General features: G+C 35.6%; 2 long non-coding RNA genes across 3 annotated transcripts; one reads left to right on the top strand and one right to left on the bottom strand.

The window, feature by feature from the left end:
- The first annotated feature begins 10,011 nt into the window (after positions 1 to 10,011).
- LOC115350670 lies at positions 10,012 to 18,108 on the top strand. The gene is made up of 3 exons (XR_003926554.1): positions 10,012 to 10,097; positions 16,948 to 17,371; positions 17,804 to 18,108. It is a non-coding gene; the product is annotated as an uncharacterized LOC115350670 (long non-coding RNA).
- A 12,400-nt stretch (positions 18,109 to 30,508) lies between these two features.
- LOC115350789 lies at positions 30,509 to 133,314 on the bottom strand. 2 transcript variants are annotated; one of them, XR_003926615.1, is made up of 4 exons: positions 133,159 to 133,314; positions 129,725 to 129,818; positions 44,476 to 44,614; positions 30,509 to 32,058 (listed from the first exon to the last, which is right to left on the bottom strand). It is a non-coding gene; the product is annotated as an uncharacterized LOC115350789 (long non-coding RNA). The 2 variants fall into 2 exon arrangements; XR_003926616.1 differs by lacking the exons at positions 129,725 to 129,818; positions 133,159 to 133,314 and adding an exon at positions 85,402 to 85,521.
- Between the last annotated feature and the right edge of the window lie 10,865 nt (positions 133,315 to 144,179).

Below are 144,179 nucleotides of genomic sequence, written 5' to 3'. Positions count from 1 at the left end.
GCTAGGTTAAGTCTTAAACTGTGTGAATAGGTGAACTGTCATTGCAATGCATTTTAATAATGCTTATTAACAATTACTTGGAAATTAATTCTGCCTAAAATAGGTACCTAGGACTGCAAAGGACCTCCTGGGTAATGCAGTTTATCATGGCATGGCAATTCATCCTTACCTCTTAAAAGATACTTTTACTAAACATGTCAAATTCTATCTTAGAACTGACTAACTTCTCTTTTCCCCACTGTTTTTCATAGAAAGCAGTTCTAAAATCCTCTTTTATTGAGAAATAAAGCTTTTTTCTTTTTTTTTCTCCTTCCTTAAATGTAGTCTTAATCAATTTAAATGCATTTGTTGCAATAGAATTTTTCATCGTCTAGTATTTTCCGGAGAAAACTGTCATACACTGTTCGGAGTGGGTTTTTAGACTGAGTAAGCTGTACTCCATGTTTACATCACAGACACTACAAAACTTAAAATGCAAGGGAGGCAATTGTTCATGTATTCCTCCAGCTCCCTGGAGACCGTATCCTGCATTAAGCTCTCTGCTGCAGTGTCAGCATTACTTGGCAAGCTAAATCTAGCTGAAATATGCCTAGAATATGAACATATCTTTTGTATCCTATCAGTATAAGAATGGCTGTAAGGCCAAGGGTCTTTTCAGCTAACCCGGTGTATTGTATTCAACAGTGTTCATTAACAGGTGCAGTTAGAGCCAGCCTCCACTCTGCTGGTCCTCCCTCTCTGAAGCTATTCTAGTTTGGCTTCCTCTTTCCCTAGCATGGAAACTCTGCGGAGTACTCCAGATGAAGTTTCACTGATGTCAATAGCAATAACACTTCACACAATTCCAGCATATTCTTTGGCTGAAAAGATGAGGCCAATTTATTTTGTAGCCAACTCAATGGTCACATATGAAAAAGATGATGTTTTCATCAGAAAGGCTTAAGTCATAGTGCCCACAGTTGTCAAGAAGGATGTAACATCCTCCCAGTGCTACTCCCAGGCTGGGGGTACTAAAAGAATCAAAAAGTAAATTAAGTAACACCTGGTCCAAACATACGTAAGTATATATGTAGGAACACAATACTTTACTGAAAAAAATTCCATATTAACAAGGAAGCAGTCCAACAGTATTCAAGTGTAACATAGTCCTCAGGACAAATCCACTAAAACCACAATAGGTCCTACAGAAAAGTTCATATCCACATTTTCCTACAGCAGAATAATGATGTGCTTACTTCTTCTCTTCCTCACATTATCTTAGAATATACTTGATGATTCTTTTATTTCCCTTTTATTTTTGTCCTTTTTTTTTTTAAGTTAAACATTATCAAATCAAACTTTTATGTAAAGTCAAAGACACTGAATGTGATCGATACATTATGTTTGCATTTTGTCATTGTCTTGTGTACAGGTCAGTAATAAATAAGAGTTGCTTATTTTCCTACAGAACAAAGCTTTTGTTTCTGTATTTTGTCTCTGTATTGCATCTCTCTGTGTAAGATTTATTCAGTCTCTATGGGAATATGGTGGGTTGACCCTGGCCAGCAGCTAAGCACCCACCAGCCACTTGCTCACTCCCTGCCCTGTCGTAGAATGGGGGAGAGAATCAGAAGAGCAAAAGCCAGAAAAACTCATGGGTCAAGATAAAGACAATTTAATAAGCAAACGGGAAAAAAAGGTAAAAACCAAACAAGTAATGCAAAGGCAACATTTGCCATCTACCACCAGCAAAACAGTGCCCAAACACTCTCCAAGCAATGACTATGGAAAAAAGATGCCACATTTTTGTTGCCGAGCGTGATGCTACATGGCATGGAGTACCACTTTGGTAAATGTCTCCCAGCTGTCTCATCTCCCATCTTCTTGTCCACACCTAGACTACTCACTGGGGGGACAGAGTGAGAAACAGGGTAGGCCTTGACGCTGTTCCAGCACTTTTCAGCAGTAGCTAAAACATCAGTGTGTTATCAACACTGTTTTAGTTACAAATCTAAAACACAGTACCATACAGGCTGCTATGAAGAAAGTTAACTCCCCCTCAGCCAGACCCAGTACAGGGGACAATCACGGTTTGTCATCCATAGTGTTCATTTTGTCTTCATAGTCTATAATATCTCTTAAAATTTCACTATTAGTAGTACCATTTTTCTTATATAGTTAATAGCAAATTTTTAATAATATCCATAGAATATAGAATTTCAATTTTTTTGGTTTTGTGCTACTTGCTACAATGAAGTTATTTTCCCTATTGGTTAGTAATGACTTTATTCCTTAGAAAAAGTATTGTTCTGAGTTGAAGGTTCTGTCAGAGCTGCCAGTATTTCCTGGTCCTTTGTTTAGGAATTTTCTTCTGAGATTATTCATTTTAAGTGCTAGTAGCCTGGGCGCATTTTGCTTTCTGTTGATTCTATCTTCCCACTGGGCTCCATCTATTAAAAAAAAATTCTCCATTAGGTAATAAGACTAAATGTCTCATCACTGCAAAGTATTCTCTAAAAAGACAGAGCATGTGAGTAGTATGAGTCCACAAAACTTCCTCTCTTTTCTCTAGAAAGGGATGCTGCAGTAGTGCACTAGAAATGATAATAAATGTTAACCAGAGAGAGTCAGATGAGACTGATATAAGGGTTGTGAAATTATTCATCAAAAATCTGAAATATTTTAGTCTTCTAAAAAGCATTTTAAAAAAAATGTTTAATTTACTGACCAAAATTAGCTAGAAAATATCCTTATGCAATCAAAGCCACTACCTGAATTTTTCAATCATAGTAAATTATTCTCTCTCTTTTTCTCTTCAACTTCTGGATCTACATTCTCTTTTAACATTCATGCATGGCTCCTGCTATTCCATCTTCCTGTGTAATATTTTGGCTCACATAGATTTCTCTTTGGCTTACATTTTTATGTAATTGGTCCTTTCTTCCCCACCCTTAAAGACAGGATCATTCTTATCTCAATTACAGGAAACTCTTCTGTCTGCTGTTCAGTTTTCTCATTTCAGATATAGTAGGTTGTCCTCCTCTCCCACAGTTTCAATCCTTGTGAATAACATTGTAGTAGCTTTGCGTCTGCTCATGTTGCGAATGAAATTTAATCTCTCTTTCAACTTTGCACCTGTGTGCAGTCCTGATCTTGCTTACACCTCTGCACTCATTCTTCCCTAGATCTTTACACTCCATGCAGGCAGCTTTCTTAAATCTTTCTAGTCTATTCTCCACATAGTGTCTGCATGCCTTTTGTGTCTCCTCCCTTAAACATGGGAGAGAAACTATTTTTTAATGAGCCAATTAACTAGTTCTTTTCACTCACCTTTCTTTCCAGTCATGAGAAAAGGGTAAAACATTTTGATAGAAAAAATACAGTTTTAATGTCTTAAAATATAATCTAATATAATTTAAACACAAAAGCATTTTTGATGCTACTACTGCAACACGATTACAGCAATTAACATTAAACAAAACATACTAAGCTAAACTAGAAGGGACTGGCTATAAAGAACAAGATTGAAAGGAAGGTTTAAATGCACAAGTCTACTTAAAACCCCTACTTAGCTGCCACATAACTCTCAAAGAGTGTAAGTTTTTTACAAAATACAACAGGAAAATATACTGTATATAATTCTAGAATGCAGAAATTTTTCCAAGCTCTTGGATATGGGTGCCATCATTTTTTCCAATTCCCTGTCAGGATAAGATTTATGAAAATGTAATCTCCCCCATTTTTCTAAAAAGATTTAGAGCTGTGGCATACTCTGGCCAGTTTCCCAGTCTGTGTGACTGAGAATTTGAACCCATGACACTCAAAAAACAAACCCTGGTGTGAGCAACACATATCCATACAGTTTTCTGGAAATATTCAACCAGCTGAATGCCTTCCTTAAGCTTAAGCCCTACCAGAATAGAGATATTAAGTATGCCTTAAATCACTTAAAGGATTTAAAAAAAAAATCAAAACCCTTAAGGGATTTTTTCCCCTTCCCTTTAACAATCTACGTAGGGAGTAAAGCTGGGTTTGGAAAGCAGCTTCTAGTGGAATGTTTTTACTCTATAGCCACGCAGGTTCTTTTCCTTATCAAATGAATCTAATGAAATGAAGACTGGGACATCCCAGAGTCAAGGTCTGAGTATTCTCCGCTCTTTGTCAAGAAAGGTTGACATGCTTAAGTCTTTTTGAAATTTTGAACACCCTGAAGAGTTTAAACAAGATTTCCAAAGTTTTAGGTGTATAGTTTCAAGGGCAGTCAGCGTTGCTCTGAAAGAATGAAATGAGTAAAGTTTTGGAAGAAAGATTTTTAGTAGGAGTATGAGGCTGTCAAATCCATAAGGAGTAAAATAGCTTCATGCAGTTCAGGCAATCAAGCCTGAAGGATGCACGTTTTCCTCTGCGTTATCTCCTGGATAATTTAAGTAGTTGTCCACTCAGTATTTTGATTTTTCGAGATGTCTTTATAAAGCATAAAATAGTGTAAAGAAAGCATGACATCTGAGTCCAGACTATGGATAATTTATCAAGGGCCAGCTGACAAAACCCTTTCATAAATCTTACTTAATATTAGCCCCATTTCTGGAACACTTTCGTTAGAAAAGTGTATTTTTTGTACTTATGCATGGCTTATATTCAGTAAAAAAAATAATTATAAGTGGCTGCTGAGAATTAAAAAATACATACACTTTTATAGCCAGAGCACCTATCCACAGTGAACAGATTTTTTACTGAGACGTTTCTAAAGTTTTAATGCCACACTAGCATTTCCCCTGCATTTCATATCTATTGAACATGCTTTTGTTATGTTCATTTAATATTTACAGCCATTAGTGTAAGAATCTCTCAGCTGAAGTCTTTAATGAAATCTAAATATTGCCTCCAAAAGTTATCCTGGTCTGATATATGGTTCTACATTAAGCTGTGCCATTTGAAAGATCTCTTTTTTCAGTTGCTCTCATATTTTCATCCTTCAAAATGTTCTCTAGATGGAATAAGTCATACTTGCAGATGCTGTTTGCCATGTACAAGAGGTTCAATATTAAAACCTTAGGGAGTTAATGTTTGATACCTCAAAGTATATGAACTTGTGATACTATAATTGAGAAGGGAAATGTATTGCATTATTTCAGAAAGACAAACATTTAGGCCACCAAACTCATAGGAAGCAGACTGTTGCCTGTCATGATTTTAACATGTATCCAGGAAAACGGAAGTACAGAATATTAACATGACTCAGGAAGCAATATATGGGGGCAGTTGTTTAGTGGAAAAGGAACATACTGGTTGTTCCTCATCACATTTCAGCTGCAATCCTGATTAAGCTTGAATAAGGCTGTTTTTCCTCCATCCTCTATATTGTTTTTGATATGACTGAGAATTTAATGAAGTTGGCACACAGCCAGAAACATAATTTGCTATTTTTATTACTCTGTCAATATTGTACATTAAGGCCTTCAACAGTCTTCGATGAAAGTAAAAGAACTCTTTAAACAAGCAACGTAGAAATGCAAACAGGAAATGCCTAATGCATGTTTCTTAATACCATAGCCTAGATTAAAGCTTTTGAAGTAGTCTCACTAATTAATTTGAAACTGTGATGAAAACACAAAGTGCCCATAGATGTAAGGTTTCCAAGGCTTTCTGACGAGAACTTTTCATGACAGAAGACCTTTTATTTTTTGGCAAATGCTGTATATACTACCATGCATAATAGCCCAGATAGAAGGCCTGGCTTCTGCTCTGCCCCATGAGCGATGGATTAGATCTAAAATTCTGGCTGTTGGACTCATAAACTGCAAAACAAAGCTTCTGTGGAGGTGGCAGAAAGAGGTTTAAATCCTACTTTTATTTTCTCCTTATAGTCCTGTTTTACATTTTAGGTATAAAAGATTGGAAGTTACTTCTTTGGCCAGCAAGACCAGGGTCCTAGACAGAAAGTTTGCTTGATTTCCAGTTACAGAATAAGTAGTTACTATTTAAACTTTTTTTTTTCTCCCTTTTTTTTATTTTTTAATTGTGGCACTGAGTGTGAAATATGCTTCATAAAATCTCAACAGATCCTACAACAGCAGTTATGTAACCGTTTGTAACTACATATTTTTATACAGAAGTTACATCAGCAAATAAATATGTCAAACTAAATAGATGATGCAAAGTGTTGCCTCTACTTTAAATATTGAAATATATTATCTCAGTAAGTCTGGCAGAGAAAAGAGAGTAATTCTGCTGCAAATTGATCAAAATACCGAGGTTCACTTGAGAACAAATTACTCTTCATTTACTGTCAGAGAAAAATGGATATGTAAACAGATGAATATCCCCTCACACACATCCCAAAACAGTCTGGATCACGAGTTGTCAAGTTTCTGTATGCAATGCTCTGTGAAAAGAACTGGAACCAAGCCAATGGATTTGTTCATGTTTGTGTGTGTCTGTGTGCATGCATGCAGTGGCGGGGAGAGGGGTATGTGGGTCTGTGAGTGAATGACGCTCTCTTAATTACACTGGTAACCTGAAAGTCCTTTCTTACTCCTGTTTTGAAGCTGATTGCATAAAAAGAAAACATTCAGAAACCTTCATGGCACTTCATGAAGAGAGAAAAATAGGAACGATACGTCAAAATACTGAAGCAAATGCAGCAGAATACCATGGAGAAGGTTGAGACATGAAGTATGTAACATATGAAGAGAGGCTGAGTTTAATGTGTTGTCTAGGCTGGAGAAGGGAAGGCAAAGGTGGATCTTAAGTGCAGTTTTACACTTGCTAAAGCGTTATTGTAACATACAGAGCCAGTGGCCTCTCAGAGAGGCACAGAAGGACAAGAGGCAACAGTCACAGGTTCAAGCATGAGGGGAAAAAAAGCTTCACAGTGTGAGTGGTTAAGCACTGGAGCAGGTTGCACATATAGGCAATCTATGTCCTTAGAGAAAGTCACAATTCAGCTTGACAAAACCCTTAGAGTCCCAATTTAACTTCGAATATTGCCATCCTCTGAGCAGGAGGTTGGGCTAGATGACTTCAGAGCTCCCCTCCAACCTTATTTCTCTATGATTCTATTAAAAAAATGCTTTCTATACCAAAAATAAACAAAGTCCCGGTACATGCAAATCTAGCCTTCTCCTTTATTATGTTCATATATATAATATTCATATGTTGTCAGGGATGAGGCAAAGAGGATCTACCTGCAAGGATTTAGTTGCCAACACCTACAGCTAGAACAAATTCTGAGGGCAATTAATGAATGCAGGCTTGGTACAAATGGTCTTTAAACCTGTTGGATGGAACCAGTTGATTTTCTCATGTCCTTTAGTTAGGAAAAGGTACCCTGGACTTAACTCTTATGTTAAACCAAAATACTGTGTGTTCTAAACATGTCTCAGTAGTATTAAACACTTCAGATGAGCTAAAACTTTTTTTTTTTTTTTTTTTTTTTTTAAAGTCTTCAGATAGACATGTACAAGCTTGGCTAGTCAACTTCCAGTTAGGAAGTTTTTTCTAAGATAATTTTCTTTATAGTAGGTTTGCTGACCCTGTTTCCTGAACAGACTGAGATTTCACAGGTTTTATGGGTCCACTTGAGCTCTTGAATTGGCAGACTCATTGCATAAAGTAAAGTTAAACCCCAGGCTCTTTTGTGTATATAACATCCAAGTTTACCTTTTAAATTGCCAAAACTTCTCTGCACCACAACCCTTGTACTTTATTTTGGTATATCCTTTACATAAGGGGTAAAACAGTTTTAACTGTTCAGATGGACTTCATCCCCAGAAAACTTCCTGTTAGGCTCAAAAGCAGATCCTGAAACCTTATTTTACAAGTCTTTCCACTTTTCTCTTTATATTGAGTTAGGATGTTTCTTGAAAATAACATGCTTAAAAAGCTTAGACAGAAAGAGCCAGTGAAGTAAGTCTCAAAGAAGTCTCTGAAACTAAAATATGATTAAGTGCTTTGCTGAATTAAAGCAAAATACTATTTCCTATACCTTAACTAAGATTCTGGATCTGTGAAACTCAGGCCTGAGAGTTTGATATAGCGTTTCCATTCTTCACGTGAATAAACCAAGGCAGGAGGTAAAATGATTCTGCACATCAGGCAAAAATCAGGTTGTTAAGTGTAACTGATATCATTTGAATACCTAACTCCCTATTACATGGGAAAAATATGATAATTTCACCACAAAATAGTGACATAAAGGGAGGCCAAACTGTAAAATTTTTCCATTATATCTTTACTACTATTTTTACAGATTTATTTATACCTGCAGGTTCCAAATTAATTTTGTAAGTGGTGGAATTTCTGATTTACTGGGGTGGTTGACAAAGTATGATTGTGATTTTTAAATATGGTACCTGTGTGACACTTTCTTCTTGCTCCTAAAGGCATGGTTATATTCTGAGCAACCTGGATTTATGCGTAACTTAACTGCAATAAATAACAGTAATTAATCCGTGTTGTCCCACTACAGTAATAGAAATGGACTCAAAGAGAGCTGCCATAGTTTGATCACACTACAGCAGGACTAGGCATATTTTATCTTTTTTTTTTTTTTAATAGAATAACCAAAACCAAAATCAAGAATTGTGCAAAAATGAAGTCACAATGGTTTATTTATTTATTTATTTTATTTACAGAGAGAACTGTCTTCTATTTAAATGCTCTCTGAGAATCTGTTATATTGATTTTACATTTGGCTTCCACAGCCCTGTTATTTTGTGTTACTTTCAATCTCTTTGTACTGATATTGCTATTAAAAATACATCAGAGCTAGGAAGATATCATAAAATGACTGTGTTGCTGAACAGAATCATGAATAACTCCAATTTTGTGTCATCGGGCTAAAACGAATAAGAGAAATTTAAGTTTGAATTCTTATAGTTGAAACAGTCAATTGAAAAAGAAAATCCTTCTTAAGATATGAAAGAGAGGAGGAAAATTACTAGATAGATACTGTATGATGGGATATTCTCTTTTAAACCCACTCTGTTATTACTCCTAAATGATAGCTGCAAGCAGCATTGAAAGGAAGTCCGTTTAGGTTGTTATAAAGATTGCAATGATGTGTAAAATAATCCCTTTTTTATGTAAGATTAGTAGTGCAAAGTAAAAATACCTTAAGCCAATGGAGTGAAGATATTTCCTTCTGCAATATAGTAATTCAGAAAACCATAATTCAAATTAAATATTAGATTTTTATGTCTATCAAGGAACGATTAAATATCTTACTTAATACACCTAAAGCCATCTTGAGTGACAGTCATCAGTATTAATATCAGTGGCTCCTTGTGTTCATTCACATTTACGCTCCTTGTTAAATGAGACGACAGAATGTTAACGAAGTGTATCCTAAACAATCTTGGTGAATAAGACATAAGTGTGTTTCAAAATGTATCTCAATTAGAAAGCAAAAATAAATATATATATACATGTTGACTAGGATTTCAAATAATCATTGTGTGGTTAGATTCTATTGAAACATTTTAAAAGTTGATCTTCACAAATTAAAAGATATTGCACTATGTATTAGGTTGTTGCTCCAAAGCAAATCACTGCTGCAGGAGGGTTTAGAACATTTTCTGTAGCATTGTAGCAACAACAATAAAGAGTTTCTATTTCAGGATAGAGAGATGTTATTAATATTGTCTTTTCATAGGGTGGAGAGGGGGAGAGAGACAAAGAGATAGAAGTGGTGTGTGATTCAGTCAGCCAAAGATAATGGTGAAGAACGAGAGGCAAAAATAGTGGAACAGAAGCCTCCACTCTATCCAATATCCAGTCAGAAAAAGGACCAACTAAGAGAAAAGAGCAACAAATAATCATGACCAACAAGAAAGCAGACTTCCCTCCCCCCAAAAATGCAACAAACAAAACCCCAAACAGTTGCAAAGGGTAATGAGACAACTTGGCATAAGATGAAGTCTTATTATAAGCTATGCAAAGATAAAGCTATGCAAAGATTACCTTCCTGGAGGTAATATTCTTTGACTGTTACTATTCTAGCCTCACTCTTAGCCTTGCCTTCAGGGTATGATTTTAGTATTCCTACCCTTTCACCCTAGTCTTGTTGGAAAGGAAAAAAACAGTGAATTTCACCTAAGACAGAAGAAAAGAGAGAAGTTTGTTGGATTTTTTTTCTTAAATTGCTGCACAATAAAAAAATGTTAAGAAAATAATGTTCAAGTTTCAGGATACACTAGTTACTCAAGGCTGGGAGGATGAGAGGGAACTTTCATCTGTGGGAGAGCTGTGGATATTACTTCTGGAGTTGTACACATGCTTTCCAAAACCTGTGATTTCTCTGTTCTCTGATTCCATAAATTATAGGGATAAAGTTGATGTTGCCATGTGACTTCAGTATCAAGATTAAATGTGAAGAATATTAGGCAGGAAATTAGATGTGACTGAAGAGATTCAACTTACTAACCACTGAAATACCTAGCAAAGAAACCAATGTGAACTGTTGACTTACTTCATATTCTTTTTCTGCTTTAAGTGTAATGTACATTAAAGTGCAAAAGAGATTATTTTTTTCCTAAATAGAATATAAATTTTCCAGTATAGAAGTGAAATAATTATGCTTATTTAACAGAGGAAAATATATACTGGAAACAAACAAAAGAATCATTAGCATAACATATAATAGCATAATTGGGGAGGGGGGATGAAACACAACAATTATTGGCAGTGCTTGAGATGTTTCTGAGGCACTGTTAAAGATATTAATTTAAATCTCCAAAAATCACTAGTTCTGTCAAGACCTATGGGCTATTCTGATGAACATATGGAGTGATGTTCAGCATAGGCATTCTAATCTCATTGGTTTTTAGGCACAAATACCATATGGAAGGACCATATTGTGCTTAATCTCCTGAGTGTGATAGTAGGTAAAACCTTCACCCTATTACACAGTCTAATGTAACCAGACAGAGTAGAATTAAAACATATGCCAAGATTCTGCAAGTGTTTCAGAAATGCCTTTCTCTGAAGTTGCTGGTGATCTTGGAGAATATTCTCTTTTAATTAAAAAACAGATAAAAAAGAGGAACTATTTTCACAATTTATAGTAACTGTTAAGCAATTTAGGGAACAATATGAGTGGCCCTTCTCATGCTATATTGGCTCGTTGTTTGTCTAATCAGATAATATACACCTCACAGCACAGGAGGCTATAAAGTTACAATATGCATGATTTAATTCAATCACACGTTTCAGACACAGATGGAGTTTTTCAATAAATTGTCAGGTGTTTTGAATAACTTCTGATTAAAATGAGTTTATACATAGCAGTATTTGTGTTACAACCTGCTGTAATTTGTATATATACAAAAGCGGCTACCAAAAATTTTTGAGATTAAAAAATCAAAGCATCAACACAGAGATCATTAATGTCACAAGCAAGCACAGAAAAGATCACACAAACCTAAGTTCTGGACCATATGCACTCACTGGTGATTAGTCATTCACACACACATGTTGTTAGCTGTTTAAAATATCTTTTTTTAATCTGTAAACTTTTAAAAAATATCACATGGGTAAGTTTACCTAGTAAACATCAAATGTATTTATGTAAGTGGCCTGCACACAGGCCTAGTCTGAATAATCCAGCATACATGTATAGTGTTGTTGGGTCAGGTACATGTGGCTTTTGGATGATATCTTTAGTGGAAGGTTAACAACTTGGCAAGAAAATAAGAGACGAAGCTTTCATGTTGTTCATGGTAGAGCAAATTGTAAACAACTTAATCTGTTTTTTTTTCAGCTATCAAAGCTATATTGTTGACATTCACAGCAGCATCACAGGTTATGAATTAAGAACGCTTTTGTCGCCAACACACTGGCTCTTACCTCTGTCATACTCATATGTTTGGGCAATATACATTAGGCTATTAAAATGTGCTTTGGCCCTACACTGCCCTTGCATTAAGAAAATACCTTCCAGAGCCGTTACAGTCCACGTCTATCCCTCGGACTTCTAGACTAGTCAGATAAGCTACAGTAAGGGCAAGAATCTGACCCTTAAAGTTTTAAACGTCTTGATATAGGAGATCTGGAAGAAAAAGGTATAGGCCTACAAGGTAGTTTCTTATCAGAAGTAAGTGAGGAAAAAGTGCGCACGGCCTTACAGAAAAGGGAGAAAGTCAAGATGACAAAAATAGATAAAATGAGTATTTTTTTATCAAGCTTTTCAGTACTAATATGAACATCAGTCTCCATACTGCTGTCCAGAAAAAAAAAAAGTATATTCCAAATGTTTCATCTTTTTACACAACTTCTTTAAAAAGTTTGTACAATTATATTTCTGAGCTGGCATAGCTCTTTTTCTTCATTTGCTGCTCAATCAACATAGAATAAAATTGAGTTCTGTTTCTCTCTGCATAGGCTGCCTTAGTATGAATGTATCCGATAATGTCTTCCCTGATCTGTTTGGCTTAGTTATCTCCGAACTTCTAGTTTGAAGGGATTCATTTTCATTAGTATATTGTATGGCATGTGCTGTATCTGCTATCCAAAGATTGATGGAATGATGAATATTGTAAAATGATCTGACTGCATATTTTTTTATTTTGTTCATAACTTTCTCCTTTTTTTTCACTTTCCATCTGTAATTTCCCAGTTTGCCAAGTTGAGTATGTGCCAAAAATGGAGGATTTGTCTCTTGTTTAACTTCTCTTCCTGTCCTGTTTGCAAGATTTTACTATTCTGTTTCTACTTCTGGGCAGTCAGCCAGCTACTGCAATGCTTTGCTCTGGCTTGACAACACTTACTAATTATGTGAAATATTCAACCCTCCAAGCCCACAAATGGGAAAGAAAAAGTTTCAGTACCAAAGAATGCTAAAGCACTATAGGGCAAGCTAGCCGGTCAATCATAAAGGAAAACATTTCATATGAACTTGCCTTGTGCAATTGAGGATTATGGAACATATGTCACTGCTTGTTGATTTTATTTTGATCATACCAGATGCTCTTGTAGTCTTTCCCCTATTCCAGATTTAAAATATTGCAGATTTTCTCTTTCTTCTTCTTTTCCCAAAGTTTGTTTCTGCACCGTCCATTACTGCTTTAATTTTCTTGAGGAATTTGTTTCCTTTTTATGTAGTTTCTGCTTTCCTGATCTGTCTCTACTTTCTGCAATAGATTTTTCACTATATACTTTTCTTAAATATTTCTCAAGAGTGTGAACCAAACATTTTTTCTGATGTGTGTGGGAGTGTCTTGATAGTGGGCATTGTGACCTTTCCTTATAGTTAGCTAGAACTATCTGAAAGTAAATATGTTAGACAAATATTACATGGTTGGTTGTTTTTTTTTTTTCACTAATGATAAGCCATCAAATACCTGGAGACTGTAGATACCTGGTTTTATGACAGAGAGAGAGAATGTGTGGGCCAGAGAGAGTGAGTGCATGTATATATGCAGATCTGTGTGGTGTATGCCTATGAGTGAAACAACAGCAGCAAGTCCTAAAAAAATACTGGACAGGAAACTGAAGAAGAAACACTGAAGCTTACTATTATATTCTGAAATTGGGAAATAATTACCAAATAATTTCTCCTATGTGTACTCCAAGAAATGAGTCACCTCCTTGAAGACTGAATTTTCATATATCAGCTATTCCAAACCTCTGTGAAGTCCTAAAAATGTTTCCCACTTTTCCAGATTGTTGGCTTTTCTCAGTTAATATTAATATGTGTTAATCTGTTTTGACCTGCAGCAATGTTACGTTGTCCTTTGTTCTTGTCATGTCTTAAACTCTGTGTAAGGTTGAATTTTGTCAATATTTAAAATGAGAAACCTCCTGTAATATAACACACTCTGATTCTGGTGAATCAGTACTATTCCTTCTGAGTCAGAACTGACTCAGCACAGTGGGTCTGTTTAACTTGTGCATTGTTTAATTCGTCTTCCTGTCCTACTGGATTTTACCATGCTGATTCTACACCTTGGCAGCCAGCCAAGTTAAATCAATGAAAAAAGGAAAGAAAAAAAAAAGAAAGAAAAAAAAGCCTTCAGTGACTTCTGTTTCAGATCCAATGTTAGGGGAAATTGCTGATAAAGGTGCTTCCTGTCAAAGAACTTGTTAATTCAAGGTCCCACCTATTTATGGATGTTAAAGATCAGAGAAGGCTTTAGGTTTTGGATTTTTTTTCCCCAGTTATAATCAGTATTTATCTTTATGTTGAAGTAAAAATGAAATACAGAACTTCACTGCATTGTAAGCACTTTTTAGTTCTAAGTCAGTGGTATTGCTAATCCTATATTATTAATTATTATGATTTTCTAAATAGAAATTACAATGTATGTTTTCTGACATTACCCGATCACACTTAATATTTTATAAGGTTACATTTATACAGGTTTAATAATTTATCATTAGATTTGTATGTATAAAAGTGAAACACACAAACAAGTTGCTAAGTTCTAAATGTTTGTTTTCACCATCTACCAATGTGTTCCTGACTCATGTATGTGTAAAATGCAATCAATTTTTCTTGTACATATATTTCAAAATCTACTGTTCTGCTTTTGTTCAGGAGGCCTGTGCCTTTTGAAAATGTATAATAAAGCTAAAAGCTGTGGTTTGGTGTCCATGCATACGGACTAATGAGTTTTACAACTTACCTAAAAAACTGAGGCTCATGTCCCAGACACACAGATACAGAATAAATGAATTTTCCTAACCATGCCTATCATGTAAAACCTACCATCAGAAGTCACTTTTCCAACTCAATTTTCTGTTTCTTGGAAGTTCATTCATGTAATACAAGACACCAATGTTCTACCTGAAACAAGAATAACAAGCTGTCTTCTACTCAGTCTGGTAGACATAACAGGGTACTGTCTAAGCAAATACCTTTTGAGTAGTTTTTAATATGGTTAAAAAATCCTGTATAAAGAAATTGTCTCATGAAAAGCAAGCAAGAAAACTAATTTATCTTCAGAATACTTCTTTTTTTGTTTACTCCCACAATGCAGGAAGAAACAGAAAATTTGTTCACTTGTAAAAATGCATGTGAATAATGTCACCTAGTGGCCCCCTAATCCATGAGTTAGCACTGCATAAAGTCTTGAATACATGCCCAAAGAGGAGTATTTAAATAAACAAACAAAAAAAATCCAGAAAAGGTGTCTTAATTCAAATAACAAACTGTGTCTTTTGGATTCTCCTGGGTTCTTTCTAAATATTGTGTAATTGTTTCGTGGAAGGCAGGATTTACATCCTCAAATTAGTCTGGTTCTTGGTAATTTAGTCAGGACACTTCCGTATGATTTGTTTGAGAACTGATTTGCAAAGAATGTGGTTCCACTCCAGTACAAGAAAACACATTCCTGAACCACCGCAGGAAGAGGAGACAATTACATCAGAATGTGATTTCTGCCTTTACAAATAGTGTGCAAAAAACTTTAACATTTTAGATTAAAATGGATTGTAGGTATGTGTCTTATTCAAGCATTGCTTCAGTCAGTTTTGACCTCAGACAAAGGAGTGAAAGGTCATATTATTAATCCACAATCTCTCTCCATTCACGCTGTCCACCCTTCTTTTTGGCTCCAATTGAATGTAATATTATTTTAAATGGAGGTATCGATGAGTTTTGAAATTAGATTTTGGAAGAAAATATCCAGTTGCATTTGCAATGTGTATCTAAGTATATTTATCAATATACTGTGATAGATTTGATTTTACAGGTGAAAGAAAAAAGTGCTTTATGAATCTTTCTATCACACAGCTATGAATGAAGATTGATTTCAAGAATCAGCTTTACATAAACATTTTTTCTTTAGAAAAAAGATTGGAACTTCAGTGAGCATCTCAGTGTCTTAAAAGTACCACAAACATCTCTGACTGATGTTTACTCATTATATTTGTCATGAAGATTGACCTGAAAATTCTGCCAATAATAAAAATATCAGTTATTGAAGTGTAGTAGAGGATGAAAGCATAAAACAAAACTATGCATTAGTACTGCATGTGTTTTTAAATTTTTCATTTTGTTCATGTTTTTGCTTGCCAAATTGAGTATGTATCACCTTCTTTTTCCTCAGTGAGTTAATGAGGTCAATAAGATTTCAAAGTTCATAAAGATATTCCAGTTACAGCATTTTTTAAATCTCCCCCAATTCTGAAAAAGATTGTTAGCTCTCAGAAATTCTGTTGTTCTGTACATTTGGTTTACTCAAGAATGGAATGTATGCAGCATTAGACTGGCTTTACATATTAAAGACTCACCAATCTGCCCCAAGACTTTAAGGTAAACTCCAGAGTTAAGCAGAACTCTCTTTACCTGGAATTTACAAATGAAATCACATGAATTCAGATTGATGAAAACCAGGTAATGTTTCTGAAGATTTTTAAGCAAATTCACATTTATAGTTTTACATTAAACCTATTTTTTACATTTCATTTTTGCATTCTTCCAAGTCCAGATAATTAAAAATTATTTTAAGTTTATCATTACTGTATATTGGATTGAAATACATATCACATTCAGTCAAAAATTAAAGGAATTAAAAATTGATATGTATTTAAATAAGGCAAGTGTATGCATATATATAACATACATATAAATTATATACATGTACATTTATATATATTTATATGTATATAAAGCATGTAATGTAAGTAAATAATATTTATTTATTTAAAGATAAATAAAATCTCTCTTCGATGAATTGTTTGTAATTGCAAAGCCAGTTTGCTAAGGAAAAATTCGGAAGTTTTCTGTCTTTCCCATTCCATTTATCGTGTATGCAATGAATGCTACAATGTCTCTTCAAAAATCCTTTCATTATTTTGTCCCAAATTTTCTGTATGATGTTGGCACAAAATTCTCATTGTGCTGGTCTTTTTCAATAACTACAATCAAAATTACATTTAATTAATATATAATAAATACTCAATTTGTTCTTCTGGATCTGTAATGATGACATATAATTAAGCATTTCTATTTTTTTTTTTAAAGAGGTTCAAGGTGTCAAATGATGTGGAATATTTATGGAATATCTCTTTCAGTTCTTGTAGCATTTACATGGTCGTACACAGGCCAGTTATAAATTCCTATGATTACTTTGTCAGAAAACACCTGCAAAGCTGGAAGACAAGACTTTAAAAATGCTGCCAGTCTTGCAACTTTACTGTTACTTCAGCTGATTCATAACATAACATCAGTGTTTCCATTTCCTAATATTGCATTCCTGGAGCAGAAAACAGAAGAGGGGAAAGAAAAAAGACATAGTGATAGAGAAGCTGATAATTTGATGCGCTGACAAGCAGGATCAACATCCTTCTGAGGATGAATGAAAAGAACATGCTGCAGATGCTGATGTACTTTCACTTCTGACTTGCTTACTGATAAGCAGTGTGTAATACCAACATGAAAAGATACAAAGTAAGAGAAGTTTTCTCTGAACATGACTTCCACTGCACCTGAGCAGCAATTAGAATTGCCTTCTGTGAAATAGTTGGCTAAAAAGCTACATATGGTGTAATTTTACTTTATTACCAAATCGTAGCTGTGCTTGCTTATGTGAATGTGTGTGTATATATTTTTAAAGTTTCGGTGGGGCTTTAGGGGGGTTGATTTTTTAAAGAAAAGGTTCTTTCCTATTAATTTACGTATAGACTTAGGCATAGGGAATGTAGAGAAAAAAACAGGATAAAGTATCTTCTGGATCACAGAAGCCCTGAAGGTCAAAGACTGAAGTTCACACTTAAGGCAGAATAAAATTCAGAATGTGTTCGTTTAGCTATCCCAGCTATTAGGCCTCAATTATCAATTGCCTTTCTTTTCTTTTTCATTTCATATTTAATTCATTTCCAGATTACAACATCCTTTGTTTATCTTGGTGATATGTGGTATAGAAATGGTCAAGCCAAGAAATTTCATGTCACTATCTATCAGTCTTCTGTCTTGGATGAGTAAGGTATCTAGAGTAAAATTCCCTTCTACTCTTGCTAGAAGATCACATAGAAATCCAATAGCTCATCATTAAGAACTGGGTGGAATTGCCTAAAACACTGTTTCTAGTTCTCTACATGCTATTCAGTCTGTTAAAAGACATTAAATACAGAAAGGCCATAAAAATATTTTCTTCTAGCCTTGAAAAACACATGCCACAAAATGCATTATAGCACACAGTATAAGCAATACAAATGTGGTGGATTGACCCTGGCTGGACACCAGGTGCCCACCAAAGCCGTTCTATCACTCTCCACTCCTCAGCTGGACAGGGGAGAGACAATATAACAAAGAGCTTGTGGGTCGAGATAAGGACAGGAGAGATCACTCACCAATTACTGTCACAGGCAAAACAGACTCAACTTAGGGAAAATTAACTCAATTTATTACCAATCAACCAGAGTAGGGTAATGAGAAATAAAACCAAATCTCAGAACACCTTCCCTCCACCCCTCCCTTCTTCCCAGGCACAACTTCACTCCCAAATTCTCTACCTACCCCACTAGTGGCACAGGGGGACAGGGAATGGGGGTACCCTCATCACACGTTGTCTCTGCCACTTCATTCTCTTCAGGGGCAGGACTCATCACATTCTTCCCCTGCTCCAGCGTGGGGTCTCTCCTGTGGGAGACAGTCCTCCACGAACTTCTCCAACATGAGTCCTTCCCACGGGCCGCAGTCCTTTACAGACTGCTCCAGCATGGTTCCCTTCCATGGGCTGCAGTCCTTCAGGCACAGACTGCTCCAGCATGAGTCCCCCACGGGGTCACAAGTCCTGCAGCAAACCTGCTTCAGCGTGGGTTCCTCTCTCCACAGATCCGCAGGTCCTGCCAGGACCTTGCTCCAGCGTGGGCTTCCCTCGGGGTCACAGCCTCCTTTGGGCATCCACCTGCTCCAATGTGGAGTCCTCCCCAGGCTGCAGGTGGAGATCTGCTCCACCATGGACCTCCATGGGCTGCAGGGGGACAGCCTCACTGTGGTCTTCCCCATGGGCTGCAGGGGAATCTCTGCTCTGGCATCTGGAGCACCTCCTCCCCTCCTTCTTCACTGACCTGGGGGTCTGCAGAGCTGTTTCTCTCACATATTCTCACTCCTCTCTCCAGCTGCAGTTCCTGTGCCTGCCACAACTTTTTTTCCCTTCTTAAATCTGTTCTCCCAGAGGCACTACCACTATTGCTGATTGGCTCAGCCTTGGTCAGCAGTGGGTCCGTCTTGGAAACGGCTGGCATTGGCTCTGTCAGACATAAGGGAAGCTTCTAGCAGCTTCTCACAGAAGCCAACCCTGCAGCCCCCCACTACCAAAGCCTTGCCACACAAACCCAATACAAGAAAGGTCAAAATCTATGGCTGGAGTATGCCACAGAATGACTGGGGAAATTCCAGTGGTCTTGGCCTTCATGACCATTGAAAATTTGTTAAGAAAAAATGGACATCTTTGATCCTGTGGAGCAGGATAAAACTAGGGAGAGAACATATGAGACAACATCCTTCTTTATAATGTCATTCTTCAGGAAAAAAACGACAAGACTGTTGTGGCTGGAAAAGCTTTGAAGGAAACAGAACTTCTATAAAAAAAAAATAGCATAGGGTCTTAGAATCACAGAATCATAGAACAGCTCAGGCTGGAAGGGACTTTGAAAGATCATCTGATCCAATCTTTAAGAGGAAAGGAAGCCTGGAAGAGATTACTCAGCAACCTGTTTAATTGCATCTTGAAAATCTCCAGGGATTGTGACTCTACCATGTCCCTGGGGAGGTTGTTCCAGTGTTTGATTGTTCTCACTGTAAAATTTAAATTTCTCTCCTGTATTGAGATGAAACCTCTCTGAATGCAACCTGTACCCATTGCCCCTTGTCTTCTCCATGTGACTTGTGAAGAGAAAGCCTCCATCTTCTTTGTAGCTACCCTTTAAGTACTGGAATACTGTGACGAGGTCCCACAAGTGCCTTTCTCTTCTCTGGGGAGAAAAGACTTAAGTTCTTCAATCTTTCCTCACAGGGCAGGTTCTCCAGCCCTTAGATCATCTTTGTGACTCTTCATGGTCTTATTCTACCAAGGCCAGATCTGAAGGAGTACTTCTGCTATGGATGAAAGTGCACTACCTAACGTAGAATGAGCTATATCAGTCCGTAACAAGCACAGCGCTTGAAGCATGCCTCTTGCCAAGATCTCTAACCCATAGAACCTCAACCCATGCAATTTCATCATTGCTTGAGGATGGCTGAGTAGTGCGTTGACTCCCTACAGAGAATATGGACTTCATATATGGAAGTTGATTACCTGATTCCCTCAGGTACTTTTCAAAGAGCCCACTGCAAACATTTGCAAGGTCAAGGCCCTAGGCATTTATCAAAGCAGAATCGTACCCTGATGTAGCTGTTTCTGTTGCAAAAGCCCTTAATGAATAAGGCCTTGACTGTTTAAAAAAAATTAATATGGTTTGTAGCAGTAATCCTCTTAAATACTCGAGTCTTTGCCAGCTTTTAACTAACAAGCTCAGTTATTAACGGCAGCAGTCCTACAACACTCACGGATTATTGTGTAGACCTGCTGACAATGCACTGCTAGTGACCAGTTTGCAAAGTGCAATCTGTTATTGTATTTCACAGTCAAATCAATGTTCAAAATTGCTTGAAGCATGATAACTTGCCTCTTATACCAAGGCCACATTTTTTTTAAATAAACAGCATTGTATTGTTCTTTTTAACTGTGATTAAAGGTTATGATTATTACCAGTGTAAGTTACCTGGCAACATTTTTTAGTTTGTGGTTTGATCAGGTAAACTTAAAAAGAATATCAAGCATAAAAAAACCCACTTTACCTTTAGCTATAAAGAAGGGACAGATCTGTCAGAAGGCTGTCTGCCTTCTCTTAATTCTTAATATGGAGTTTCTGACAAGTATACAGATTTGCCTTAATTATTTATTCATTTCATTGAAACCATCTTCATCTGCTTTAAATTTCTAATAAGTCTATTTAAATAAAGAGAATCCTAGTTGAATGTTGATTTTACATTTGAAAATCCTGAAGGTTTCTGTATTCACAAAGTGCAAGCATGTGTCTTAGCCTTTGGTGTAAGGTCCCTTGCTAAAAACTGAGAGAATTCCACAGAAATATCTCTCAGAAGACATAATTCGGAGTAGTCCTAATTTTAAAATTTAGCTGGTGCAACTTAAACACCTAGACGTCTATGGCTAATGTCACAAAGGCAATAAGGCACATAACTACTGCTCTATGAACGTTCTCTTTCACCCACCGCCTAATCCTGAAGCCACTGGAATCTCCCAGACAGTTGCTTTTCCTCTACCAAAAAAATTAAACAAACACTTCAATGCCTGCATCTCTTCTTCCTCCAGTTATGTTTACCTGCTGATATTTGACAGCATCAACCTACCTTGTACAGATTGGTCAAGATTCTGAAAAGAGCCACTGTCTGTTCTGAATACCCTTAATAATCAAGTGGTCTTGTCTATACAGCAGTCACTGAAGTCTTCAGAATATGGTTATTGTCAGACATTGTATGAAAGAGTATCAGAAAAAAAAGCTTGTATCCTTTACCCACTGACTTGGATAACTTCCTGGGCAGGATCTATATCCCTTTTGTGTCTGATTTGGAGCAAAACCTGAAATTTAGATTACCTTCCTGAAAGCACAGGGATTAAATTAATGGTGTTCCAAAGGAAATAATGTTCCATTTTGAAATTAATATTTAGATATTAACAAAGTCAGACAGAGCGAGTCTGTAGTTGAGGGATAATGCATTTGCTAGGTATTTGTATAAAAGAGCAAAAATTGAATAAATGTTGATTGCACAGCTTTGCTACCCATCACTTTCACATTATGTAGACACTTGGACATACAGATGAACGTGATATTAAGCACAATTATTACTGAAAACTGTCACTATCATTAATTAATATTAGCAAAGTAACAAGATATCCCTTAGTCTTATCAGAGCAAGTGTAGAATTTTACAATTTCATAGAATTTTCACTGGCTTGGCAAAACACAGTTATATGCTTCTTTTCTCCTGCTATAGGGTACATGAGAGATCTTTGTAAGCTATAAGAAGATACAGTTGAAACACTTTCTTCTGGCCAGGAAGGTGGACAAGGTGTGATATGATAGAGGGGCATGGAGCATCAGGATGAGTAACAGTAGCCTATTATGTTTTGACTGAGCATGAATCAATGCCATTGTTAGTTTTGAAATGCAAAAGCCTATTCTGCTGAAAGAACAATTCAATAAACTCAACTGGCAATCATTATTTTAAGAACTAATAGGATGTTCCAGCTTCAGTGGTTTAACATAAAACGTTACATTACAGAAACATGCATTATATGTTATTGTGGTGAAATACTTGTGCAAAGAATTCTGGAAACTCTGAAGAAAGGGAAAAAAACCCAGAGAGGAGATGCATGGCAGATTATAGAAATATATGATTAGATATTGGCTTGCAGACAAACAGTAAAAAATAGTGTTTGATACTGATTTTGTATGTTTCTGTAGAAGAAACAAGAATTCCACCTGGACAACAAAAGCCCCAAATGGATGGTTGTGATTTTTTTTTCTATGCCAGCATAACTTATAGGGAAGGGGGCTTTGTTCTTTGCTTCACAGATGGTAAGAGAAAGAGAACTGAAGGCTCTGCAAGACATTTCACAGAGACACATCTGACAGGTGATCAAATCATCGAACACTTCTCCCTGAAAAACAATGTTCAGATGTAGTCTAAGCATACACCCTGTGACAGCAGGAACATACTTTCCTCCTTGTTGACATTCATTTTAATAATAGAAAATGCAAGCAGAATTTCTGGCTATGACAACAACAACAACAAAAAAGTATATGCCTTCATGTTTACGATGCAGAACTCTCATCAATTAATGTATTATTTCTTTACTTGGGGATGACTGTTTTAATAGGAAACTTAACTTTTGATAGTATATGAAATAGTAGTGACTCAGATGTGGAAACACTGTACAGTCTGTTTTAGAAGTAAATGGTCTTATCCAGTATAGGATTATAAATGTTGGTGAAAATGCTATTAATGGTGTTAACATGATGGCTTCCTACTAAATCATGTCCTTGATATTCAGAGCTAAACACATAAACAACATTTCAAGGCTTCTGTCACTCAGAAGAACATTTCTGCAGAATATAAGCAAATCTGTCACTCTGAGATGTATACAGAATTTTAAAAAAAAATGTAAAAAACATGCTCATTTTTAACTCTCCATTGTCCAAAAATGACTCAAAGAGCCTTCAATATTTCATGAAAATTGTAATCTTAATCTCATAGCTCAAAGAAATAGATTGCCAGAAAAAATTTCCCTCTAACACTCGTGGCCTATGTTTGTTGCCTCACTTCATTTCATGTTCAATATGAAACATCAGAAGTGTCACATAATTTATCTTATATATTCTAAGTACACCTACTATAAATTTACAGAAGCTATTAGTGACAAATCTATTAATATGAACAGTTAACCAGTACTGACTTTTTATACTGTGTTGAAAAGCCTACAGCACAAATTCTGAGTGTTTACTTTCTTCATCTAATGACATAAAACATTTTATTCACCATTTAAAACAAAATGAAGCAGAAAATTTTCTTGGGAGTGGGAATTAATTTTCAAGAATGTAGGACTAGCATAAACACACTAACACAACAAAGCTATACCAGCCAACCTGTATATTTGCAAAACTGTACATTTTGCTATAAATTAACAGCCATTACAAAGAAACAACATGAGTGTATACCAGCTGAGGATTTGATCTTTCATGTAGTCTCCAAAATGTTTCTTCGTGTATGGTACTTCCATGAAAATTTGATAGTAAATATTTGGAAGTATGTCTTTTGTGAAGAAATCCTGTACATCCAAGATGAGACAAGAGCTTAGCTGTCTGGCTTACCTCTGATACAAATCATGTGATTTGCACCAAAACTACTAATTTTATTATGTTTCATGATCTTTTCTACTGAATGGGGTTCTGCAACATTTGATGTGTTTTCCATAAAAACTACTTTCCGTAAAAATATTGAAGTGAAATCTACGGTGCATGTCAATATTGTAAACCACATGAAAGTATTGTTGAAAGATCAGGTTTTACCATTATGTCATAAAAATATAATGCATATAGTGGATCAAAATAAATGTCCATGCACCCCAGTGTCCTTTTCTAAGCTTTGGCCATTATCAACAGTTTAAGGACTAAGAATAAGTACAGAGAGCCAAGGAATGATACTTCCTGACTTTCCCTCCAGGTTTCCTTTATGCCTTATTGTTTCTGAAGAACAGAAAAGAATACTTCAACATTTGTTGTTCATTCAAAATAAATAATTAATTAGTAAACATACACACACGTGCCTCCTCTTAGGTACTGAAAGAAATGTTTAACTTCAGTACTCTTCCAAATAGGCAAAAGATTAACTTTTTATTTAAAAGATGTCAAATTAATTTAACCTAAATTGAAATTATACTTACCTTTTTAGCTCTGTTAAAGAGTAAGCTTTGAAAAAACAGTTTCCAGGAATTTTTTTTTTCTTTTTTTTCCTTCTTCTTCTATTATATGTTTCATTTGATGGTGCAAAGGAGAAATAGCTTTTGCATTTTTCCAGACAGGTCCAGTTCCTGTCCATCACACACAAATAAATAAACCAGTATGACCATAAGGTGGAAGGTGGAAAAGTGGTTACAGTTTCAAGTACTTCCATTCAGTGATTTGTCCTAAGCTGCGCCTATAGCAAAAATCACGTGCTTAAGAGTACAAACTAAATAGCGCGCCTAATTGCTGCTCCATTTCTCCATCCCTGTTGTGCAAGGAATTCTGCAGGTTTTTGGGCTGGCAGAGCTGAACTATTCCAGAATTTTATAACTGCAGTCAGGGCATATGAAGGGGGCAGATAATCACACCATTCCCCTTCTCTTCACATTTGGTTTATGTGAGCTGTAACAATATTCTACACAGAAATTTGATTTTCATATTTTTCTAGAGTTTCTTTTCCTGTTATAAAGCAAGACACATTTGAATGTTTAGAAATTCTTATTGGTTGGTATTATCTACAGAAGTGATCTGTGGGAACTTACTGAAACAGTTAAAATTCACCCCACATTTTTCCATTATAGAAATTGCAGACATTCAATCTGTCATTTGACTAACCACATAAATTTAAAAACAATAATTTCTTTCTAACACAGGTTTTCTAAAAGGTTTTCTGGGTGAGTCACTGAAAGGAGACAAGACAAGAATGCACCTTGGTAGCTGGTAGTGTGTGGGGACACTAAACAAAAAAGGCTGTTTAGCAAACATGTAAAGGGAAGATGTTATGTGTTCTTCCACATTCCTCACAGCTATGACTGACTTCAGAAAATATGCCAAATTCTGTATCAGTTTTGCTGGGTCAAAGCTCTTTAGAAAAACAGATGAAAACTGTATGAACATTTTTATAAAAAACTTTCCATTTTAGTCATTACAAATTATTGAAAATCATCATCTCTCTTCTCTAGCAGGAGGAAAGGTATTTCTTCATGATATTATAGGATTACAACAGTTTGTCAGTGGTTTATACCCTTATGGCTTTCCCACTCCAACTTATGTATTCCTCTCTCTACTGAGGCTGACTGATCTCTTTAAATTATCTCATATTTTCTCTACCTAGATGTAATCACTTTCATGATTGGACTTCAGCAGTGTTGCAAATAATGAGGAAAAAAAGCCGCAGAGGCAGTCTTATTACCACATCCCCAAATCACTGCAAATAATGGCTGAAGATAGTTTTCTTCCTAGTGTCTTTAATTCTCTTGTAAAATGCAGGACACAGAGGTCATTTTGAAAAGTGGTGAATATAACTGGTACTGTGGCAAAGACTGTGTACAAATCTGATTATAACTTTGTGAAGTACAACCTGATTTTCTGATCTAGTTTTTAATAAATATAAAAAAAACACAACAAAACAAAACAAACAGAAAAAATTAGGGTTTTTTACTTTAAGAGGCCCAAACAGGTGTGAAACATTAAACACAAATCTTAAAGTTCCCACTCTAGTCAAATATCTATCATAAATTAATATATTTAACTGAAAATCAATGAAATGAGGAGATGGAATCTCTGCTACAACAAGCAGGAAATTAATTCATTTTTAAATATAGTGTGTTGTCATAGTTTTAAAGTCATGCAACCTGATCTCCTACAGAGCTAGAAATGGAAGATTCACAAGAAAGGATTATGAGTTACCCAATAAATGTCTGATTACTTTCCAGTTAGAAGGTCACTTAATGTTTTGTCATTCTTAATGAACATATATAGATATGTAACATATTATACTATATTATGATGTTATGAAATACACTTTATTATATTATCATATTATGATAATATGCTGACAAAAGAAAATATATACTGATATGTGTATTCTAGTTTTATTTTCAAGGTAACTCCAGATATGAAGTATGTAATTTCTTTCCCAGTTGATTATTGTACTGAAGTGGATTTGATTTTATTTTGCAAACATCTAAATTTGGATATCTAGTTAACAATTGAGCTGAGTAAAAATAGACATTGAATTCTGGAAGAGCCAGACAGTTCCACTGATATTTTTCTGGTTCCAAGGGGAATAAGGCAATCATAAACAAAAGTGTCACTATATGACCCTAAGTTAAAAAATATAACATTGTTATAAAGGATGATATATAATAACAGTTAATGTATATTAAATATAATAATATATATAATTATACAAAATAATATACACTTATATATGTATGTATGATATGTATACAACATATATATGCACGTGCACATACACACACACAAATAAAAGCATTCCAAGGACACTTTTCCCAGTGATACATTTTTCCTATTTCAAAGAAATGCAATAGCAGTAGTTTCTAATATCACCAAATGAATCTGTAGAATATTCAATATGATGATTTTCATTCATGTCATTACTTCAAATCAAACACAAGCATCTATATCTATGTCTATGTCATTACACACGAAGACTTTTTTAATAGTGCAGTATTTATTGTGAAGTTAAACACCTAAAAATCAAGGAATGACAGCAGTAAGGGTCTACCATACCTTAAGTCTTTTCTCTTTCTGTCATATACGTAGCCTGCAACAGATCTTAATTGTGCAATCATCTGCTACTTTTCAATTGAGCCTTTCCTCATTTAATGCAGATAACAGATGGCATTCGTTTATTAACACCTACTCAATATTTTTTCTTTACATCATTCAAAGTTTGGTCCTAGGCCCTAGGAATTTCCTACTACATATTTTTCTCTGAAGACAGTATTATAAATTTTCATCTAAACTTTTCTGCGAGGTTGTAATGATCGCACTTCCAAAATATTAGTATGCTTGCTTTCACACCATGTGAATGACAACTGAAGCAAAGAGAAAAAGTTTAAAATATTTACTTTTTCTGAATTTTGCACCTTAAATGCCAGGTTTTGAACATCACGTAGGGCATTACATATTTAAAATGCTTTTCCTATAGCCCCAGTCAAAATTCTGGGGCATCTACACTTCTATAAATAAGACAAACCCCAACTCAGAAGTCCAGCACTCTGGAAAGAGGGATTACATAATAGATGGTAAACCATTAAGATATTGATATAAATTAGTTGCCCTTATCACTCAGAAGATGGGAAATAGAATGAAAGGATCCACTTCTCCAGGGTAGTATTTATTTGCTTGGATCATGACATCATCTTTCTGCTTCTACAGGTAATCTACCATGGAAAAATTAGGATGTGATGATGTAAGCAGAAGTACAAACTTTGTACATGCATGTCCAAGGTCTTGCCTGTTTCTCTCCCTATGCCATTAAAGCTAATAAAAGATTTCAATAGTAATAGCTATAACAGCATTTAAACTGCATCATGTAGTTAGAAACATTGCTCATTATGTCTGTAGGAAGGCAGCTGTGGTAAATTAGACAGCATGTTTGTTATAGCATTTCCTTAAATTTTACTGCTCAACTTTGCAAATGTAATAATGTTCTTTAACACAGATGGGCTTGTGTGTATTATTTTCTTAGTTAAAAAACAAACTCACTTTGAGTTTGAAATTCTAGCACGTGGAGTCATACTGATTTTATTTGCTTCTCCAGAAAAGCAGAAACTTTTGGATAGTTGGCCCTTATCTCTGCAGTACCCTTGCTCTTTTCTTAGTTCTATTTCCTAGGTAGTCCCAGTCTTTCCTATTCCACAACAGCTTATCTTCTCTATATCTTCTGAAGTTTCTTCTTATCTGGCTTTTTTCCCTGCTCAAGTCTGCTTTGTTACTTCTTGGAGTAGCTTTTTGTCCAAATCTAGTGTTATACTCTTCAGAAAATTTTTTCCATTTAATTCCATTAATTTTGATCTCAGTTTTCCTACCAAATGACTTCTAGTTCTCACCTCTTGAACATAGGTTTGTCCATATACTTCTTCTTCCCTTCCTACACCCATCTACCCCAAGGGTCCAGAACAGTTCTTAATTTGTTGCTGCAAACATCACCATGTGGGACTAAGCCTCTGCTAGATCCCCACAGCATATAAGGTCTCTGTCCCAAAGACCTTATACTCAAAGTAGTATAGTCCAGCTGCCTCTTCTGCACTACTCCTTTTTGTACCTCTTGTTGACAATTTTTCCTGACTCCCCCATAAAATCTATTTATTTCTCTCACCCTTTTATTTTTCAGTCTTTTTTTAATTAAACCAGCTTCTTTCTCCTTGCTGGCTAGAATTTTTACATTGATATTTGCTTCACACTAAGTGAAAGACAAAGGTTTTCTACTTTGCTGGAATATAATGAAATTCATAACGACTGTTTCAGGACAAAAACAAAAACTGCCCCTGTAATACGGAGTCTCCCAGTCATATCTGGGTGCCCTTGTCATTATGCTAAAGTCAGAAAACTTTCTGAGTTTCCTCTGTTCAGCCCCATGATGAACGCCTGTTTACACGGGTGATTCATGCAGCTTGGGTGTAGGTTTTGTGGCTCTAATCTTCTACAAAGTGAGAAGGGTTTGAAACCCAGATTTAAACTCCCTGTAACAATGTTTTTCTGTAAAGAATGGTACTGTCACTACCTCCACTGTTGGCTTCTCAGGGAGATATCTAGCTTAATCTGTATCACAGTGAGAGGCCTAAGGGGTCCTGTAAGACAAATTGCCTGAAATGTCTTCTGGGATCTAAAGTAGAAATCAGTTGCATAAGTCTTAAGTTACAGGGGAAGAGGTGAACTGAAAAGATTTTACAATGTGAAATTTGAGAAAAACTTGTAAGTAGTCTTGTTATAAATGATAATTTATGTTGAAACCTTAAACTGTCTTTAGTTGATATATAGGAAACATCTTTTCTTGCAGACTAAAAGGTAGCACCAGAAGGTCTTTAACTTTTGGTTTGTAAAAAGTTAAGCCATTTGCCAGATGACAAAGATAGTTTGTATGCTTGAATTTTCCTGGCATTCAGAATTGATCCAATTTGTGAATGGTTGTGTAAAACTCAGTTTTCTTTTACTTCTTATAGACTATAAATCCATCTAGAGATTTAAGTAGATGGTTCAAGAGTTTGCGGAGAGATTCAGTTGTTTAAACACACGTTACCTAATGCCATTTTTCAGGTCATCCTGTTTCATATCTGACAAACACCATGCGGTGTCTCAGCAAACACAAGACATCTCACATGGCACTATGATGAGGCGGCTGAAAGCCATCCTTGGGAAGAAATTAATCTCATCTAAATGTAGACACCTACAACACAGACTTTTACATTCCAGCCAGTCATTACAGGGTCATTTTCTACTCAATGGAGAGCAATAAGTACTTCAAGAGCCTAATTTATCTGATTGAATGTACATGTCTACTCCAGGATGAGATGAACCATGCCCTAAAGGTATCTTTTAAATATAAAGGTATCTAACACGATTAGCTGAGATTTGGACATCTATATTGTAGACATCAGCATTTACTCAGATGAATAGGACTCGTGTCAGCAGAAGTGAAAGAATTTCCTGGCAAAATGAGTCTGCCAGACAATGATTCTCTAAAACTGAAATATCTAATTATCTTTTTGAGTTTGGCACATTGGCTTCCAGGTTGTCTGGTGTTTCAAAACCCACAGCTCAAAGTTAGCCCCCCTATTGACTAACTTGCAATTCCAAACTCATGGGTGAGCTAACAGCCCAGGCGACTAAACTTTCCCAACCTAAGAATGCAGCTAGACTGAAGTCAGGCACACTGAAGGATCATGCAAACTCAAGCAATCTTCCATTCAGGATGGAAGTATCTTGGAGGGATTGCTCTTAAGCTCTGCATGCTGAAATGGATTGCTAACAGAAATCAATACTATCCTTGTTAACTTCACAGGTGTTCACTGAATTCAAGAATATGTGACTCAACACGGAATAAATCAAACCATGAATTGAAGGGCACATGGAAAACTGTAGCAGGAATTAAATGGAGGTAAATGAAATAAACAAATATACTGATATCTTCCATTGGGAAGATGGAATTCATTCACTTCTTATTGTCCAGCTCTGAACTTCAAACTGATGTTTTGCATGTATTTATTAAATAAATTTATTTATTTATTAAACAGGTAAGTTTGGACTTTTTTTTTTCTTTATTTGCCATTGTTCTATTGGATGTATCTAAACTGAAATACAGGTTTGAAAATAATACTTGGGAATTTAAATATCATATCAAGGATATGAACAGGTTAGATGATATTTCTGTACTCCTTATGGAATGAAAAAAAAAAGATCTGATGAGAAATCTGTTCTCCAAAATGTAATCTGTTTCATAGCCTATGAAAATAGGCTGATTAGTAAATTTCTTGTGCTGTTTATGAATTCATGACAAAGCTGCTCCCCCAGAGGAAACAGCAGAAACAGCAGACTGAAAGATTATTTCAAAGCTGACCTTCTAGGTGGTGCTCCAATGACATCCCTTATAGTACACTCCATTACTGTAGTATAGTTATTAGAATATAATAAAAACAAATTCTGGTTTTCTGTGTCTAGTCAAGTTGACTATAAAGAAATGGCTGCCTTTTTTAATGGTCGATTAAACACTTATGATTACATAGCCAAAGAATCACAGCTTTCCTTACAGAAGATACTTGAGGTTAGTATGCCATATAAATCAGCAAACATATTTTAGAACAAGTAAATGACTAGACATTAGTAACAAGCAGACTGAAAATATCATGAAAGCAATTAAAAATATTTATAGACTATGTTTTATGAAACCAAAATAATAGTCATTTTTTCAGGAGATGACTATTTACTGTAAATAATACAGTTAATGGTATACATTCATCATATCTTGCATTAATTAGATTTTTTTCTTTCCGTTAGGATCTATGAAACAGTTTTAAGTACCAATGTCAACAACAGTTAACATGATTAAAACTGCATTCCTAATAAGAATTTTATCCCAACTTGTATTAATGTTTATTTTAAAATGCTTCTGTGCTGTGGAGCCATCTGTTTCTTGCTAGTTATAGTACCTGAGTTCTACAACCATAGGACCCGAGGGAGATTTTCACCTATTTTTTCTTCATGGTATAGCAGACATTCACTACTTCATTCAGAAGAAATATGTCAACTGAAGTTAAGAATTTGTAGTCAATGGGAAAATGTTTTCAAACTTTTAAAACTGAAACTTCTTGACAAGTCCTCTAATTGTATTGGCATTCTTGCTGGCTGTGAATTTGAAATTGTTGATTTCCTTGCATTATTCTAGGAAGAAGGGAAGAGCACTAGCAGTCAAAATCAGTCATGTTTCTGTATTTATGTTAAAAAACACACTAGCTTTGCACATAAGCTTTCTTTAAACATATGACTTTCAAATCACCTTTGGAAGAACATTAAAATCAATTAAACAATAAGTAAATTCTCATTTAAAAAAAGAAATCAATCAGCTGTCATTTTTGATTGATTATTCTGGAATAGAGTGGTGTTTAATCTATGAATTTATTGCACATTATTCTACTACTATAAAAACAGCATGTGAATTAGTTATGACATATCTCATAGTAAATGGACAGAAAATTTAGTTTCCCTTTTGAAGTCTTGGTTGTAGAATGTGATCATCTGCTCTTGATTTGGTAGGTCATTCCTGTTAAGTACAAAACTATATTACTTTCTAATAAAGGTCAGATTTTTAAGTAATAAGAGCTACAAAATTTCACATGTTAGAAAAGAATACATGGTATATAGAGGTAAGATTGTGTTTTACAGGTTTTGCCAATGGGGATTTCGCATGAAAGGTAAATCAGGCTTGGGTGATATTACAACACACTGTAAAATATACATACATACATACTTTAATCAGATTGAGACAGAATAGGGATACATATAGAAAGGTATACTTATAACACTCAAAATTTTGTCTGGATTGGAAAAAATATACAGTCCTCTGTAATCAGTAGTTTATAACATGTCATGAACATGGATAAGGATTTTAGTAAGAACAAAATGACTTAGTGTCTTGGACAAAATGCTTACTAAAATCTTGGAAGGAAGGAAAAAAAGGAACCAGAAGTGAGGTATTAAATACATCTGATTTCTCTACTACAAATACACTAAAAAATCAGAGTACAGTAGAATCATTGTTTCCCTAGTGTTTAAAATAAGGTTACACTAAGAGATATATTATCACATACACATTATGTAAGTGATGGTGATATCTATGTGATAAATTAAAGAGCTTAGTGACAAATTGCATTTATCCTGTCCTTTAGATCATCTCACCTGCAGTCTTTCTACTAATTGATTGCCACTGGGACTACTTTTACTACTTTCAGATGCAAATAGGTGAAGTCAGACAATGGCCATATTTAGGCTGACTTGCATAGGGATAGCAGAGAACATTCGTCACTTGCTGGGCAGTTGGCTCTACATGTCTGGTGGAGAGAAAAAATAAGGTTGCTGTTCACATCTAGCTTATATATAGATATGGGACCTCATAGAGAGCACCTGCTCCTAGTCAGTCAGGGTTTCCCTGGTTAGAAAACTGCTGAGTTTGAAACAGACTGGAGCCCATGTTTGTAGTCATGAAGAGTGCAGTGAAGAGGGGCTGCATGAAGGCTAGGTCCAGTGTTAACCAGATGCCTCAGTCATGCAAAAGCATAAGTACATTCACTATTATCAAAATACTAAATATTATATAATAAAGACTACAGCCAAGGCACAAGAAGAAGAACAGGAAAGTAAAACTCATCTCTCAGGTGAAGGGGACTATGGGAGTTTCATTTAAAAATGACAGCAGAAATTAGAATGGCATATGAGGGAGAAAGGCATTGAGCAACCTGAGCTAAAAATGAATTTGATCTTGCTTTGAGACCTCTGAAGGTCCCTCCCAACATAAACTAGCAAGAATCCCTTTTTTTGGGGAATCTCTTCTGTTTTCACTTCTCTCAGGTTTTGGGAATCAAACATTTCAGGTATGGTTTACCACTACTTTCCTTTCTGTAATAAAATAATAAAAATAATAATAAAAAATAAATATAATAATAATAATAATAATATTAATATGCTGCATAATATAGGAGGGAGATCTTGTGAATCGGGGGGGTGGGGTGTGAGAAAAATCAAAACTCTCATGCTTCTACTAACTTCAGAGCTCCCTTTCCCTGGCAGGCCTCCAAGACCTTTCTTATTTTATGCAGTCTTTGGGGTAAAAAGGAGGCTGCCAGTTTCTGATTAAAATCTCCCTTGGCTGTTGTCCTGGCTGGCAGACTATCTTCCTTTTTTTTTTACCTGCTGGTTATTTAATACACTTTACTCTACAATTAGCCCACAGGGGCTTGCTAAAGGCAGACAGTCCTCTCACCCCCTTTTGGCTGTATGCAGTCATACAAATGGTTCAAGATCACAAACTGAGATATCCAGAATACTTTGCTGGGAAGCTCTGCATAGGAGCTTCTACTGAAGCTTTACTTCTAACTCTGTCATTTCATATATATTCAGTGCTGCTAAAACTAAGGACAATCATTATAACAAAAATGTATTGATCTAATTCTTATAAAAATATTCAGCATTTTAACTTAACATTCAAACACAGGAATGGAAAGAAAGAAATGGAAAGATATTTACTCCCAGCAAAAAAGATGGTAGTATTGATGTGCAATTGCAGACTGGTTGAGAGTGTTTATTTAAAGTTGTGTCAGCCTTCAGATGCTCTCATCTCTGTTAGGAAGTTCATGACAGCAGTAAATTACTAGTCTGTATAATCCTTAGCAGTTATGACTACTAGTAGCATAGGCAGTGAGACACTTCCTGATTTCACCCTTTGTCATTTCTCCAAACACTCCCAATTCAAACTTCCGAGTTCGAATTATTCTTACTTAGGGAAGTCAGACTTTTTGTAGAAATTTTGATTTTCATATAAGCCAGGAGAAAGCCTCAATTAGCCGGGGCAGAGGAGTTTACTTTCCATAGTTTCACCACATGAGTGAAGGGTTCAGATCAGAATCTTGCTATGGCCGAATATGGTTCTGGTAAGAATTAGGCTACAAGAAAGATGTCTCTTGTTAGTAGTGCCTCCTGCAGACCCAGGAATTCTGTGCTTTCTAAGTGTGCAGCTCACTTACTTTGGCTTTGAGTCCTGTCTCTGTTCTGTCTCTTAGAATGCGTATCAAGGGCATGAAAGAGTATGGTGCACAATTAAGAGAAATTATTTAATTATTTTTGGCACATTTTGTGATATCGTGGTGCAGGACTATCTGACCAAGTGCAAGAATAATTGATAAAGATGACTACATTCCCTAAAAGTTTTACAAACTGCAATAAAAAGCTATGCTATAAATCCAAAATGACCTGCAAAACTCAAGGGAAAAGTGAATATGGTCTCTTCCCAGTTATTCTAGCAGAGACAATATAATTTTTGAATTTCATGACAGCTCTATTGCTTTTTGTGCCATGATTTGGCAGTGTGTTATGGGTACCTTCATCCAGAAATGCTCTTTCATCCAAGACTGCAAAGTCAAGACTTTTCTTGTCATCCTTTTATGACATTGTAACTTGAAAAAGATCCAACACTAAATACAACGAAGAAAATTATCCAGAAATCAGCACTATCTGAAGTGCATTTAATTCTGAGTGACTGAGTAACAAATTAGTCATTATGGCAAGGGCAACACTTTTGTATATATTTGTTTTTCATGAAAATAATTACAAGCAGACAGTATTTTACATTTTTTTAAAGAAAGATTGCATATTAAAAGTGAATTTAATTTATTTGAAAGATATCTCTTAGGTTACAGAAATAGATTAAGTGTGTAGAATTACAAAGAGAAGGGAGTGAGTGAAGCTTTTTGTAATATTATGTTTGGGATTCATCACACCTGAAATATATATATCTGAAATGTAACATCAAGGTCTAAGCTAGCTACCATTGTCTGCTTTTATAGGCAGTGGAGAGAAATAGTGCTTTCGGAAGGCAATTCATCTGATCTTTCCTAGATGCCTCTCTTACGAGATGCCTATTGCTTTCCATTGAGTACACAGAGTAAGAAAACTAGCCTAGATTTATATATCTGTGTCATGGTTATTTATGACAGATGAATTCACCTATATCACTTAACTACACACATAACACAAACACGAGGCAGGAAGACAGCTTATACCCCAAGGAAACTGCAACCCCCAAATTAGATAAAAGATAACTGAAATAAAAAAAAAACAACAAACCAACAAACAAGCCACCACCAGCCCCCCCCCGCCCCCAAAATGCAAACTCCCCCAAAACAAGCAAGCAACCAACCAACAAAAAAAAAAAAACCATCAAAGAGCAGTGTCATCCTCGGCGGTTGTCCATGCATAGTAAGCATTGTGCAGTTTGACTGATGCCTTGTGTAGTTCTAATTGAACAGATTTCCAGGAAGGTAGTGGTGTAGCTTTACAGGTGTTTGTAGCAAAAGTATCAAAGCAAGCATTAAGAAAGATTATCTGAACATTTAACAGATGGATTCAGATACGTGGCTGCATAAAAGTGGTCTTGTCTCAGAACTAATATGCAGAAAGTTCATAGGCCAAATATAAGTATCCAGAAGGAGGTTCAGATCAAAGACAACGTTCATTTTCTGGACTTGAAACATTTTGATGGCTAAAATAGGGCAGAAGGGAGATCTGGAAGGAAAGAATAAGACCTCTCTTCCAGACATGTTGAACCTGAGCTGCTGATACACATTGAACCTGAGCTACTGATGAGGTTGCCATGAGGAGATGCCAGAATTCTAAAAACAAAACTTGCAGAATGATCCAAGATCAACATTTAAATGAAAACCCTGATGAATATCACAGTTTCATAGTGAAGTTTAATCACTAGTTATTCAAAGAAATGATAATAGCAAAATTTAGTTATTGATGTTTTCATGCTTGGTTAGAGTTAGAAATGTTAAGTACACAATTAAACTTTACATCAGATGGTAGATTATTTATGAAATCTTCCTTAAAACTTTTTGGCTTTATTAAGCTGAGGAAATAAAAAGCCAGATAATAAACATGATGTATGTTTTAGTTATCAGCATGCTTGTATAGAAAAAATAATTGAAGTTCTAAAGTATGACTGTATTGACCTTATTCAGTCATAGTAAATATTACTCTTCTAAAATGTGAATTGCTTCCATAGGACTCCTGGAAGAGTAATGTGAAGAACAGTGACAAAATTGGGCTCTATGTGAAGATGCTGCCTTAATCAAATTCCAAGTAAAAATACAAGTTTCATTATACACATTTTCACAGAGAGGAAAGAAGCTGTAGTCTATCCAACCAGTATGAAAGTGTACCCACAAAAAGTAAACCCGGCAAAATGAGTTAATGCACATTTATAGTAACTGTTTTGTATGTTTTGTTTAGAAAGTACACTATGCAGAACAATTAACTTAAAAGGATCAAGTACATGTGGGAAAGAAGATTATCAGAGGAGACTGCAACTAAGGAAATGTTTTGCAGATGTACTGCATTTAAATTAATAAAATCTCATTAGGTTTTATGTTTGCCAATAACGGCTGGAAAAGTTACCATACATTGTAGGAACAATTACCCAAATCTTCACTGTCTCATTAGGTTTGTCATACTGTTTTCATTATAATACATTAGAACTTGCAAGTGAGCCTTCAGTAATGACATATTGTTCCAATTCTCCTTTCAGCAGGCTCTAAGATATTTTAGTATTTGTGTTATAAGCCAGCAGGTGTCTTCACTTTGGTTTTTTCTGAATCGGTTTTATACACAGACCTCCAGACACAGAATGGAATGTAAAAGGGCTTTCAACAACCACATAAAAATGAGTCTGATTAGAGTAGGGCAATACACACTATTTTTATGTTTTTATGATAATTCAAGGTACTAAAAATGTGCATCTTTGGAGTATACATCTATTCCTGTAAGTCCTGTTAGTGAAAGCTGTATTAATGTAGATAAACCATGTGATATATAAAGTTTGCAAATTTGCATAACAAATGGAAGGCATAAAGCTGATTTGAATATCTAAGGCATTATAAACTTCAATGAGAACAACCAACATTGTTTGAGCTTGTAAGGCACTTGCATTCAAATGAGTAAGATTTAAAAAGGATATGATTTTTAAAACACTTTGAAGCTTCCTACTTCAGGTCTTAAGAAGCTCAAGGTTAAAACAAATATTGGATTTAAGTGAGGAGGGGAAAAGGTTTAGAAACAATTTGAAAAAGAAATCACCTATATTTATACCTATTTGGTCTGAATGTCACATGACCTTCAAAAAATGAGAGGTTGTTTTGTGTGCTGTCTGTGAGAAAATAAAACTCCAGTAAACACATCCTCTTAGATCTGCAAGGATACTGTTTTTTCATTTTAGCTACATAATGAAGTAAAATGTTAAATATCACATTAAGATAGGTTCTTGGACATCCCGAAAATCTGACAAGAATATTGTACTTACACCATTGCAAGAGCTGGATTTTCAATTGCTTCAGATTTTTGTTATGAAGCTCTTTTATGTGATAACTGCAGGCTGAACACAGCGTCAAGAAATGCGGGTTTATCATTCAAAATATTTAAAAGTTAAAATAGACTTTTCTGATTTATTTTCATTTCTTTAAATTTGCACTTTTTAATAGTTTTAATTTCTCATTCTCTAAATGTTTCATATTTATTCCTAGAAATGGAGAAACCTGAAAGCAGGATCAGAGAAAATAGGGAAAATTGAAGGAAAAAAAATAAGTCTAACAGACTATAGCTGGTACTGAGGGACATTTTCCATCTTCTCCAATCCTGTCTCATGGAAGAATGTGAGGAAAAGAACAAGTGACACATGCTTATTATCATTTTTAAATGAACCAGCCTACCAATTAATTTTAACTAGATACAGGGTTAGTTGTCTAAAATCAAACAGCTTATTAAAAGTACCACAATTAAAATTGAATTCTTGTCCTGATTTGACAAATAATAACTGTTTCAAGTGATTTCTGAAAATTTCTGGACAATGTATTAAATCATAGCCATTTCTGTGCATAAACAAAGCAGTTGTTGTCAGGGCAGGAAATTAATAGGGGCTACAAAATAGTCTCTGATCCACTGCCTATTTTGCCTTTACCACAGACTTGCTACAGCTGCTGTCACCACAGAGCAGAATGACAGCTATAGTTGTGATAAAAATTGTTAATATTAATTGCTTGAAACAGAAAATTTTCATCAGCTTTCCATTACCATGAAACAGCATGAGATTCCTCTCAACGAGCGTCAGGCACAGTGTAAACATCTCTAATGACCTACCTATTACAGACAGAAATATGTATACAGGAAAATTAAACGAACCAATCTCTAGAAGTACCTGTTTCTCCTCTGGAGAGAAACTATGGTGGCTATCTGTGGATTCTACCCACAGTTATAGACCAATATATTCAGGTCATGAGCTCATGAACCTGGCAGGGGGTTGGGAGGGAAAGCAGAAAAAAACCTCAACAACCCCTAAGCAAGTGTGAAAACCTCCAAAAAGATCATAAGAAATTGTAGGGAATCTGGAAAATAAAAATCAGATCAGTTTTTGTGAAGACCAAATATAAAAGTAGCCCAAAAAGCATATTGTTTTCTTAGAAAGTTAACCTTATAAATACTAAAGAAAAATCTCACAGTATCACAAATCTATTCTCTTCACTGCAACAGAATATTCTTTATTTGTTTTACATTAAATATACACCTTGTCTTTTATTTATTAAACAGATCTGAAAGCCAAAGGCATACAAAAACGTAGAATTATAGTGCTGCTGTGACAAAGACAACCAAAAATCATTCTGATGTCAAACAGGAGATACTTTCATGGGACATTTCCCTGACACAGGTAAACGATAGCTTTTCCCAGACAACTCAGTTGGAGCTCTCCAGCGCTACTCTTGAGCCATAGTGAAATGGACTTTATAACAACTTTACACCTGGACAGCTTGCTCTCTTAGCCCATATTACTCCATTTTATCTTCTGCCTGATGGTCACCCCTGCTGTTACTTATTACTGTACTGATACCCTTGGGTCTGCTCTTTTTAAGATACAGGTTTTCTTAATTAATGTATTTCTTGCTGCTCTATTTTTTTCTCACGTTTAATTTGTCCATGAACTTTAATTAAGCTCCTTCATCATGGCTCACAGGTTTGGCAAGCTTCATGTGTATATATATATCTGCTCACCCAGCAAGATGGCCCAAGTTTTCTAACTCTAAAAAAATTCTATTACTTCAGTTCATGTCTTGCATATGGGAGTTAACAATAATAAAAAAGGGATAAATAGATTAGCTTAGGTTCATTGTTTTTAGCATAGAAAGTTAATGATTTCTCTTTTTTTTTATCAGAGAAAATATACTGGGTATAAATATAAATTAGATGAAACTAGCTTCTGCATATTCAAATATTTGTTTAATACTTACTCTGAACCAAAAAAGTTCTAATTCTTCTCTGAAAGTGTCAGTCAACAGTAGAATGCACCCACTCACATGCACCTCCTTCACCCTTCTTTGACATAATATATTTTTTCACATACCTATCCATAGTTAAGTTTTCTTACATGTAAACAAAAATCCTCTGAAATGTGTCAGAAACATCATATTGTGATCAAAAAAAGTGAATCTGGTTGGTCCTATAAATATCTACTTGGATTTTCCAGGTTCCTAAGGATTTCTATTTTACCTGCTGCACCTCATTCCTGGCTTATTAACAAATGTATCTATGATCTTTGAGCATGCACTTTATTTTCTCATCTCATTTGCTCTAGATTATGTTGTACAAAATTTGTGGAAGATTTGTGGGAAATGTTCTCATTGATGCTAATAATTCATGTCAGTACTATGTATTAAGCTAGTCTACCTATTGATTTGAGAGAGCTGCATGCTGGATTCTCTTCTAGTTAGTGTTATTACTAATTTTTTTTTTTCCCTATATAATCTTTTCTGAAATCTCCTACTTCACTAAGAGGTTACAAAAACTAATAATGCAACCCAAATCTTGATTAGAGCAGACCAAACTTTTGGATCTTTTTAGCCTGATTTCTCAGTAAAAACCTGTCATATTAGTGTTGCGTCGTGAAAGATGGGACTTTGCCTGTTTTTCAGTACAAACAAGAGCAACTTGAAGGATTCTTCTGAGCCAAGAACACACAGCAACCCCAATTTTATTCCTTATTGTTTCTCTACCTAGATCTGTGGTCAGACATGTTGTTTTGGGTTTGTGTGGCGGGGTTTCAGTACCAGGGTAGGGTCTGCAGGGCCGGCTCCTGCTGGAAGCTGCTGGAAGCTTCCCCGGCCGGGAGCTGGACCCGCCTCTGGGAGAACAGATTCCAGAGGGGAAACCTGCCGGGAGTCGGGGGATCGGGATGGGAGAGGAACCCCTGTGCGGATCCCGAGGGCAGGGGGGAAGGAGGGGATGCCCCTCCAGCCCGTGGGGAGACCAGGCGGCAGGCTGTCCCCCCCCAGCCCACGGAGGGGAGCGGGGGAGCAGATGCCCACCTGCAGCCCAGGGAGAGAGGAGCCCACGCCGGAGCAGGGGGTGGGTGCCCCCCAAGATGGCCGCCGCTCCCTGGGGAAGCCCGCGCTGGGGCAGCCTGGCACTGAAGGACCGCGGCCCGCGGGAGGGAGCCGCGCCGGGGCGGTTCGTGAGGAACTGCAGCCCGCGGGAAGGACTCACGATGGAGCAGTTGGTGGAGGACCGTCTCCCGCGGGAGGGACCCCTGGCGGAGCAGGGGAGGAGTGCGGAGTCCTCCTCTCCCTGAGGAGGAAGGAGCGGCAGAGACAAGGTGTGGAGAACTGACCCCGACCGCCATTCCCCGTCCCCCTGCCCCGCCGGGGGAGGAGGGAGAGAGAACCGGGAGTGGGGCTGAGGCGGGAAGGAGGGCGGGTCGGGGGGAAGGTGTGCTAAGGTTTGGGTTTACTTCCCAATATCCTTGTTTTGATTTGATTGGTAGCAAATTAAATTGATTTTGTTTCTTCCCCAAGTTGAGTCTGGTTTTTGCGCGTGACAATAATCCGTGAGTTATCCCTCCCTGTCCTTGTCTCAACCCACAAGCTTTTCTTTATACATTCTCCTCCTCATCCTACCAGAGCAGGGGGAGAAGAGTGAGTGAGCAGTCTCGTGGTGCTTTGTTGCTGGCTGGTCTTAAACCACAACACATGGCACAGATAACTTACCTCTTATCTGAAAACTTTTCTTCTCCATCAGGGAAAGCAGTCATTCATATGTGGGAAAAGTGATCACCTTATCATTCCCATTTCCATTGGCTTGGAGTTGACCATGTAAAAGAAGATGCAGTTGAGGAAGCTCTCTCTGAAGTTCCCTCACCTCTTCTGGAGAAAAGATCGCAGGCTGGATAGAAAGGGCCCATACTTGGTACCTGATTTATTAAATCTTATTTGGTCCTGTTTAGACTCTCTGTGAATGATACCCACCCTTTTGGCACATTACATGATCCCTCTCTAATTCACAGAATGCAACTACTTTGCCCTTAACCATCAACTAGTTTAGTTCAAGGAGTTTGTGCTGAAGTGCTAAGAAAGCAGCGTTCAAGACTGTCGCTAATCAAGTAATTGTGTGATAGAATTGCACGATAAAACACCAATGTGTCTGCTAAAAATCACACAGAAATTACATTAAGAAGATATAACTTGAAGTTTCAAAGTCAAACCCTTACAAGCTAGGAATCACCAGAATTAGGGCTGATCAAGCAATCTGAAATCTACCTTATGTGTTTATTCATTATAAGAAGCTTCTATTGGTATGGTTACAATGAAAGACTATACCATAATGCATATGCCCTCTGTGGCAGATTAAAGGTTGCAGCAGCCAACTGAATTCTTTTATGTTTTACTTATGCTTGAAGATTACTTCCAATTACTAAGATTTACTTTGCAATCTTGTTGTTCTTTGAACATAGACTTTCTTGGGATGAAATGGTAATTAATGCAGGATGCACCTGTGTAAGTTACACCTACACTGTGTACGTGCACAATCACGTTTTGCAACACTTAGTGGAACATGTATCATTGATTAAGTGGAGCTACTTGAGCAAGAGCTTTAACCTTATTAGATTGCCTGTCTGAACCCTCAGCAAGGCACCCTACAAAGCAAGAGCCCTATTTCTGAGATGCACATTGTCCTGTCTAGGTCACATAGTGCTTCTTAAGAGAAAGAGCTGAAATGTAACTTCTTTATTCCTGTGTCAATACATTTTTTAAATCATGTAAATCCTTCGAAATGTACTTCTTAACAGTGCCAGAAACCAATCATAAGCTCTTGCCCTTTGAAATGTAGGACAAATGACCACAACCAGAGATATAATAAAAATGAGAAGGGCAGGAAATTTCAAATAACACAGGAATTATTTTTTTAAGTGCTAGAGAGGTTTTTTACTGCTTTAGTTATATAAATTGGCACTTCTCATTTTTCTACATTATATTACTGAACTAAAAAAAAAAAAATCAACAAAGGATAACTAGGAACCGGTAACTAGACTACCCCATCTAAAATCACATGCTAATAGACTCTCCACCACAACAACAATAAAAACCAGTAACAATAAATGCCTGTGTAATTCCATGTAAGCTTTGGCTTTATTTTCCAACATACTGAAATACTTATAATTGTGGTGAGGAGAAATTCTAGTTACTTGCATAAGGCCTAAGAAAAGTTGAAATTACCGGTCATGTTTCTTTTTTAATTTACTTCTTTTTTAATCATGAATTATTCCACTGAGGTTTTTCTTTAGCAATTAGCTAATATAGCTAAATACATACAGTAGTGTACAGTGAGTGCTAATGAAAACAGAGTCAACCCAGCTTCCTTATAAATGTTCTAAAATCAGATTTCACTATGTTTAAAGGTACAGTGTTATCTCCATATAAAAACTTTCATAATATGCCAGTCTGATCTTCAACTGTAGCCTAAAAAATATTATAGCCAGAATAAATTAAAAAAATTAATTCCACCCAGAGTTAGGGTGCACTGAGATTGAAGGATTTTAGATTTCAAAGTTTCTGGATCATAAATCCACGCTGCTGAAAAAATTAAGACAATTTCTTAGTTGCAGATCACCATCCAGGTCTTATGAAAACCACTGAGAACCAGTGGATACTTTGTATCTTGAAAACCTTACCCTTTTAAAAGAAGTACTTTCTTGGCTACACAGAGAACAGTAGGCCAGAGTAGTTGCATCAGCGTTACATTCTCGTATTCATTTCTATTCTTCATGCATCACTGGTGAAGTATAAGAAGAATTCTCAAAGTCTGGATACGAATCTCTAAGACAGAAAAAGTGCTGAATTAATGATAGCGCTCATGGCTTGTAGTGAGTTACAAGTTTTGGAGGCTATACAAGGGAAGCGTGACATAACTCAATATGGCTTCTGGTACTAATAAGTTATGAGGCACTTATGTGTATGAGATAAACCCCATAAGTTAGTGTAATCTATATCATCTCACCATTATAACTAGAGACATGAAATAGCCAAAATTCAGCCCAAACCCCTGAAGTTCCATCATAAAACTGAGTAGATCAGCACATCTATTGATTCTGCTGCTTTTTTTAAATTTTCTTTTGTTATTCCTGCTTTCCTTTAACTTCTGTAGTCTTTTTACTTTTTTATTTTTATTCTTTGTTTATTTGCCTTATTTATTTTGTAGTTGTTGTAAACAAGTAGTAAGACAAACTTCCACTGCTGTTTATAGTGATCACATTAGTCAGACAGAATCTTGGACTTCCTGTTTCCATCAGCAACATTTCTTAATTCACTCCAAAGGCAAAGCAGCTAAAACAGATTAAAAACTCTGCTCACATAGAGTGAGACTGAGCTTTTAAACTTAGTCCTATGCTAGGAGGAGCCCAGGGACAGACAGGCACAATTCTTTTTTTGCTTTCCCTTTGCTGTAGGGGGAAGTAATTTTACTGCTGCCTTTTATAATACATAGCTTATCTTCCCCCTTGTGAATTGCCCTATTTGGTATATTATAGAAGGCAGAATTAAGGTTCCATACATGCCTTATGCATGTCCTTTCAATACCCCCTAGAATTACTCACCCCAGGGGAAAATATACCATTTGCCACTCCTTGTTCTTCTCCGTGTTTTAAGGTTCATTATGCTGGCACTGAAAGGACAGAGGGTATATGGTTCTTCCTTCAGTCCTGTAGTTTCAGTTAAGGTCAGTCACGGTTTTACCTGTAACATACAATTACAAGATAGAAAACAAATCATTACAATGTAATTCAGGATGTTTTCACAACACACTAAAAGATAAAGATCCTAAACCAAATTCATAATAGATGAATACTATTTGGAGGCGAAGATCAGAGGTATAAATAATGTTGAAATAAAATACTGTGAGGTAAACTCATGACAATTTTCTGCTACAGCACTGAAAGGGTTCTATAGGAGATGCTTTCTCAAGATAGATAAGAATACAACTTGATATATGTCTACAGCAGTCTGGTTTATGAAAAAAAGTAAAAGAGAATTCTTCTGCTAAAGAATAATTAGGATGCCAAAAACTCTCAGCCATAAGCATTCCTCTGGGCAGGTAACAGTGAGAAAGATGTTTCACAGTGGACTTCATAGGGCTGCAGAGATCCACACTAGCTAAGAATCTGTCCACGTAATTCTAAGGAGAGAAAGGTAAAGACACAGAAAATGGAAATACAATGCCTCTCTGCATCAGTGTAAGACTTAAGCATAATGTGTCCAAACATTCATTTGGAAACATTTTGTGAATAGAGACATACCCATCAAGTGGGAGGAGGACAGACTTGCTGAACGTTTTAGTCTCTGTATAGGAGCTTATTGTTTCAATGATTGGTTGTCATTCTGGGTCATTGCTGATAAAGATGCCACTAGAAGGGAGTAAAAGATTCACCCTAGATTAGGCAGTGTCTATGTTATTATGAATTCTGCTCTCAGATTCATGCAGGTGACATGAAAGTTTATAGGCGGCACACACTGGTGCCTAAACAAAGGATCATTTTTGTTTGGCATTTTACCAGACTTTATAAAGAAACATTATGTCATATAATGTACAATATATAGAACACATTTGGGGGAAATTTTTACAATTTTCAACAGATACTGAAATAGCTAATCTAATTGAATCTGTGGTGCCTGCAAAATGACAGTTCAAATACCATAAAACATTACTGCTGACTTATCTAGAACAGGCTTGCTCTGTTTTTTACAGATTCATAATATGCAGTAACATCAACTGCAATATAACATGATACATATTTTAATACTTACATAAAACTCTCTACTGAGAGTTTTTTGCTCAAACAAGTCTTAAGAAGCGACGGTCTTTCTAGGCAAGTGGCCTGTTGGTGATTCATCAGTATCTTACTTTCTCTTATCCAAAAACATACAACAGCAATAAACCCTTGGAGGCTACAAAAGTTTAGATTTCCATCACTATCATCTTTGTCTTTGTCACCCTTGTATTGAGATTTGCCTGTCACATCTTGTTCTGGTTTTGACTCTAAGGCCCAGATCTATAAAGAGACTGGCTATGTATTTTGCATTCCAGGTGTCACTGTGAAAAATATGTAAACAATATTAGAACTGTGATAGGATTTGCAGATCAAGACCCAGGTTTCTGATCATCCTACCATGAATGCCCCCCTCACTAAGTTAGAAAGCTTGCTTCCTCTAACTCCTTGCCTTTGGTAGAGTGAATATTGACATCTTAGCTACTTAGCTGGTGAAAAGAAAGTGTCGAGAATATTCCTTGCATTTAATTCAACTAACCTCTGCTTGTAGCCTGACAGTCAACATACTGCCTTTGGAGATGTCCAATTTGAACTTAAATCTGCACTGATTGTGGAAAGAACTGCACTTGTTAGTCACTTTTTATTGAGTGCTGTGCTTTTAACACTGCCACAATGCTAAAAGCTGGGGTATATAATTTCTATGGTGTGAATTTCTCTAATATAGCTTTTGACATCTACAGGGGACATATCTGCCTCTAAGTTAGTCTAAACTGCTTTTATAGACAGACAACAGAAACAGGCACTTCTTAGGTCAATTCAATTGACACATTTTAGATGTTTACATTGGTTCAAGATAAATCACTCCTTAGCAGTGGATGTTCCTCTCCAGTGACTACAAAAAGAAGACTTAGCATAAATAAATGGTTGACATGTTGGTGCCTAGAGGTTAAATTCCCACCTTTGGATAGATAAAACATACCTCAACAGATCTTGGAATAGATGGGCCAGTGTCCATTTTCAGAAGTATGACTTAGCTGCCAAAGTTTTCAGTTTCAGTCCCAGTCTTAGACTAATAAAAAAATGGACAGTTGCCTGTCTTTTTTTGTCTTATTTTAGGAGCTTTTTTATTGGCTTGCAGGCACTCGGGAAGAAGGATTCTCTCATTTATATCTATAGCATCTAGTTCAAAAGCCTCCATTTTTAAAATTGGAATATTTGGGCAGTTCTTAAAGAGCAAAAATAATTATGAGCACTAATCACTCATTGACTATAAAAGGAAACTGGTTGTGATGCCAGTGTTTGCATTGCCAATGACCACATTTGGCCAGAAGAACTACATTCCAGAAGTTTTTAAAAAGAACATAGTAGATCATTTCCAATCCTCAGATGCATGGTTAAACTGCCAAGAGCAAAAATGGTTCAATATTCTAGTAATAAACAGACATTTCCATTTGCAGACTACATTTTGGGTTTGGTTTTGTCTTTCTCTTTCCAGTGTATCAACTTGTACTTCTTTTTTGTTCAGCCAACTCTTTCCATTCATTTTACTCTTTCCATGTGATAATGAAAGGAAAGTAAACCCAAAACTATTCGGTTTACAAGGAATGAACTATACTCTAGTCATTTCTTTTTGGCCTGAACTGGTCCTATACAGTTGAACATACTAGTGACATTCTGTTCAGACTTCTTTTGAATTTCAGGTGCCTTACTCTAATTTTGATGTTAGATTTCTGTGAACATTATCTAATGTTCCTTTTCTCACTCACCATAAAAGGTAAATGCATTAACATCTAGAATAAAGTACTAATCTGCAAATAAATTCATGTTTTCAAATCTCTTGGCCACCTACAGATTTATGGTGCAGTTCTTTTGTAATCTGAAGCTTTTACTTGATCTACTGAAATAGTGGATGGCAGTGAGTCTACTTATTATTTCAAATTCTTTGAAATCTAAAATAATAGACAACTTCTCTTGTGTCTCTCCCTGTTAAAGCACTCATCATCACAGTCAACAGGGCTTAGGTTTTCAAAAATATGTTGGCACTTACTTAAACATAATGGCAGGTTCTAGCATGATTCAGGAAGATGTCTAAGCAGGTTGGGCACTCAACTCTGATTAAAACTAGCATTTTGAGTAGCAGTTAGGCAATTATTCTGTACTAATGTTCTTATAAATGTCCACTATGCACCTTTCAAAGCCCAGTCTAGAGCTTATAGAGGGGTGTCATGCAAACATTTAAATATGCAAAAGATAGTGTTGAAAACCTGGTTTAGTTTGAGAAGAAAAACTTCACACAACAAGTTCAGATCTATAGGCAAGAACTAAAAAACCAAGTTCAAAGCAAAAATCCCAGCATAATAAAATATTTAAAACAAGATCTTGCAAGAACTTGACTAAAACTATTACTCAAGTAATACAGTTAATTAATATAAAATGTAGTAAAATTATTTTGGGAAATAGATGCATAATATAAAGTTTATGTAAACAATCCTATCAGAAAAAAAAATCTTAAATCTTTTTATAGTCTTCAAGTTAGAAGTAAAAATTACTAACAGGTGATCAATTAGGTGAGACTTTTAGATATTCCATTGAAAGGAAGTGAGATTTTTCTTTCACCTTTATGTGGAAACCTCAACATGAGCAGGAGTTCATTGTCACAGTAATATCTCTTTGCAACATAACCCTTCTTTTATTATCAAAAGCCTAATAACTAAATGCCATTATTATTGCAGATATTGCAAGTGAATAAATTTATTTTTAAACCTCATCTCTGGAATGACTAGATGTAACATTAGCCTGTAATCATCTGAAAAGTGTGATCTTGTTATGTGGCCAGTACTTGTTGTGGAAGTGAAAAAACTTTTTTCTTGTAAGTTTGTTGTCTTTATGGCATTTCCTTTTATTCTTTTTCTTTTTTTTTTTTCTTTTTTTTTTCTTTTTTTTTTTCCTATAGCCAAGAAGTGTTTAGAATTTGACTGTAAGGCAGTCTTTTTCTCCTTTTTTATACAAAAAGGATTGAATTTGTTGCAACTTTCAGTCTACACTTTTTTCTTCTTTCTGGATTGCGGAAAACAAGACAAAGATTTGCCTGCAAATGCTGATGATCCTCAAGAACATGTGAGTGTATGCTCATACATTTTAAAAATGTTGTTATTAAGTTTTAAAGATATTTCTGACATGAGTGTAAATCAAGCCACTTAAACACTATTGAGTGTGAGAAATGAGCACCAAGATAAGCACATATCTCACCACTTCTTAGAACTGATTGAATTGCACCCAACGGTATAATAGTCTGATCTAATGTTCATACAGAGGCCATGCTACCCACCATTGGCCCTTATCTGAAGCTGCACAGAAAGAATAGCCTTTGTACCTCTTTGTACTCTTAGCATTTTCCCCACGTACCTGTGCTAAGGTCAAGGCAGAAAGTAAAATCCTCTTTACTTAGTTATTGGTAGATTCAAGTCAGTTGCAATGGGGGCAAATGCTCACAAGCATCTATGCACAGCTTTGACCATATGTTCCTGTCTGCTGTACTATCTACAAGTAACTTCAGGAAGGGATTGGCAGTCATGGCACCTTCTGCTAAACAAAGTGATTGTTTAAAAATATGAATAAATAGACTCTATCTCTTCAGAACTGAAGCAACTCATTTCAAAGTGTATATGATCAAATAGTAGAGGAATCTGTATTGTTAATGTGCAAGATTTCCATCAGGACTTGTGAGGAAATCTTAATGCCTTATATTGCCTCAAGAGAATCTATTCAGGTTTATGATGGAGATTGTTGAAATACTTGAGTCTCATTGGTGCTCTTTCCAACTTACAAGGACTTTGTACATCTTGGTGTTCTAAAATAGCACTTCAAGGGAGATTACCTTCTTTTTTACATTCTTTAATATCAAATATGATAGCTCCCAGTAGTAGTTAGGAAGCATGTGGGAGTAAAACACTTCATTACTGACTCCTTGTCCATACAGAAGTGACAGAAAAAAGAGAGGGGAAAATGGAGAAATGGAGAGATAAAAAAGTCAAAAGCACAATTGTCTAAAGTATGTGTTTTGATTTTAAGAGGATTTTAAAAGTAATGGGGAAATTAATAGATATAATTTTTAATTTGCCATTTTCTTCAGTATGACATTCTCAGAAGCAAGTTCAAAGATTAAATTATTCTGATAAAGTCTATATTAATCTATTGAAATAAATTGTCCATGGACAAACACCATTGTTTTAATAGTGTTACATGATTACCCGAGCAAAACAAGGTAAGGATATAATGATACAAAGTGTTTTCTTATGACCTAAGAGTTACACAGTCTTAGCACTGCCAGTTGCATTTGAAAAATCATGTACTTTCATTTGCATTTATGTTCTGTCAATATAAGATATGATTCAGTGGTATCTGCCACCATTTACACTTATTCATCTTATGCAGATAGCTTGCCAGTAAAATTTTAGTTCCGTATTTGATGAATACTGATTCCTTATAATTTCTTCAATAAGCAATACTCCTTATAATTAAAATGGGTAATCCTAATAGAACTGTTGATACCCCTCTTACTAAGAATTTTTCTACTGGAATCGGTGGTGTTGTTTTTTTCTGAAATGATGTGTTCACAGAACAGGTATGTCCATTCTGTGCATTTCAACCTTCAGGCAAACCTTCTGAAGTAATGCATACACTTGGGCTTGGTGTCATCCATTTAGATTGGCTGAGTACATCAGATTAGATGACACTATGTTACTTTATTGCTCTTGCAGAAAAAAAAATTGGTACACAGTCATGGGGATTTCCATGCATTTCATTATCTCTTTCCTCAAAATTTGGAATCTAATATTAAAAATAAAACATAAGGCTTGGTTTTCTGAAATTGGCCATTTTGCTCGTATGAATATGATACACATACTTTCTTTCTAACATTGTGGTCCAACACAACAGCTACAGATTCAGATCTGAGCTTTGGCACCATCTTGCAGGCTGCACTACGCAAAAAATTCAGCCTTTTCCTCTACCCTCTATTCATGCAGTTACTTTTCTCCTTTCTCCCTCCATGATTAAGCTTCAACCCCATATTCCTTCTACACAGATACAATTTATTTTCATCCTCCATCCACCCACCACCAAGAGTATTATATTTAAGCTCTTGTTACTACTGCTACTGGGGATGATAGGATTAGAGAAGAAGAAGGGATGGAACCCTAGGGGCAGCAGAAGCTGTGTAGCACTGTGTCAGGTTGCAATAGGTGGAAGAGAAGTGGTGTGACTGTTCAGCCTGCCTGCACTAACTGCAAAACTTCTTGTTGTCTTTAAAATAAAGGAAGTCAGCCACATTGGAGCTTATGATGGATTCAGCTTTTCTTTGGACATTGCCACTCTAACTGGTGCTTTCTCCTTGTAAATGGTTATGCCTTCAATCCTATGTGTATCATTAATAAGTTTAACGTTTGGCTCTTCTGAACTTTAGTTCCAACTCTTGTATTAGAAAGTACTTCATAATTTATTCTCCTTAACTGGTTTTTAATCGTCCACTAGGAACTGTGTGATATTTCCTTCCTACTGATTGTATTTGTGAGGTGTATTTGAAAAGCTTTTCCAATTTACAGTGCATTTCTCTTTATCTTATTTCCTGGGTGGATGTTTTGGCATGAGTAAGCTGTTTTCCACATTTTCTCTTTATGTCTAAGGAGATAATCTATCTGTTACTCTTCTACTCTGTAGCTTAACTTTCTCCCCTGTTTTCTAGGTACTTAAACCCCTGTTGGTACTTTAAGTACCCTCTCCCAAAGCTGTTGAGGTGATATCCTTTTCATGCTTTGTGGTTTTTTTTTCTTTGTCTTGAATTCCTTAAAATTTTGAGGGAGGAAATAAACTTTATTGCTTCAGCTTTATTTACGAGTATTGTTTCTCACTTATGTCTTCATATTTTAAAAGGTGATGGACATATCTGTCTATATTGTCTCCCAGTACACAGGCCCTTATGTAACAGTGAGAAACAGGATGGAAATACACATTCAAACATGCTGTCAGAAAGCTGATGGGCTCCATCTAATCTCTTTAAGACTTTGAATCTTTTAACATAAATTGAATCCTGGTTCAAGTCAGCTTCTTTTAATAGTTACCCAAAAAAGCACATTTGTCCTGCCTTATCCAGAGGTATATATCAACATTAAACTTTTCTTGCTTTATTTTTAAGCGAAAATAAAGGATGCTTAGTTAGTCTTCAGAAGTGAAGAATTCATAAAATTAGTACAACAGAAAAAGGCTACATCTGAAAGGCTACTGAAATTGGCTAAAGCTCACTGACTGGCCGAACCTGTGAAATGTCTAAAGAAAAACACATTTACAAATTGATTTGCTTCCTTATGAAGTTTTGAAAACAGATAAACCCCTTATCACAAGATAAAAACCATCTAAACCAAAGTCTAGATTCCCTGAATCCATTTTTGTCCCTGAGATTCACTCCTTCCTCTTTTTTCTTTATTTTAACGTAGCATTGTAAATAAAACAAGCAGCAAGTCAGTGGGAACTATGAGGCAGCCTGAACAGAAAGTAATCAGATGACTCCCAACAAACTGTAGATCATGCCTACTGAACCATAAATGTTGAAAGCAAATGTAAACAAAAATTGGGAGAGGCCACTAAGCAATTTGGAGGTGATAAAGTACCTAAACCTAATGGCAGCTACAGCATGTGCCTGAACATAGCCCAATTATATTAAGAATGGTTTTGAAATGCTGCTTTTCATCATGTTTCTTCCATTCTTCAGAGTCTGTAGTGCTGACCAACATCAGCTACTATTAAAGACTCTTCATGCATGTAAAATAATATGATTTCACAATGATTACATATTCACTCTACAGCTGGCTGAGTTTTTACATCTCCATTTGTCATTGACTATTGTGTCCAATTAAATGATTAGCTTTTAAAAACTGCTGCACATTATGAGAGTGAACTTGTGTTCCATTGCACTGAGTGATGCAGAAACAAACTCATTACAGCATGTAATTCACCCATATTAAATAACAAACAGATGGCTGCTGTAAATGAGAGCTGCTTTTTCTCTTCAAAAGTGCCAGGAAAAAGGTGTTTTTATTTATCTTTGTTTCCAGCTTCTTTCTGTTTTCTTGACAAGTGGGCAGCTGGTTGCTGAGGTTTTCAATTGGTGCAGAAGAATGAAAAGCCTGTTTCCATTAATTTCCCCATAAAATAAGTCTTTGAATCATTCCTGTTATAAATGCATGTGCAGTAGCAAGCTGCTGCTTGATTAATTCACTTATTATGAAGATTTCATCTTTTATAAGAGGGCCTGCAGGTAATTTATCTTGTTTAGTAAGATTAGAAAAATGTAATTATCTTGATACCTTTGGACCCCTCTCATTTTAATTGTGTTCCCATAAATTTCAAACATAAAGATGGGATTTTTTTTTTTGCACAAATGTTCCAACATGTGGTAGAAAAATGTGTTGTAAGATCTGCATAAAAACTTACCAAGTAAAATGCATTTGGATTATACTATTAAAGGAATGCATACAAATAAACACAGTAAACAGTCATGGAAGCATATACAAATATCTGCATTTCTGGTTCCCTGGTCACAGGCTTTTAACAGCTGGAGTTGGATGAAGAATGTTCGGATTTAAGTTCTTTTTTTTTTTCTTTTTTTTTTTTTAATCAATAATGCATTTCACCACGGAAATACAAAATCTGTTCCATTTTCACTAATCAAGTTAAAATTAAGTTTCTCTTCATATATACCACCAACAGTAAAAAAAAAAAAAAAAAAAAAAAAGAAACATATGAGCTGAGGTATGTATGTAACATCAGATCTTCTGAATGTCTCCAGCATCCTTTAGATGTTCTCTCCCTCTTTCTCTTACCTTCTCTTTGAGTGCTAATTTGAAACAAATCAAGATCCAGAATTCTTTCTCTTCCATATATATTTTTTATTCTCAAGCTGATAGTTGGGGCATTTTTTTTTAGCTTTGGTTTATTTATTTATTTGTTTATTTATTGTGGCTTTTTTCATTAAGCTATTTAATTTCAGCTCATCTAGTTCCAGAATGACTATTTTCCTTATTTTCTTTTACTTCATTTCTAAGAACCTCTTGATTCTTTTCCCTATCCAAAAAAGGCAACTAACGACTTTGCATGTTTCTTTTTTATCTTAATTTTAATTCAGAGTTGTTGTGATGGTCAATTTCCATAAAATAGATTTATAGGAACATGGTAAATATGCAACAACTGCACCAAGTCTAATCATGGGTCACTTAGCTCAGTCATGTCTCTGACTATATCCAAGAGCAAAGGTTGAAAGAAGAACACAAGAAGATGGCAAACGTATAGTGTCACATTTGAGTATATTTTTTCAGCTTTCATCATCTGCAGCTGAAGGATATAGAAATTCAGAAATCAATAGATTTTCCAGAAACAATTAGGCAATAGCTCTATTATTACCACAAACTGCAGACAGATTAAAATTTCTTGAGTTTCATATGCCTTTTAACTTTAAAATGAGGAAAAAATATATTCTTAATGTGTTTAGAGTTAAGTATTTTCAGGATTCTGCATCCATATCTTCTCAGCTTTTGAGGGTTTCTAAAGCAGTCATTTGAATGCTAGTGAACTGAACATTGTAAGAGGCAGTACTGTGTAAGGAAAGAAATTTTGCAAAGTGAAAGTTCAGGCAGTAAAAAGACTCATAAGACTATGCAAACTGTACAAGGTTGAAGCCATGAAACTGAGAAATGTGTACAGATGGTTGAAACATTTCAAGTCAGGTGAGACTAGCAATTGTGACAAACCATGATCTGGGAGACCTGTGTCAGCAACAACACACATGAATGCTGAAAAGGCTGAGCAGCTCATTAGGGAAGATTGAAAAATAACCCTTAATGACCTTGCTACTGCTCTAAATTGCAGTTCTGTATCAGCACACTGAATCCTGCAGCAGTCTTCTCTAAACTTTGTTCATGCCAGGTCCTATGAAAACTCATCCTGGGACATGCATAAACTTGTGACATTACTCTTCAAATCCCAACTGAATTAAAGGCTAAATTAATAGACATATACTTAATTCTAACAGAATTTACCACTGCAAGTATATTTTGATTTTTTTAAGCACCTTTTTCTTTCTCAATAGTCATATATGTTGATATGTTTTATATTGCTTATATGAGTAATGTATAACCATTGGGTTCTAATTGCCAGGGAGTCTGATTAAGGCAGAGTTGTAATTTTTAAAAAAAATTATATTTCATGCTACAAAAGTCAGCTTTATTCTGTAAAGAAGGCATAAGCCCACTGAGAGTACACAGAGGCTCTTCTCAGTCTAATGGAGGAGTTACTTAAAAGCTGTTATATTGCTCCAAATATTTCCTAGGTAAATTACCAATTGCAAGTGTGTGCTCTACAGGTTTTATCAAAACATAATCCAAACTGCTGTAGATTCTAGAAGCTTAGAAACTACATTTTGTCTATCTGGTGTACATTTAATGTAATACCTGGTTTCTGGTAGTGTGTGGCTATGGTACTTTCTAATTGACAATTACAGAAAGGATGAAGGTTTGCTTACAATTAGAAGTGAATAAGTGTTCTTTCTTATCTCTGGCATTAGAAGATAAAAGCCAGTTGATGCAATTATTTAATAGTGAACAGATAAAAAGTCTGGTGTGTAGGATAAATAAGATACTAGGACAAACAGGAGCATTTTGTACTAACAAAAATTGGGATGCAACTGGTCCTTAAAATTAAAAGCAGCCTGCTGGAGCACAGCAAGAAGACAAAGTCTTGATATTCCACAACATGTAATCTGTGCTTCAAGCTAAATCTCATCCTAACACAAAAAATTTACAGTTCATGCTCTCTGGAGAGCCCAAACTTTGATGTATTAAATCAACTGGAGTTGAGGAGGACCAGAAGATTCCAAGCAGTATCTACCTCTATCTTGCATTCCTTGCAGCCCTGAGTGCAATCAGCCTTTAGCATCAGCTCATGGCATAACTTTAGTTTTAATGATTTCATTGAAGACCTAAACACAGATTAGGCTTCCCAGTAATAGTGAGTAGCGTAGTTTGGATAGCTAAAGAAACATTCAATATAAGACTGTCAGAAAAAAAAAAAAGAAAGATAAATGAATGGAATATTATAAGAACGGGTGAATACAAATATTCTATCCTGTTCTGAATGATGTGGACTGAACATAGACCTGTATTTTCTAGTACTGCCTGGAGTTAAGCCTGAAAACTTGAATATGTTTAGGATTTAGGCCTCTATTTCATATGTTCAGAGCATAGTCCTAACTCATTTCCTCTTTCTGAAAATATTTCCATTTGGGTGACATTTCTATGACTTAGATCTGTATTATTTCAATAGATTGTGAGAGAGATGCGGAAAGTCAGCATAATATAACTGAGAAGCTACTTTAGATATTAGTCTGTAATCACTAATAACATGAAAATAGTCTTTTCAAACTTTGCCTACAAAATGCTGCTTCAGTAATTCATTAACTTGTTTTAATGAAACAACATCTCATTGCTATCTGGGAAGAAACTAATCTCCTTTCTAAAAAGTTTGCATAATGTATTGAGGAAGAAGTGGCTGTAGAGTCTGCTGATCAGCCTTTTGAGGATTCCATGTAGGTTGGGTAAACTTTTATCTAACGCTATTGAGAAAACTATATACACACAAAATTGCCTGCTCAGTCATTTAGTACTGACTAAGGACAAAATATGTTTAGGTTGCAATTTGCAGTCCTGTTTAGCAGCCACTGAAACCTTAAGTTTAATGAAAGAAAATTAATAGTTCCCCTCAGCTCTCAGTCATTGTCTATCTTTATCCAACAGAGATGTATCAAATGTGGGGGTTACAAAAAGCATATCATTATCACCTTTCATAGTCTGTTAGCAATGAGTAACCAGTGCATTGTAACATGTTATTACATATATCTCATATACACATTTATTTCACATATGCATATATATACAACTCACATATATGTGTGTGTCTGTGTATGTACATGTATATAAACACTCTATAGATCACTTACAAGTTCTCTTTAAGAACAAGTATTTAGTTTACAATTCAATTGATTTAAAATAAGGAAGGAAACAAAAACCAAACCACAAGACTGGAAACAATTCCACGACAAAGCACAATACTAATTACCAGCTGTTTCCTCACCTTTCTCCCAGCTCAGAAAGCTGAAAGTTCCTCTAATGAGTATAGGGAAATAATACAATTCTGTATCTAGTTGCTTGGGGATTGTATATGGCAGTTTCCATATAATGCAGTGTTTGTGTTCACAGTTGCCTCTTCTATGTTATGTCAATAAGAACCTACTATTGACTCATCAGTGGTGACTCAGAACACTTGGATGGAATTCCAGATGTAAAGATGACAGGAAATTCCACTTGCAGGATGTCGTTGGCAGTGGAGATGCCTAATGATTAGTAAATTCACCTCAGAGCTTCCAGATAGCTGTAAATGTTTGTCAGGAGAAAAGGTTGGGTCCAGATTATTGTAATACTGAAATCCTCTAAACCCAAAACATAACATATGAGTCTTTGCTCAGTTACCCCAAAAAAGTCTGTATAGTGCCATTTATAAATATTTCAGGAGCTAGCAGATAGGACATAACATCTAGGAGTCATCCATGCAAACCTCTGAGTGGCAGGTAGAGACAGGCAGCATCCTACAGCACAAGATCATTGTTTTAGGGAGTTCAATCAGCTCTAGACTATAGGCAACCAGACTGAGCTATGTGCATGTATTTGTTTATATGAGAGGTAGATACCTAAGCGTCCACTTCAGGTGATGAGAACTATAGATCAATTCAGTTCATTAAAAATACCATCTAGTGCCTGTGGAGATGCAATAATACATCCTTAATAGGATCCAGCTGCCTCTCAGAAAGGAACAAATCTCTCATAGCTCTTATGTCCTGTGTGTCAGCCCTGTATGCATACCTCACCTACCTCAGGACATCTCCCACAGCATCAGGTGCCTCTGTTTAGGCAGGTGAAACCTGCCCTCCATATCTACAGTGAAGGTTTTGATATGTGAATTAGATGTCTAAGTTCCCATTGCAACCTAGCGGAGATCAGTTTGTTTGCCTTTAGACACTAAGAGGTGTCCTTCTGCCTCCAGCTACCACTCTGAGAGGGGCATGAATCACTCCTAGTTGTTTTGTTATACCTGCCAGTCCCATACTAGTATGTTTGATGGCCTAGGTCATCTCAAATTATACCAGACAACTAGGTCTGTGCATCTGAATGAAGCTCTTCAACTTACAAATTGTAAGAATGTGAGTTATTCTTATACCTCAGTATATGAATCTTGACCTGAATCCCACCTCTTAGGTTTAACAAGGAGAACACCCACCCCTTAGAGCCCTCCTTTAATCCATGATTTACGAATCTCTTACAATTTCCACTGCTGCAAGATTGTAATCCAGAATCTCAATTTATTTAAATGATTGTTAAAATTACTTTGAATATATGCCCTTTCAGTGACATGTATGAGACAAGGCAATGATTTTCTGTACTACAAGACACAAATACCTATAAGGTCATTTGGATTTATTCTCTCTGCAAAAAGTAACAGAATCATCATAAAAATTAGTGATTGTTGAAACTGGGCAGTTGTGCATCAGTAAACATTTGTGGTATAGACTAGACCAATGTATGTGTTTACATGGAGGAATAAAAATGAGGAGGAATGGAAATATTGTGGATTAATGTAGCATGTAGAACTTAGACCACAAACTCTGCCACAGAATTTGATCTCACAGTACCACAGAAAGTATAGAAGATCACGTTTTTCCAGACTTCTTAAAACAGGTGCTGGAACAAGGTGAAGAGGTCAATATTTTATGGAAAAAAAAAAAAAAATTTACACTGGCATTCAAACCCTCAAGCCTTGAAAGAATTTAGAATGGTACCCACCTTCGATTCTGCGAAGACAATTTTTTCAGAGATCTTAAACCACTTGTACTGTAAAGTGGACCTTAGCATAATTTTTTGTTAAAAGAGTTAATTATATTTTATTATCTATTGAAACTGTTCTCTGACAAAGTGAAATATTGTGAACTCACCTAGGATCTATTCTGGGCAGAGATCATTTAACAAGACCATTAAAGTTGTCTTCAAAACTTTAGAAGATCACTCAGGCATAAACTTCAGTTCTGAATGAATTAATTTCCCTTTTTTTTTTTTTTTTAAGCACGTTATCCAGGCAATAAGAAAATCGTAAGTTTATAATATATAGGTATAAAAAGTATTATTACCATTTGTTAGAGAAAAGACTGCTTAAGATGACAGAGATATTGAATATTCAATTCCCTTTTAAAAGATAATTTTCATAACTTTACTATTAGAATGAAAAATAGAAGAAAATAAAGAGGAATTAGAAACATCTAATTTATGAGAATTTTAATAAAATATCAGATACTTGTGTTTCTTACACTTACACACTGGTTTTAAGCTCACACTGATTTTACACTGGGAACTAGTTTAATAAAGTTTAGATTAGAGTTATGTGTTTGACAAACATTATGCCAGGTTCTGCCATGTTCATAGCTTTCCTTTTTCTATGTCTTACCAACATCACTTTCTTTAAACATGGTAGGACTGTGCTGAACTACAGTAGGAAGGAAGAGAAACTTCCCAGCTGACAGACCCAATCCCGTGGCCACATTCATGTGTGCAAGTCCTCTGCTCCCTTGGAACTCTGCTGGGATGAGTGGAGCTCATGCAAATCTGCAAGGTAATAGTCTAAGTTTTCTCTCATGATATTTTTGAATATTCTGTATTCTCTGCCCCCCCCCCCCAACTTTTATGTTTCTGCTTGATGAATTTGTTTATTTTTAGCAGCTTAAAGGCACACTAACTTTTTTCTTTTTTTAAGTGACCAGTAGCAGATTGAAATTTTTGGCTGAAAAAGGGTCCAGCTTTCAAATATGACTGAGCATCATTTTTCTTTAAGGGACCAGCTGTACGGTCAAGAACCAAAGCACTGATTAATAATTTTTGCAAATTAAGACCATCCAATTTTCCTCAGTAGCAATGATGTCTGTTCTTCTAAAACTCAATGTAAAACGCTTGTTCCTATCCAGTCAACCAAGACTTTATGTGCAGAATGCCTGCTAGAATCAAGCCTTTCCTGTTGCTTACTGTTACAAGAAGATAAAATACATCATAAAAAGAGAAATTTTATGTTTGATTTTAAGTTACACAGGCCAATTTCTATTTGGCATACTAGAACGTACACTCTTGATAATTCTCATCTGCAGTGAGGATGCAGGTATGAAAAGGAATGGATGCATTTGACTTATCATATCAATATCACATGATCTGCATGTGAAAGATAATGATTTACGTTATTATGTCATTACTGATTCCAAGCCAAGCATTGAAGAATAGGGGTCTGGGAAAGGGAGTGGTTTCTAATGTGGACAGTGCTCTATCTTGCCACGGTTTGTCATACCATAGTGCTGCTCTTGTCCTACTGAGCAGTGCAATACAAGGCCTTAACTTTTAACTTAATGCTTTACTACTATCTGGGGATAAATTTAACCTTTATTAAATTTCATAGGGATGATTTTATTCACTAACTATTTACTCCTCCCTAGGGCTGACCACAACAACCAAATAACCTTAAAGGCACAAATCCAATCTACTCTAGTATTTCAGTGTGCTAGTTGAATGTGTTATCTAATGCATCTCTGAACATAACTCCTGCAAAACCATTAATGACGCTATGATTTTTAATATCTTTCTTAAAAAACTAGCTGATGTTTTTGGGTATTATGAGACAACTGTCTGTTTCTATGAATGGAACAAAGTTTTATAAATTGCATAAAATAGCTAGGACAGTTGACCCAAGCAAACCTGAAAACCTCTAAAACAGGCATGAAATTCCAAAGGGGGTCATTGCTTCATGTTAGCAATATTTTTCTTGTGTCCAGGAAGGAACTAAAGAGAATCACTGCTGCCTAGCACACTTGCAAAAAGAGTCTGAACTAAAAAAATTATTTCCAGTTATATTTACTTTTTTCTAAAATTGTTTCTAATGAATACTAGTGTAGTGCCTAAATTATCTTTTGCAATATTAGCTTTCTCAGATTAAGTGGTTGTGAACTCTATGGAAGACATTTCTTAAAAAATAATCAAAATTAGAAATAGGTGCAAGCAGTTAGAAGAAATCTAAAGAAAGAGAAGCCTTAATACACTTTAACTATGAATTAGGCATGCAGGAAGCCTGCAAGCACTAATATATTTAACTATTAATTCCTGTGTACTTTAATTAAAGACAGAGCTGTATTGTTGTGGCTTGTTTTTTTTATTTTTATATACAAGTTTTCTTTTTACTTGGAACTTTTTTAGCTGAACATTACTTTTTTCCATTTCTAATCCCACACCTAGTTATGAGAAATGTCTTTAGATATACCTAGCAGACTCATATCTCACAGCATGGAGTACTGGGGTTTGTGTTTGCTGTTTTATTTTTTTCTTTTTTGGGTAAGTTATTTTAAAGGTATTACTACCTTTACATTACACTATAGAAGTGCATAAAATGTCTTAACTATGAATGCTTGTCTCTGAATATTATGCATGATATTTAGCTACAGCTCTGTTTATGAATTCCATGTATGGCACTACAGAATGCATACTAAGCATTTGTTGTTCACCACTTCCTTTGCTTACGCTGCATCATAATGATGCAAAACTACTTCAGTTTTCCCCTCCCCATATTCAAAATGAATCAAATGGATGAAGATCAGTAACATATCATCTGCTTGCACTTCAACTTCACTGATACTATAGACCATACCCATTATGGTCTTTCAGGTCAATAATTCCCGAACTAAGAAGGATTAATAGGATTTATGACCCTCTTTTCAACTGCATGTAACACAAGCAGTACTAATTATATTTTCATTAACCTCTGTGGCTAGCTCATGTTCTAATAATTTAGCCCTGTTATGGATTAATCCAATGTTTTACATGTTCAATAAAGTGAACACACAAACAAAAGCTATATAAATAAATCCTCATGGCCAAATCATGGCTACTCTAATGAAGAAATACTCGCAAAAAAGCCACTACTTCTAGAATCGTCCAAGGTCTGGCCCATGCATCGGTCCACTATATCTTGGCTGAGTGACTTATTTCCTAGTCAGAGAGGCATTGTGGGGCCTAAATGTTAGATAAATCCAATTTAATCGCATAAACTACAATGCTAAATGAGTCCTGTGCAAGTTGCCTTATAATGGTGAAGTCCGCGTCTGCACCTCAGAAGATGTTAATGCCACAATTTCAAGAACTAGTAGTAAGCATGTCTCCTAAATACATTTGGAAAGCTGTGTATCTGGGAGGTATACCTGTACTGCATTCTGACCCCTTCTACTCACCCCTGTCTCTACTGAGTTACTCCCAGATATCTGTGTTGCCAGAGAGAATAAGGGGTAGACAGGAGACATAGTTCAGCTGTCAGTAACAACAGGATTATTCAATATGACAGCCATTCCCCACAACTCTCCATGCCCAAGCAGAGTCACAGCCAACAGGAGAAGCAATGCTGAATGCTGTTCCTGCAGTCGAAAGAGGAGCGGTGGCTGAATTCATCCCAGATTATGCAAATTTCCAGGAAACGTGCTATCCCACAGCCACTCTTCTGTGCTGTGCTTTCCCTCCTTCTCTGCTGCAGTTAAATATCAGCTCCTTAATAATTGTGGGGCTTTTGCTTATTTGACTAAAATTAAATGTATTTAATCTGAAAGGGGTAAGGCAACAGATCCATTCCCCAGTCACGATGAATCTGGGATACGAAAATAAATTGACGTGGGAACCACGATAGCTAAATTGATAAGGAATTTAGAATTAATGTTTGTTATGTGAGAAGCACTGTATGCTTTACTTTACTTGTATTTTTAATTCAGTGCTAATGTCAAATACTGTCAAACATTCAATTGCAATATATGTTCACTGAAATAAAATATAGCAAAATACTGACTGCGAACAGAATTAGAAGAGGTATTTTGAAGACAGTTTTACAAAGTATTTTTCTATCTGATGAGATATAGGGGAAGAAATCTCCAATTGCAGTTGGGTTTGGTAAAACAGCAACTATTCTTACTCTCATAGTAGGTGGAGTAAGTTTTTCATGGAGCTATTCCTGTGCTCAGAGAAAACCTAGAGGCACCTTTAGAGTACAGTTCATGTAACCTGCTTTAACCGTTTACTTTAAGAACTGTTCTTTGCTAGCACTTCTTTTTGTCCACCAGCTTTAAAAGTATTGTAGGTTATTTATCTGATTAGCTGAGCTGAATTTTTGAAGTAAAGTGAGATTAATCTCATCCAACTATCCATTAAAATATACTAAAATATAGGTAAAAGCTTAATCATTAAGCTTTTAAAATTATTTTTTATAATTTTTTTAAATACATAAAAGTTTGGTAGCTTTAATTAGTCCTAGGTATTTTAGAGCATAGAGAAAATATCACCATCTGTTACTCATCTCAAGAAAGCAACTAGAAACTATTCCAGGCATATTCACTATTTCTTCATTTGTTTCACAGAAAGAGCTAAAAGAGTTACCTCTGGTCTTCTACTGCCCAGTAACCTCATCATGCCCCAATTCCTTCCCTGAATGAGCAACTTACCTGAGACTTGAAAAAAATGGATATCTCCAGTAGTATGTAAACCTAGGCTATGGCCACAATAAAATGGTTGCTCAAGTTCTTTGTTTTTGTTGTAGCCCAGTGTTTACTCCTTGCTTTGTACTTTCACCAGCTGCTTGCAAAGGCTTTACCCTCTCCAGCCTGCTTCTGCTCCAGCCTGAGATTTCGTAAGTTCCTCTTTAATTAATTTTGTTTGAGGGATCAGTTTCTATGTTAATACTAAACTTACATAATGCTTGCTTAGACTCTAGCAGACCAAAGCAATCAGGAACAATATGATTTTTTGATTCATTAAAGGTACAGCATCATAATTTACTTCTGTGATGAATGAGACAAAGGATATTTGGTTAAACGCATGACCGGATTGTTACAAATTGTTTCACCTTGCTAACTCATTTCTGCAGGTAATCAGGCAAAATGACCCTCCAAAAGCCCTCCTTTTGATACAACGAATCAGAAAGAAATTAGACTGATTGAGAAATATTTTAATACTTCTTAACAGTGATCAAAGGACTTATTAGAACACTGCAAGTGACAGCTCCAGCAAGCAGATGACTTTGCTTCCTTCCAGTTATACTGAAAGGAGAGCAGGGTAAAAAAGGGACATACTTAAATCTATATTTAAATTGAAATCTAAGATACACCTTTAACCTAAGGCTGGAAGTGCACTCTGTATAAAAGTGAAGTTCATACAAATTCCCTTTCACTCTTCCAAACTTTTATAAGTTTGAAATAAGAAGTTTTATCATTGTTGCAATTTCTAGGACCTAAATAGTCTGCCAGACTCAGCTGCTTTTCCAGGCTGCTAATTCTTTTTGATATGAAATTACAGTTCAATCTAGATTATCAGTAATTCAGCTCACGTACCGCAGGCAAGTCCATCTGTTTCTTGAAGACAAAAAAGTGCAGATGTCAGTAGAACATAATGATAGAAGAACCATTACATTATGTCACACCAAAGGTACATTTCAGCTAACATGAACTGTTTAATCAGACCAACCTTCAGAGCTTCTTTTCTGCTGCTGTCTGACATGCCAATTGAATCCAGTGTGAAAATGGGTTTACTGGAAGTGTAAGCACAATCTTTATATCATTTTGATTATAGCTTCCAAGCTCTCCATCATTCTTGGAGTATACATTTCTTTTGGAAGAGCTGCTCCAATTTCTTCCTTTCTTTGCTCTCCTTTGATGCTTTTTTTCCTGGTCATTGTCTAGATCTTTCATTGCCTTGGCTTTCTCACACTTTGATTTCTATCTCAGTTGAATACTAGCTCCTGTGAACGCTGTCTAGAGTTTTATTTTTCTTAACTGCATTCCTTAACCAAAATTTACACTTTGGTGGAGTTTGAAACAAAGGATTGCTGACAAAAACAACCCAAAACCCAAAAAACCCCAACCTAATGAAAACAATCAATGGAGTGAAATAACTTTAAATACTTGGATAGCTCCAGTGCAGATGTCCTTTATTCATAGGGATATTGCTACAAATTGCTCTGCTGGTTGCAAAACTTGATTGTTAGCCAAAACAGGAATGATTTCATTTCTGTCACCTATTGGTATTAGAGAGATGCCCTACGAGCTGTCATGTCTGAATAACATTTCTTAGCAGTCACATACATGGTGACATGAACACATATATTCTTTAAACAAGCCAGAGTTTTTTCTGATGTCCTCAAAGGAAACAAATCTACCCTCAGACTAACGGTGCTAAAAATATTATCCCAGCAGACAGAATAGTGTGTTGAGCCAACGTATTTGGATGAAGTTGGAATTTGCCAGCTTCTGCAATGGAAAATGATTAACAATCAACAACTAAATAACTGAAGCATAAGTGCTCTTTCATTGGTGTTTTCCATGATTTAAAATTCTAAATCCTGAGATGCTCATTTTGGTCTTCAGAACTATATTCTTCATTCTGGTGTTCCAGACATGAATATCATGGATGTATAGAATGAGTAAGTGACTAAGTCTTCTTATAGGCCATTCAAATATTTCTGGTGGTAACTCTACTTCATGCAGAACCTCTAGTTTCCTTTAGCAGGTTTTTCTCCCAGTGATTTCTCAATTTCCAGCTGATACTCTTTTTTGAAGGCTCACTAAAAGAATACTTCATTTCACCTGATTCCTCATATCAATCACATATTTGTATACAAGCCTGTATCTCATAACATCATCTGCCTAATCTAAACCAAGACAATACCTAAGAGAAAGTTAAATATACTGTTCTGGGTTGTGTGTGAATATCCTCAATATCCTGGACATCTCAACTGTGATTGGATGTCTGTGTTTAAACTAATGAATTGAAACCTAGGTCTTTACTTTCTGTCATGGGAGATTAGACACCTACCTCACATGTTGCTATCTAAATTTAAGTGTTTATACTTTGGAGCTAGATCATGGCCTGAATTTACTCTCTAAAATTTTAATCTGAATAGCTACTCAGCTTGCTTTGTGTTTTTACACTTGTTTTAACCCAGCACTTACTGAAGCCAGGATACATACAACTATTGAAACAGTTCTCTTTTTCTTCCTTTGTTTTACAATATTTGAATCTGATTATGATTTCTCTTTCACTGCAGTCCTGTAGATAAAATTACTTCCTATTGAGTTAATCATAATTTGCAGTGTGAAAGCAGACATATCTTAAATACCTAGATAGCATAAGACAGTACCTTATTTCCATGACTATTTTAATGCTTGGTTTTTTGGGTTTTTTTCATTATAGTTAACATTTTTGCCACAAAATTGTCACTCTGTCTTAGCAGAAGCCTTCCTTTAGCTGCTACACATTAAAGCAAGCATATTGCCACTTTCCTTTTTTTTGTTTGTTCATATGGACAAACTGAAAAATATTTTACTTTCTCATTATGTGTAGTGTGTTCTTACTTCAGATTATTTATGCGCATGTTAATCTTTCTACTTCTGCTGTTGAATTATAATAGATGCTAGTGGCTTCACAGTTTATCAGGATTTTCTGTCTTGTACAAACACAGTAATAGCTGTGAAAGATTCTAAAGCTATATGAAACTGGCAAGTATATTTCTATTCAATATGAACTGTGCAGAGTAAGAGAAAATATCTAAACTCAAGAGCTCTGTCCCACTTCTGTAACACTTATTTTTTCAAAGTAACTTCATAAAATGCCTTGTCCTGGTAGCGCAGCCAAAGAACTTTGAGCAATGATATGATATTTTCAAATAATTACCATTCTTGTAAGTGCAAATGAAACTGTTCCACATGCAATTACAGTAAGAAACTTTACAATTGAAACAGATGAGAGAGATAGATAGACACTTTTTTGAGAAAGACAGACATAAGTATATTCTAGCTGAGAATGTCTAATTATTAGCTTTGAGTGCTTAGGCTTCCAAACAAACCCAAACAAGAAATAAAAAATATTGATTCTTCTAAAGATTACTAATTTTCATAAGCAGACTCTCAGGACTGATAAGCCAGGAAATTACTTTAAATCTGTAGAACAAATAAAGCACAAGCAGTAATGGTTTGCATGTACATACCTCCAGTCAATTCCTGAACTGTCCTCTATTGAGTAGGGAAGCTAAATCATCCTCTAGTTATTCACTGCTGCTCTCTACTGAGATTACCAAAAAAAGTAACATCTACCATCAATTGTTATGGTGCTGTTTATGTTTTGGGGAATTAGACTAAGACTACCCACACTTAGTGGCCATTAAATGGCAATGACAGTATTGAGAGAAAGTAAAAAATTCATATAAATACTTTAAGTACTTTAACTCTCATATTTCTTGAAACTTGCAAGTTTAACGTTTAGCTACTGTGTTGACTACAACACAAAGAACAAAAAGTGTGAATAAATTTCACTTTCCAGACTGTCAATTAACATACGTCTTTCTTACAAACAGACCTTAGAAAACCCATAAGGATTAAATTTAATTCCTCAGTTCTTGTAGGTGATACCTCAATATGTTTTTTCTCACATTTAGATCCTTATTTGCATTGCTAAAGTTTCTACACTGGAATAACAGCAAAAGAATCCCAAAGATGTTTGTATTATATTCTGGATAGGAGAACGTAGCACAGAATGTTTTGTATATATTCACTCCAACAAAACTGCTGACCTCAACTCCAGTTGAAACTCCAGGTTTCCAATAAACAGAGAAAATAAGAAGAAAGTTCCAGAACAAGACTGGCTCATTTTAAATTATAAGTGTTTTCCTCAAAAACCATTCAAAAATCAGATGGAGAGAGAGGGGAAACCTCAGAACAGTTCTTCCACTGTTTTACCCTTTTTTGTTTTCCAAGCTTTTCTATTTTAGAAAAAGCTCAGAAAATCCCCAAAGAATGCTTGAAAATGCCAGCATTTCCTAAGCACTGTTAAAGACAGATTGTCTTTTCATTTTTTTGTCCTGTCAGAGCAAAAAATTTACTTTGTGAGAGGATGAGGTGGAAGTAGTGAGTTTTACGCCAAGTTTGAACTCTGGGAGAAAGCAATTGCTGACACTTGACTTACTTTTATTGTGATGCTGCTGATTGATAGTACTGGAGAGAAAAAAAAAATGACCCACAAACAAAACAAAAAACACACTGACAAAAACACAGTAAATACTAAATGTTACCAGACAATGAAATTGCAATTATGACTAGAAATGTTAAGGCATGGAGTTTCAATATGGATAATTTTAACATTAAATAACTCCTGGTCATTTAGATCTTGCATATAAATAATTATCAGTAATTACTGTTTGTATGTATCTTGGAAAAAAGGATTTTTGTGCCTGTTTGCAAACTGCTGGTAATGAGCAGACAGCTTCTACTTCACTTGAGAAGGAAATTTCAGAGTGCAAAAGATCTGATGGAGTGGATTATTTCCCATTATTTTCCTTTGATCAGATTTTAGTTTTAAATTAAGCTAATACTCTTTTTCTAATTTTCAGATGATTGTCAGCAAGTATAAATTCTTGCATCTGTCCCCAGTCTTCATCATTTGTTCAGAAAATAGATATTTTTAATGTTTTAATCTCCACTGATAAATCCTTCATCTCATATGCTGTTCGTTGAATTCCACCAATTTCCTTACGTTTCCAAGCCAGAGGGAGCTTAACAAGAGCTGATAGTAATGACTTTGTGAAGTCTACTGACAATTAGGTTCTGATCCAAACCCCACTGCAGATGGAAACCACTTCACTATGACTTCAGAGGTTTCCAGTGAGGACACCAAATAGGGCTATTGCTTTCTTAAGCTTTGTTAAAAGCTATTAATTGTTATGTAAACCAGAATTACCTTATTTCACCATTGTTCATTCATATGAAGCCTTTTAAATAATTTTAATCCTTCTGTCATTTGTGCATATCTCTTACAATTTCTGATCTGTACAATTGCTTTTATGTTTTACCAGAAGTATTAATTTCTGTATTTTTTATAAAATCCCACTTAATTTCCTGTTTCATCAAATTCAGTATCAGGCTAAGGAGAGATATTATAATGAAGTCCCTTAAAACTGAACCAATTTTCCCTGAATTTGATGGTGTGTTTATCTCTTCAGAAAGGGTGAGAGAAAGACAGTGAGGGAGAGAGAGATTTCTGTATTATTTCTTACTTCTCAATGGCATTTAAACATAATTTTACAGATTTAATTTATGTTTATAATTATATGTATCTATATTTTCAATCTGTGAAAATTATCATAATTCCTTTGTTGTTTTAGATAATTTATTGTATATGTAGTTTGAAAGCAGACTGAAAATCAATCTCTGAAATTTTATAAAAACTATTATAATTAAAGTGCTTTCTTTCTTACATATTTCCTGCTCAATACTTTAATATGGACAAAGGGCTATATTTATTTGACCTAATGTCAGAGAGAGAAAAAAAAGCCTGAGGAAGTTGAAATGTTTTCTGGTACTAAAACTCCAAAGCTTCAGGAAGTTTATTACTTAGTACTGTATGTTCTAATCAAGCATAAAACAGGAAAGTGACTACTATCAAAGGACCCATAAAAAGAGTTTATGATGTTTCAGATTCAGACAACATAAAAAAGGACATATTCAAATTAGAAACACTATTATAAAGTGTGATTCTATAAGGAATCTCCATAACAGACTTAATAACGTGATTAAAGAGACAAAGTAATAGCAATATACACAAGTACTAATTAGAACATTGAAACTATTACGCCTCATGTGGGAGACAAGTAATAAAATTCAAAGAATATTTGTAAGAAACACTATCAGACTAGCTTTTAAGTTTCCTACTGCCTCAGGCTGATTATGTGAACTTGTGGCATGTGTCGAAAATGTTTAAGCCAATCCATTTGGCCTGGTAATGCTCCTTTCTCTCAGTGCATTTTGCATCGTTATATTAAGATACGGTTTGGCTAAACTACTTTTCACAATGGGCCTATTTGGTATTGTTAAAAGATTCAAAACGTATTGCTTTTATATTCAAGAAAGACATATTGCCTTAGTAATATCATTCAATTTCTTAAAAATTACTTGCTTTCTTTTTGCTCTTGAACATATTACAGCTTTGGATGCCTGAGATAAAGTATCTTAAGTGTGAAAGGAAATATCTGAATAAATATTTAAAATATTAAATGGTAGGTGAAATATCTACTAATCAGGAAGTCTCACTGGATTTTGATTTGGATGAATATATCAAATAACTGAATAGAAGTAAATTGTAAAAAGACATTATTTCCTATGGTAAAGAACTCCTCCTTTCTGTTTCTAAAACCCACAAGAGTGGTTCACAAGGAAAATGGAAAACAATGCCCAAAACATTCAAAACCATACATTGCATTTTTTGGAAACAGTTACTACAAGTTAAATTGCTTTTATTTTAGTGAGTGACTGTATTGGCATCAAATTCACCAAGAACAAAGTGAAGTCTGCACTGAAGACTTCCTAATTTATTAACATCAGTAAGCTTCTCAACCTGAACATAATGAACTAATATATTTCAAAAGTGCTGAATGCCCAACATTTGGCTTCACAAGTGTCTTCCTCTGAGCATGTTGATCTGTAGTTATAGTATATCAGGACATAACTGACTAAAGCAGGATTCTGTAGACAATACTGCATATTTGAAAACACAGATACTTTCCTTTCAGAGTACTGGAACAGAAAAATAGAGTGATCATGTTCTTCTAGGGTATTGCTGTACACTTTTTAATTGAGCTCACTCCTTGTTTATCTTTCATAATAACATGTAGGGAAATTTTCTATTTCTGTGTCTATAGCATTTACTTCACCACTAAATCACTTGAACTTACATAACACTTCACCATGAGCATTTCCTTTCCCTTTTACATTTTTAGACAAGTTGTGATCACCTTGAACTCTTGACCCATAGTCTCTTCTTCATTTATGGAACATAATATTTCAAAAGACTTTGAAGTCCTTTAAAGCAGAGATCACATTCAATCACAACTTATTTTGGACTAATACTGTCTTCCCCATTTGATTTCAAATTATTCCTTCATGAACCAGTTCTTCAACTTTAATATCAGCCTGAAATTGCAGCCAAACACTTAATGTTGTTATTGTTTTTTTCAAGTGGTTTATTCATTCATGAAGGAAAAAAAAAAAAAAAATTAAAAAAAGCAATATAATACTTACAGGATACAAAATGGCCACTCCATGAAGTTGTTAGGAAAAAAGGTCCAAATTACATGAATTCATAATTTAGCAGAAATTTAGGGTAATCCATAGAAACGTGTTCCCTCTAGCTCACCTCCAGTTAAAAACAACTCTCATAATATTCTGGTCACAAATGAATGAAACATGAGCCCCCAGATATACAAAATACAATTTATCTTAGATCATTTGTACAAGCTGTGGGGACTGGAAGAACTGACTTGAGTACAGCCCCATAGTCTCAAAGCAAGTGAATTATAGTCACTTCAGAATTTGCACAGTCACAAAACATCATATCTATGACAATTAAGTTATTTTCCTGTATTAAACAGTGTTTTATTGATGAACTGACACTTACTGTATAAACTGCTGCTCTCCATATCACCACTAAATTTGACTCAGTCCTAAGGAAGATGATACCTTTTACTCTGAAATGTATTTGCCCAATTATTTTTAAAGTACTTCTACTGCACTAATGTTAAAAGGTTTAATAAATCTCAGTCCACTGTCAAAAACATTATCACCAGCCATTGTACATGTTTATTTTAACCCTCTAAGGCTTTCCTGCACAGCATTTCTGCTCAGTTTTTCCTCCACCATTCATTATTAAAATAAATTGCTCTTGAATTCAGCTCAGCTGCAGGCAAAATAGTTCCATTCCAGGTGCCCATCAACTTTTTAAATCAATTAAGTTAATTGACAGCAGGTTTAAATATTTTCTTAATTATGATTGCAAACAGTATTTTTTAAAACAAGCCCCTCCCTCCCCCCCATCCCCTCAAAAAAACACTTTAGAGTTAACAAACAAACAAAATAATAATAAAAATTCACAGAACAGAACCCTTCCTTGATAACTCTCATTGTTAAAAAGGCTCTAAGGAAGAAATATACAAAGAAGGAAATCCAATGACAAAACAATTCTCTGTTCTTTCAAAGTCACTTTAGAGCATTTTATCAGTTCATTTCAAAGCTGAAAACCAAGTTTGAATTAGAATAATCTGTAAACTACATTCATGATGATTCAGTAAATGGCATTCTTTCTTCTGGGTAAATTCAGATCTGGGACAATGTTAGAGAGTAATGTTGTCCATCCTAAGCACAGAGGAAAAGACATTTTGCAGGTAGTTGTAAAAGGATTCTTCATGTGATATTCCTGTCCTTGCATCAGTATTTCCATCTTCGCCTTTCTGCAGATTTTTCAGCATGCCTCATTCCAGCATACTGCAAGGTTCTCTGTAACACAGTTGTCTCTCTTCTGTTGGATGGCCATACCAGACTGTGTAACAGTAGTACAATTTTTGTTAAAAGGTTCTCAGTTAGGCTAGAATGTGTTTGAGCAAAGTACTGAAGTATTCTGGTGTAATCAAGGTTAGGGGAATCAAAATACAAAAATTTCCATTCTGTCCAAAATTTTAATATTAGAAGAACATTTTCCTTCCAATTTTCTTCTAGTTTAGATAAGAAACATTTTTTTCTGAAGGGAAACTCAACATTTTTTTTTTTTTTGGTTTGAGTCAGTTAAGCATTTATTTTCAATATTATACTTTTAATTCATACATTTTTATATCTGAACTGAAGTTCTAATATTATAGTAGTATAACCAGTATTAGATTTTAGGAACATAATATCAAACATAATGTACACATACATCATCATTATGAAATAAATAAAAATGGAACTGCCAAAATGAAGCATTTTGGCTTGATCAAAGCGTCATATTTTGACTTTGCATTGCAAAAATTCCTCTAAATTAACGACCCCCTGTAGATTATTTAGATCACGCTGAAACTGGCTCTCTTGATGGAAGTTTTCCATCAAAAATGTTATCAAGCAGGGCTAGCAAAGAGGCAGCACTATGAGGTCAATCAAGTGCTTAGCAGAGCTTTTTATTATTAGGTTGAAGGTGCCATATACAGCCTGGCTAACAGTGACAAAGAGATATGGACTGTTCTTACTTTTATTCTTCTTGTCTTAGCAGGCTCAGGCAAAACCACAACAAGTTAACAATAGGGTGACTTAGACATATTTCTGTAGCATGCACTCCTCTGAGCAACTTTAATGCTTATGTAATCTAACTCAGCAAGATCAGAATTCTGGTTTGCCATTTCTTACATTAATCACACCAAGAAAGCATTCCCTTAAATAAGGTAATTTTTAATTAGATCATTAAGAATCCTTAGCGTGATCAGCTGCATACAGACATACTGTGATTTGAAAAGACAATGAGAAAATATATGTCTATAAGTATTTATCAGGGCAGTACTTATAAGAGTAAGGCATGCATGGTAGAGTCATAAATCTGTGCTTCTATGTTTTTCAGAGAAATATCACCTATGCATTCTTACTTAGCTTTCATCCAGTAATACTATAGAGCTATCTTTGCACTGATGGAGAACACATGACAGTTAAAGCATACATATTGGTTATCATTAAAAGTTGATGGCACAGTTTTGCAGAAAATAACTCATTGATCATAACTATGTCTAAAATCATTATCCATCCCTAATAATTTTATGAGAAAAATTACAATGATTTATTTTACAAAAATCTATGGAATGTTTCCAAGAATTTCACATAAGTATATTTAAGGAAAGGCTTATGAGGAAAGCTTATACTATAAAAAAAAGGTTAGGTAATTACTGCAAAAGAAGAATTACCTCTGCATTTTGCAAAAAAAAAAACCCAAAGTGCACCAAAAAAAGTATTGGGACTTTGTTTATTTACTTGTTCTTCAAAACTTATTCCATTGTTTACAAACTTTGCCCAAGCATACTTTATAATACATGTTCATTATAATTTTCAGTAAATAGTCAGTATGTGTTGTTAAAGATGCCCTGAAGAGTGAAATTCCAACTTTTTTACAGAATTTGTGTCAGTGGGTGGCCTTTTAATGACTGTAGTTTTCCAACCTCTAATGTCAGTAACTTCATTTATTAAATTTTTTTCTAGTGTAAAGTACTTTGACTTTGTTGCTGCTTTTGCATTTGGGTATCTGGAGGTGGGAATGGCTAAAAAATCTATAGATTTACACAAAAGCTTGTAAAGTATTATTTATTTTGCTTTAGCCAAACAAAGGGTGAGGGGTTTTTATTTTTTACTAAACAAGCTAAATGCTAAGACAAGAACAGCAATCTTGTTGTACTGACAGTATAGTACCTTACTCAATATTCAGTCATGCCTTTCTTTTTCCATTTCTAGAGAAGAGAGGATTTGATCTGACAGATTCCACAATTTGAGTTCCCACTGAGTTTAAAAGGAATTTTGTACACAGAGAGTCTACAACTGAAGTCACAAGTTCCTGAAGCTTGTGATATACATAAAAGGATGAGGAGACAACAGCAACCAATATTTTAAAGGAAACATGGCATACATTAATTACTGAGTATTTCAAAGTTCATGCAGTAGTTATTCATCACTCCTGCCTCTAGGTGTCCAAATGTTAGCCATCCAGTCTAAGCTTGTCATCTAAATTTCTTATGTTTGGGGAAAGAGAAAAAAAAATTCCCCAGAGTCAGATTGACCCCCTTCTAAAATGGCTTTAGAAAAGCTAGTATAATAGTAATGTCTGAGAGTGTAGTTCCATGCTATATTATTTTTCTAATGTCAAAGGTGGCCCACAAGGTTACTACCCTCATATCCTTGTTCCTGGTTCCACACAGTCATTTATAGTCCTCAGAATTGTGTTCAATTAAGTTTTTAGGGGAGGACTCCCAAGGAAGGTTTGCTTTTGTTTACAACTTTCATCATTCCTAGCCCAGTTTACGTCATGATCAGACAAACAGTTAATTCAGCTGAAGTTGTGAATCATGGTAGAAATGACAGGACAGTCCAAGAAGTATGAGGAACCTCTTAAGCTGCCTTTGTCACTAGAAAAAAATGTAGAATTGAAGCATGATTTGATACATGTGAGCATGCAGTGCCATGGCTGTCCATGCTGTAGAAATCGGTTTAGAAAATTTTTCTCTTCAAAGAGTGTGAGGAGGTGCCTTCTGCTGTTTTGTCACTATGACTATTGCTGTTGTCAATAGGGTTAATAAAGAAAGTACAGAACAAATGCAGTATACTCTAAGCAGAACTTTTGATGTGGTTAATCTATAAGCTTTATTTTTCCTGCTGGGTCAGTCATGTACAATAACTGAAGTGGTTAGTAAATATGAAAGAAAAAAACTGCCATTGTTAATTATACTGTAAATTGAGTGTGACAGAACTATCTTATTGTTTCTGAAAAATCTAAAATTGGCCACTGTTTAACTAGAAAATAATTTCCTCCAAACTGAGTCCTGCTTTACACTCTTGCTCACCGCTACCATAAAATCCATCACTGACAGTGACTGCCACTCTTCTTCAGTTCCAAGGAATGATAGTATAACCCATTCTTTTTATTGCACCTCTGCAATAAAGCACTCTTTCATATTGTAAAGACAGTTTCCACCAATGTGGTTTCTTCAAAATGTTATTACATGCTTGCATCATAGAAGCGTGACAAACCCTAAATAACATGTAACTATCAATGTATGTTTTGCAAATCATGACATTTACTGATCTGAAAGATTTTCTGTTTTCAGCTGCATTATAGATTGTTCTAAAAAAGTTGGTCAGCTGTGGCATTTGGCTCTTCATTAAGCAGTCACTGAGTTTCTTCAGGTTGCATATCCCATCCCCTGTCTTTTTCACAGCATCTGGTCTATGGTAGAATCACTCAACAATTTCTTAGAGATACTTTTTTTTTTTTAATTTATCAGGTTTATTTGTATAATATGAGTCAATTAAATTTGCGTAGAGCAGATCTCCACTACTGGGATTCTCTTCTCTGAGTCCTTCAATTTCCCTATAGGGTTTTAATACCTGATGATGATTGTTTTTTGTAATTAAGATTTAAGTACCCAATCCCCCAAGACTTGTCATACAGAGAGCTGCCACTCAAGCGTTCAGCAACCCTTTCAGGCGCACCCTCTCTTTGTCACAGTCTTTTTCTAGCATCCGAGAGTTTAGAAGAAAGCCTTTTGTTGAGCAGTGCTGTATTTCATCCCACATATTTTGCTAATCCACACCATACCCTAGCTCCAGTTTACCTCAAACTACTAAAAGGGCAAAGTGATAATGTCTCTTTTAGCAGCTGCCAACAGCACGTCATGGGAGTGAATAAGGCTTCCATTTGACTGAGTAAAATGAGAGACTGCTCTGTCAATTCCATAGTTTATTCATACTCTAAAAACTATAAAAATATCTAGTAGCCTAAAAATCAGTTATGGATACAGGTTTGGTTCTTGCACAGGTTCATGACTCATAAAACAAGAAACATCGCACCAAAGTCAGAATGTTTGTGTTCGGGGTTTTTTTTTCTCCATTGTTTCAGTCAAGACATGAAGAGAGGCAGGACAGATGCACTCAACCACAGCAATATGCAAAGGGAACTGGAGGTCAGTGAATTTGTATAAAATCCTAATCAGTGATGCCAATCATGGTTTCGTACCACATAATTTTGCTTCTGATACGCCAAATAACGCTTAAATGCTAAAATAAGATGTACAGAAAAGCACCTTGGTTGAAGTACTGTTTTATCCACAAGGAGAACAGAGGTCATCAGCACCCAGGAGTAGGGGCCTGGATTCGTCCTGACGTCCCCAGTTGTGCCAGAAACATAAGCTATGTCTTATTAGCTAGCAGTGTGGCACAACAAGAATTTATCACTAAGCAAAACAGACAACGCTGAGGGCCTGGCATCCACACTGTACACATCTCAGGAGGTTTTACTTCCAATTAGCTCTAGAATAGCCCTGCAGACTAAATACCTACTAGTGTTCGGATCATGTTAGGTTAGTTTCTATTGTACAACTCTTGGTTTACTTTCATTGAAAAGGAAGCCAATCATGTAGGGTGATACTATATTGTGGTTTGAACCAGACCTATAAGTGTAAGATTTTTTTTTCAGAAGTGCACTCCTGATCAAAAGTGAAAAGCTAATAAAGGCTAATAGTGTTCAAAAGGCTAGAGAGCACACATAGCAGGGGAAAAAAAAAGCTATATTTTAAATCTCTTAAACTTAGATCCCCACAGACACTGTGTCTGTGTCATCAGTATCAGCCTTTTAAAATCCCCAAATAGAGTATTAATAAAGAATTTCAAAGTAGCTAGATTGATTTAATATATCCCTTCCTGTTTTACTTTTAATTTACCATGCCACTAATCTATCAATCTAATCCTGCACTCATAATTATTTGTTGACTTTAGTAGAGAGAATTAATTCTTTACATCTTTCAGCCTCTTTAAATGATAATATATTTCAAATTTAAAATTACCATCAGGGTAGCAGGGCTCCAGGGGAATGCATGAAAACACCTCCTTTTGTTTGATAGAACCTTTAGACATATCACATGCTACTCATAATGAGTTGCCTTTATCCAGATTAGATTTAGAAAAACACTTTTTTTTTTTTGGTCACAGATTTTGCAAACAGAGGGTATCTAATTAGAAACAAGTTACATATTCAGCACTTAGTGTCAGTGCTTTAGTAGCAATGTGATAAAAAAACTAAGAATAACCCAGGGGAGATCCAGAGAATCTGTGCCAACAGTGTTCGTGGCTTCACAAAGCACTCAGTCACAAACTGTCAAAGAGAAAAAAAATGTATGTAAGTTTGTGTATAATATATTTTGTTGAAAATATGCTAAATAGCATAGCATATGATTTATCTTAATTGTCATTCTCTTCAATAGCATGTGTCATTGATCTTACTTTTCTTCCCAATGCGTATAACTTGTCTTTGTTATTTCGCTGTGTATTAGTTGCTGGCTTAGTCCTAAATTCAGTCCTGAGCTATTGTAACTGCTGTTTACATGTTCATTTAATATAATGTACAAAGCAGACAAATCAGACCTCTAGATAAAAATCCTTATCTTTAAGTAGACGTGGTAATCCTTCAACTATCTGCATCATGTCTCTCAGGACACTACCCTATATAAACTATCCAAATCAAAATGATTCGTTTCAGACAGCCTTTATTTTATATAGGCCTGTCCACTGAAGCAGCAAGAATGAAATTCTTCTCACCTAACTTTAAATGTTTATGTATAACTGAACTGTCTTCTCATACACAGCCTATAGAGACTTTTAGGGTCTTTTTTCGTCTGTTCCTGGGATGAAAGTCCATCTTAGCAAAAAGATGAACTGCACTCATTACTCTACATGCAGTTATATGGAAAGCAGCTATAAGGAGAAAGACCTCACATGCTCATGCTTAACTGGAGGTATCTAAATTTAGGACAAATGAAAACTAGCCAAAAATCTGTCTCTGAAGTGCAGCTGCTGCAGCAGAAAGGCTTTGAATCACAGCAAGATCACAGCAAACTCTGGCATTCTAGATGTGATTCAATGTCAATATAATTAAAAAATCTTTGGTAATTTATTAAAAAAAGGAGAAAGTTGACATTATTTTCTATGAAAGGGCAGGTTTTATTGGTTTGGTTTTACAGTGATTCTTCTTGAAGAATTAAATTCATCTAGATGATAATTTGAAAAGAGTCAAGAGAAGTCTTAAAATCAGAAAATTTTAAAGCAATAGACGGTATGGAGAAATATAGGGAAAATTAAGAAAAATACATTTTTTGTGTTAATTCATTCATCGCAACATATTTTCTTTTTAATTAATTAAAATTTTATTACTCAGTGTGACTATATTTTTATTTATTTGTCATTGTTTAAAAGTATAATCTAAAATATATATTTAGCTTATGTAACCCAAAGAACACACACTTTGTATTGGTGCATAGGTACTGTACAAGCATTGATAAGGATGGAAATATTATATTCAAGCTCTCTGCCTGAGGAAAAGTAACAGCATTTTTCTCTTTTAAGTATTACATAAGATAACTTGTGCTTATTTCAAAGTTCAAATTAATAATCATTGCATATTTCCCACCAAAAACAAACAAAAAAACAAACAAACAAAAAAAACCAGAAAGAAAATAAGCCTTTGTTTATCTAAAGTTTAAAATAATTTAGCAGTTTATATCAGATTAGAAGTATCAACTGCTTAATCCTGTATAACAATGTGTATTTTCCCTGTTACAGGTTTGAAAATGAATATAGCACTAAACCTGTTTCACATCACCTGGCTGTGCATTTCAGGTGATGGAATGGCAGAACAGTGAATGGCAACATACAAAACACATTCATAGACTTCCAAGAGATCAAAATAAGAGCCTTTAATGCAAAACGAAAATTCTTTTTGTGAAAACCACTGTTTAATGTGGAATATACGTCTTTTATTGTACAGCCTGTATGGTTTTGGTTTGTTGGTTTCCCCCCCCCCCCACAGATGGTCTTTATGGAAATATGGTAAGACCCTAAATATATGATGCATTAAGTTAACACTCAGTTCCTAAAGCTTCATTTCCAGCCTTCTGTAGATCCACAGAAGAGTAAAAAGTAATGAAACAGGAAAGCCTTTTAAATTAAAACCATTGCTGTTTTGTAACTTAACATATCTTTTCACCTCAATGTAATTCCACCATGTGAAGCATAACAAAGAGCTATAACTAAAAATTCCAACCTCATATAACTTAGTGTTATGAGAAAATATTTGAGTTTTCTCTTAGGCAATCCAGAACTAATTCTCACAATGAAGGTCTTGCTAAATTGGTACTGAAGTATGTGAAAGACAAAAACTTTGCAATAGATGTAAGCACACCAAGAAATTTAATTTACAAAACACTTACCGTAAATTAAACTAAATGTTAGAAGTGCTTAGGCAATACAACTGTTTTCAGGTAAAACATTCTGCCAGAGCTATCCATCTAACAAGCATAGTTAATCTTACCAGGAGATTTTAAAGATTAAGAAAGGTTTAAGAGACTGTTCTAGAGCTTTAACAGGAAAAAGGTTATAAATGTCTAATGTTTTTTCCTTACATTTTCCTGAAAAGTCCTAAGGCTGTTGATGATTGAATCTAAATATTCCCCAAACTTTATGATACCTCTAATCTAAATTTTTCACATTCGTGACCAAAAAAAAAAAAAGGCACATTATTTTCATGCTGCTAAAGTAAATATATTAATTAACTCTTAGAATATTTGGGCTTCATTTTCTGCCAAAAGTTGAGGAGGGTGAAATGGGAGATTGGACACGTGCTTGGACATGTGCTCAGGAAGAGGAGTATTAGAACTTTTAATCTGTTTGTCCTCTTTACTCCTCCTTACTTGTTCTTTTGGGTACTGTTAGAAACAAGACAGTAGGCTAGATAGAACTTTGGCTTGAATTAGTATCACCATTCATATTTCTTTATGTTCCTACCACACTTTGGATTATATCAAGTGAAGCAAGGTTTTGTAGGGACAGCCAATGTTTTTGGAGTAGCAGATGTAGAATTTTGAACAAACTTTGAGCACACAAGACTTCAGAAGCTTTGAAAAAGCTTTGAGTACTTAAAAGCTTCTTCAGAATCAAAACACTTCAAAGTAAACATAATTTAAGAACAACTGTTCTAAGTTGAAATCAGTCAAAAGAGCGGTTAGTAGCTGAGGCTGAGGGATAAATTAGGAAGGGAAGAGAGAGAAACTAGGTGTGAAATATTAGTAAGCTAGATGGAATTTATTCAATTATTCTTTTCCGACATAAACTGTAGGGTCATCTGCCCCAGGTTAGGCATTTAGTTATTCTGATATCTCTTATAAGCACTTCTGCATGGCAATACGCTGATCTAAGTTAGAATGAGATGAAAGTCCATCTGATTATGTATAGCTAATTTTTAGACTGGAAATTGAAATGCCTCTTGTAAGTATGCACCTTATTCAGTATTCTCAATTCCTTCCTTCATACAACAGAACAAACAAAAGAACAGAGCAGCAAAGAAAGAGTTTCCCCACGTCTTTTAAGCTTTAACAGCATTAAAAAAAGTTCTGTATTCAGAAAACACAAAATTCTCCAAATCAAGTAAAAGGTGGAAAATAATGCTTTTCTTGTATCAGAATATTCTCTGTTCCTAACATAAAGTAACTAATGAAGAAAAATATTTAGGAAAACAACGTTAAAGTTTTTGCTTTACAGAAGTTGACCTGAAAACTTGAATTTTGGTATCATCAGTTCCAAGCAAGCTTCTGGGTTACTGGCTCCTAGAGAATGAGTACAGATCTCTTTTGTAATTCAGTTCCCTAAGAGAGCTTTTTACTGCCACGTACATTTTGTATGCTGAAGTCTAAGGCACTGTTAAAATAGAAGACAGTTTCAGATTTGCTAGGGCTTTACAAAAGAGACAGTATAGCCTCATAAGTAGCAGGGCCCTGGCCAGGATCACCATATGGAGGTTCAGCTGCTGAGGCTTCCTCCTCTAACCCTTACAAATCATTATGAGTCAGATATAAATTTTGCTATCTGTAAATAGATGCTAGAGGTTCTGACCTCTTTTTAGTACATGCAAGAACTCTGCAATAGCAATAATAATTCTTGCTTCTAATACTAGTGCAAAAATTATAAGCCATATTTTCATTCCAGGATATGAATGTTTTTGATGTCCCTGTCAACAGAAGTGTGTAAAGATAATTTACTTCCTACCTGAATAAAAAGTACTAATGCAAAGTATTTCCTTTCCTAGGCAGCACATTGGGTGTCCTAGCTATCAGAAAACTGACCTAGTTGATTGATATGCAAGTAGTGTTTTTCTGACAGTCACCATTTTATACAGGGAGACCTTGAACATTATTTGAATTATACTTTGAGAATCCAGTTTTGATAAAATTGGCATCATGATCAAAAACTCTGCTGGGGGTCAGAATAAATATTCTAGTTTCAAACAATTTCTCTGGTATAACATATTATTTGTTCTTATGAATCTGAAAAAAAAAGAAATAAGAAAATCTAGAATCTTCAATTCTCCACCACACTGAAAGCTGTTTGAACCACATAAGTAAATTCATTTTCAGAACATTTCAGATTCAACCTTAAAATTCCAAAAACCTTAAAAGTCTTAGAAATAATGTAGCTGTCAGGATTTTCATTAAAATGTTGGGGAAAAAAATGTCAAAAAATACTCCTTATAGCCACCTTCCCCAATTCTTTCTGTCTTTAAAACACATATAGGTTTTGTACCTTCAATAGTATTCACAGGAGATGGCAGCAAATTTGTTACCTTTGAGACATGTGATGTATGTACTTCCAAGTCACCAAAGGAAAAGCCAAGAAATATAAACAAGTAATTTCTCTCCCTCCCTTCCCCCCCAAGTCAGTTTAGTGAATACTTTGAGGAGAAAAGGTACTCAAGCATGATGGCAAATGATTCAGACATTCTTAAACACTGGAGACTTACATCTAATTTCCAAAGTTTGTCACTCAGAAACTTTAATTACAATGTTAGGAAATTAGCACTTTGCATACTGTAACATAATTCCCTATAGTACTGTGAAACTATATCCTGCCATTGATCTGGTCTGCACATGTAATGATGGCAGAATATGTTATTTAATAAGAAGTGAATATTTAATTGTTTACACAGTGAATAGCACATTTTAAATGCCACTACAATATAAATAGTTATGATAAAATTGTAGTTAGAGAAGCAGTAGCTTAAAAAAGATTAGTCTTGTTCAAAACAGGATAGACAGAACATTTCAGTAGTTTTTCCCCAATATTGCAGGCCGCCTTAATATATTCCTAGCCCTGTGCGAACAGATAGAACTTAAAATTATTTCTTGTAAGAAGGTGTCAGGCAGACACGAACTTCTAGTAATCTCCAAAGAAAACAAAAAAAATGGAAGCATGCATTCATTAATGTTATTCCTACAATTCAAAGCACATCTGCAAAATGGTGGTATTATTTAACACTTCATACAGTCTAAAATTCTGTGCTTTTTCTTTTTGGTCTTTTGTCCACTTCCCTGAAAAAGGTAATAAAAAAGCAAGAGAGGCAGGACTACGGAAAAAGTATAACAAACTTGCTCACTGCAGTATTTAATGGGAAAATGACCAAACAGAAGTGGAGAGAGGGTAATGAAACCAAAAGCTATGGGAAAATGATGAAAGACGTTAAACGCTCTGACGTTGTGTAACAACTGCGGGGAGTCAAAGATCTTACTGCTGGAAACACGTACATCTGAACTGTAGCAACACTTCCATACTGCTGCAATCCATTTCCTTCATATTGTTTCACTCTGCATGGGAGGAACTAGTTATAACCTTTTTTTATGTTGTGTGAGGCATCACATTAAAATACAATTATGTGTTTGCGAGTTCAATTTAAAAAAAGACCTGTGGTTTAATGCTGCCTGGAGCAGGCTGACAGACATGTAGGTGGAGAATATGTGGGAGGAAAGAGGAACGCTACACACACAAAAGTATACTTGAAGTATGAACAACATTTATTTTTGATTCAAAACAGCTCTGTTAAATTGCAGGTGACAAAAAGGACTGTACTGCTGGGAAAACACTTCATTATGAATTCTATTTCCTACCTTTTGTGGTCTTTACTATTGACATCTTTGAATCTAGTTTTAATGACGTGAAATAAGAATAGAGTTCTCAAAAAAAAGTACAGCAATGAATGAAAGTTTCAAGAATATAATTAATTCTTAACTTGTCATATACCTATCCTGTGCCTCATACTCCCCATCTGAAAATAAATATCCTTGTTAATTCATTATGATGATGATGATGATGATGATGATGATGATGATGATGAAGATGATGATGATGAAGAAGTTTTAGATAAAGTTTAGTGGAATTGTATTTTATAGTTTTTAGAATACAGAAAACAAATCTTTCCTTAGGAAAACATCAATATTGGAAAGTTCCTGTTTAACTCACAAAGAATTCTAGGTCCTTTCCTATATGCATTTTTGTTGCAGTTTTGCCAATGAGAAAAAAGATCCATTTCTTCCTTCTCTTCTTCAAAACTGACTATCTAGGTGTATTCAGAGATAGTTTACAATACACTGTATATATATTCATTCAACATGTAATAAACATGTATATGTAGTCATTAAACAAGAACAAATAACCAGATTCTGCACCTGGGATGGCATAATCCTAGATGTACATGTAGACTGTGAGGCAAGATGCTGGAGTGCAGCCCTGTAGAAAGGGAGCTGGGGTTTTTGGTTGATCGTAAGATCAATATGAGTCAACAATGTGCTCTGGCAGCCAAAAGGGCCCACTGCATCCTGTGGTGCATCAGGCACAGCACAGCCAACTGGTCAAAAGAAGTGATTGTCCCACTATACTAAGCAATGGTTGGCCTCACCTTGAGTTCTGTGAGCAATATTGAGCTCAACAATGCAAGAGGATATAAAATTATTAGAATGTGTCCAAAGCAGGGCAACAAAGATGGTGAAAGGACTAGAAGGCATGACTTATGAGGAGATGCTGAGGAGACTAGCTTTGTTCAGCTTAAAGATGAAGAGACTGGACTGAGGGGTGACCTCATTTCTGTCTACAACTGCCTTGGGAGGGTGAGAGGAGAGGGAGGTGCTAATCTCTTCTCTCTGGTGATAAGACACAAGGAAATGGCTTAAAGCTGTGTCAGGGCAAGTTAAGGTTGCATATTAGGACAAAGTTCTTCACTGAGAGGGTGGCCAAGCACTGGAACAAGCTCCCCAGGGAAGTGGTCATGGTCCCAAGTCTGTCAGTGTTCAAGAAGCATTTGGACAACGCTGTTAGATATATGGTTTAACTTTTAGGTTGTCCTGTGTGGAGTCAGGAATTGGACTCGATCCTTGTAGGTCAATTCCAACTCAGGATATTCTATGATTCTATGAATTATTATTAGAAAGACGTTAGGGAAAATTGATCTTACAGATTTGATCTTGCAAAACATGTCCAGTGCTTATGGATGGTACATTTTTCCTCCAATAAAGAGGAAAGAAATTGGGGTAATTCAGTAAGATGTCAGAGTGTAAACCAATTTAATTATTGTAGACCTAGATACAATGAAATGTAACAACAGGTAAAACGTTTAAATTAAGTGACATCAGATCTACTTGATGTAATTGATGTTGAAATTGATTGTGCAATATTACTTTCAAATTCTTCAATGCTTGTATTTACCATGGACAAGTCTAAAAAGCATAGTTTGTTTGTATTTTCAAGCATACATTTGGAGAAAAGGGTAACAAAATTGAAATGATACCCTGTACATTTAGGTGTTTGTTAGAAAAATAAGACCTTTCAAAAAATACATCTTAACTGCTATAATTCCATTTGCAGTGATGACGAGAAAAATAAATGTAGCAAAATATTAAGGAAACAAAAAGCTAAAAACACTGTAATATAAAGAGAGATATTAAGACAGGTGTCATAAGAATAGTCTACATGAGGCTAAGTTCTGAATAATTCTAAGATTTCATTGCAGGTGAAATGAGAATACGCACTGAAATTTGCCTAAATTTCCTCCACACTGAGCACAGATAGGGTCCTATAAGGTATGTTATTCCTCATACAGCTAGGTATGAGCATCTATGAGTTAAAGCAGTACTCACTGGGATGGCTTCAAGAATCACAGCTGGAGATCCAACTCCTGCCAAACTCTGTTGTCATTAAGTTTTGCCCCATGGAAGAATAAACCACCTTTCTACCTTTCCTGGATACTCAGCTTTTATAATACCCATGAAAAATTACAAATGTGACTGTGTAAATAAGTAGACAATATTAATTTCTGAAGTTCTTTTCTTGTTGGCAGACAGGGAAGGGGAAAGTCAGTTAATAACTAATGATTAATGATGACACACGTCAAAAAAGGATTTTAGCATACGAAGAAATCACAGTGGAAAGGGCTTTACTGGGAAGTGGCAAGGAACATTTTTCTTTTTATAAAAGAAACAGATGTTCTGTAGTGAGAAAATGTAACTTAAGAATTTTACTTTCCAAAACCCAGAGACAAGTGCTTTGGCAAACAGGCCACCTGAATAGCAAGAAATCATCTTTCAAAGTGAAACATCAGCAAAAACCAGACATTAATTATCCTGATTTCACAGATGGCTCTAAAGGCATAAAATTTTACTTGGTATTTTAAAAATCTTTCTTATTTTATCAATTCTTTTAACTTTTTTTTTTTCCCCCACAGAATTTAATATCCTGCCAAGAACTTACATGTAATATGTAAATCTATTGGAATGTTATTAAGGAAGAAAATTCAATTTTGTAATGAGATTTCTAGGTTTCTGCTTTAGAGATAGAAATCAAAAAGCACTTAATATTTCCTCTTTTCTAAAATCCCTGACTCCTTTCTATACTTTTAGTGACATTGTACAAAAGATAGGGAATTATTTCTTGTACTGCCATGACTCCCATAAAGTCAAACTAAATTGAATTGTTCTTGCTTACATTAAGATTGAATTTGGGTGCTAATATTTAGTTCCAGTGAATGTAAGCAGGCCTTCCCTCTTTTTGATTCTTTGCACATTACAAAAGAGGCAAATTACTTACCACTAACATTACTTTTGGGAAGGTTCTTTGGTTTAACATTTCAGTGATTCTACCTACCATTATTACAACTAAAACACAGGAAAAATGTGAAATAACATTGGATGAAAATAAGGTGGTAGATGGAACATTTTTTTTTCTTTTTTTTTTTTTTTCAAATTCCAGCATAAGCCACTTCTCTAATGTACATGTATGTACAGATGCTAATTTTTTATTGTATTATTAATTCAATTATTTTTCTACTGATAAAAATATGCATATTTCATTATATGGAAACTCCAGGCATAAGTTCAGCTAGTTTATAATTTGTGTTAATTTTTATTGCATTTATGATGCTAGAATCCTATACAGCAGCAATTAGCTTGACTGAAAATGTTTGGGAATCTCTTCATTTGTGTAGGAGATTATCTCCATTTAAAGTACCCCCTACCTTTGGAGCTATGCTTGGATTATTTCTGCATATTGTCTAGTTAAGCTGTGTTTACTATGATATCTGAATTAAATAATAAATTAAAAAGATTTAATATTGTTGCCTCTTGATACAACTTCCATTCAATACTGGGGATATTCTAGGTAGCAAATAATGATCTACTTTCCAAATTGAACACTGCATACCACCTGCCTTTTGATAGAATTATTCCAAATAATTGTTTCTGTCAAGAATAAATGAATGGAGCCTTAAAAGAAGAACACAATCATTACAAGCAACAGAGCCTGAGTTACATACTACAGTGGTCCTTTTGCTCCCCTTTTATCCAAAGTTTCTGTTAATGGATCAGGAAGGTGACAGAAGTTGTAAGTGATTACACAGTAAAATATCTATACAAGTAAATGACCTTGGAGCACTTTGAAATTTCTTTCTGTTTCTAGGTGAATATCCACTAAATAGTATTTCTTTCCATTTAATTTGTTCAGCCTGAGTGGAAGCACACTGCAGAGGCTAAGCTAGGATGAGATCCAGGAGTCAAGTAACATGATTTTTAAGGAAATACTACTGTTCATTTAAGGAAAAAAATCTTGGGTTTTTTTAGACATGCTTATCTGTCTTACAGATACCTGTGCTCTGTTTCTACTTTCAGGAAATAAACGCTCATTTTATTTATTTGTTTATTTAATTTTTTAAAAGTACCTGTGCATAAGGGGTGACCACAAATAAAGACGAAGAAGAAAATAACACTAGTTGCAGCCCCAAAAGCATCATCTCAGATCTTCACATGTTTTCTATGGCATATAACATATATATAATTTGGATTCCAATGTAGAAGTAGTATATCACAGTGGTTACTAAGCACCCATCAGATGGAAATAATCTTTTCATAACCCCAACCATATGACAGCATACGTCAATACTACTTCTTCTCCCTGGAGTCTTCCCAGTTGTTGCTTGAGGACATTCTTGCTTCAGTAAGGCTTGTAGCCCCTTTTTTCTGGGCAACAGCCCCATTAGAGCCATTATCCACAGCTGGCAAAGTGTAGGCTTAATTGCCCTTTTTTTTATTTTTGTCTGTCCTACTCCTATTTTGTCTTTTTTTTCTGAATAGTTTTGGTAAGACTACAGTCACATATAACTCTTTCATAATGCTGAAGAGGCCATTCCATGAAAAGCAATCTTCCTTTAACATTTAAGTAGTACTTTTTCTGCAGTGCTGTCTAATGTCTGAAACGGTAAGTCAGAGCTTCTAAGTACTACTGTCTGCTTTATTGTCAATGTATGAATGGTAAATTTCCAAAGTTTTATGGCACAGTTTTAAAGTGCTAGAATTTTCAAGGAAAAGAATTCCACAAGTAGTATAACAAAATTTCCATATTTCGGTACTCAGCTACCTCTAAAGCAGTGCTGTGCTAGAAAATCCTGAAGCTTTTTTTTTTTTTTTCATGATGGAGAGAAGGCTGAATGATCATTATGTGAGTGGAAATTAAGTATTATAAATAAAAATATCTTATTATCAGCTATGTTTATACCATCCTTCCTTGAATAAAAATGTTTGCATGCAAATTTAATTAAAATGGTTGAGAAGCATTACCCATGCATTAAGGTAGCAAATCTCCTAAATGTTCTGTCCTGCTCACCCACTGCACAAAGTTACACAGAGTTTTATACTATAATTTCATAAACATCTTCAAAATGCAGTTTCATCTTTCTGTGAGAAATGGTCATGATTTTTCATAGTATGTATTACATCCACAAGCTGTAATCTGCAGTATTAACAAAGCAAAACTAATGGTGTAAGATGACATGAGTCTTCTGAAGGAGCTGAACTATTAAGTTAGTGTTAAGTTAATGATCTCAAAGAAGAATTTTTACCATTTAAGTTAAAGCAGGACAATATTACTCTTTCTCATTTTTAAAGAAATAGTAATACTATTTGTTCTTAAATTTGATTACTTTGTGGGTGCCAGAGAAAAAGTCTATAATTTAACATTATAATGATTTCAAGGTGATTTGTTTTTACAGGAAAAAATCCTGTATTTGTACTTTTCCTGCATGTTTTCTAAACATAATCACATATTAGTTGCATTTTTCTCTGAAACACGAGACTTAATTATATTAAGAAGAAATCATAGAATCATAGAATGGTTTGGGTTGGAAGGGACCTTAAAGACCATCTAGTTCCAACCCCCCCTGCCATGGACAGGGACACCTTCCACTAGACCAGGTTGCTCAAAGCCCCATCCAACCTGGCCTTGAACACTGCCAGGGATGGGGCATCCACAACTTCTCTGGGCAACCTGTTCCAGTGCCTCACCACCCTCACAGTGAAAATCTTCTTCGTTATGTCTAATCTGAATCTTCAGTTTAAAGCCATTACCCCTTGTCCTATCACTACATGCCCTTGTAAAAAGTCCCTCCCCATCTTTCCTGTAGGCCCCCTTTAAGTACTGGAAGGCTACTATGAGGTCACCCCGGAGCCTTCTCTTCTCCAGGCTGAACAACCCCAACTCTCTCAGCCTGTCTTCATAGGAGAAGAGGTGCTCCAGCCCTCTGATCATCTTCATGGCCCTCCTCTGGACTCGCTCCAACAGCTTCTTGTTATAAGAGATGTGAAATACCACAGGTATCTCGTTTGTACTAATACTAAGATTGGAAACTCATTACCACTAAAAGTGTCAGTTCTGATGAAGCATTTAAAAAAATATCCAGAATCAAATTCAGAATGTCTTTACTAAGCTGTTTTATGGTAGAGTGTACCATTGGAAATGTGATGAGTCTTCATGTAAAAATGCTGATTTGAATTAGATTTAGAATATATGTCATCCTCAATTAGCCTTCCCTTCATCAAAATGATCTCACAAACACGGAGAATGAATCTTTATTTCCTCCTTTGCACATGGGAGGTCATTTGTCAGATTTAATATACTTCTACCTATGTCTTCCTACATGCTTTGGGTTCAAGATGGATGACTACGGACTTCATAGAAAAAAAGATATCACATCAGTAAGAACTTGAATTCTATTTTTATTAAATGTTGATTATATTTCATGTTTTATTCTGTAAATTATAACAAAACTGATGAATCAATGATAAAGACATTGTATGGAAATTAAAAATATAAAAAGTTTTTAACACTTTCAAAACTAATTTCTGCGCTGTAAGTTACTGCTGGTACTTAAAAACTGACAAGACATAAATTTTGTAAAACTAGCTATCCATATTTTCTTTAAGCACTAGATTGATGGGTATTATTCTGTTGTAGAAGTTTAACATCAGAACAATTACTTTTTGCTTTAAAATACTGTGCATGTTACAAACTGTATGACTTCTTGCACTTCCACAGAATATTGAGGTATAAGCAAAAAAATAATTAAGAAATAAAAATACTTTTAAAAGTATTCTTTTGCTGGAACAGCAACTATTCTTAATGTTTAGTAAGATATCTCCTTTAAAGAATATGGTTAAAACAAGAATTTAAAAAAAAAAAAAGTTGGCTGGTGGAAGAACTTGAAATAAGCAATGGCAGAGAAAGAAAAAAAACAAAACAAAACAACCAAAACCAAAAGCAAGACCCAAACTCAAAACACATAAAAGAATACCCTGTGGGTATGTAAAAGAAGAGGAATGACACAGCTAGACTTGTGCAAGAGGCTTGTACCTTGGCTAATCTGGAATGAGTGCAGATTAATAGAATTACATATGCTAATGATATAAAAATAGTTGATTTAAAGGAATGTCAGGATAGAAAAATGAGTTTAGGTATGTGAAGAATTTTCATACTACTTTGTTTTTAACAGGATTACTAAAAAAGAATAGTGTTCTCATTCACATCAGTATTTGTTAATACTTTCTCTTCATTCTATTCATGCTTGATTGAAGAAACAGCAGACCATTAGGATTTCTCTTTTTATGAATGTGTTTGCATACAGGAACTGCATCTCAAGGAGGCCAAAATGCATGAGCAATGTGAATTTAAATGTTAAATATATCTGGACCAAAGACTTTACTTCACTTTGTGTTATTCCTCTCTATCTTGGATGAATACTAGACAATTGATATTAAGAAAGAAAATATACATATAAAATTCAGATTTAAATAAATGTGCACTGGATGAAATATTAATATCTGAACACTGCATATTGTTAACTGAAAAATATACAATTTTATGCTTATATTTTGTAGGAAAATCATACAAAATAAATTTAGAAAAAAGGTTAATTTAAGTCTTTCTGCCTCTTACAGTTAACAGTTACTGGTACAAGTTTTAGACCACAGTTAAGATATTGTATTTCCCTTTAACAGGTGATTTTAAGATTATACATTTATTCATAGTGAGATACTTAGCCTCCAGTATCAGAAAAACACCTCTAGTCCCACAACCAATTGTACAATTCAGTGTTAGTGTAAATGGGAAAATGTTGCTGTGTGATTTATTAGTGTAGATATATATAATTTAATTAGATATGCAAATATTATCATTTGTAGTGACAGTTACTTGTGAATGTAATTATTTGCAGGTATAAGAATGTGATGGTGGTTTCTCATATTGATGAGCAGAACATGAAAAATGTAGTGTATGAAAGAATGAAAATAAAATATAATTCCCCAAATTCTTTCCAGAACAATTTAAAAACTTCTGAACTTTTGATATCTAGTCCAAAATCCAAACTGAATATTTACTTTGTTCTGTTTTGCTTTTTTGTTAGGCTTCTCCACTAGCATGGGAACAAGAAGAAATAGAAACATGCGAGCAACAGTAAGATTAAAACTAAAAACTATCATTTGTAAATCTACTTATAATAATATTATAATAAATTATATTAATAATGTATATATATTAAAATTCCTAAATTTATAGAAACTACTTTTTATTGGTTTTCATCAGAATTTTGGGGGATGGTGGAAAATTACCTTGAAAACTTCTAAAACCACAACAATTCCATAAAAATAACTTTGAATGGAATATTTACATTTTGAGCAAGTTTGAATTCTGGGCAATGAACATGGAATCACCTTCTTTTACCAATGGCACAGAGAGAGTTTCTATTGCTCCATCTCTCTTTGTCTAAACAACAACTGGAATAGTCCATTGTGAGCTTACATCTTTACTATCAGTAAGAGACATACTAAAAAGGACCTTGGATTCCACTGATTGTGATAGATGATAAAGTAATTATGATAAACAGCACATCTCCTTTAATATATAATTTTTTACCAGATCAGATCAAGTCTCTGCCCTTAAAATTACATTGAGTTAACCTTTGTCATTTCTAAATGTAACCACAAACCAGCTTTAAAAATCAGGAGTCCAGTTCTGAGCTGGTGGAAATCAGCAAAGTCTCATTTAAATGTGTTTTTTGTAGGTCAGCTTCTTGTCTGATGTGTATAAACTGGACATGACTAAATGAACTTATGCCTCAAGTGACTCTTCTATATTACTGTGACCTGTCAGAAACAATTGCTTAAAGTATAAGGCTGTGTTCAACAATAATGTTTCTGTAGGCACAACAACTTTCTTTGTACTCTTGCTAGCACTGCAGGAAAGTTGTCTTCAGGATTACTTCCAAAGGCATGGAATGCCTGGATTGTGATGGGTTGACCCTGGCTAGATGCCAGGTGCCCAGCAAAGCCGCTCTATCACTCCCCCTTCCTCAGTTGGACAGGGGAGAGAAAATATAACAAAGAGCTTGTGGGTCGAGATAAGGACAGGAGAGATCACTCACCAATTACCATCACGGGCAAAACAGACTCAGCTTAGGGAAAATTAACTCAGTTTATTACAAATCAACCAGAGTAGGGTAATGAGAAATAAAACCAAATCTCAGAACACCTTCCCTCCACCCCTCCTTTCTTCCCCAGCACAACTTCACTCCCGGATTCTCCACCAACCCCCCACCAGCGGTGCAGGGGGACGGGGAATGGGGGTACCCTCATCACACGTTGTCTCTGCTGCTTCATCCTCTTCAGGGGCAGGACTCATCACACTCTTCCCCTGCTCCAGCGTGGGGTCCCTCCCACGGGAGACAGTCCTCCATGAACTTCTCCAACATGGGTCCTTCCCACAGGCCGCAGTTCTTCATGAACTGCTCCAGCATGGGTCCTTTCCACCATGTGCAGTCCTTCAGGAGCACACTGCTCCAGCGTGGGTTCCCCGCGGGGTCACAAGTCCTGCCAGAAAACCTGCTCCAGCCTGGGCTCCTCTCTCCACAGGGCCACAGGTCCTGCCAGGAGCCTGCTCCAGCGCGGGCTTCCCACGGGGTCTCAGCCTCCTTCGGGAACCCACCTGCTCTGGCGTGGGGTCCTCCCCGGGCTGCAGGTGGAGATCTGCTCCACCATGGACCTCCATGGACCGCAGGGGGACAGCCTGCCTCACCATGGTCTTCCCCACGGGCTGCAGGGGAATCTCTGCTCTGGCACCTGGAGCACCTCCTCCCCCTCCTTCTGCACTGACCTTGGTGTCCGCAGGGTTGTTCCTCTTGCATGTTCTCACTCCTCTCTCCGGCTGCCATTTTCGTCTGTCCCAACTTTTTTTCCTTCTTAAAAATGTTATCACAGAGGCGTTACCACTATTGCTGATGGGCTCAGCCTTGGCCAGCAGCGGGTCTGTCTTAGAGCCGGCTGGTATCCGCTCTCTCTCTCGAACACAGGGGAAGCTTCCAGCAGCTTCTTACAGAAGCCACCCCTGTAACCCCCCCCGCTACCAAAACCTTGCCACACAAAGCCAATACACTGGATGCTCCATGTTATTTTGTTCTGACTTTTGTAAAGCATTTTAGGACCTTATGTTTCAGTTTGTGATTAATTCTACATGTAATTGCTAAATAGTAATAAATCCCACATGTAATTGTTAAATTACAGTGTCAGCACTGTGAAGAATCATTAGATTCCATATAAATGGATTTATTTCCCTGTCTTATAATTGTGTCTCTGTATTCGGGGGCTAAAGTAGCATTAAGAAAGAGACATCCAAGACAATACCCCATACTTAAATTTGTACCCCAGATTCAAATTGAGTAACTTATCCTATTTTATCTGTTCTAGCAGTGATTATTCTCAGGTAAATCTTGTCTCAAAATCTTTTGGAAAAATTGATTCTTTACTTTAGTACATATTGACTCTGATATTAGACCCACCAGTAGGAAATCATCAACAATTCTGGACTGGTATGGATAGTTAGAACAGAAGGAAATAATATGAACTTGAAGGCAAAGCGCTGTGCAAAGTCGTGATATGTATTGGGCCATGATATCCACCTTACTAAGATAATTAATCTCAATCAAATTAATTAGAATAATCATGTGGACAAAGATAAGCAGGATTTAGTGACCATTCTTGACATTGTCTCTGTTAGTTAGGCTGAATTCCTGAAGATTATTGATGATACTGAGGCTCCTGAGGGCTGAAGCAATCACTGCTGTGAAATAAAATTGTGTACTCTAAATTTGGACAATGTGATCTTACGTGCTGAATCTCCAGGCCTTTTTCTGGACCGCGCAGCATCTCAGCAGAGAACACAAGGAAATGCTCATAAAAGAATATGGACTTCATCTTCACTTCCTGCACGGGGGATTTTTTCCCCCCCATTTTAGTTTACGTACAGCTGTTCTAGATTTCTACACAGATATATGAGAAAAGTGAGACACAGTAGCATATATTTGAGTACTGTCTTGGATAAAAGTCTGAATATATCTAATGGAAGAAAGACAATATTGGCTTCAGAGGAACTGAATATTTGAGTAAGTAAATGTTGATTTAGGCTTTTAAATTTTCTTGCTTCTCCGCCCCTGCCCAGTTCCAACAGGACTGTCTTCAGTCACTCAAACCACAGTGGCTATCTAAACCAAGATACCGACTTTCATTTTTTTTTCTCTCTCTCTCTTTGGTGTCTACACTTGTTCAGGAGAGACAGCAGGGTAGACAGCTGTAGGCTGGAAGGTAGGGGTCTCCTCTAGGGACTGGCTGGGCTCAGTAGCAAAGGATTGCTCAGAACTTATTCTTTCATTTCCTGTGTGCTTGCTTTTGCCACCAGATTTTTCTTATGACTGTTGTGTCTTTTCCAATTTACCAGCTGACCATGATTTCTATAGGAAGCGACCAAAACTGTTGTGCATTCCACTGCAGGCAAAATGGACTGAACTGTATATTCTACCATAACTTTTCCAGAAACAGTTATGTTTAATTCAGAAATAACTTATTAAGGATGACAGAATTTTTATCAGAATTTTAATGATAAAAACTAGTACTGGGGTAAGATTTTTTTGTTCACCAAATTCACAGGACTTTCAATCAGTAGATCTATTTTCTACCTTGTAGATGTACTGCGCGCCATGTGGTGGTGACTAATCTATGACCACTGCACTGCCTGATATCACATTATGCTTTGTTAGATGGAGAACACACAGGGAAGAATTTAGGATGAACTGATATTGGAGAATAGCTTTACTACATCAGATTCTCCGCTCATTTAAGTTAAAGTTGTCCTCTTGTCCCCATACCAGGACTGGATGTGATTAGCTCCTGGCTAACCCCCACTGGGAGGAAATAAAGTGAATGAGCTGTCAAACTCTAATCACTCTTCAAAGAAAAAAAAGGAATATATTTTAGAAATGGGTTTATCTAAATTATAGTAATAAAGAATTCCCCAAAGCTTTTAACTGAATAAATATTTTCATATTTGTTTAAAATTTAAGAACAATGCATTTATAAGCCAGGATATGTTTTGTCTACTTTCTGAAATTAGTTACATAGTGCAAACTTTAAGCTTTTACAACACCTATTAAATAAAAGTCTCCACCCAGACATTTTACTGCAGCTTTATCTCCTTACATTTTTACCTGTTACTCAATATAATTTCATCATGTCTGTAATGATAAGGTTGAAAAAATAACCTTTATGATACCAGATGGATTCTAATTCTCAAAAATCTCTGGTGATGGCACATTCATATTGACATTTATACTGACTCCATTTATGACAGACTGAAGGTGATGAACGGGCCCATGCAAGAGGTCACCTTGTGTCAAAGCTAGTATACAGTCTGTCAAACACGGTGAATATAAGGCTGCTAATGAGGAATTAACTAGATAGAATGTGGCCATTTTACTGTTTTCATGCAATCCAAACCTGTTAAACAATGCTAATCAGGTGTTTATTAAGTGAAACCATTATGCCAAACTTGCTGCAGACCCTACCATATGTCAAAGAGGTTGTAAAGTATTATTCATCAGATTTAAAGCTGATTAATGAGTCATTTAATAGTGAACCTTTCTTTTCTTAGCCTCTAGCTAAGCATATGTACCAAGGTTAAACTAACACATACATGGTTTTGAAAGTAAAGTTTCTGTTAAAAAGAAAGAAAATCCTCAACCACTTCATGAAAGTTCTAATAGTTGAAAAGCTTTCAGGAGGAGGAACCTTATTTTCTTTTATTTTCAGATAAAATGTAACAAAGGAATGGCATACTAATGTAAAATGAACAAGACAACTAGGAGACTATATACATTTTCAGATAGAAGAATAAAATTTCTAAATACTAAGCATAATAAATATCAGCCTTACTGCTCACATCCATTTCATTCTTTCCTATACTTGTTATTTACACATTATTGCAGCAAAATGAACACTACAGAACCATCCTGGCAATAGTGAAATGAAAAAGTTGGTGAAACATTAGGCAGAAGTGAAACACAACTGTCAAAAATCTGCTCTGTCCATGTCAGGGAGCGATAAAGGTAAAGGCACTGAGGTAGCTGTAAATGTTGGTGGTATAATGAACAGTGAAAGTCTGAAGAGAGAACTAAAACACATGGTATGAACAACAGTAGGGTTCAGGTAACCTGGAGATGATAGCCAACATTTCTTCAGTAAACAATCACTAAACTAACAGACACTGATGTTATTTTAAACTTGCTTTTGCAAGTAGGGTGGACATTATAGAGAACTAGCTATAAAATCGTGTATTCATACTTAGTCAGGTATTAGTTCTGCTTAAATTAGAAGGCTGAATAAATGCAGAACTGTAATTAATACTCTAATTTCCAAAAATGAAAAATAGAGAAACTTGGAGGACTATAAATTAGCTAGACAAAACAGCAAAACACTTAAAGGTGGAGATGTCTCCAAACCATGAGAAAAAGATTGCAGTGAAGGCTTTTAGATATAACCAGATGATAAACCATCTATAAAAGGAAATTTTAATGCCCCTTGGACAGCTTGCAATGAATAGAAAACAGAACTGATTACAAAGAATGAAACTTTTCAGAGATCAAGATATAAAAGCATAAAAAGAATTGCTAAAAGGCAAACTGAATTAAACCTTTAAAAAAAGCCCAAACATTGTATGATAAAACACAAGAAGCCAAAAAAGGTGGTCACTTTGCAGAGAACATGAGTTAGAACTTAAAAGTTAAGCATGGTGTAAGGAAAAATGCATTACCTCAGCTTACAGAAATGGCAGTGATGTGCAGTGTGGAGGTAAAGGATTAACTGGTGATGTTGAAGGTGGGAATGTAACTGTGCCAAATCTACCTGGACACATTCCAGCCCAGTAAATGTCCCTGTGAGGCTCTGTCACACTTTCAAGCCAGAAATAATACAGGAGTCAGCACGCCATTTGAAATGACAGCGAAACAGAACATCTTTCCTGAGATGAGAGTGAGCTTTTAAAGTACCAGGCTGCAGGCTGACATATACTTTGACATACATTTCATTGGAATATAAACTAAGAGCTTCCTAATGAAATGTGCCAATGACATAAAGCTGGGAAATATTGCCGATATAGGATCAGAATATCATATGGCAGGAAATAATGACAAATCAGAGTAATAGAAATGGAATGGAAGAGTTCAAAGTACTTAGACACTAATAGCAAGAATGACTGCTATAAGCACTAAGTTCATCAGCTGATAAAGCTCACCTACATCACAAAATGCATTGCTTATGGCTTGGCATAAAATAGTTAGATTGTCTCAAAAAGAGATGGGAGTCTGGACAGTGAAGAGCTAAGATATCTTCAGCTCACTCCAGAGGCTTTTCTCTGGAACTGGTACAGAATAAGACCACCAAATTTAGCTTAAGCCATCTTATATATGCTCCTCCATTGCTGTCACAGCAGCACTGTCAAGCACTCCGTATGCCTTCATATCACTTGTTGAGGCATGTGACATGTCTTCAATATTACCTTTTAAAAACATTAATCTTGTTGACTGTGACATAACTCTAATACCCAGGTGCTTTGGGATGAAAAAAATGCCCCACCCGCCAAAAAAAAAAAAAAAAACAATAAAGGCACACACTGTGGGTTAAGGAGCATTCAATGTGGGCATGCCAAATTCAGTCTAGAATGGATCAGCCCTGAGCCCTTAGTCTGGACATAAGGGGTTGTATCTTGAAGAAGATATTTTTAATGCTGGAGACATAGCCATAGAGATCTAGGTGTACTAACTAAACTTAGGATGCACCAAGAAAAGCTTTCCAATAAAGACAGAGAATCATTTGTTCATATAGGATACTAGTGAGGATTTATCTGGAATACTTATTTAACTTACTTTCTTTAAAAACAAACCAACTGAATTATTATTGGCCTAATTAAAACCTACTACAAGAAAATACTGAGAGTTTGCCTTATGTGGTCTAATAAATTGAATACAGAAAAATTTATATCCTAATTTTTTATATACAAGCTAATGGAAATGGACACAAAAATGGGGGGGGGGGCGGTGGAGGGAAGTTGTTTAAGATAAAGCCTGCTGTTGCCACAAGAATTAGTGAATATGCATCATTTTAAAACAAGGTGTGTTGCGTTTTCATGGCAAGGTTTTGGTGGGGGGGCTGCAGGGTTGGCTTCTGTGAGAAGCTGCTAGAAGCTTCTGCCATGTCCAATAAAGCCAATGACAGCCAGCTCCAAGATGGACCCACCACTGACCAAGGCTGAGCCCATCAATGACAGTGGTAGCACCTCTGGGAGAACAGATTTAAGAAGGGGAAACAGTTGCTATGTGACAAAAAACTGCAGCTGGCAAGAGGAGTGAGAATATGTGAGAGAAACAACCCTGCAGACCTCAAAGTCGGTGAAAAAGGAGCGGGAGGAGATGCCTCAGGCACTGGATCAAAGATTCCCCTGCAGCCCGTGGGGAAGACCATGGTGAGGCAGGCTGTCCCCCTGCAGTCCATGGAGGTCCACGGTGGAGCAGATCTCCACCTGCAGCCCGGGGAGGACCCCACGCCAGAGCAGGTGGATGCCCGAAGGAGGCTGTGACCCCGTGGGAAGCCCACGCTGGAGCAGGCTCCTGGCAGGACCTGTGGCCCTGTGGAGGGAGGAGCCCAGGCTGGAGCAGGTTTTCTGGCAGGACTTGTGACCCCATGGGGGACCCACGCTGGAGCAGTCTGTGCCTGAAGGACTGCAGCCCATGGAAGGGACCCATGCTGGAGCAGTTCATGAAGAACTGCAGCCTGTGGGAAGGACTCACACTGGAGAAGACCGTGGAGGACTGTCTCCCATGGGAGGGACCCCATGCTGGAGCAGGGGAAGAGGAGTCCCTCCCCTGAGGAGGATGAAGCAGCAGAGACAACATGTGATGAACTGACCGCAACCCCCATTTCCGGTCCCACTGCGGTGCTGGGGCGGGGTGGGAGGTAGAGCAATTGCGAGTGAAGTCGAGCCTGAGAAGGAGGGAGGGTTTGGGGGAAGGTGTTTTAAGATTTGGTTTTATTTCTCATTACCCTACTCTGAATTTTGATTGGCAATAAATTAAATTAATTTCCCTTAGTCAAGTCTGGTTTGCTCGTGATGGTAATTGGTGAGTGATCTCTCCCTGTCCTTATCTCAACCCATGAGCCTTTTGCTGTATTTTTCTCTGCCCTTTCCAGCTGAGGAGGGGAGTGATAGAGCGGCTTTGGTGGGCACCTGGCATCCAGCCAGGGTCAACCCACCACACAAGGCTATTTTGAAAGTTAGGTAAAGATTTTTAGCCATCAGAAGTAATACAGTCTTCAAATAGTGGCAGATGGAAGCAAAACACCAACTGATTTTCAGAAAAAGTTGCATCAATTTCTAAATGGGTTTATGTGGTCTGATGCCAGTAAGGGCAAAAGAAGAGCTCAATAACAAAGAGATCACTTCCAATCCTTTGCTATATCTTCCATGCCATTTGATAACTCCTTATTAATCATATTTTCCTCTTTCATTGTTAAGTATGTATTTGCCATCTTAAATATCTATAAAGATAACATCTTGTTGTCAATTCAGAATAGATAAAAAGCTATTAGCATCCCACATAATTTCTCTATCTGGAGTTTCATAGTAGTTAATCAGAAATAAATTTATGCCATTGTAATTTTTTCATTTTTTAAAAATATTTATTTTCCCTTGAACTAGTTGGTACATGTCTATCCCTTTAAGGTATACAGGCAATACTCACACCAGCAAAAAAAGGTGAAGTCCCAGATTATGGAGGGTTTATTCTAGCTAAGTCAAATGAAGATAATTAACTAATGGACTTACTTTTCCTTTTTAAAATAAAATACTAATGATTTATTCTGTGTCACCTCAGTTATTTCATAGCAATAACATTAATCTAACTAAAAATCTATGAATTCAGTATGACTTTTTCTAGCTACATCATAGAATCATAGAATCATAGAATATCTTGAGTTGGAAGGGACTCATAAGGATCATCGAGTCCAACTCCCTGCTCCTCGCAGGACTACCTAACACTAAACCATTGGACTAAGAGCTTTGTCCAGATGCTCCTTGAACTCTGACAGGCTTGGTGCTGTGACCACTTCCCTGGGGAGCCTGTGCCAGTGACCCACCACCCTCTCAGTGAAGAACCTTCTCCTAATGTTCAACCTGAACTTCCCCTTGCACAACTGATCCCAGCAAGACCAGAACTCAAGAAGTTGTAGACATATGCCTGAAATTTCTCTGCTCCCTCTCTCTTAAACAAACCTGGATTAATACGGACAGTACAAAATGGTCTGGAAGCTTTAATCCGCATGTACTTAAACCACCATAAACTACCAGTCTCTGCCATCTTGCAGATTTTGAAAACTGGATCACAACAGAAAAACTACCCTTTCTCCCCCTCAGATTGCTTTATCCCTTTCATTTAGTTAAAAATTAATCTTTCATTTTGTCTTCACAGGGAAACTGTCAGCTATTCCAGAGCAGCCTGGCCACAGGACAATCTCTAAGGAGGCACAAGGTAAGGGTCTGAATCCCCTGAATAGAGAAGTGAATTGGTCCTATAACTACCCAGATCCAAGTGAATGTTCCTATACAAAATTACTTATAAAAGGTGGACTTCCCTCTAGTATTCTTTATGATATAGAACATAGAAATTGCTGCTCCACTTTGTGGAAGCCAAACTCACGTGCTGTTAGTATTTATCAAACTGAGTCTGTGACACAGGGAGAAGAAACAAGTGCTGAGCTCAAGATGTTTAGCTGTCAAGATCAACAGGGAATAAACTGAAGCACAACAGGAAACCCAGGAGACTTCTGAAGTGCTTTTCAAAGTGCTGGGGTCTTTAGGATGATAAAAAAAAAAAAAGGTTAGTTAAGGTGTTAGGACTGCAATTTTTCCTTATATGAAGCCTCAATCCATTTTTGCATTTGGAGCTTTGTTCTACAATTTTTGCTGACCTCAGTGTAAATCACTAGCTAAGAATCTGAAGATTTTTTTTTAACATATCAGTCCAGATAATGCAAACACTTTTATTAAGGGGATATCTAAGGAGCTATAGGAGGAGTGGTACGACTTGACAAACCAGTTTTGGATACATATCTTTGCTGTGATATCCCCTCTCCTTTGCTGGCGTGATGAACACTTCTCTTGACCGAACACAGGCGTTTTGACAGAGAGTGACTCAACAAGAGTGTTTGGATTTCAGAAGCAGATGAAGAGAATTCTTTTTTACACATTTTCATGTAACGCCTGTGTTTTATACTTATTGTGATTCCAATCTGAGGAAAGAATTCTTCTGAAAAGAAGGAGAAAACATGGAATATAATTTGCTTCTATAAGTGTATACAGTTAAAGGAAAACTTCATGTCAGCATAACAATAATAAGTTTATTTTAATATTTAATTTACCATAAATTTTAAATATATTTGTATTTTAAAAATCTGATGTGATATGTACTTATTGTTTGATTCTGACATATTGAAAAGAAAGATTCATGAACAAGAGGTTATACAGAGTAAAAGCTGAAAATTTCCTACCATTTTTCCTGAGGAGAGACAGTCAACACAGCTATTTGTGAAGAACAGGACCAGTCACTTGTGCTGAGTAAGCAAACCCATGACCCACTGGAGTCATGCTGTACTGGGAGGAACAGAAGGAGGCAAACAGCTGCATGCAAGCTGATCCATTTTGTCACTTATTGTGCTTATTATGTTTGAAGTACTTCTCATCTAGAGAAGATCAGGAACATGAAATGCTACTGTACAACAACTGATAGAGGTTTATACCCAGTTTTTCTCAAAGAAGCTTTTTTGTCTGTCTGAACTATTAATCTTAATGCCCATAAATCTCCATCTAGGAAAACCAGAAGGAATAATTGCTTGCAAATTAGACAGTCCTAAAATGTGGTAAGACAATTGCAAATGTATCTTTATGATTATATCAGCAAGGCAAGTGACATGATCTGTAGGTCAGATCTTTCTAAAGAAAGAACCCTTTGCTGCTAAAATGAGTTTGTTAATCTACAAGGAAGGGTAAATGACAAATTCTCTGACATTTAGGGATATGAGTGCCTCAGGACTGGAGCATGCCTCAATTCCAAAGAGCTGTCTGAAGCAAATCCAGAAGTGTCAAACAGTGAGGCCATAATTTAGTACAATTTATAATGACCATTCATATTTTCGAAGTTCTGCACAAATATTGACAGAGTAGTCAGAATACAATTTATAACTAGTATATATTTTGTTTCTTAATAAAAGTTGAATTATTTAAGTGGAATACCATCTTCCTATATGATTTAACATTCCGTCTAGTCTTAAAGACTGTAAAGGCTAACAGCACCTGGTAATTTCTAATAAAGTAAATATGATACAGTTACTAACAAGTAATCTATAATCACTGCAAACACATAATGATTTATATTCTTTAGATTTAACACTTCTACCATGACATCATTGTCAGAAATTACTGAATGATATAACCAATGTGCAGTGGAGAAGTGCACTAATCTACAATTTTCCATGTGCTGAAGAAAAAAACTTTCTTTGCAACTTTTTTTTAATTTACATTTTCTGAAAAGGCATCTCATAGTGCAGTTATCAATGCAGATAATAAATGTTAAAAAAAAAAAAAAATTGGATTGTGGCCAAATCCATCAGGTTCCTCTTCCAAAAGATAACTTCCAATAGTCCATCCCTGATGACAGTGCCTTGAATATCTTTAACTTTTCCATCAGAACCATTTAGTGTAACTATTGCTTCTCCACAGCTTGAACATCACTACCATTGTCAGAACCAGGCAAACAAATTTATGATGATGTTCCTGGGAATAAGGAACTAATGCAAAGGGGATTTCTCTGTAGTTCTTCATTAACATTTTATTCATTACAACAAGGGAGTTATAAGAGTTTCCTTTTACGCAAATTAGGTCACGGGATAAAAAATACACAGCATGGAAACACAGTGTATTACTACATAGAACAAAAGATCTGGTTAATAAATTATGATAATGGAATTAGTCTACTGCTAATGCTGAAAGGCACATTTAAATATTGTGAAATTTACTTGGAGAAGGAAAAGCTCTTGCATGTATTCATAAATTGTTTTTCTCCTTTGTGCCTCAGTTTCTGTAGTTCTTTTTTATGTTATTTCCCTCTGAGGGAATATGCATATCCTACTTTAAACATTTGCTTTGGTTTGTTAAAAGGCAAAGGAACAATTTGAGTGGGTAGAAGACAAAGTTTTACTCTCTTGTTTTTCAAATGAATACTTTAACTAAGTTCAGAGACATCCTGGATCAATTCAGTCAGATTCATTCTGGAAATGATAGTATATAGACTGAAAATAAATAAGCCTAATAAAAAAAAAAATCCTTAAACTTTAATGCCAAGCAGATAATCATTAAGAAAACATGTGGCCCTTGCCATAGATATCTATTATCATCACAGTTACTTAGTTTATTTATTTATTAAAATTCTTGGGTTTGTTTGTTTGGTTTGGATTCAATTTATTTCTAAGATTTCTTTAAAAAAAAAAAAAGGCTAAATTCAGACCTGGTTTAAATGGTCTAACTCTATTGAGCTAATTAATTTGCAACTACCTCATTAATTCAGTGATTACCTTCAGTTTATTCATTACATTAACTTAACTCCTTTTTGTCCATTTATGCAAGGTCTGAATATACCCAGAGGATGACACTATGAAGACTCTTTCTTACAACTTTTCTTTTGGCAGGAAAATAAGGAAAGATTCTCCATTTCTTCCAAAGTAAAGCAATCAATTTTAACCATTTTTCTGGGAATGTCACTACCCACCCCAGCTGAGGGCATTCCTCTTGTCAAAAGAGAAAGAGCAGACATTTATCAGAACAATATCTTGCACAGAGCAATTTCTTCTCTAAAATCACAATTTCTGTTCTATTATTGATAATACTGTGATTAACAAAAGGCAAAAAGGAAACCAAGCCATGAATGACTCCCCTAAACTCTTTTACGTTTTAAAAATTATTACTAAAAAATTGTATATGTATGGATCATCTCACTCCCAATCTTTTAAAAAGATAAATACAATTTTTAAAGATAAACTGATCAGGAATTTTATCAGTGTAAATCCCAAAGTGTCTTTCAATAATTATTAAGGAATAAAGAAGGATCTTTGAAATGGAACACCCTTGATGATCTTTCATGCCATGTAATTTCACTTTTTTCTAAATCATTGGTAACTTTTTAAAAAGTCCACTACTCTGCTTTTCATGTCAGTATACTCACAATTAGATCTGTAAAAGGACCTACACATCTCCTTGCCGCTTTATTTGACAAAGTCAAAAGTGTAGATCAGCTGCTAAGTCCAGGAATCCATGTTTGAGAAGTTGCTTGGGTACTTATGTCTACAGTATGCCTTGCAGTACAATACAGGGTGTTAGCACTGCTCAGGCTCGGTATAGCATGACACCTTGAAGATTAAGGCTGGATGCCAGAAGTGTTGTAGTTACCTCAATGTGGCCTTCATGCTAAGAGCTACCCTGGCATAGGTAATTTGTTTCTGTGCCAAAAAGTCATTCACATGGAGTCAAATCAAACAGAAAATATTATCATATGTGCCTTGGTGTAGGCTTACTTAGGGTAACTTTTTAAAGAATGGCCAGCACTGTCTGCATCTTAATGCTACTGAACCCTCAGAGAGTACCTATCTTGCAAGCCTACTGGCAACTCCCATCCATCAGGTGTCCAAAAACAGGATTATGAGGCTTGACCTTGCGCAGGCTGCAGTTGTTACACAGGATGTTTCCAGAGAAATAAAAGAGTACTTCTGTAAACTAATGGTTAAGCACTAACATATTAGCCTTGTATTAAATCCAAAATGCAGCTGTGATTGAAATCAGCAGACTTCAGTCTTCAGAGTGACAGCAGATACTTAAGTTCACTGGCACAAAGATAATTCTTAAACATGAATGTTCCTATTTAGCTGGTAAGATTCTCTGAGTGTATTTACTGTACTGTGATCTACAGGTAGAGTTCATTGTATTTAGTATTTAGTCTTCCTTTATTAAATGTGCTCTGTAGATGTGCAGATAGGGTCCAGAAGATATTTCTCTTACTTACCAGTAAAATGCTCTAAAATGTGAGGATATTTTGAAAAAGGTATTATGCGCAATTATATGCTTAACTTTAAAAAAAAATCTTGGCAATGTGGATTATAGATGGAGCCATATAATTCTAAGGTAGTTACTATTCAAATGTGTACAGAAATACTCTTATGCCTCTCATTTCCTACTGACTGGCTCTGGTTCTGAGCTTAGCAAACCAAAAGTCTAGACCGGCTTCTGGTGCCATGCCTTGATAACTGTTCAGGAAGCATAAGCATTTCACTTGAATAGTCTTGAACATAGGATGGGGATTTGGCAGCAGGTATCTTATTTCTTGCCTTGTGGTGAAGAGAGGGTGCCAGTGGTATACTTATTGGGGCAGATATGTCAGGAAGGTTTGCCTTGGGGTCAGTGTAGGAATTCAAGTAGGACTGTGACTCAAAGATTCACAGTCTTTGATAGCTACAGGGAAAGATACCCTTTTTTACTCTGTTTCTTCCATCCCCACTTGGATTTGAATGTGAATAGGAAAACCCAAACAGCAAGCAAACCCTTTTTCTACTACTGGAAATCAGCTGTATAAGGTCCTTTGTCCTGAATGTGAAATCTGAAAAAAAGGTTTTCAATATTTCTCCTTCCCCAAGCCTTCTTATTTTGCTCCCAGTTTTCCAGATACCTATACAGACAGTACATCTAAAATAATTGTTTCTACATAATAATAATTATTATTATTCAATACCTAATGGAAAACTCAACAAATAGTAATTCTCAATCACGAAATGTACCCCCATTAGGAGCACAACTTAGCAATGCATAAATGAACTCTGAGAGCAAAGACCACTGATTCAAGAGCAATCATCCTTTTCAGAGCAGGCTAATGTGCATGTTAGAGCAACCCCTGCATGAGGCTACACTGAATTACAGGCACATGTGCAGTAGATAATCCAAACTCGAACTGACCTTGGCAGCAGTCCAGGGATCATATTTTCCCTGGGAGGAACTGCTCTTGAGTATTTTTTTCAAAAGTGCTAGACATTAACATTGTATTCATAAACTTTTTTTTTTTCAGTTATTTAAATTATAACAGGTTTTATAAAATAAAAATCTAGTGCATTTCCTAGATTTATGCTCAAATCTGCAAAACTATCACTAAGTTCAATGGTGAAAACATTGGCCTTTACCATTTTACAAAATTTGATGGCTCCAGTAAAATTAGTATCTATTTTTATATTGAATTGCTTTTCTAGGACTCAGTCTAGCTGAAAATACTTTTCTTATCTAAGTGCCAATTTAATCCTTTAGAGACAGTACATGTATCAACCTTTCATTAGACTGCTTTTCAGGAGAGAAAGAAAATTTAGAAATTTTTAAAGTTTTGAATGACATTACTTTTGTTCTAAAATCAGTACTAATAGCTCTAAAACTATACTAGCTTCGTAGTCTGTTCTAATAAATAACTGAGAGAGCAGTTCTAATAAATAACTCAGAGAGCAGCATGCACTTGTGTCAGCGGTCCGGGAAGTCTCTAGACTATGTGGGTGACAACTGCCCAATGCAATTACTAGAGGGGCCAAACAGGGATAAAGTTCCTTCTGACCCACTGCTCACAAACAGGGAAGATGCTATGACAAATAAGCACAGAGGCAGCAACGAGGGCTGCATTGGCTATTAGACATTCTATCTTCCTTAAAGGAAAGCTTGGGAAGATAAGCACCAGGGCTAGGTCTCTGGACTTAATAAGAGCTGACTTCAAACTTTTTAAACAAGTGCTAGGAAATCCTTGGGGAAGCTGCCAAAAGGGAGGAGAAAGGCAGTGAGGAGAGCTAGTTGATTTCAAAAGAAAATGTGTTGGGATCTCGGGGACAAACTACTCCCATTCTGCAGGAAGACTGGGAATTTTGGCCAAAGGCCCAGTTGGCTGGGAAAGGAGTTTCTCAATGAACTTAATGCAGCAGGTTATCTACAGCAGTTGTGGCATCCACACCCTTGGAGCCAGCCAGCGGGCTGACCTGATGCCATGTTGCTGATAGTCCTACTTTAAGCTGGCGGCTGGACTAGATGGCGGCACCTCAGGGAAAATATATTTAAGAAAGGGCAAAAGGCCATCAGATGAAGAACACACTAGCTCTTCCTAAGCACAAACCAATGCAAATAACACCAGAAGAATTTTCAGAGGTTTTTTTCTAGATGTGATAGGAACTTACCACTTGGGTCCAGATTCTCACAGGTATAAAAGCCCGTTACTGTAGCTGACAGTAATGAGTTAAGTGCCTATGTACCTTTGATTTTTTTTTAATTAGTTCTTTAGTAATCTGCCATCCTCAGATGGAAGTTTTATAGGTGAAAACCATCATAATTATATATATTAAATGTTTGTCCACAAAATGATTCATCACAGATTTACTTGTCTTTCCTTTTGCTTTATAGTACCTGTGACCTTCGTATATTCAGTGGGATTTGACTTAAAGAACTGCAATTTGTAGAATACTATATTTCAATATTTTAACTGATTTTTTTTTAAAGAATACTCTCTTCAAGACCACCCAATTTTATAGACTTTTTTTGGTGATTTTATTACCTCTTTTTGCAGACTATCTGTATTTTTAGTTTATGGTCATTGATTTTATGAGCTTCCTAATTTCGAGCTAGATGAAGCTGTTGAGAAGTTCTGTATGCTTGTAATCTACACTGCAGTCATCTTTAGGAAAACATTAATTGCAATCACTTACTGCATACAAAACAATAAAATATTACATCTATAATTCCAAGGACAGTGATCAAGTGAAGCAACTTTTCTCATCTCTCTGTTTTCATATTTTCCTGCCTTCCAAAATGGTCTTCATATTATTTGTAAAGAAAGAAAAGTAATATATTCAGTATCTGCATGTATTCCTAGGCACTTGGTATTTTCTAGAAGCCTGTATGTTTGGTAAAGCTACCAAACTACTACAAAATTGATAATCCTGAATAAAAGTGTTTTGCTTACCACAGTATATTCTACCAAATATTGAGGTATTGCAGCACCCATTTTTGCACAGGAAGAAGACTAATTTTTTTTTAATAGTTATCCTCTTAATGATGCTTTTTATATCCTTTTAGTGATGCTTTTTCTTTTATACAAGAGTAAGAATATAAGACTTCTTGGTTTAAAAAAAAAAAATATCCTTCCCTTCCATTCTTCTTATCTCTGAAGGTTCTCTCTGGACATCCAGACTTTGATATCAGTAAGAAGATTCTTCAGAGGACTTGTGCATTTAAAGTAACTTCAAGACCTTTTTATGCTTACTTGAAATAAAGTATTTCTTATACTACAAATTTTAAACATGTAGTACATGCAGATATTAAAGTTAGATTCTTGTTACCATTTATGCTATGTTTTTCATCTACAGCTTAGAAAACAGTATTCGTAGAACTTTATTCCTAATAAATAGATTTGTAAAATATGTCATCTGTTCATCTTGATGTAACAGTTCCAGATAGAGTACTGTCCAGGAACAATTTGCAATTCATTTTGAATGTTATTTACTAGACTAAGAGTAAGAAGTATAAAACTCTAGGCTATTTCTAAATGGAGACAGAGAAGTGGATTATAGGCTTCATTAGCACTATTGCATTAATGAGGATTTACCAACTAATTTCTCTAAAACATATGTCAGTTCCTAGTGATGTAGGATTGGAACTGTCCTCAAGACATATAAAGTCATCAAATTCATCTTTCTTAACTGAAGCAAGAATACATGTACACTGATATTTTTGTGATCTATTCCTCCAGTAAAGATATTTCACTGTTTCTAATTGTCCTGTTCCAGTGCTTAACTATCCCTAATATTTGAGGACATTAGAGTTTAAGAATGTATGTCTATATGCTCACTTATAAGTTATGGAGATTTTAGTATGATAATGCTTCTGTGTGTATTTTATAAACAAATTTGTACTTTTTGAATCGACATCTAGCATTATATTCTATGAAACCATCAATAGTAATGCTGCTGAGGTTAATGGAGATTTTAATGTTAACTCTACTGACTCTATTGCATGAATAAAGCTAGTTGGGAAATCAACATCTACCTTTTGCTTTTCACATAATCATCAATAATAATAATGTATTTAAATAGAAGAGAAAAATAAAACTCTACTTCAAGAATCAATAATGTTGGTAATGATGTATGTAATAGAATATGGCTAGCTTTGACCCCCAGAGCTCTGCACAAGCGACTCATTCTGATTAGTAAACCGAGCAAAACTTAATGTGAAAAATACATAGACAATGGTAACCCAAATATTGACATGTCCAATAATATATGGAATTTGGTTCCATCAGAAGGTTCTGCTGATACCACAAACTGCCTTCAGGACTGAATTGCAATCTCAGTACTTGACAAAAGGAATGACAATTTATTACAACAGTGTCCCCTGTTGCTGCTGTACAACAGTGTCCCCTGTTGCTGCTGAATGTAAGATCCTATGTTTCTAATTCAAGACTGATTTTTAGCTTCATTATATCTCACTTGTGAAAATTATCTTTAACGGGGTTTCACATACAATTATTCAACTGAAGATTGATTTATTATTATATATTAAATATTGTTTATACTGTGCTTTATGCTGGACTTTTATTCGAGCAAAACTGCAGGAAGATATTGTATCTTTGCTGCAAAGGCTGAACTACTGAAACTGAAAAAATCTTATTCACATTATTATGAGTGCAGCTTTTTTATGTAAGACAAAAATTAAGTAATAACAGCTTTATTTTACAGTACTCATTTTCAGTGTTTTCTGGTTCTAGGTTTTTGGGGTTTGTTTGGGGGGTTGTTTTTTAACAACTAATTTTCAAATTTTTCAAATTAAAACAGCCCCATTTCCTAATCTGAAGCAGATAGGACATCCTATATTTCTAGTTCAATCCTGTGTCATTTCATGTTCTAGACATTAAGGCAGTTGCCTTCAGTGTGTTCAGTGTAAATCTTTCTGCCAGCTTTTTAGAGCCATACTTGCTTACAGCCTTTAGAAAGACACCTATCATCTAAAGATCTTATATCTAACTGATACTAAAGTGGAAGCCTCATACAGACTAGTATGGCTTTCATAGCAGATGAAAAGCATTGTATTTTAGTTGCAATCAATTCTTACAGGTAGGTCATAATGAAGAACATTTATACTAGCTCAACAGGATTTTTTTAAATGGAATTTATTGTTCCTATTCAAACATAGCGGTAGGATCAGGACCTGTATTATTTTCAGAATTCACATTGTAAAAAATACTTAGCTAAAGGCTTTTCAAATTAATAGTGATATATTTTACACCCCCCCAAAAAAAAAAATCTGTAATTGTTGATAAATTCTTGGATATCTAGATTTTATTTGTATCCTATTCAAAATATTATTAATTTCTTCTTTTACAAATTATTTCTCTTCCTATACATGAAAATAGAAACACAGGGCCTGACCAATGAGAATAGATTTTTGTGGTGTCTAATCCAACCTCTTGAATACAGCAATAATTTCTTTTTTATAATTGCTGTAAATTGATACATACTCTGGACACATTCTGTCTTGTTAAATGAAATTGTTTTAACTTAACAGGGCCCTACAACTGTGGCATTAAACTTTAATATAAATGTTATTCACACATCTTAAATGTGTTATTAGTCATGTACTCCACAGGAAAAAAATATTATTGTATGTTCTTTTGAATATTTCATCTGCTTCCCTTCACCCACTACCTAATATGCCATGGTCTGAGGTGCCAAGTCCTCCCATCCAAACCCAGAATACAGATCTTAACTGGGATAACTACTTACTTCAGTTCAAAAAAATGAAATCCTAAGGAGATATCAAATTCATGGGAAAAGACCAATGAAAAAAATCATTATCTACTGATTTTTTCCTCTCTTCTCCCTCAGCCCTGTAAAATTCTGATTAGCAAGTCTGTTAAATTATAAGCTGGTTTCCTTCTATCTGCCTGGTATGCCTTCTGCAAGGATAACTGGAAAGTTGAGCTGTACCTAGGAGATAACTCAATAAGTGCCTGTTTCCTCCTCTTCTTCTTTTCTTTTTTTTTTTTCTTTTTTTTTTTTAAATGTTTTTGGTTTTAGCATTCCATTCTATCCCATTATTTTCCTCTCAGAATAAAGTAGCCATCATGAGCATAAGATGCAGGAGGCTTGTACAGCTTCTGCAAATCAAGAGTCAAAATTGACACTTTCTATACCTCAGAACTGTAGTTGACAATTCTGTAACTTTTTTTCAGGATGATAAGAAAAAACAAACAGAATAGGGAATGAAATACTGCATGGTAGTTCATAAAGGCAGAATACAATTAGGAGATCTCATATAGCTATGAATGTGCTAGGTAGAGAACTTAAAAGGAAGATTTTTCACAAATGAATCTTTATTTTCCTTACTAATTAATAAACACCATGCTGTGAATAACTGGTGATAATGTTCTAATAAGAAAAATCAATAAATTTACACCCAGGGTCACCGTAATTGATGCGGCAGAATAGAAAAATGTATTCTCCATTGATCCTTTAGCAATCTTCTAACTAAAAAGGAGAGGAAAGAAAGCCAATTACTGTAGTATGCCTCTGAAAATGATAAGATTAAAACAAGCTAATTATGTGTTCTTGAATAACTACAATTTTTGATGAAAGTAAGTAGAATAAGGGCATCCTGTGTCTCCAGTACAGAGATATTACTTTTTACTAATTAAAATATAGTAATTTTACATTTAATGTCTCTTAACCAATAGGCAAACAAATAGTTAGAAAATAAAACTTAAAAATCTCCCAGGATAAAACCTTTTGATGTTGCTGTGAATAGAGGATTAAATTGAGGAATGAAACAAGCTCCTGGAGCATTGAAGCTCAAGGAATTTTCATACATGAGCAAACAACATTTATGGAGAAGGACAGTGACCACACAAATAAATCCTGGGAAAAACTGTCCACTTCTTTCTGTTTTCCATAAGAAGTATTCTTTCAAGTGATTCCCGGATAACACCACATATGCAGAACCCTGATGCCTTCCAGTGCAGGTTTATCCATACTGGAGTATGGTTGTAACAATTTAAAAATGACCAGGTCAAAATGACGTAGAAAGTCAGCAGCATCTACTGCTCTTTTTGGTCTCATGGTGCAATAAATTAAGTCATTACAAGATCAGATTTCTCTTTTGAAGATTAAATAGGTACATAACCTTTCTTTAAAACTGTTAGTAAAATTCATTAAAATATGCAGAATTAACTAGATTTCCCTTCTTCCTTTCCTTTGCTACTGTAGACAACATCAAACCCACTGGAAATATAAGGTAAAGGAATTATTCAATACTGCTTGAATGCATATGCAACAACATGTATAGTTATTCTGACTGCAAACACTTTATTTCAGTTTGAGGTATAGCATGCCATTTTAAAGACTAGATTTAATCAGGTTCTTCACCTCCAGATATTCTGTCATGGAGGTGCATGGTTTGAAGCTGTTACTTTGCTACACAGGCATCTCCCATTAAGTCTATGCAAAACTTAGGCAGTTTCTCTTGACTTATTTAATTCCCTCCAATATTGTTGGATTAATTTATTTTGACCATACTCAGCAATCTACTCAGTGTCTGCCAAACTCACCTTTTTGCTAGCATTTGAAGCCCACAATATTCTAGTTAAGGTCTGTTTTCTAGGTATTCCTCAGCTAATCATGACTGTGACTCTGACATTAAAAGCTACCACCTCTAGCACATATTCCGCACTTGAAAGTCAGTGGGTAAAACCAAAAATAAGTTAGGAAGTAAGGACTAGGTTAATCTTTGGACTCTAGTTTCACTGAAATACCTAAACCCACATACACTAAATGCTGAAATCCAACTGTATTTTTGTCATTTCCTAGGCACCGGTTCAGGTTCAGCTGTAAATTCTAGGATACTATTTTTCCTTTGGTTTATCAGCTATAAGATTCTCTTTTTGCATTTCTTCATTTTTTTCCAGATCATCAGCTATCTATACTAGCTTTTAAGACACAGACATAAAATCAGTGTATTTGGAGCTGCAATTGAGAATAACTACTTACTACTATAATTGCCTGATAATTACTTACCTCATATGCTATTTTGTCTTTCTTAACCTAGGTACATTATAACCTATTGTCACAACAGTTCCTTTACTGTGTGGAAGTGTGTATGTTTTAAAGTGGGAGATTTTCTTCCTGCATAGAACAGGACAGCTGTAGATTCCCAGGCAGATTCTCAGGAACCAGTCAATAATAAATGTCAGGAAAGGGTGTTGAAAAAGAATAACATCACTGTGGAAAAACAAATACTCTTTCTGTGGAAAACCAGTCTTATGAGTCTGTATTTTACAATAGCATTGTAAATGTGATTTTGTTAGGATTTTCTTGGTCACATACTTTTCAGAGAAAGAGCTGAGCTGAAAGTTAAAACAGATGCAAGAAGCTACACTTTGCCCTAGGCATGCTTTCACTAATTTTAGTTTGTTATTATTCAGTTCAGTGAGCTTGTTCAAGTTTAACATTTCAATTAGTTGTGTAACTACCTAAAAAGAAGTATCATATAAAGTCGTTTGTGTTTTAAGGGATCCTGATGCTGGTTCATAACATGGAAAGTACTTGCTCGTGCTGTTCAAACATGTTTGATCAAACCTAGAGGACTTTACCCTAGGGGCGGGTTCTAGAAAGAATGCAAGAGATTCACTTCTCTGCCATTGCATAGACACTGGCAACAGTCCAAGGAAGGACGAAGTCACTAAATCTGGATAGTGCTCTGTGAGTTATCATCGTCAGAACTAGTCAGGAACATTCCTCTTTCAGGGTCCCCTCTTGACCCATTTTTCTACACTGAAAAAAGTATAATAAAATATTGAATAATAATATTCAAATCATTGTTCTTCCGAAAGAGAAAATAAATGTAAATACTCTGTGTTATTACCCACAGACATCGCAGAGTGGCTCAGAAATAAAATTTAAAAAACAAAAAAAACCCCAAAAAACCCCCAGAAACACCACTTCTGATTCTAGTACCATTATTCCTTTAATGTTATGTTGAAATATTTCATTGAAAGCTTAGTAGAACACTGAGCACCCAGCACTATTTCAGATTTCAGCAGCTGAAACATTATGAGTACAAAAAAGAAAATTGTTAAAGGTAAAGTGTTCAGTACATTCATTATACACCCTGTCCTTAAATACACATATGTAAAATCAAAGTGTATTATAAAATCGCGTTATACATTTTTGGCTTCACTAGCATTATATTCCATTATTAGTGTCACTAAGATGAGTATTTGCATTCACATATGCTTCACTAGGCTTTTTTACAACTGCAATTGTCATATACCACTGAAGCCATCTTAGTACCTAACAGGCAAGTAAGAAGATCAGAGAAAATGGAAAAGACTGTTTGGAAAGAATAAAGAGAGAAAAAATGTTAATGTTAACCTGAAACCAAATTATACTCCCTTCAGCTTTGCATTGGGCCTGCTTATCTGCTGCCTTTCTCATCTAATCTTTTTATCTGTGCAAAATGTGTTTAAAATAATAGTAATTAGAACAGCAGTATTTGCAGATACAGAGTTACAGATGGGATTCATTTCTAAAATTTAAGTATCCAGTCTAAGTGTCATACTTAACCTTCTATAGTCTAAGTTTGACTTTTAAACAACAATGAAAAGAACTGGGTGTCACCAGAGTAGAAAATCCAAGCATTTTAGACATTTATTTCAGGATGTTCTGAATTGCCAGCTGCAGATTCCACGGAGTACCCAGAAAGATTAGATTATACTCATGATTTACTTTCAGGCAGCTGAAGTTGGATGATATGAATTGCATGCTTCTAATTTTTAGATGGCTTGAAGTGAGATTATAGGCAAGAGGGAGTAAAAATATGACTCTTAAAACACCTGCTGTCTTCGGAATACATGTGTTCAACTGCTTATATTTCAGCAGAATAAGAAAAGTACAAAATTCACCAGCAAAATCTATTTCTGAGAGATTTGATCCTAGAGATTTCGAAGTGGTCAAAACTGGTGGTTGATAGAAAAATCCAATGAGGATTTGATTCTATGAAAAATCACAGGCATAGCCTAACGTCCAAAGTCAGGAGTTTCTAATATATCACTCATGATATATTAACAATAATAGAGTGGGAAGGAGTTAGTTGAAAATAAAAAATGATGTAATTTTTGACTTGTTCCTGGTTTTCTGAGAAAGCAGTGTCTGCAGATGGGTATTACACATCCACAACTCTAATACAGGACCACTCAATGAAGACATTCTAGACATGCAGAAGCATGAACTGTATTTTCCTGCAGGCTTATTAACAAATGACTGAAAGTATTAAATCTGCAAACTCATTTCTGAGGAGATCTAGAGTAAACTTATATGAAGAGCATTTTGAGAGCCTCAGTCCAGGGCTCTGCTGAGCAATTTAACAGGTCTGAATTAAAAAGCTTGTTTATGAGGTAGAGTTGAAAAATCTCTGTTTTTCAGAAAAACTGTTGATTCAGAAGGGCAACTGATAGGGAAACCAGTATGTTCTTGTATACATTTTTATCAAGGAACTTAATCTAACATAGGTCAGATGAATGACACATAAGATGTGCCTACTTCACTACATTGTCTAAAGCTCAGGTAGATGAATCCTTACTTCAGAGTATTTCAACATGTTGAACAGATTTTCCATACCCTTTGCTAAGTAGCTCTTTGCCAAAAACTTTTCCCACTCTCTTCTTCATAATTTATTCATCTTTCCCCTTACTTGGCCCTCATACCTGGTCTTCCCTGAATTCTACCAGCTACCTTTCCATGATCCTTCTTTCCCTTCCTTTGCCTTCACCTTCACCTTTACATTTGCCTTTGTTTCCCTTTCCCTTTCCCCTTCCCCTTCCCCACCGCCTCCCCCTTATTCTTTTTTTTTGGTTCAGTGTTACCTCTCCACTGCATGCTCCTCAGAGTGGGACCAATAATATATTTGTATTTGTACATTACTTTGCAAATGGGGCCCCTTCTTGATTAGTCTTCCATTTAGTTATAAATATAAGTAAAAAAAAAATAATCATAGGGGGTTGGAATGTGAGAAATAATGCTGGCTGTCCAGATTTTTGCAGGGTTCAGTTAGCCATTCTGCATGCTAACAGAGTAAGTTACTGAAAAGGCTGTTGTTCTGTGCCTAAGAATGTGTTCTTACCACTTCTGCACTAAGAAAGGCAGAATCAAAATATTTTATTCTAACTACAGTTAGGTAGTGAGTTTATAATGATTTATAAAAGGAAGCTGCTCTTTTCGAAAATATGCTGTATAATAAATGTCTGAACAGTTTCAGTTCTTTATCATCAGTCCCAGACTATAGTATTCACAGAATAGTTAATCAGTTCTGTTGTTCAAAATATAAAATTGACATCTGTTTACATCTTATATCCCTATGATGTCCAACATTTTCATGAAACCTGAACATTTAAAAATAAGCATATCCACATTCTGGAGGCTTTCTACATAAAGGGTGTACACGCATATGTTTAAAACCAGGTGTATGTATATCCTTATTGTGGTTTGTGTTTGTGTATAAACATATATATTTGATTACTGTTTTTCATTCCTTTACACATTCTTGTTCTTTATGATCTATTATTTCTTTCTGGCTATAAAGCAGCAAGTGCCAACACCTCTACAACTAATGAAGCATATATCTCTGCTTTGAATACATTATAGTCATAGCACTAAAGAAAGAGCATTTGGGGAACTTTTAATAGCAGTACAGCATGTGTTGCTCTTCTAATATGTTTTAACTTTGCTGCTTCTGTAATAACAATCAAGTTTGCTACATTCATGCTACAGGTGGAAACGTTTTCCTGGTTTACATAATTCTACAGTACTTACGTTATTGCAATACAAGGGAGAAAAATCTCTTTTAGATTAACAGATTTTTTTCTAAGATGCTGTTTCTGTATTCTAGGGCTTACGTATCTTCAAAATAATAAAAAATACTAAAAAAATGTCATTATGGACTAAATCCTATTGTCCTTTCTCTCCAAATAAATGCAAGATTTGACTTTATCTGATTCCATCTAGTGATATATGTAAGATACATTTTTCACTATACAAGAAGGAAAAGTTTCAAAGCTAAAATGAAATGCACATATTTTGCTCCTGCAGTAACAAACTATGCAAAAACAAATTCAAACACACCTACTGAAATACTTGTAATAGCTGACTCCTTGTGTAAAGTGAATAAAAATATTCTGGGGAAAATGGAGAATTCATATGAACTCGGATTGCCAGAAAAAAACTGCATATTTTCTCTCATAAATCCAAACAGGAATGAGTAGGAAAAAGGAAATGATCATTTATGGCAAACATGATATGTCATATTCCACACAGTAATTAGGTAGAATGAGGTAGAGAAAATCTCTGTCTAGAACGAGGCAAGGTTTACCTGCATCACATAATCTTGTACATGAAGTTTGATGATATAAAAGGAAAATTGCAGTGCGGTCCCAATTTTCCTTCAGAATTTTTTTGAAAAACTCACTTTATTATATTTTGCATTGTCCCTCCTATCTTCCCAACTTGAGAATTACCTCAATCATTATTAAATTTCATTCTTGATAGAATAAATCTACTCCACTTTATCTGACAGAAATTACTACTGGGCATCAGTATCTGGCAGCAGAAAAGTATTTTTAATATTTCAATATTCATTTTTCTCTATGGACCTCGATGAATCTAACAGATTATTCTGATTGAAAATTTGGTCAAAACCCAAAGTAACTTAATCAGAAATCACCTCCTCCTTGAAAAAAATTTTTAAATGGTTTAACAAGCATTCAAGATAATCCTAATTTTTACACTTTGCCAAACCCACTAATATTTCCGGTGCTGCCCTCCAGTAATTTCTGCCATTCATAGGCTCCAGGAATATTAGTCTCACAAAACATATCTCTATAACTGGCATTAATTGGCACACTGATTGGCAGAGCATAACCTACCATGTCATGCCCAGAAGTGGTCCTTCTATGTCAATACTGAAGAAGAAGAGGTGGAATGCATGCAGCAGAACTCAGTGTCGCTACCCAGGATGGAGGACAAGACTTTGGTCTCCAGGGCATACTGTTCACCATGATGCTAAAACACTGAAATTTAAAAGTGGAAAAATACACTTTTCCTCTATATGCTAGTTGTGAGTTAACACAGATGTCAGGAAAATGACCACTTTTTCTTTCCTCCTGAGCCCTCTCCACCACTATCACCACCCCCACTCTTTTTCTGTCACTCTTGGTTACATCCTGACTCCAGTCTTTTATTGTGTTGCCTAAAGATACTCTACCAGTCACGTTAAAATCAGTCTCTCTTTTAACCACTTCTCCCACAATTATTTCTGTCCTTTTTTCTACAGTGTTTAGAAGCAGTGGTGATCAACCACCCTCCCACAGGTCAGCTGTGAGGCCATTACTATCTCTAAAAATTGTCCTCGGTGCCTGCTTCCACCACTGTACCTGAAAGAAGCTATCTAACAAAAAAAAACCAGCTTTGAGAGACATAATAAAGGACATATATTATAATGGAAGATTAATGCTCCACTATATCTTTTATCTATGTCTTCTTTTCTCATATTTTAAACACTTTGGGGCAGTTTAGCAACAACAGAATAATGCAAAACAGGAACATATTTCATGTGTGCTTTGTATTCTGACTGTGAGAGAGCTCTGCTTGAAGATGTGTTTAATTATACAAAGGAGAAGGCTGATACTTTCTCACAAATACAGTGGGAATTCAGACTACAGGCAGCAGATGCGCACAGGGCTTTTCATGTGGAACAGCCTGAGTGTTGGGTCTACTTGTTGAGGAATGTATCTCAATATAGATCACCAAATTTCACTACACTTCTGCATGATGAGGTCATTACTTTGAAATAAATCTTCAAAAATTAAAGATAATATTAAGGTGGGAAACTGATACAATATTATACACTGCAATTTTTTTCCATTACATTAAACATGAAAAATCTAAGCATTTTATAAGAGGACTGGTAATTGCAATATGACTGGACATGAGTTATATTTCTTTATCTTAATTCCTGACATTTCTGTCATGAATCGTCATGTTATGTTCAGCTCAGTCACTTTAGTTTATAACATGAGACAACAAACATGACAAAATATGTCACAATAACCCAGATAACATGTCAGAAATTTTTAGGAAAAAAAAAATCTTTCTCTTTTAGCTTGGACATTATCCTTCTCCCACAAAAAGGAAAGAATCGAAATTATATTCTTCACAACTGCAACTGAAATAATCTATTTTAAAGTTTGTGTTTGTGTCTCTTTTTTTGACTGGCATTTTTATATGTATTTCACTAACAACAGACAGCTAAAGGAATGTTTATAAGCTAACAACAAAAATGAATGGAAACAATTAAATGTAGCTTGTAATATTGAAGAGAAATTTTGTTAGTCCTCTTTTCATAATTCATTCAAGATGGGAAGCTGACATTCAGGCATAACATTTATTCTTCAATGAGATCTTTATTATATCCAGTTTTAAAGAGAAACTGCTTAAAGTTCCAGCAAGTTAAGTGATCTGGTCAAGGTTATACTGTAAAACTATGCATTGAATTTATTTTGGAGCATGGCACATTTCAGTTTTCTGGTATACCATACTGCTTCTCCATTACTGTTTTAAATCAAGAATCAACCCAGAATGGTATAAAGTATACCAGAACACTGTGTACTGAAAAATGAAAGCACCAGATGCTTGATGCAAAATGTAAAACCTGTCAAAAAGAGTCATAGAAAAGTTATTTTTTAAGAATGCTTTAGTATGTAATCTGTTTATTCCAAGGTTTGTTCAGACTTTTATAAAAATTATGAAAGGTCATACTGTAGACTAAAGCTGTTTCCAATTTGCAGGGACCATTTTGTTGTCAACTGGTAGTCTTTTCCAATGTTTTTCATTATTAGGGGAACCAATTAAAACATACTCAGACTGTGCCACATATCTTAAGTATGTAATTTGTAGAAAATTCTTATCTGTCCATTACCTTTATTCTATTCCATTTTCTTTGCCCTGTCTTTGGGTAGTGGGATCACTTTTTTCCCTTTTAATAAGAGTTTTGTGTTAAAACTGGCATGTTGAAATGCCTGACATGAGAATTCTCAAACTGTCTTAACTAGATTTTGGCATTTAATAAGCTGTAAACTGCTGAAGCTATTTGCAGATGAAGTCTCATTTTTGTCCATCAGCAGGGGGCTGGGAGCATAATTAATTGAGTGAAAGTTAAAAGACGGACAGCATGGTTACATTTATGCAAATATTGCAGGAGAACATCTAACAGAAAAGAAAAATACCTTGTAACTGATTGGTTTGGTTTGGGACCAAAATCCACAGGGTCCATTTAAACATTGCAGATTGTGCATATGACAATTAAGACCTATGGTGTTGGTTTTTTTTTTTAATATACTTTCTGCAATGGAAAAAAATAATAAAGAGAACCTTCACTAACAGTCAAAGTTCCAAATCCAATGAGACAATTCTATTTCTGTTTTAAGCTCTTTTACTGCTCATGAATGTTAAAATAGATTAAAAAAAAAAGGTATTACAAAAATCATATGATGCATGTGTCTTCAACCATATGCCAGTCTCTGCTGTTTATTTCTTTTATTCATATCCCAGTCATATGCATCCTGGTACACCAAAGATTCTATTTAATTAAAGTTAGTTAAAAGCTTAAACCACAGAGATCAGGACAGCTGCTGCAGGTATTAACCTGGGTGCTGCTTAGGGTGATCAGAAGCTCTTTTATTTATTCTATTTTATATTATATTTTCTTGTAAGAAGTTTTGTTGATTTTTTTTTTTTTTTCCTCCTGGCTGCTACTGTGTATTGGAACTATTCTTTTAAAACCAAAAGCAGCAAACATGGACATTTGGATTGAAACACTTTCCCTTTTATAATTTGGGGGGCTTTTATTATATATTTACAAGATAACAATTGCAACCTTGTTCGTTGATTTTTGACTATGCATGAAGAGCATGATGTACATCAGATAAAACTTGTAAAGAGATTTTGCTAGAGAATATAAACTCTAGTTCCTCTTTTTTCCTTCATGTGGTTTAACTTGAGCATCTTATTCCAGCAGGGTAACAACTGGCAAATAGTTTAGTTTTATCAGGCAGAGGAACTAGTGTATTACCCATTTATGGTAAAGATAATGTGCATGGATTTCTGCTGATCTCAACGTGCCTGGATTCGATGGATTCCTCCTATATTCCACATTGTTGCCAAATATGCTAGAATCAGCTCATGCTAAAGCTTGAAAAGAATAGGAAGAATGTACCTTTAGGAAATAAAATGCTTCCTATTTTCTGCATCTGTATCAACAGGAAAGTAAACCCTGATTCTCATTCATGCTAAGGTTTCTTTTCAACGCTTGGTGATGCAAAGTGCCAAGCATCTTTAGACAATGCTAGGCATCCTGTGTGGGGAACTGCATCAGGCATCTACTCAACATAGGCAGTGGAATCTGGAGGGATATCCACTAACCGTATTCAGTTACGTTACCATTTAAGTTCTGTTTAAGCTTGCCCCAAGGAAAATTACAATGGAAATCATTCTTTACTATCTCATGAGGTCTAAGCACTTCTCTCTGAAGTCTGCAGTTATTTTTTATTCCAAGCACCATTTATAAGTGAATTAAACTTCTTAAACTTCTGAATGCAGACATATAAACCAATATCTTGCTGTCTGTTCAAATAGGGCAAGGTTAATATCCAGAGCTCTACAGGTGTGTTTCTGAATGCAGTTGTGAAAAGGGGATTAAAAAAAATGTGAAATACATAAAGAAAAGGAGATAATGGAGATCACTTTAATTTTAATCAGGCTGAGCACTGAAGTTAAGTTTAGACTTCCCCATATGCCAGAATTTTATTGTTGAATATTAAACATCAAACATTTAGTTTAAAATTGTTAACTATTAACAAGTAATCAATTGGCTAATGCATATCACCTAATTTCTACTTGTCAGGCCTCTAATAGCTATTGCAGTCCCACTGGTGGCTAGAAGAGTATTCATCATTCTATTCACGTAAAAAAGTGGAAAATATCAAATATGTCCAATTGCTCAATATTCTGATACAATACAATGCAGTGGAGATACTGCCACCAGCTTAAAATATTCGGGATAAATCAGTGTTATCTCTTTCTACTTTATGATGTTTCCATTGAATTTGGCAACATAAGTTGTAAAAAGTATTCAGCTGGTAAATATTTTCAATAATCTGTTCTATGCCTGGAAGTAATTATCAGTCTTTAAACATATACTTATGGGAAAAAAAAACCCAAAACTAAATTAGATTATTTCCCTGTGAACACTGCATAGATCATGATGGAAAAAGCTTTAAAAAAAGTTTAAAATCTACAATTATTTTTTAAAAAGACATAAACCCCCCTTCTATATATATTTTATGCTTGCCTGAGATGAGCACTAACTGCAAAGTAACAGCAGAAAAATGGGCATTCATTTCCCATGAATTTTATTTACTTTGTAAAACTGGGAATTTTGTAAGGGACTTAGGAGGAAATCACTACAGTGTACATATCTACTGTACCTATTGCTATCCTCATTATTAAATTAAGAGTTCATTTTGGAGTCAAAAAACCCATCTGTATAACTCAAAAGACATCATTCAGTAATGGACTGAAGAGAGGGAAGAGAAATCAGGACTTTGAAATGGCATTTGTCACATTATTCTGTATGAATTGCTTTTCTACTACTATCTTTAAAGGCTTCCAACCCAAGGAAACTAAGAAAAAAAGGATAAACAAGCATCTGCCTTTTACTATCCACCCCTGTGGGATAAGTACCAGTTAAAACTACTGAAAAGAATGGCAATAAAACTCTAGTGCTTGTGATTCAGCCAAGCTTATAACTCTTTCTTGGAAACCTCATGAAACAGCAATGTAGTAAACACATAACCACTTCTAACAAAGTTGCCTGCCAAAATAACTCTATTAAGACGGATTATGTAAAGTTATATGCAGGATGTCATAAGCAGCATTAAATACTATACTTATGGGAATTATTAGACCCTTTACTATAGAAGTCAGAGTATTCTGGAAAAAATGAAATTCACTACAAGTCATGATATTTACCTGAAGTAACTAAAAAACATGATAACCCAGTAGATATGCTACCCTTAGAATGTAACCTATCTAATGATATGAGCAAATTATTTAAAGGCATTCCCCCTTTGTGGCATTGTCAACGAATAATCTGCAGCAGAGGAGTTTCTGTAACCATAACTTCTCCCTCATTGTAAAGTCAATAAGAATGATTTATTTATTTATTTATTTATTTTTCTATAGAAAACATACTTTTGTTTTCTAAATTCTGCTTAGCCAACAGAAAAAGATGTATGGCAATAAACAAAAGATAATAAATGTGAAAAATGCAATCCAGGGAATTGTTATTCAGTAACTTGTAATCTGCCATTTAAAGCAAGGCTCAGTAGATCTGGAGCTGACTCTACAGTCTGTGTACTCAGTTAATTAAGAGAACTCTACTTGACAAAGAAATGCAGTCAAACATTAGCTTTTCTGCCAGTAAAAAGCAATGAAATTTTGGATTATGGTGAATGATTAACAAATCATGTACACTCTTCTGGAATATCATTTGTGAACAAATGCAAGAATATCAGAGAGAAATCTGTCAGAAAATAATTAATCTTTATTTTTGACTCTTCAATATCTTTCTCAACTTTTGGATTTCATATAGTGTCATGTGAATTTGAGCAACAAAATTGGAAAGCTTGAACTGATATCTTGTGAGGCCAGAGAAAAACTATTCTTTCTTCTAAACATAAAAAAAAAAAATAAGAGAAGGAAAAGAAAAAAATGCTGAAGAGGAGAGTTGTGGTGTTTTACTTACAATTCAATTTTCAGGAATTTTAAAGGACTTGTAAACTCATATTCTGGTTAATCTTAAATTTTAGCTATCTGTTTGTTCAGCTTAAGTTCGTCTGTGTATTTATCTATCCTATCTTCCAGTCCTAGGTTTTACCCACTTTTTTTTTTTTTTTTGTTACTGTTTCTTTTTGATTGAGGTAAAAAAATTTGGAAATGAATTGACACTATAATACAGAAGATGTGTAAAAGCACATATTTGTTTTTTGGCTGGAATGCCTTGGCCTTTGAACATGACTGAAAAATCTTACATTGTAAAACGTCACTGTTAACTAATGACCCACAGTTTTTGAGAAAAGAGTAACAGATTAAAGGAGTAGCACATCTGGGGAAAAGTTCCAGTGACTAGTAAATCTCTAAGAGGCTCTTACAAAAGAGGGATATATTGTATGTTCATATTCAGACTATATCTGGTGCAAATAGCTGTAAGTAGTTGTTCTGGTTGGAAGATTTGTTATGAGTTTACACTATCATAGTAACATTCCTGGTGAATGGATGGTGCTGTATCATCAGGGCAGTCTTTTAACTCTTTCTGTGAATATTAAAGTTCAGTATCATGCAAAAAGGAAATCACAAGGACTGCTATCCCCTTTCACTATTTATTCAGACAGCAAAGTATATTGTCACAGGAAATTAAGCTTATCTCCTGAAGAGCTTTCTGATAGCAGATAACTTTACTGGGCACAAATCCATGCATTTTACTAAATAGAGGATATGTTCTTTCGTTCAGCAATACCGGATGCAGAGAGGTCCAGTGATTCAGATTCCATTTCAGGGATTCTGTTTATTCTAATCAATAATAATTGTGTTCCTCTGTTTTAAAAGAATGATGTCTTATAAATAAGAAATTGGCTCAGAGTGACATGTTTGGATACAGTCCACAGTTTGAAAATGTTAGTGCAACACTGTTAGTGTTTGTTACATAGAAGGGTAGAATATTTATGCACTGGATCAACCCTTATTTTCACAGATCAGTCAGCTCTGACATAAAGTTGAGAAAAAAGCTGTGGCATAATGTTGGAATAAAATACCCATTATCATGGTATTTCACCTGAACTGATAACATTTTCAGAAACATCTTGATTCACATTTCATGTTGTTATGAACCCAGACATCATTACACAGCAACCAAGTTCCTGAGCTCCTTAATGCACTAGACATTTCAAACACTGATCAACTAAAACATTAAAACATCTGAAAATCACTTTTCAGGTGTAAATTTATTACAAAGCAATTCCAACCTGAAATATGAAAATAACATCAGAAATGGTTGCTTACTACTCACAGCTATGAATTCTTCTCTCCCACCATAACTGAAGAAGAATAACTCCTGGAGACAAATATGTTGAAGTGCATTAAACATGTTAAAATAAATCTGTTCAAATTATTTCTCTTTTCATGACTATTCACACACAATTCTTAAATTCTTTTTGTTAACTGGTTTTGGATATTTTACAGGTACATTAGGATTCTCTAGAAAAACATAACACTTATCGTGTATTCAGTAAAACAAAACTCAAAAGAAGTTATAACTCAGAGAATTATATTGCATCTGAATCTGTACATATGTCTCAGGATTTCTGGAAACCTTAAGCTGGGTTTAATCTTCACTGACTTTAGGAACTTGGCTGAAGTAAACCAGAAACATAGCCACTGGAGGCTCCTGCTCTATTGAATAATTAAAGATATGTCCTTTCAAAGGCAATTCACCCTGAGGAAGTGCCCACTACTTTATACTATCTTTACCTAAAGTGTCAGATAAAGATGCTCCTACATTAAATGCCGCATGCTGATGTGCTGTTTTGGATAGTATGTATCTCTCTTGAACACAAGGAATAGTAACTACTCCCAAATTCAGGAGTGAAAATACAGCTTTTTCAGAGAATATAGCTTAAACATTGCAAGGTGACTATCTGAAAGGGAAAACAGAAAGTTATTCTCCCTATCGTGGCAGTTCACTAGACAGTATAGGTTTTATTGAAGTATCTTTCTTCAACATACTATACTGAAGTCAGTAGAACTTTGTGCAGACGAGACAGCAGCTCTTTGTGAATAACGTCTCTACAGTATGTTACATGTGTATGTAGCAAAATATTTGAAATGACATACAGGCAAAAGTCATACAGGAGACACACACAGATTGTTTAAGAAATTTAAAGGTACTGCTTTTGCACCTACAAAATATCAATGTATTTATATATTTCCCCTACTAGTAAGAATATTGTAGATACTGTTCAATTGCTTTTTCATTTCAAAGAAAATCGAATTGTTCATCACCATGTTTTAAAGGTACAGTTGAGATAAAGTTTAGAAACTATTCTGGAGTTTGGAATTCCCTGGGTTTTGACTGCTTCATTTTCTCAAGCCTTAATATTGCACTAATGTCTTTCTCTTTTTTTTCTCTTTTTTTTTTTTTTCTTCATTATACCTAAAGACTGTACACAAAGAACATTTGGGGAATAACTAAAAGAAACACCCCCACAAGGGAGCAAGAATCCACAGCTTGTATTGATCCTGGCATTTTCCCATGTTCCAACCAAATGAACAAGTCACAGGTGCAACCAGAAAGAGCAGGTGATCCAAACAAACTGTTATTGTGATGGGAATAAGTATGATTTTTTGTCCATAATGTATTCATCTCAAGGCACATTGATGCATCTGTTATATATTTACCATCAGTGTTGTTTTCTGCCAGAAATTTTAAAAGAATGTAAATCTCTGAATTTTTACACTTTGAAGATATATTCAACAGCTTTATTGTTTCTGATTTCCATGTCTGGAACCTTAAATCAATTAATCTAATAGTACAACTAACATTCAGTAACATAAGCAAGTTATGTGCTTATAGTCTCATTATTCAGCAACAGTAACATAGGGAGAGGAGAGTTAGGAAGACGTGCCAAGATTTCAATGTAAAAAGTATCACATTATGTACAGGCATGTCTTCACAGTTCTTTTACTTTCTATGTGGTTGTTCCCAGCATTGTTCCTTCTTATCAGCTTGCTAACCTGCTACTGAACCAACAGAGATGCCTATCCAAACTGGTGAATAATAACCATTTTATGAACAACTATGTTACGAAAAGGTAGGTATTTAGAAGTGGGCAAGAGTTGAACCAGTATATTGATCCAAGCAGGGAGGTACCTTCTAAAACCTTTAATATAAAAAATGTGGCTGCTGTAAGAGCAGAATTAATAGCTGAAAGGGCTGAGACTAGTGTGCCGAAAGGGCTAATAAGGACTAATAGCTGAAAGGGTTGAGACTAGTGTGTTGTTCCTAAACAGCATCTTTGACCAGACACATAGTAGTGTGCTAGATGGACCAGTCTGGACTAGATCTGGAGCTGGACTAGGTCAGACTGGATCTGGACTAGACCTGGACAAGGCCAGATCCTGTAAGGTATTTCTTATGTTTTCATCTTTACTCTGAGCAGTATTAACTCTTACATCTACGAAATTAGACTGAAATTTCCTAAACAGAATGTGAACTCCAGTTTCATGACTGTTTCTTGACTCTAGCAATCACACCATATCTAAAATAACCACGTGTGCTCTGCCTCTGCTGTTCCTACTCTCAACTTGTTCTCTTAACACTTCCAGAGACAGTAAAGCTGCATTTTCTTCCCCCTTCCGTTCTTCTGGCTCCAGAGCTCTTGCATTTTTGGTTGTTCGTTTACTTCAGCAGGATGAATTATAAATGCCAAGTGTTCACCCAACAGATTGATGATTGGGACACAATTCTGGGAAGTAAGAAAGACTTCAATCCCATACTATACTCCTCAAATTCTTTGCTGTTGTTCTCATCATTAAATCGGAAGTTGTAGCTACTGTGGCCTTGGCAACTTACTCCTTCAGTGATCCACTCAGCTGTACCGTATGTACAACATCAGTGTAGGAAATGTTTCAGGCTCATAGAATTTGATGTGTATATGAACAAATTTTTAAAAAGACATGCAGCTACTAGAATTCTGAACACATTGCAGGAATAAGCCTGGGACGGGAACTATTCCCATCAGGTGGTTGTGGCTACCCTGCTTACAGACAAAGACATGTATGGGTGTAAGTTATTTAGTGCTAGCTGATCTCAGTGCCAGAAAACAGTCCTAGGCATCTTTGCTTAACTACTATAAACATAGCCATATAGACAGAACACAATATTTGTGAGCTAAATACACAGACCACTTGCTATGTGCTGTACTATTTAAACAACTTTATTTGTTTTCCCCTGAAAGTTTTTAAAATAGTTCAGAACATATCACAGGTAATTTTCTTGACAAATTTAGCTCTTAGCTGTTTAAAATCACTGTCAAATTATAATAGCACCTGGATTATGAAACAGGATAAATGGATGATCTTTGGCACTGCCATTCAGTACCTAAATAAAGATTTTTTTTATAAGAAACTGCTTAAAATGATTGCTTTTAGCTTGAGATTTTCTGCCTAACTTTTACTGTAAATAACTTTTAAAAGAACGGTCTTGGAAAACATTGTATATAGCTGTTACTCCTTTCCCAAGTGGCTTAAATGTTATTCCCTTATCCAGAGCTTTAAGTCGTTTTGTATTCTTCCTTATGTTATGTAGAATAGGAATTAGTGCTCATTAGAGTGGCACTCAGACTACATCTATGTTACTAAATAAAAGTGACTGGAACATTGTCTGTAAGGTGGTAGCTGGTATAGACCTAAAAAGAAACCAGGGAACAAATCACAATTAAACACTGGAAAATCCTGGTATGCTGTTTGAACCTTTGCACAGTCCATTTTATTTACTAGTATACTGGCATAGACTTAGTCACACAGTTTTCTCAGTAATACAGTCTGTCACATGCCATGGGATGCATCTAGCTCCACAGGACTCATAACAAGAAGGGGCATATTGTTCGACTGTGAGAGAGGAGAGAGAGACATGTTAAGTAGCGTGCACCAAGTTGAGCAAGTACTGCCATCTCTCTCCTTCCTCCTGACCTGATAGACCCGATGCTACGGGCACAGATGATCAATGAACTCAGGTGTGCTCTGGTGTCACACAAGGTTGTACGACATAAGTGTGTGTAGGAAGAAATCTTGTTCTTCGGTAGTGACAGAAGTAGTAATATCCCTCCAAAAAGTTTTAGTATCTCCTATACCATTTCTCAGCCACAGTAGAGATGCATACTGGTAGAAGTTACAGCTATACAAGATTCCTACTAGAAATAAACAAATGCAATAAATGGTAACTTACACTTCTACTGTTTATTGCTTCTTTCTTGCTGAATCAGCTGTCTGGTTACAGAGCAGATTTCCATAGATTCTTTTCTGCAGAAGCTAGAAAATATCTGTAATTGAAGGGAGCTCTTAAAGGTTTGAAGTATTTTAGCTGTGAGAATACAACTCTCTGAAACCACTAGCGACTTCTCTTGACACTTTTATAACTAAAATCAGCTCAACCAGCTTTTCAAATTTTACAAAAATGAAATAGCTTCAGGCAGAGACCTGGTGCACCCAGTTTAAACTCAAGTGATTTTTTTTATGTCTGAGATAAACCACTGAAAATCAGGGTTTATGTTGGATTTGCTGGCACAAATAGAGAAGCTGCTATATAGTAACACTGAATAAGCTTGCTTTTATTTCCTTCTATTCTAGGTGTAAGGGATCAGCTTCTCAACACATGCAAATTGGTCAGTGAAATCAGGAAAAGATATAGACATTTACAACATTGCTGGCAGGCATATATCTATCTGTATAAAGCCAGTCATGTAGACCAGACACAGCTCCTACTTAAATTCCTTGCAAGGCTGTTGAACTACTTCAGATTTTCAGTGCCATAGTTCAGAATATAGATTGCAAACTAAATTATATAAGAGCTTAAATAGAGAGATGATTTAATCTTTGTCTCTCAAGAGTGACCTTTGAACTTAATCTTTTACAGGAAGCATGACCTGCTTCTATGTTATTTGAGCATTTTGTGGGACTTCTACACTTTTTCCCACTACTCATTGTCATTGTAATTGTCTGTTTCGGGACTCTAACATACCAATATATTCTCTACTGGCTCAGATGATAGATAGACACAGAATTGTACCAAACATAGACCACTTAAGTAACTAGTTTTAGTGTGATGCATTCCATCAACATGCAGATATCAAAAATAGATCAGATTAATTATGTTTATTTTTCTGTTTGGATTGCAGGTATTGTAACTTGATTAGTTTGGTTCTAGATATCTCCATTGCCAGTCTTAGGTGAGATGAATTCCACTATAAGCATTCAAAGTTTGTAGTCAAGGAACAGTTAGATTTCACACAAAGGTGAAACACATATACAATGCCTGATCTCAGAATAAGGCTGTCAAAAGAGCTAGGGGGAAAAAAAAAAAAAAAAAGCTAAGAGCAGGGAAGCAATGAGATATTAGCTAAAGGTACCAAATATGTATTTGACATAAGTGCTGTCAAGGGTGTTTGTTTTGCCTTCCCTCCCCCCACAAGAAATCACATTAGAGTTTTAAGTGAGAGAAGTGAAGGAAGACTGCACGTAGGCTTAGACATGTTTCTAAGGAACCCATGGCATACAATGCATGCCCTACAATGATTTATGATTCCAAAAATATGACAAACGGACAGTGATGGCACATGTCACACAGTGCTCAAAGGTTAGTGTTTAAAACTGTGCTTAATGTGAAGTGAATATAGGTCAGGGGTAGTTTAAGAACAGTCTTGAAAAGGAAATTTAAGAGATGGTATTTAATGTGATAGAAAGGGCAAGACCCATAAAGATCTTCTAAAACCTTCTGGTGACACAAAGTTATGAGAGCCTGGACAAGTGTTCCAATTTTGTGGAGAGATACCACAGACCATGAATCAGAGTCGATGTGCAAGAAGAACCTCCAAATTTAGATACATCCTGGAAGTTAATTAAAGATATTACCCAACTGATAAGCAGGATAGTGAAGTTACCCATCATGGCAGAGATGAAAGAACACTGTGACGGGGAAAATGAGATATTAAAGAGGTAGGCTTACAATATTTGCTCAGAGGGACTATAGTCTGGAGATAAGAAATAGAGACATAAGAAGGTGGGGGGGGAGAGAGACAAACATATGATCAGTACAGTGGAGGAAAGCATAGTCAATATTCTAAAATGTTCTCTGCAGACAGTGTTCATCTCACATACAACTTAAGACTTAGTAGCAGTGCTCCCTTATGACAGCCAGTGGGGAGGAAAAATAAAAGTAATTATCAGAGATACTGCATAAGTCATTAAAAGTAGATGAATCACACATTATAAATGCCAACGAAGGTAGCCTAGACAATAATCTCAAGTAAAAATCTTCACACTGCAGAGGTCTAAAGGTGGAAGATATAACTCTATCAAGTATTAAAAATGGAAAGAGGAACAGGGCTGAAACATAGCTCTGTAGAAATCCCACAAAAATTTATAATGGTGATACAGAAACAAAGTTCTGAAGTAATTACTGGGTAGGCAGGAGGAAAACTGGTGGAGAACAGAATGTATAAACTGAGAGAAACTAAGATTTCTTCCTGGAATTTCTTCCTAGAATTCCTTAAATTCCTGGAAGAAGAGCACCACTGACTGGAGGAGGTTGCTGATGAATCAAACACAACTGGCTTACAGCACCAATTCTGTAGTTTGCAGTGTAAGCCAAGATGAGAGGCTGAGAGATGGATTTGTTCACCCTTAACAAAAGAGGGTTGGGAGAGGACCTTATGGCCATCAACAACTACCTAATGAGAAGGTATAAAGAAGACAGAGCCAGATTCAACAGTGCACAGAACAAAGTCATGAAGCAAGTTGGAACATGGGAAATTCTGTCCCAAAAAGAAAAACAAATAAATACTGAGCTCAGGCACACACCAGAACAGGCTGCCCAGAGAAGCTGTGGTATCTCCATCCTTGGAAACATTCAGAACTCAGCTGGACAGAGCCCTGAGCAACCTGCTACACCTGGATGTGCTTTGAGTGAGGCATTGGACAAAAGACTTCCAGAGGCCCTGGAAAAATCCACAAGATTTTGTGATTCTAAGAAAGGACAAGACAATTTTTTTTATTTTTTATTTTTTAAAGACCAAAAAACTTGAAGACTGCTTATATTACAAGGCAGAGGCAGGACAGGCAGAAAGAGTGAGACATTAACTGAAGAGTATGGGTGAAAAAAAAGCATGATCATGAAGAAGATGAGAAGATTTTCCTCAGTTTCAACAGGTTATTGAAAGGTTATTAATTTTATTTTACTAGACTTATGTAAAGTAAATAGAATCATTCTAGTGCTAAACAAAAACTTTAGATCTACAATTTGTCAGTTTTATCCCAAATTATTACACAGGTTAACCTGGTTTGTTGTTGATTTCTTTTTTAGTTAAATAAATACATAAGAATTCACTTCTAGCTGAATTACATTACAAGTAGCCATTAAGCCTGTGACAAGACTGCATCTCTGCCTTTAGTTCTATTACTTGAGGAAAACTTCACCTGTATATAATCTGTTTTCCTATCTGTAGAAAGGAAACAATGAAAAAAGCTTGCTTTTAGTCACTGAGCTCTTCAGATGGTGAGAACTGTTGCTGTTAATACTGTGGATCTGAGAGAGAATAAAGACAAATGCGCTAATCTCCATTGTTCCCCCCCCCCCCCCCCCCCCCCCCCGCCCTTGTCAAATACCTGAAAGTCCTTTGCTTATCTCCCACTGGCATCTGTGTATGTTGACTCCAAAAGGAGCTACTTCATGTCCTTTGGGTTAGTAATTTCTGCAGATTTATTTGATGTATGCAATGTTTTACAAGCTCTCCAGAAAAGCATTTGCTAGGAGCAGCAACTGCAAGGCTGAAATGGAAATTGCAGAGGCAGCAGGCAGTACAAACAGGAAAGCACAGGGGAAAATGTACCTGGGGCTCAGCCATGGCCCCATTAGAACTTCCAGGTCTTAAATGGTTAGAGAAGCAAGTAAAGAAGATATTTTAAAAGAATCATTATAAACTTATTATGATTACTCAATTTAAACAAGACCTACTATACAAACAGAATTATTATTATTTTTTAAATTCATCCAGTTAGAAAAAAAAGAAAAATGCTTGCAGTGGCCCTTTAAATTGCCAGCCAAACATTAACGTATTTAAAAAAAGAAAGATATTACGGTCATTTGAATGCTTATGATTGTTATGCTCTATTCCATTTTATATATGGGTTCTATGATTTATTGACATCCCAGTATAAATGGTTCTTTATTTTCTATTCATCCTAACCTTGGTCAAATAATACCACCCTACTTCTCTTCACAATATTTTCCTAATATCTCAGCTCATTTAATTCTATTGATCCACTGAAGAGTATAATGGCAATGAAACTGGAATTAATAGCACCTCCCTTCTCTAATGCTAAGAGCTTTCCTATTTAGTCCGTGGACCATCACACAAAATCATAAAAGTAGACAAAAAAGCAGACTGACCTTTATCAGCTACTATTGTGTTGCAAAATTCAGCAAAGCCCAGAACATCATTTTCAGTTTTATGGCACTGTTTTCTTAAATAATAAGGGGAATAGGGGGGAGGAACTGACCCCTGTTCAGCATTTACTTAAGCAGAATTGGCATTAATAGAGTATTCTGTCAAAAATTCAAGCCCAGGAAAATGTATGGCTTTGTCCACAGCAGCAGCTATCTTAGTAGATTGCACTGTCACTGCTTCACACAAAGAGCATTGCAACACCATTAGTGGACATAAATAATGCACAAGCTCTTATGCAGTACTCAGCTAAGTGCATGGAAACCTTGGGCTCCTGTTGTCAGAAATTCAATGGATTAGTACCTAGATTTATTTTAAGTCTGTAAAGCACTTTGTTCTTGACAGCGTTCAAAGTAGAAAGAGTGCTATCCTGAATGTGCATCTTAATACTGTCATTCTTGTCTTGTAAGAATAGATGAAATATGGGATGCAATACTTCTTTTTAATATTTAAAAGTTTTCACTGAGTGGACACAGTACACACATACCCACACAGATATATATACGTGTTTGTAGACATAAGAACACAGTAACTCATGGTCACCTTATTGATCTGGAAATGCAAAAGACAGATATGCAATGTAATTTTAGTAAGGAAGAGTACCATCACAACTCCAGATTATGAAAACAAATACTGATAAACAAATACATTATCATTATTACCTGTTTTTTTTGTAATTGAGATTTGATCTCTGGCAGATTCCTATATAAATATCACATTTACAGTTCCAATACAACACAAAGTACTTGGCTTCTACAATGAGCATTACTGAGAAGAGATCATATGGTTAACTGAGGTGATCATGAATATTTTAATCTAATTACCAATATTGAGAACTCAGTAAATCCTTACTTACCACATATCAAATACAGTAGTGTTCTTGTACAAGTTTACAACAAAATGTCAACTTCCTAGTTCAAAACAAAGCAGAACAAAACACAAAAAAACCCTCAAAATTTTTCAAAACCATCATTTAAAAGCATGTGAAATATGTTCAAGAAATTGCTTCACAGCAATCGACACTGTGGGGTCTATTTGCCTCTCGATGTTCTGGAGAGTTAAGCATGATAATCCCCCACGCATTGAGAGGATAACAGGACCCTTTGTGTAGATTAAAAGCAGTTTTCTATTGATATCAGGGTGGTAATGCAAGAACAGCAATATCTCATGTGAAGGTCAATCTTTCACAATGCCACTAAGACATAAAATCTTCGTTTGAAATAACAGTTACCTTTTCTCTTTGCCTGCATGGTCCATGAATTTCCACACAATTCATTGAACCAGCAGCCAATGAACTATTCATTATTGAACCCAGTGATTTAAAAGTCACAATATGTACATCATTAATGCCCATTTGGAAAAAAAAAGTCAAATTCCAGAAATCTTGGCGGGATTTGAAATATTTTAAAAACATATTGCAATATCTACACAATAATCTTTGAATATAAAATCAGAATTACTTTGTTGCCAACTTTTTGATATCTGTAGCAAACCCCACCCTAATCCAAGGGAAAATGAACTGTTTATCCCCCTAACTACTGGAAGATATATGAGCTTGTCTATTCGGCATGTAGTTCTCCACTACTTCTGAAGGTATTGCAGGTTGTATCGCCTCATGTTCTACTACTTGTAACAGAATTTTTGTTAAAGCTGTTCCCCAGGTCCTCTGTACTGTACGTCACAAAAGAAAGCTCTTTTTAAAGAGCGAAAAAAGATACAAGAGATACGAGAAAGAACAAGAGACAGGAGAGAGGAGAGAGAGAAGGAGGAGGGGAGGGGAAAGAAAGAAACAGGGAGCAAAAGGAGGAAGGGAGGAAGGAAGGAAGGGAGGAAGAAGGAAAGGGTAGAGGAAAGGGAAAGAGCAAAGAAAGACAAAGAGAGGAATAGAGCCTGGTAGAAAGAGAGAGAGAGAATAAAGCGGAAGAGAGAGAGTGAGATAAAGGGATAGAGAAAGAAAGAAAGACAGAAAGAGAAAAAGAAAGAAAGAACGGAAAGGAAAGGAAGGAAGGAAGAAAGGAAGAAAGAAGACAGAGGAAAAAAGGGAAAGAAAGAAAAATATTTCTTTGTTCCTATGTTACAGAATTACTACCGCGTAAAATATTCATGTAGCTTTAGTTACGTTTGAACCTATAGCCTTTAAACACTTCAGCACGAAGCCTGAAAACAGCGCAACTTGCGAGAGATCGGCGCATCCTAAAATGCCGGCGGTGCTCGCTGGGCACAAGCGGGAGCGGCACGGCGCAGCCCGGGCGCAGCCGGCGAGCCGTGGGCAATAGGTGGCGCCTGGCCCCCGCCTGATTTTCCCTCAGCCCCTGCTCGGAGCAGCGGAAAACTCTTCTCCTAAGTGTTTCGGAAAAGCTCACGTTACTTTTTAAAAAGTTACATTCCTAATGAAAGACGGGAAATTTTGGTCAGTGCGTTGACTGGTGTTTTGCAGTGCTACAGGAGCGCCGACAAACTTAGGCCAGAGCTGCGCAAATCAGGGAATTAATTACTCTGGTACAGAAGTTTATATTTTCCAATATCATTGAGAAACTTGATCTTAATCCCTTGGTCGGTATAGCTTTTAATTGATTTTGTTTGTTTGTTTGTTTGTTTAAATTAGGAAGAGGTGTCATTTTCAAGAAAATTACCTTTTACGATTTGGCCACATTACTGCTAATCTGATTAGAGTTTTAAAACATTTCTATGAAAAACATCTATTGTTGGAACTATTTGTCTACATAATTACAATTCTTGACACAAAAAATGGCCAATATGGAGCTTTTGTTTTGTTGTTCTTACCATAATGAAAAAAGAAACTTTCCAATTATTATATAACATATGAAAAAGACCTTTGAATATGTGAGCAGACTGCCTATTAGTTATCTATATACTAATTTTAATGTGGCATGAAAAAAATAAATATTAAATCAAAACATGCTAACTGTAAGCCTGAAATCCTGGTTCATCTGTGAAACCTATTTTTACATCAGTGCTTAAAGATTTCATCTTGGTTTCCATAAGAGAGGAAGGGGATGTCTTTTCCTTGAGAACAGAGAGTTATTTAAAACTCTGCCTTACGTTCACAAAAAGGACAGAGTACATACCCATCTACACACATACACATGTGCACACAAGGGCACATTGTATATTCATACACAGAATCTTATTATTCCCAAAGTAGAGTTATTTTAAAAGCAGAGAGATAATTGATTAGCAGTGCAAGACATTTTCTAATGCTGGAAGGCAAAGGAAAGTTTCTTATCTAGTTTCTGTTATCAACATCTTAAAACGGAAACTACATTTCAAGAGCAAAATTATGATATCATGATAAGAAGTTTCAGCCATAACTAACAGTTTTGCATTGATTAATAACTGGAGTTGGAAGGTGAAAACAGCTTTCTTTTTAAGAGAGAGACTTTCTTTTCAAGGAGGTCGTCCCACATCATGGAAAGCACAAAAGTGAAGATCAAGTGGTTTATAATGTTTTTAAGCTAAAGTGGTGGATGTCAATAGCTTCATTCCATGTTGTTGCTCCGTGTGCTGCATACTTGAAGTAAATTACCAGATTAAAAAAGGAATTCATGTTAATGATTTACAAATTCCTGCAAGTTAAGATTTTTTTACAGAATGATAAAATGACCTGAGAATGATTTAATTATGGTTGATATATTTATAAACTATAAAAATACAAAATATATCCCAGAATCACAGAATGGTTGAGGTTGGAAGGGACCTCCAGAGGTCATCCTGTCCAACCCCCCTGGTCAAGCAGGGACACCTAGACCCAGTTGCCCAGCACTGTGTCCAGATGGCTTTTGAGTATCTCCAAGGATGGAGACTCCACAATCTCCCTGGGCAACCTGTAAATATCTATAAAGCAAGACTTTTCAGTTTGCTAGCTAAAGAACTGCAAACGTGATATTAGATTTGAAATTGGCTTCCCAAAATCACTACTGCAAATGTTTCCTGCCCACTTTATAAACCAAGGGTAGTCTTCCTATCTTTCCAGTAACTCTTCATTTAGACACACATCCAACCAAACAATATGTTTGTCCCGTTTGATTCCATAACATCTGTACGTGCTCTTTGGTACCCTGTGAAGATAGAAGAAATATGTGATACAAGTCATTTAGCTAATTAATATTTTTCACCCACCAACTTGGCACCCTCCAACATTGCAGGATTGTCACAGGAGAAAGATAGGATGTTTCAGTAAAGGAAAGATGATTAGTGGTGACTTGAGAGTAGAGATACCACCATGGGACAGAACAGAAAGAGAAAGGGAATATGGAGACAAGCATACTGAGGTAGAGCAGGGAGAGACCTTGCCAGAGACTTCACTAGGCCCCCTATTCATTTGAATTTAACACTCCTAGTCTAATAGCAGACACAACTTATTCCTTTTTTTTTTTTCTTCGTACACTCTGATTCAACAAACTGTACACATGGGAGTTCAAGTCATATGCATGCAGCAACATAAGTATTTGTGGAAAATGGACTGTAAATGGTACCCTCAATTATCAACATATTGATTCTGCAGGCCTAAGACTCCCATTCCTCTTATACACTGTTCTGCTAAATTTGGAACCAGTCTAAACACACTGCCACCGAAAGCTTGTTAAAACATAGACTGTTGCATTCAATAGAATATAATGGGTGAAGAGAAAGGAGCTAGAACAAAATCTAAGACTGTCATGTCTTATTTAAATGCAAGTTCACTTAATTTTGCCTTGTGTTTGAATCTTGCATTGCTTTAGGCTTGGATAATAAAGGAGGCTGGTCAGATTCACTTTCCTTACTTGCCAGTTTCTAAACAGTTTTTATTTTCAGGCACTTACACATTACAAGCATGAGAACAAATATAAACAGATAGATACATAGATCTTGTTATTGTTTCTTAATATGCTCACCCTGTAGCATATAGATAAACTTAGAACTATAGAAAATATTGCATTCACTAAGATTAAATACTTTTTTTTTTAAAGAGGTTCATCTGGGATTTTTTTTTTTTTTGAGTGTGAACATTTCCATTGATCAAAGCTTCCAATAAGAGTTATTTCTTAAACACTATATATTTGGCCAAATATATCATGCCACTAAAATCTGTGGAAACCGACTTAAAAGTCATACTTGTACTTGCTAAATATGTCTTTGCATCATATTTATGTGAAATGAATTGTCATTTACAAGTGGAAGTTTTGCTTTATGTCTTTTAAAATACATAATTATTTCTTATGAATATGTGTGTTTACAGTATACTCCATAATATACTGTAATTTACCAGACAAATTATTACTGCTTCACTATACTTAATGTAATAGCAATGATTAACTATGTGTTTGTGGATACATTTTCCAAGAGTTTTGGAATTTTATCAATGCCGTTCACTTTGATAATGCGGCAGCTGGGTAGCTGAAACTTCATGAAGTACTTTAAAGTTGTCATATCCATTTTTTTTAGGTTGGGTTTTCCTCCTAGGGATAAATTTAAATCTTAACTTAGAATTAAAGTTTCTCCAATATTTTTTATTTAAAATATTTCTTTTAATTAGTTCTTGGAAGATTAATTTTCAGAAAAATACAGGTTTATATATATATATGTATATTAAAAAAAAAATAGAATACCAAGTGATCCTAACTCGGGAATGATACCTGGAAATGAAGGGAAGAAGTAGACACAGTTTATTCCAGAATTCAACAAGCTCATAACTGGACCCTGAGCACAGAAAAAAGCATTACTATAGAATACTATTTCAATTAAAAGGTATCCCTTAAAAAAAATTGTTCAGTTTACTTGACACCTGTCAAAAAGCTTAGATGACAGGCATCATTTCTCAAACTGTTCCACCTACTAGGATCTAATCAATCTGTCCAATTTACCATTCATAATTTGCATAGTATACTGACTGCTTCAATCCATATTTTATCTTGTATTTTCTCATCATCAACTTTCAGTAATCATCAAAAATTTAAATAAGAATTTTATCATTCCCTTGATGACATTGGTGCATGAAAAAGAAAGACAAGGAAAACTAAGCTAACTTTGCATGCCAGTCTTAGACTTTTTTTAGCAAAAAGGGATAGGAAATCAACATTATCTGACTGTATTTTTAAAGTACAGGACAACAAATTTGAAGTTCTCTGAGGAACCACAGAACTAAGAAGGAGGGTGGTCTCATCCAAATCTTCATTTTGTTTTTTCATGTGGGATTTCTGTTGATACTTGATGTAGATGGCTAGCTGTAGAGACTGGAAGATTTTGGAAACTTATGGATACACCTCTAATTCATTTATTACCCAATTAGTTCTTAATTTAAAGTCTTAGTTAGACAAATGATGAGAGCTGTTATAACTTCTGAGATCTGAGAATGGATCCCCTTTTGCCATGCATTTCTTGTACTTGTAACATCCACCTACCCTAGCTATTATGTCCTCATTCTCACCATTAGACTGTATGTGTACTGTATGGACATTTCACAGTTCTGCTATTTGCTGGGATGTGTCTGTGTGTCCTCATTCTCACCATTAGACTGTATGTGTACTGTATGGACATTTCACAGTTCTGCTGTTTGCTGGGATGTGTCTGTGTATCTGCATGTTGTGGGCCACTATTAGCCAGTATATACATGCTTTGGAATTTGAGAAAAGCAGTTCGGAAATATAAATGCGTGAAAATGCTGGAATGTGATGGTTCCTGGTCTAAGTAATTTCTCCCTGGTTTCATTTTCTATATTTGCCCTTCAAAGTAGATCACTAAAAAAATTTCAGTTTGACTTTAGATATCTATGTATTAATAGTTAAATGCCTATAATAAGCTTGCTTTAAACAAAACCAAAAAAAAAAAAAAAAACCAACCCCAAAACTGCCAAAGTCTTCTACACCTTAATTCAACTTTGTCTTAAAACCCAGTTTAGGTCATTTGAAAGATTAACACTGCTTATGGAGACATTTGATCATCTGGTAACTAAAATTTTCATTGCTGCCCCAAACTACTATACATTGCCATGTAACTAAAACCCAGTCTGACAGGGACCTACAGTGAAGCAAGTTCCATAAGAAATTGCTTGTGTAGCTATATCATTAAAATACCTTTTGATTTTTCCAAGATCAATGGAGTCCATTTTAATGAAAAAAGAGAGCTATATATTCTTTCCAAGGATAAATGCACATCTAAAACTCGTCAGTAGTCAACAGAAAACTAAACATTTCCAAAAACTTCAGTAGTCATATGGCAGGGGGTATTGGCTACCAGTTACACACAGTTTGATGACCATGGGAAATTCTGTGATAAATCTATTGCTGCCATCAATGCAGAGTTATGTTCCTGTCTCTGCTGTTTTCTGTTCATTAAAACCATAGCTCAGCAACACCTTTCAAGTTTTCAGATTAATTCAAACCTCATTTAGATGTTGTCGGAAAATCTGCAGGTATGATTCTTGTGCCATTTCTAACCTACTTCAGCTTTCTGCCTCCTAACTTTCCCTTGTATTTTTACTGCAAAAGCTAGGTATATAAGCCAGCATAGTCCCCAAAGTTAAAAAGAACCTTTGAAACTATCTTTTGATAACCTATATATGCAATAAATTTTGCTGCCCTTTTTGCAGTTTGCCTTTAAAGCAGAAAATCACTGTGTATTTTGTCACAGAGGCTAATAAAGCTAATATAACAACCTAATTTAAAAATATAACCATACTGATTTAAGACACATGATTACAAGTTTGATGTCACAAACTTTAGTCATCAATGTAACATTTATGATTCAGTAGCTCTATTGTGTTTGCAGAATTAGCGGCTTGTTCTCTGTTAGAATCTAAGATGAATGTGTATATTAAAAACTCCTGTATTCACATTGCATAAATATGCAAGAGCATTTTTAATAAAATTCTTTATATCACCTTTCATTCCATTCTATTACGCTCACATGTAATATACCTAAATGGAGATCACCTGTAGAGATTGAACCTGAAACCTTTAATATGAAGTTTCTTCAATTTGAAATAAAGGAACTCAATCTGCCAATAACACTTGCAGATCATATTCTTGTGGTCTAGTCATTCAAGCCAATGAATACAATATAGATATCCAGTGTAAAAGCAAGATCATGGACCTATCTGGATCACTAGTTTTTAATTACTTCGGATATCAGTCTTTCAGCACTGACTGACTGAGTACTACAGTTATAGGTATGGCCAAAGGAGATTGGTTTGACTGGTCATAAGTTTAATTCCTGCTGATGCCCTGTTGTGGAGCCTGTTATTGGTTTACAAACAGAAAAAACAGAAAAATTTTATATATCTTGAGGTACATTTTTATTTATATACTGTATCGGGTGTAGGTGTCCACATGTTGGCAGCAGGGGGCTGCAGGGGCCTCTGTGAGCTGCTTCCAGCTGGTTCCAGCTGGCTCCAATGGACCCACCGCAGGGCACCGCTGAGCTCTGCAGCCAAGGTGGGGGTGCCTCGGGCAAAATATATTTAAGAAAAGGCAAAATGCTCCACAGCAGAGAGGGGTATGAGGAAAAAAGGTCTGTAAAACTGCGAACTGCAAACAAAGAAGGAGGAGAGGAGGTGTTCCATGAGCTGGAGCAGAAGTTCCCCTGCAGCCCATGGAGAGACCACAGTGGAGCCGGTTCATCCTGGAAGACTGCAGCCCATGGAAGAGCCCAAGCTGGAGCAGGGGAAAAACATGAGGAGGAAGAAGCAGCAGAGAGGTGCTGTTATGGACTGAGTGTGGCTCCCATTCCCCATGTCCCTGTGTCACTTCAGAGGGTGAGGAGTTCAACAAATTGGGAATGAAGGAGTGAAGTTGAGCCTGGGAAAAAGAGGCAGAGCCAAAGGCATTTTTAATTTTTGACTTTGTTTTTCACCATCCAACTCTATTTTTAATAAATGGGCAGTAATTTAAATTAATTTTCCCCAAGTTGAGTCTGTTTTGCCTGTGACAGCAATTGGTAAACGATCCCCAGTCTTTATCTTGACCCATGAGCTTTTCCATCTTCTTTTCTCCCCCTGGCCTGTTGAGAAGGTGGAGTAAGAGAGCAGCTGGGTTGGCTTCTGGCAGCTTGCCAAGGTCAACCCGCCACAATGTATACGTGTATATACACACACACACAGCATTTTAGGTATACTACTACTAATTTATATTTCAAACAAACAAACAAAAAAAATTGCTTTCTGCAATGCAGTTACCAAGATAATATCATTTTAGTTAACTATCAAAAGCTCACTGTAATGATGTCATTTGGGGTTTTTTTTGTTGTTGTAAGACCAAACTGAATTATTATTAAACTGAAATTCTGCAGAAATATCCTGATGATCCTACAGATTTCTTAGTTTTCTAATGAATTGTGTCTTCCAATCAGAAAAGAAAGATTTGAGGATTGTCTTCCCTACATCGTTTAAAACTTAATTAAATATATCTGTTAAATTAGAGTTAAAAAGAGACATATGGGCCAGATTCCCAAGTAAATCAGATAACTCTCTGGACTTGAATAGATCAGAACCTATTTGTTCTAGATGGGGTCTGACACAAAGTATCTATTTCTAGTTTAAGTTTATAAACCTCACTTTGTTAGAAATTAAAGAACAGAAAGGATAAACATTTCAAAAGTAACTATTACACTTCTAATGAAACAACAACAAAAGCAACTTTATTAGGTCAGGTCAGGTACGATGAAATAATACGATTTAAGCTAAAGATGCATTATAAATCAAAATATCCCCTAGTATGAACTGTAGCTCAGTTAATAATTACAAATTAGAATATTGGGAAGTAAAGAATGACATAATGATTTTAGAAGTATTCACCCCATGGGTGTCCGTGTAAAAATAAATGTCGATTTACTGGCTATGAAATAATTAAATTATGCTTGAAAATCCACAGCACTGTAACCGCCAATCTAGTTTGCTGCATGACTTTCTCAGGATTACACTACAAAGCATTTGTCCACAGCAGGTAAAATTGTTCTTGCAACTCTTTGCAGTTACTGAAGCTTCATATTTTACATTGTTTTGCTCAGGAATCTATCACATCAATTTTTTTTTTTTTTTTTTTTTTTTTTTTTCTGAAATGAACCGATGAACCAATGTTTCTTTTAGGATAACAGTAACAGTTAATATATAGTAATGTCTTTATTGATTTCTTCCAGCTGATCTTCAATTAGTACTGCTCTCTAATGTAAGTTTAGCACTGTAGGCTT

This window comes from Aquila chrysaetos, chromosome 14, assembly GCF_900496995.4.
Source record: "Aquila chrysaetos chrysaetos chromosome 14, bAquChr1.4, whole genome shotgun sequence".
Lineage (NCBI taxonomy): Eukaryota > Metazoa > Chordata > Aves > Accipitriformes > Accipitridae > Aquila > Aquila chrysaetos.
The sequence above is the reverse complement of the archived record's forward strand: the minus strand, read 5'-3'. Positions and strand labels throughout refer to the sequence as shown.